The sequence below is a fragment of the Balaenoptera borealis genome (genome assembly GCF_965194805.1).
Source record: "Balaenoptera borealis genome assembly, chromosome: 3".
Lineage (NCBI taxonomy): Eukaryota > Metazoa > Chordata > Mammalia > Artiodactyla > Balaenopteridae > Balaenoptera > Balaenoptera borealis.
Window position 1 is genome coordinate 178,596,337 of NC_138866.1, and position 144,179 is coordinate 178,740,515.

Consider the following 144,179-nt stretch of genomic DNA (forward strand, 5'->3'; position numbering starts at 1 on the left):
CTCTTCATCGCGGTGCACGGGCCTCTCATTATCGTGGCCTCTCTTGTTGCGGAGCACAGGCTCCAGACGCGCAGGCTCAGTAATTGTGGCTCACAGGCCCAGTTGCTCCGCGGCATGTGGGATCTTCCCAGACCAGGGCTCAAACCCCTGTCCCCTGCATTGGCAGGCAGACTCTCAACCACTGCACCACCAGGGAAGCCCTTTAATCCATTTTTGAGTTAATTTTTGTTTCTGGTGTAAGGTAGTGGTCCAGTTTCATTCTTTTGCATGTGAACTGTCCAGTGTTCCCAGAACCTTTTACTGACAAGACTGTCCTTTCCCCACTGTATATTCTTGGCCTCTTTGTTGTAATTAACTGACCATAGATTGTATAGATTTGTTTCTGAGCTCTCTATTCTGTTCCATTGATCTGTGTATCTGTTTGTAAGCAAATACCATATTGTTTTGATTACTATAGCTTTGTAATATAATCGGAAACCAGGAAGCATGAAGCCTCCAGCTTTGTTAAGATTGCTTTGGCTATTTGGGGTCTTTTATGTTTCCATATACATTTGAGGATTGTTTCTTCTATTTCTGTGAAAACTTCCATTGGAATTTTGTTAGGAATTACATGAAGTGTAGATTGCTTTGTGTAGTATGAAATGTTTAATGCTATTAATTGTTACAATTTGTGAGCCTAGAACATCTTTCCATTAATTTGTGTCTTCAATGTCTGTCATCAATGTCTAAAGTTTTCAGTGTACAAGTCTTTCACCTCCTTGGTTAAATTTGTTCCTGGGTATTTTATTATTTCTGATGTGATTGTAAATGGGATTGTTTTCTTAATTTCTCTTTCTGTAGTTTATTAGTATATAAAAATGCAACAGATTTTTGCATATCGATTTTGTATCCTGCAACTCTACTGAACTTATAAGTTCTATCCATTTTTTGGTGGAGTCTTTAGGGTTTTCTATATATATCATCTGCAAATAGTGACAATTTTACTACTTCCTTTACAGTTTGGATGCCATTTATTTATTTATTGCCTAATTGCTCTGGCTAGGACTTCCATTGCCATGTTGAATCAAAGTGGCAAGAGTGGGTATTCTTGTCTTGTTCCTGATCTTAGAGGAAAAGCTATTAATTTTTTTTTTAACCAATGAGTATGATATTAGCTGTGGGCTTGTCATGTATGGTCTTTATTATATTGAGGCATGTTGTTCCCTCTATACCCAGTCTGTTGAGAGTTTTTTTTTTTACCATAAATGTATGTTGAATTTTGTCATTTGCTTTTTCTGCCTCTATTGATTTTTGATTATTGTTTCAATCTCCCTGCTAGTAATGAGCCTGTTCAGATTTTCTCTTTCTTCATGATTCAGTCTTGATAGGGTGTATCTTTCTAGGAATTTCCATTTCTTCTAGGTTGTCCAATTTCTTGGCATACAATTGTTCATAGCAACCTCTTATGATTCTTTGTATTTCTCGGTACAGTTGTGTCTCCTTTTTCATTTCTGATTTTTTTTTTTTAGTCATCAATTTTATACACATCAGTGTATACACGTCAATCCCAATCACCCAATTCATCACCACCCCCCCCCCCCGCTGCTTTCCCCCCCTGGTGTCCATACATTTGTTTTCTACATCTGTGTCTCAGCTTCTACCCTGCAAACCGGTTCATCTGTACCATTTTTCTAGGTTCCACATATATGCGTTAATATATGATATTTGTTTTTCTCTTTCTGACTTACTTCACTCTGTATGACAGTCTCTAGATCCATCCACGTCTCAACAAATGATCCAATTTCGTTCCTTTTTATGCCTGAGTAATATTCCATTGTATATATGTACCACATCTTCTTTATCCATTCATATGTCGATGGGCATTTAGGTTGTTTCCATGACCTGGCTATTGTAAATAGTGCTGCAATGAACATTGGGGTGCATGTGTCTTTTTGAATTTTGGTTTTCTCTGGGTATATGCCCAGTAGTGGGATTGCTGGATCATATGGTAATTCTATTTTTAGTTTTTTAAGGAACCTCCATACTGTTCTCCATAGTGGCTGTATCAGTTTACATTCCCACCAACAGTGCAAGAGGGTTCCCTTTTCTCCACATCCTCTCCAGCATTTGTTGTTTGTAGGTTTTCTGATGAAGCCCATTCTAACTGGTGTGAGGTGATACCTCATTGTAGTTTTGATTTGCATTTCTCTAATGATTAGTGATGTTGAGCAGCTTTTCATGTGCTTCTTGGCCATCTGTATGTCTTCTTTGGAGAAATGTCTATTTAGGTCTTCTGCCCATTTTTGGATTGGGTTGTTTGTTCTTTTAATATTGAGCTTCATGAGCTGTTTATATATTTTGGAGATTAATCCTTTGTCCATTGATTTCGTTTGCAAATATTTTCTCCCATTCTGAGGGTTCTCTTTTTGTCTTGTTTATGGTTTCCTTTGCTGTGCAAAAGCTTTGAAGTTTCACTAGGTCCCATTTGTTTATTTTTGCTTTTATTTCCATTACTCTAGGAGGTGAATCAAAAAAGATCTTGCTGTGATTTATCTCAAAGAGTGTTCTTCCTATGTTTTCCTCTAAGAGTTTTATAATGTCAGGTCTTACATTTAGGTCTCTAATCCATTTTGAGTTTATTTTTGTGTATGGAGTTAGGGAGTGTTCTAATTTCATTCTTTTACATGTAGCTGTCCAGTTTTCCCAGCACCACTTATTGAAGAGACTGTCTTTTCTCCATTGTATATCCTTGCCTCCTTTGTCATAGATTAGTTGACCATAGGTGCATGGGTTTACCTCTGGGCTTTCTATCTTGTTCCATTGATCTATGTTTCTGTTTTTGTGCCACTACCATATTGTCTTGATTACTGTAGCTTTGTAGTATAGTCTGAAGTCAGGGAGTCTGATTCCTCCAGCTCCATTTTTCCCCCTCAATACTGCTTTGGCTATTCAGGGTCTTTTGTGTCTCCATACAAATTTTAAGATTTTTTATTCTAGTTCTGTAAAAAATGCCATTGGTAATTTGATAGGGATTGCATTGAATCTGTAGATTCCTTTGGGTAGTATAGTCACTTTCACAATATTGATTCTTCCAATCCAAGAACATGGTATATCTCTCCATCTGTTGGTATCATCTTTAATTTCTTTCATCAGTGTCTTATAGTTTTCTATATACAGGTCTTTTGTCTCCCTAGGTAGGTTTATTCCTAGGTATTTTATTCTTTTAGTTGCAGTGGTAAATGGGAGTGTTTCCTTAATTTCTCTTTCAGATTTTTCATCATTAGTGTATAGGAATCCAAGAGATTTCTGTGCATTAATTTTGTATCCTGCAACTTTACCAAATTCATTGATTAGCTCTAGTAGTTTTCTGGCAGCATCTTTAGGATTCTCTATGTATAGTATCATGTCATCTGCAAACAGTGACAGTTTTACTTCTTCTTTTCCAATTTGGATTCCTTTTATTTCTTATTCTTCTCTGATTGCTGTGGCTAGGACTTCCAAAACTATGTTGAATAATAGTGGGGAGAGTGGACATCCTTGTCTTGTTCCTGATCTTAGAGGAAATGCTTTCAGTTTTTCACCATTGAGAATGATGTTTGCTGTGGGTTTGTCATATATGGCCTTTATTATGTTGAGGTAGGTTCCCTCTATGCCCACTTTCTGGAGAGTTTTTATCATAAATGGGTGTTGAATTTTGTCAAAAGCTTTTTCTGCATCTATTGAGATGATCATATGGTTTTTATTCTTCAATTTGTTAATATGGTGTATCACATTTGTGTATATTGAAGAATCCTTGCATCCCTGGGATAAATCCCACTTGATCATGGTGTATGATCCTTTTAATGTGTTGTTGGATTCTGTTTGCTAGTATTTTGTTGAGGATTTTTGCATCTATATTCATCAGTGATATTGGTCGGTAATTTTCTTTTTTTGTAGTATCTTTGTCTGGTTTTGGTATCAGGGTGATGGTGGCCTCATAGAATGAGTTTGGGAGTGTTCCTTCCTCTGCAATTTTTTGGAAGAGTTTGAGAAGGATGGGTGTTAGCTCTTCTCTAAATGTTTGATAGAATTCACCTGTGAAGCCATCTGGTCCTGAACTTTCGTTTGTTGGAAGATTTTAATCACAGTTTCAATTTCATTACTTGTGATTGGTCTGTTCATATTTTCTGTTTCTTCCTGGTTCAGTCTTGGAAGGTTATACCTTTCTACGAATTTGTCCATTTCTTCCAGGTTGTCCATTTTATTGGCATAGAGTTGCTTATAGTAGTCTCTTAGGATGCTTTGTATTTCTGCGGTGTCTGTTGTCTCCTTTTTCATTTCTAATTTTATTGATTTGAGTCCTCTCCCTCTTTTTTCTTGATCAGTCTGGCTAATGGTTTATCAATTTTGTTTACCTTCTCAAAGAACCAGCTTTTAGTTTTATTTATCTTTGCTATTGTTTTCTTTGTTTCTATTTCATTTATTTCCGCTCTGATCTTTATGATGTATTTCCTTCTGCTAACTTTGGGTTTTGTTTGTTCTTCTTTCTCTAGGTCCTGTAGGTGTAAGGTTAGATTATTTATTTGAGATTTTTCTTGTTTCTTGAGGTAGGCTTGTATAGCTATAAACTTCCCTCTTAGAACTGCTTTTGCTGCATCCCATAGGTTTTGGATTGTAGTGTTTTCTTTTGTCTTTTGTCTCTAGGTACTTTTTGATTTCCTTTTTGATTCTTCAGTGATCTCTTGGTTGTTTAATAACATAGTGTTTAGCCTCCACGTGTTTGTGTTTTTTACGTTTTTTCCCCTGTAATTCATTTCTAATCTCATAGTGTTGTGGTCAGAAAAGGTGCTTGATACTATTTCAATTTTCTTAAATTTACTGAGGCTTGATTTGTGACTCAAGATGTGATCTATCCTGGAGAATGTTTCATGCGCACTTGAGGAGAAAGTGTAATCTACTATTGTTGGATGGAACGTCCTATAAATATCAATTAAATCTATCTGGTCTATTGTGTCATTTAAAGCTTCTGTTTCCTTATTTATTTTCATTTTGGATGATCTGTCCATTGGTGTAAGTGAGGTGTTAGTCTCCCACTATAATTGTGTTACTGTCGATTTCCTCTTTTACAGCTGTTAGCAGTTGCCTTATGTATTGAGATGCTGCTATGTTGGGTGCATATATATTTATAATTGTTATATCTTCTTCTTGGATTGATCCCTTGATCATTATGTAGTGTCTTTCCTTGTCTCTTGTAACATTCTTTATTTTAAAGTCTATTTTATCTGAGATGAGGATTGCTACTCCAGCTTTCTTTTTATTTCCGTTTGCATGGAATATCTTTTTCCATTCCCTCATTTTCAGGCTGTATGTGTCCCTAGATCTAAAGTGGGTCTCTTGTAGACAGCATATATATGGGTCTTGTTTTTGTATGCATTCAGCAAGCCTGTGTCTTTTGGTTGGAGCGTTTAATCCATTCACGTTTAAGGTATTTATTGATATGTATGTTCCTATGATCATTTTCTTAATTGTTTTGGGTTTGTTTTTGTAGGTCCTTTTCTTCTCTTGTGTTTCCCACTTAGAGAAGTTCCTTTAGCATTTGTTGTAGAGCTGGTTTGGTGGTGCTGAATTCTCTTAACTTTTGCTTGTCTGTAAAGCTTTTGATTTCTCCATCGAATCTGTATGAGATCCTTGCCGGGTAGAGTAACCTTGGTTGTAGGTTCTTCCCTTTCATCACTTTAAGTATATCATGCCACTCCCTTCTGGCTTGCAGAGTTTCTGCTGAGAAATCAGCTGTTAACCTTATGGGAGTTCCCTTGTATGTTATTTGTCGTTTCTCCTTTGCTGCTTTCAATAATTTTTCTTTGTCTTTAATTTTTGCCGATTTGATTACTATGTGTCTCGGCGTGTTTATCCTGCATGGGACTCGTTGCGCTTCCTGGACTTGGGTGGCTATTTCCTTTCCCATGTTAGGGAAGTTTTCGACTATAATCTCTTCAAATATTTTCTCCGGTCCTTTCTCTCTCTCTTTTCCTTCTGGGACCCCTATAATGCGAATGTTGTTGCATTTAATGTTGTCCCAGAGGTCTCTTAGGCTGTCTTCATTTCTTTTCATTCTTTTTTCTTTATTCTGTTCCGCGGCAGTGAATTCCACCATTCTGTCTTCCAGGTCACTTATCCGTTCTTCTGCCTCAGTTATTCTGCTATTGATTCCTTCTAGTGTAGTTTTCATTTCAGTTATTGTATTGTTCATCTCTGTTTGTTTGTTCTTTAATTCTTCTAGGTCTTTGATAAACATTTCTTGCATCTTCTCAATCTTTGCCTCCATTCTTTTTCCGAGGTCCTGGATCATCTTCACTATCTTTATTCTGAATTCTTTTTCTGGAAGGTTGCCTATCTCCACTTCATTTAGTTGTTTTTCTGGGGTTTTATCTTGTTCCTTCATCTGGCACATAGCCCTCTGCCTTTTCATCTTGTCTATCTTTCTGTGAATGTGGTTTTTGTTCCACAGGCTACAGGACTGTAGGTCTTCTTGCTTCTGCTCTCATTTCTGATGTTTGAGTTCTCTTTTTCTTGGTGAGTCTAGCCAAATGTTGTCAATTTTGTGTATCCTCAAAAACTAGCTTAGTTTCAATGATCTTTTAATTGTCTTTTTAGTCTACTTTATTTCTGCTTGATCTGTTATTTCCTTCCTTCCACAAACTTGGGATTCATTTGTTTTTTTTGTCTTTGAGGTGTAAAGTCAGGTCGTTTATTTGAGATCTTTCTTGTTTCTTTACATAGGCATTTAGCAGTATGAACTTCCCTCTTAGAACTGCTTCTGGTGTCCCATAAGTTTTTGTGTGTTGTATTTCCATTTTCACTTGTCTTAATTTTTTATTTCTCTTTTTTATTCTTCTTTGACCCATTGGTTGTTCAGTAGCATGCTGTTTAATATCCACATATTTGTGAATTTTCCAGTTTTCTTCTTGTAACTGATTTCTAGTTTCATACCACTGTGGTCAGAAACAATGTTCGATATGATTTCAGTCTTATTAAATTTGTTAAGACTTGTTTTGGGGCCTAACATCATATATCCTGGAAAATGTTTCATGTTAGCTTGAGAAAAATGTGTATCCTGTTGCTTTTGGATGGAATGTTCTGTATATGTTAAGTCCATCTGGTCTAACATGCAGTTTAAGTCCAATGTTTCCTTTTTGATTTTATGTCTGGATGTTGTATCCATTTATGAAAGTGGATTATTAAAGTCCCCTATTGTTGTTATACTGATGTCTACTTCTCCCTTTAGGGCTGTTAATATTTGCTTTATATATTTAGGTGCTCCTATGCTGTGTGTAATTTACACATTATATCCTCTTGTTGGATTATCATTTTATAATTACCTCTTGTCTCTTATTACAGTCTTTGTCTGGAAGTCAGTTTTACCCGATCAACATTTAGTTACCCCAGGCTTTTTTTTGTTTTCCATTTGTGCAGAATATCATTTTACATCCCTTCACTTTTCAGTGTGTCCTTACAACTGAAGGGAGTCTGTTGCAGGCAGCATGTAGATGGGTCTTGTTTTTTGTTTGTTTTTAAACCTATTCAGCCATGATATGTATTCTGATTGGAGAACTTAGTCCATTTACATTTTAGGTAATTATTGATAGGTATGTACTTACTGCCATTTTGTTAATTGTTTTCTGGCTGTTTTGTAATTCGTTTTTTTTTCTTCTCTTGATCTCTTCATTTGTGTTTTGATGATCTTCTGTAGTGATATGCCTAGATTCCTTTATCTTTTGTGTATCTATCTATTACAGGTTTTTGCTTTGTTGTTACCATGAGGTTTAAATTTATAACAGTCTCTTTTACGGTAGTAACAACTTAAGTTTGAATGTACTCTAACTCCAGTCTTTTTAATATCTGGAGAATTTAAAGCAATGTTTCCCTTTTCTTTTTTGGTGTTAATAATTTATTTCTCATTTCGTTCTTGATCAGTTTTGTTAGGTGTTTTTATCCTTTATTATTAGTCCCCCCCCCCCCCCCGCCCAAGAACTAACTTCTGGTGTTACTGACGTTTTTTGTATTACATATCTGCTTTCTGTTTCATGGGTTTCTCGTTTTATCTTTTATTCTTACAATTCAGTGGTTTTTAGTTTATTCTGTTGTGTAACCATCACCACTATCTATTCTAGAACATTCTTATCACCCCAAAAGAAACCCCTATACATTGGCAGTCATTTCCCAATTCTGTTCCTCCACTCTGTCCCCATCCTATGCTCTTGTGACTGCTAACCCCTTTTCTGTCTCTATGGTTTGCCTATTCTGGACATTTCACATAAATGGAATCATAATGTGTGGTCTTTTGCAACAGGCTTCTTTCTCTTAGCGTGTGTTCCAAGTTCATCCATGTGGTTGTACATATCAGTAATTCTTCTTAATTTTCAAATAATTTTTCATTGTATGTATATACTACATTTATTTATCCACCCATTGGTTAATGGACATTTAGGTCATTTCCATTTTTGGCTAGGATGAATAACACCACTATAAATATTTAAAGAAAAAATTTTGTGTGTATATATGTTTTGCTTCTCTTGGGTGTATACCTAGGAGTGGAAATGCTGGGTCATATGCTCACCCTTGATTTAACTTTCTGAAGAACTGCACTACTGTTTTTCTAAAGTGACTTCACTATTTTATATCCCCACCAATTTAAGATTTCCATTTCCCCCACATCTTTGCCAACACTCGTTACTATCTAGCTTTCTGATTTTAGACATCCTAGGGTAGGTAAAGTGGTATCTCATAGCTTTTATTTTAATTTCCCTAATGACTAATTTTGTTAAGCATGTTTTTGTGTTTACTGGCCATTTGTATATCATCTTTGGAGATATATCTCTTCAAATCCTTTGCCCATTTAAAAATATTTTTAATTTATGTGTTGTATAAGATTTCTTTATATATTCTGGATACAAATTCCTTATGAGGTATGGTTTTCAAGTATTTTCTCCCATTCTGTGGGCTGTCATCTCACCTTCTTGACGGTGTCCTTTGATACACAAAGGTTTTAATTTTGATGAAGTTCAATTTATCTTTGCTGCTGCTGTTGTGTTTTTTGTATTCTAAGAAACCATCATCTAACCCATTGTGATGAGGATTGTTTTTTCTTTTATAATTAGATCTCTGATCATTTTAAGTTAACTTTTACACATGGTGTGTAAAGTCCAAATTTGTTGTTTTGCATGTCAGTATCTCTTTTTATCTCATTATTTACTTTACTTTCAGTTTCTTGTTTTTGAGATGAAAGCTTAGCTTTCTAATTTCCAAACTTTCTATTTTTCTACTGTATTTAAAGTTATACATTTCCCTTTGAGCACTGCTTTACTTACATTCCACAATTTTTACTATGTACTATTTTCATTATCATTCAGTAAAAAATATGTTCTAATTCCCACTGCAATTCCACTTTGACCCTTGGGTTATTCAGAAGTGTGCTGCTTAATTTCTAGACTCCTGGGGATTTTCCAAGTTTGTTTTATGGTCCAGCATATAGTCTGTTTTGGTAAGTGTCCCACTTGGACGTGAAGAGAAAATGTATCTGCATTGTTTGTTTGATGTCGTGTGTGAGTTAGATCAAGCTAAGGCCCCAGTCATGCCAGTCATGTGAGTTAAGAAACCTACAGTTTCCCAGCTGGGCCTCCAGATTGAGAGGCAGATAAGCCATGCCCACTGTATTCTGTTCAAACTCCTGAGCCACAGGCTTTGTAAAATGATTATGTTGTGGAATTTTGGGATGGTTTGTTATGAAGCAACTCTAAGGAGAAATGACTATATTGTAGGCTCAGTGTTTGAGAAGAATCTATGCTTTTTCATAATCCTTACGGAATTTAGGACCAGAGTTAGGGATTAATTCTAGTATAATGTGTTTTACAGCCATTTGGTAATAGGCAAGATGTACCAAAAATACATTTTACAGCTGTAATTGTAGTAGCTAGTATCACACTCCTGAACACAGTGCTAACAAAAGTTGTTATATATAAAATTTTGTGCTTTTTTCCTATGCTAAAATCTAATCATTGTAATTGTTAATGTCTATAAAAATATAAATAAAACCCCCAAGAGACTTAAAGAGGAAATACATATTCAACTATACTGTTGAAGGTAAAGTTCAGTTCTGAAATTCATAAGAGGATATCTTGTTGGCTTCTCAAGTGAAGGAAAGAAAGTATTTTCTGGCTATTCACATTTCAAATTGCTGGGCAACAAACCTATCAATCAATCAACATATAGTAAATCTCTCTCAGCAATGAACAGGATGGGGCTTCTGCAACTTTGTCCGCTGATGCAGACAGCTGCCCGTCAGGTTCTGGTGCTCCTGGCTGTCTGAGTTACAGAGGTCCTAGGTAAGCATAAGGTTTGGTCTCCCTTTTGAGGGGTCGTGTGCGTCCAGTAGGCGTCTGTTCTATGCTGTGCTCTCAGGGTTACTGGGCAGAATCATTTAAAAGTATTTGTTTATTTTGAGCCATGAATGTGAAAAATCAAGGATATGGTTGAAGGAAAAAAAGTGTTTATTTAGACCATCCACTAGGATCATAATAAATAATGCAATATACTAATGTAATAACAGATGTTCTCATGCATTTATCACATTTAAAATATACAAGAAAGCTGGCTTACAGGGCTGTTGGGACAAATTTGGAAAAGTGTATTTGGCAATACAGTGAAAGCTGACAGTCTTAAGACTATATCAGATTCTCTTTCCTCTATATGTCTGTGAATAAATGGTAATGTTCCCTTATAGCTTCTACTTTTTATAAACATGCCAGAGCTAAGCCAATTGTCAAAGATCCAGGTTGACAATTTGTTATTTATCAATGTTTCTAATGGAAACCAGATTTTAGAAAATAACAAAGATAAACTCTTTTGCATTTCAGTGTGGAGGCTGATATATTGCATGCCAGAATCATTTAAATAAACTGTGCCTGAATGAAATAAAACCCCAAAGTAGTTTATAAATAGTAACTTTGATACTCAATATTAAAATGTTATAATATGATGTTTGATAAATGACCAAATTATCTGACTGCAACAGTGATAAACTTTGATTACAGCTTAGTTTTGCTAGTAAATTTCACAAAGAGTTTAAATAGGGTAACCTTTAACTTAAAGCTTTAAAACAAATAATTTAAACATATCTTAAACACTGAAAATGTGTTTTCAATTGTTATTTACAGTCAATCAATGATACCAGTGTATAGCTTAATTGAGCCAATTGCCAGTCTTTCATCCCTCTTTCAACATCTGCTATTACAATCTTCCTTATAAATACTTCGGCAAATCAGTTGAGTGAAGGAGACCGATCTGTGGTCCAGAGTAATTCAATGTATGGCCATTTGGTTTGGAGACAGCGTTTAATAGGAGTGTCATCTGTCTGTAGCATGGGATCTTCAAAACCCATAACAACTGCAGTTCCTTCCACATACATTACCTGTTGAACAAAATAAAGCCACCAAGGTCAATCAATCAATATTCTTAGCAAAGTCTTGTGAGGGATACAGAACTTTTCATAGGCTAGCAAACAGGGCACTGTGTACTGTTTCATATGGAACTTTATATCTAATTTTATTTTGATAGAAATTATAAGCTAGAATATCTGCTTCCTGATTAATGTGAAAATAAATCTGGAAACGAGATGGTGAAACAATTTTAACTACTAGCTGAATTTAGACTGTAAGAAAGATCATGATTTATAAGAAGTGTATGCAAATCCCAAGAACATACTATTTCTGATAAAAGAAAAATCATTCTTCCAATAATATATACCCCTTGAATAAATTTACAATTTTCTTTTCCTATTGCTTTAATATGGAGGCACTCAGCTATATATTCTGAGAAGGACTTTATTTTCTACTTTCAATTTAAATGTTGAATTTCCAGAGCTGCAAGCAAACTGGATGTTTGTCAATGAAATTTTCTATTACTGTATTAAATACTTCTGAAATGCTGTTCATGAATGTACTTTGTTCTGCATGAAATATCATGGAGGAAAAAAAATTAAAGGACATCAGGTCAGAAACAAAAATCTCTATATGTAATGGCAATGACTATTAAAAAGATACACTGGCAGGTGGATATCAGAAAAGTTTTACTGATTTCTTTAAACAACTTTTAGAAGTCATCTGTGAAATAACATACTAACTAAAGCCCTAACTCATTATAAGCGCCCACTGTATACATTAAAGCATTCAGTCATGAATTTTGCTTTGTACCAAGAGAAATTCTAACTAACTGCGTAATTTAAAAGGAACAGATACAGATGACTGCCCTCTTCCAAAGTATGTGTAATGATTTTTACACTCAGTGGCTGATACACATGATTGTAATTACATTCTTCCAAGATAAAAGCTATGAACTATTTGACCAAGGAGCCAAGAGAAACAACTTGATTAGCCTTAAGCTGGAGTCTCCTTAAATAACATTAAATATGGGAATATTTTCTATTACTAGGCCAGATAATTTGGTTTCATAAATCTCCTTTTTTAGGAGGCTCTAAAGACATACTTTAATGTGAAACGAATACTTTTACTTTTTTGCATCTTTACTTTGGTTGCTGTATTACTTTCTAGTTTTGATGGAATAAATTTACTATTAAAACTGTAAGTCATGCTTTTCAGCTCTCCAGAGCAAAACTTTTTTCTGAAAAATTGTCCACGAAGAACACCCCTTGCTCATGGTGTTAGAGCAGACCTGCTTGGGTGGAGTACCCCGACCTGCCTGTGTGGCCGCCCTGGCCTGTGCCCCCTGGTGGATCACATTCCCCTCCGCTTGGCCAGCCTTCTCCTGTTGTCTGTTTTTTAATAGTACCTTACTCTGTGGTCTACCAGATTTCTAGCTCCTGAGTAACTTTATGTTATACCTCTGCAACTTAACGGCATACATGCTTCGTGTTAAGAGTGCTCACGTACTACTGTCATGTTAATAGTTCATCTTTGATTTCTGACCTCTTTGTTAGTATGTCAGACGCTTGTCATGAGCACGACTTGAAAACTTACTATATACAGGTAGCGTGGTCAAGCAGACCAAGGACACGATTGGGAATCAGGAACTCAGTTCCAATCCCTGCTCTGCCAATGACTTGCTGTGTGACCCTGGGTGAGTCACTTAATCTCCCTGTCTCAGAGGCCTCATCTGTAAAATACGGATAATATTTGACTGACCTACCTTGCAGGGATTGTGTAGGCAAGTAACTAAGTAGTGACTATAAAGTACCTTCTATTACAAGGCTACATAAAACTTCAAAATCTAGAGGAAGCACTCATTTACACATATTAGAACAGAGCATACAAGTTTGCTTATTGACAATTTATATCTTGCTATAGATATCAGTAAATCATTTTACTATGAAAAAAAAGATCTTCAAACCTAATGTAATAAAAGTTCTAATATATATTATGAAAATAAAAGTAAATTTTAGTCACAGGTTTAGATTTGCTCTAACTAAAATTATGCATCTAATATACATCATGATCTATTTTCTCTAGCCATCCTCGATTTAGATACATATGAAACCAGCATGGGTATTTCAAATTAAAAAGGCACGTTAGCCACCAAATGTAAAATAGCTAGTGGGAAGCAGCCACATAGCACAGGGAGATCAGCTCTGTGCTTTGTGACCACCTAGAGGGGTGGGATAGGGAGGGAGACGCAAGAGGGAGGGGATATGGGGATAATATGTATACGTATAGCTGATTCACTTTGTTATACAGCAGCAACTAACACAACACTGTAAAGCAATTATACTCTAATAAAGACGTTAATCGTTTAAGGTATTAAAAACGGAACCACTTGCTTCAGGTCAATGGGGCCGGTTGCTGGCACTGGAAGAAGACACCCCTACCACAGTATTTCAAGAGACTGGAGGCCATTCATGAGGGAAGTAAAATAGGGGTTCAGCACCAACGGTCTCTATGGTACCTTCCAACTCAAAAGCCAGTGGGCGCTCCCCACTGTGAGGAGTGAGTCTGTAGAGGCTACCGGGGGCGGCCCCGCTCTCTGGAACACAGCACACTCAATTACCACTTTCTCTCATCATTTGTTCAAGTCTTCCTTTACTCCCCTAGTACAGTTTTATAGTTTATTTTTTATTTGTATAAATACTTGGTTTTTTTGTTTGGTTTCTGCTTTCTGAGATTTAAAAGTTATAGTAAAATAAAGGAATAACTTAAACTTTTGTATTCCCACAAAAAAAAAAGGCATGTTAGGCTTTAGCTATATCTACTGTGACTGTTACTGGCATAAATGCAAACATAGGAGCTATATCTTAGGTGTAGACAAGGCTCATTAATCAAAGAGGGTGAATTGGCGAGACCAAAGTTTTGATTTAAAGCGGGTGAGTATATCTGGACGTGAAGCACTGATGTGCCTTTGTCTGTGGAGCAAAGCATAGAGGGTGAGCTGCGGGCTCTGAGGGGGAGCCCTCGGCTCCCGTCCCAGCTCCACCGTTTCCCGGCTGCCTGACCGCGGCAAGCTGCTTACCTCTCCCATGCGTCAGTTTCCTCCACTTTGTAAAAGGGGGATATACAGGCAATACTTACTTCATGGGATGGTGTTCAACTTCAGATAAAACAAAGTGCTTAAGACAATTCCAGGTAAATGCTCAATAAATGCTAGGTGTTATGGATATTAATTTAAATCCTTTAAAATATTTTTCTAAATCTCACTCTTACCCCTTCTCTCTCCATTTAAATGGATCAGTAACTTTCAGCACACTAAACTTGATTTAGTGATATCTACAACACCCAAGGGTAACAACATGTATGTAGATGGAGTTATCCTGTCCCAGTGAAAGTACTGCCCCAAAATTCCAATGAAGATCTCACTGAGTCCAGGTCTAAAATATGCTCTGATAGTAAAGAGACGCCTAGAATAATCTCCTTCCTTAGGTAGCAAGTTTATGGGAATCAAACATTGTCATATACTCCTATATTTTATCAAGCCAGGTGAAGACAAATTACAACGTGTGTTATCATACCTTTTCATTGTAATTTGATTGCTTCAGTCCATTGTAGTGGTAGACAGTAAAAGACTCTGGACCACTGGAACCCTGTTATAAACAAAGAACAATTAAAACTTTAAATCTTTATATCAGGCAATTTCTAATTAGCAACTGAAAGTAAAATGGAAGTTTCTTAATTCCACATCCTTTGATTACGGAATCATCTGACAAAGCAAGATACTTAGACTTATGCAGTTAACTACCATAAAACCTAAAAGCTGAAATTTGCTTCTGGGGAAGAGACTGGAAATTGGGGGAGTGCTGATTTTTATTATAAGCTCTTCTACAGTTTATATTTTTAAATACGTGCATGTATTACTGTAATTTTTTAAAAAAAGACACGGTTCTAAAATGCAAAAACATTTCCTAAAATGTATCTCTGCTTTTTTTCTGCTTATAAATAATTTGTTCCTCTCAATACAGAAAAGCAGTGATACCACTTTCACTCAGATTACAAACATATGCACCAATACTTCCAATTTGGTCCATAGTATCAAATTGGGTGTTTCCATCCCCACAAATATCTTCTGAATATTGTAAACTTTAACTGTGAAAAGGAAACATAGTGCTTAGAGACTTAAACAACATTCAACAGAGAAAGGAAACTGAATAAATCATTATACTAACTTCCAGAGAAAGTGATCATGTCATTCCCACTGTTCTAACTTTGGTTCTCAGTTCGCTAAAGCTCACGTTCACCTCTCTGAACATAGCCTTGAAGGCCGTTAACGGTCGGGCCCCTGCAGGTGCCCGACTCCCAGTGATCGATTCCCTTTAGTGCCTACGGCTGAGTCTCCCCGTGCCCATCCCCCTTAAGGATCTTCCTGGTCATATCTGATTGTGACAAAAGTTGGGCCAGTGTCCCTCCTTGGAATTTTTTCCAGTTGGAACCAAGAGAAGAAGCTCCTTTCCAACGAGCAGGGAGGAGACTCCCTCCAGCCCCAGAGGCTCCCGGCACCACCTTCCAGGCGCTGCTTCCTCTGTCCTTCCGTTGCTCTGAGCTACTCCTCCCAATTCCTATCTTTCCGGCCCACGTCAGGCAGTTAAGGCTGGGATTTGCAACCAAGAGTCCTAAACTACAGGACCTAACCTACCCTTCCAGTCTTATCTCCAACCTCTCACCTTCCCGAATTCTGCTTGAGACAAGCATATTTCTCATCTTCCCATGAAGAGACCTTTGGTTGTTGGCTCTTTGCACATTTGTGATTTTTTTAAACTCTTTTCTCATTTTTCAAGATCTGCGGTAAATCTTACTTTGTAAAGTTTGCCTTAAATACACTATTTGGGTTCCTTATTACTCTGGGATCTTTCTAACTATTGTCTCAATTAACTTGTGAATCATATACTACTTTGCATTATCTCTTCAGTTGTTATTTTGAAAGACTGTTTACATTTTTAACTGTTTTCAACTTTTCATGTCTAAAATCTAAGCTCATAATTTTTTGTATCCCCTTCAAATGCTTTACAAAACAGAAAAATCTAGAATTTATTCAATCATCTTAATTGTACACGAGTCAGTGCAATTAGTCACTTAGATAATTTGGCTGTTGATTTTCAGAGTTAGTTAATATACTTTAACTTACAAAATAAATATTTTACTATAACTGAATACAATTTACATCTCCAGTTCTAGTAACTAACAACTGATATAAAATAAATAGCAACAAAAGGTAGTGTAAAACGGTGGTTAAAGTACTTTGTCTCTTTGCTTAGATACCCTACACTGGATCCTGAACTGGCCTCATGCTAGCAGTATGATGTTAAGCCATTTTCTTAAGTTCTCTAATCCTCCGTTTCCTCACTGACAAAATGGGGGGAAAATAACACCTAATGTATAAGGCGCACGGTGCCCGGGTGCAGAGAACATGCTTAATAAGCGGTAGCTGCTCCTGCGAGCCTTCCCATAAACCATGCTGGTATCTGATGAAATGATCACAGTACACCTGGCTAAATCATTTGGGTGAGTGGTAAAACCCTGCACTCAGATAGGAAGACAAGCCAGGTGCAGGCTGTAGAATTAGCCAATGGCACAGACATAACTTGAGCATACTGGGACGAGTATAGATCCTTTTAAGTCAGCTCCCGTCACAGCCAGTGGAAGGCACGTCCTATAGCATGAAGCGGCACAGCTCCACTCCAGTAAAAGGCTTTCCTTTTACTCAACTAAAATCCTCCTCAAACTTAGGGGCACTGGTAGCAGTTCGCACTACATACAGGCTCCTTTACCTTCTTTGCTAGTGTTTAGAAAGTTCTAAAAAGATACATACCAATCTATTAACAGCAGTTACCCGAGAGAAGGAAAATAGGGGTGGGAGTGGTTTAAGAGAATCCTTCTCTTTTTACTCCACAAACTTCTGAATTTGAATCTTCCTTTAGAAAAATAATATCAATGTGTCTATATTGGTGTATATACTCTCTTCCACCACCCCTCTTCCCCAATCAAAGTTTTGCGTTGCTATATTGGAACACACAACTCTTCTATCCTCTCTGTTGGGAAAGTATTTGCATGATAATAGTGCTTTATTAGTCTAATATCTGCATGTTAGAACATTTTTAACTAGTAGGAAAAAATGCTGAAACAATCATAATATGATCCTCCCAACAGAACAAAACAATAAATATATTTCTTCAGCTATGTTACCTGATCAGGAAAAAATTCTTGAAGAAATGGACCCAATAATATGATTCCTAATCCTTCTGGATCTAATTTATTCTTCATGAGATTTATACTATGGGGAGAGAAAAAAGAAAAACAGTGGATACCAATGGGAAAAAAAGCTTATTTTTCTCCTTTCATGATTAAATTACTAGTACTGTAACACATTTGACTGCCAAAAATCCTGACAGCTGTTCTTTTTAGACCCTTAATGACAAATACACAGGATGACATCTAATTTGCCAAAACTTGGTTATTTTTAAACCAGAGTAATCTGTTACTATTTAGAATTTAAATTATGATGATGACTTTGGAATATTGTTCCTTATTAGGTAAAGTAACTTAAAAACCCAGGCTTGTAAAAACAGGCTTATAACCTCCCAAAGGCACATTCTCTTTGCTTCATAGCTATGCCTGAATTTAACTATCAAAAGAGCCATTTAACTTAAAATAAACTTTTTTTTTTTTTTAAGCCCAAAGAGGAAAGGAAACAGCATCAAAAGCAGTGGTACATCAGATAATCAAAAACATCTAAAAAGCTTACTATCAAGAACCAAATGAGGCGGAGGCATAAAATTCTTAGACAGTGTAAACTGAAGGTTAAAAAAGGTAAGATATCTTAATTCTCAAAGAGCTGAAGTATAGGTGTAGCCAAGGTTGCTGAAAGGTATTATGTGTGACTAGAAAGAAGGTGGAGAAAAGTGGACTGCAGTTTGAAGAGAGTTTTAAAAATGAAAATGGTCTTTTCAGAAAATTTTCATTCTCCATGTTATCTTTCAAACTATAAATGTCAGGTTAAATACAACTTACTGAGCCTTGAATAACATGGGTTTGAACTGCACAGGTCCACGTATACATGGATTTTTTTTTCAATAAATACATACATGTACCATAAATAAAATCTCTTCCTTATGATTTTCCTAATAACATTTTCTTTTCTTTAGCTTACTTTAAGAATACAGTAATAGAATATATATAACATACCAAATATATGTTATAGACTGTTTATGCTACTGGTAAGGTTTCCAGTCAACAGTAGGCTATTAGTAGTTGAGTTTTGGGGAAGTCAGAAGTTACACACGGTTCTTCACCTGCCGGGGGTCAGTGCCCCTAACCCCTGTGTTGTTCAAGGGTCAACTGTGCAACATGCAAAGGATATGACACTTTAATGGGTCTGAGTAATGCCAGGAGGTTATGACATGCAACAGAGGAAGGCAAGGTCATATTATATTTAATATAATTTATTAATCCTTGATAAGGCCCTGTTAGTTTATGGGCCATCACATATTATAAATGTGACTAGACCAAAGGACCGAATAAATAACTCAGTGCAATCTTTCAGCTACTTCTAGAAAAACAATTTGACTCTACTGTGCTAACTTTAAAATTCAGGGTATGTTATGTATTCTGATGAAACAAGGAAAATTAAGTAGATGACATATAGGCATCTACGTGAGAATCTGAAACAAAAAACCAACTTTGCCTTTTTCCTCCTTCCCATCTTAAGAATTGTTAGTAACCAAAATGACCTCAGTTCAATTCCCTTTTGCATATTAGAGCAATGTAAACAAGGTCTCCACTTGGTAATCAGTTGAGAAGAAATATGGTAGTTACTATTATACCATTTATTGGACTAGTTCAACTGTCTCTGAATTTCTCCTCTTTAAGTTGGAATCAACAATTATGTCTACTAAGTAAGGGTAACATCACAGTGCTAGGTACTGACATTGAGACATACTAATTCAGATGTGATTAGTTTGCAAATGTTTATATGTATTTCTTACTTTCGAAGAAAACACACCCTAACTATTTATTTAAAAACAGAACAGGATCAAGTTCTAAAAACTGTGTACCAATATGTTTTATGCTGCTTTTGCTGAATCCTTTCCTTAAATGTTTGTAAGCTAAAGTTTGTTCATTGTCAGATACATTTTCAGAAGGGGGAAATAACAAAACAAACAACAACTGTGCAGAAAAAGGAAAAGTTAGTGTAGATCAAACGTGATTTTTAAATCACCTATATTTGATCAATCTATTATATATTTGATTACCATATTTGATTAAAAGATCTATCCACTTAACCAGAGAGATATTTTCCCATGGATAATAAAGATCCCAAATTTATGCAAGAAGTTATAGATGTAATAATGTACATTAACGAAGACAACGACTGATATTAATGTTAGGCAATACTGAAAATTATATTCTGTAACATACTGGGGCCACTTACAAAGGTTTCAGATCATTTAGAACGTTCAGGGTCTTTAAGACTGAATGTCAGAGGCCTGCTGGTTATTTAAGCAGGATGACTAGCGATATAGACATTCTACATAACTGTCACTACTTTAGCTGAAGGTACTAAAGACATGCACAAAATTTCAAAATATGGGAAAAGTTTCAGTGAGAAAAAACATATTTAATATGGAGAAAGGCATTTATATTTTTAGGACCCTTTTTTTAAAAACTAGACCATAAGTGCAGAGTGGGAAAGGAAGCTCATTTTAGGTAAGTCAAGTCTCTGCTATAATACTGATTGGTCTGACTGCTTCCTAAATCGTTGCTTAATATAAAGTGCTATGCTTCATATATACATAAACGCTTAGATTTTTAAAAAAAGAGGCAACAATGTGTGTATAATGTTTTACACTTAACAGAATCAGAGTTGGTTAAATAATACTTTGTATGTAGCTTACTATTCAGGATCTGAAACAAGGTCCAATGCTTTCATCACATCTTCTAGAAGTGAATCAGGTATGAATCCATTATCTGGAAAAGAATTACAGAAACAATTTGGATTAAGTTTACTTCAAGAAATGCTATTATTGCTGCTCAGACAGACTCCAGCGAAGAATCACATAAGAGGGATACAAAGAATTAAGAAACAGCATATTAAGTTTATTTTGGGCACAATATTGTTATTAGGTACTCTCTTAGTTTTCTTGGGCACATAGGCAAAGATTTATTTTCAAGGTTAGTTTTCTAATACAAAAATGAACCACATGACTTCTCCCTGAGAACTCCAAGGAAACCTGAAAGCCAAATTACTTCTTAAACAGGCTTACAAATTTAAATGATACAAGTTTTTTTCTACTTAAGTTTCTAACAGTTATCCAATTAAAATAAACCTTTACCAGTAAATTCTTTTTGTCGCAATGTTATTTTAGCTTCTTGCAAGAATGTTCATGATCCATTGTTATTTAGATCTCTGACAATATACGATCAAGAAAAGATATCTCTTGACTTAAATCAACAGACCTGATTTAAATAAAAGCCATAGATTTAATAGGGAAAAAAATTCAAAGTTGGAATGCAGAGTAGAATCAAATGTTGATGCAGAGTAGTTTATGGAAAATATTCCTTTTCTTGGGCTCCATGAGGAAATAGCATTGGTAAATGGCCCAAACTCAGATGATGCAATAGAACGTGACACACACAAAAAGCTTGTAGGGCAGTTTGAAATCACAGTACTTATAAACAAGCGACTTGTTGATTCCCTTAAATGTACAATGCCTGACTTCCTCTACCCATTTATTCTTTCCTGAAGACTGTCTCAGCTTTAAATCAACTTCCAACACAATAACCTTTTCAGGGATTAGGATAATTAAAGAAAAAAGAAAAAAAATCTTGTCCTGGAGGAGAAGATGTCCAAAAGCCCTGCTTCTATAATCAAACTATAAAGTGTAGTTGCTCTTCCTGCACATAGTGTGTCCTCTACCAGCAAGGAAATAAAGAAGTTATGATTTTTTTAAAAGTCTTTTCTTAAACCTCATAAGCACATGCTTACCCATGTGAAGACAGATTGGCCTTGACTAAAAGGCTAAGAATCATTTAGGATAATTAAAAATTATCCTAAATATAATTTTAGAAAGTGAACATTTAGAATAATTCCAGTTTGTCAAGTTACCAATAATTGAAGGTATAGAGAATAAAAAAACTTGTTTGAAGGCACCTGTGAAAAATATTCAAGCTTTGTAAGCCTAAGTTTGATAAGTTTGAAAGGTAGAAAATTACTCATTTTGCTTAGTTAGGTCACAGCTAAAAGCTTAGCATTTCCAAATGTAAAACAGGCTTTATCTGGCTACTGGTAGCCAGGAACAGTTATCTGGATAGGTTTCTATGTTTATGGGCTATCACGTGTATCCACTTGACAGAAGCAGTGTGTATTACAATATTCTTCTGAAGCACTGAATGGCAGGCAGCCTTATCTCTTCTTACTGTAACCCGAGACGCAGCTCCCATCCCCAGAAAGGGCTAATGGGCTGTATACAGACACAAACAACAACTAGGAAAACAACACAATGACCTCCTTAACTCAAACGTGATTAACCTCAAGCTTAAACATTCCAACACATTTTTAAGGGGTCTAAGAGATTTACAACTTGTAAACATGGACATTCTGGAGTACAGCAATGACTACACCAAGCCAGTGACTCTAGTTTTTGTACATACAGTATTTTATACCTGGAGACTGCAGAATCATTTTTTTCAATACCTCAAAGACTTTTAATACACCCAAGATTAGAAGAGGAGATTTGGAATTACTTACCTTTTTAAAACACTGATTTTGAAATTACGTTATTCTTTAATAATCATACCTGTCAAGACAAATTCTTTAGAAAAAGCAGCCTTAAGTCTAAGCAGATCGAAACTCAACGCCATCTAGTATTTAGTCAGCTGGTTCCTCAGAGAATATGGAAACAGAGACACAATGATAAGAAGACCTCAATACCAAGAGCAGAGGAAATCTGAGCGTACAATTTGTTGATTGCTCAAGCCGACCTAAGAAGCACCACAGGAAAAAGTAGAACTTGAATGCATCGGTAATTTAACCACATGAATATAAAATGGACTTGTACAGGCTTTCAAGCTCAGAAGAATGGGGAGGATGGGCGGGGAGGACAAGGGGGCATTGCCCGCGGCTGTGACGGAACGCAGCTACGGTGTCAATATTCACATACAGTTAAATTGTGTTTAAGACGTTTGAAAAGGAGGACAAAAGCTGTTCGTTTATAAATTTAAAAAAGAGGGGTTTTTTTGTTTCTTTAAAACCCAGTAAACAGATGGCAAGAAGCGCCCAGCTCCTAGAGCTCGGGAAGAGGAACTCTGTGCAGAGCAGCGCTGGGTAGGGGCGCAACGGTGAAGTGAGTTAGCAGTTTGCTGGGTAGGGGGACCAGTTCAGAATGGTGGAGAAGTCGAGCTGGCCTCGAAGGAGAAGGAAGGCCCCATCATGATTCCCGTTTGGAAAGACGGGGGGGGGGGGGGGGGGGGGGGGAAGACAGGCAGGCCTCCTAGCAGAGGCGCCAGCTGAAGGGAGAGCTGCAGGAGAGAGCAGGTGTCAGGAGGCCACAGCGGGACAAGAAACAGCGTGAGAGGAGATGGGGACCCAGCACTGGGGACCGTAACGGTTTCAAACCCCTGCAGGTGAGAAAGAGTACAGTTCCTTAGGAACAGAGGAGACAATCAAGATCAAGTTGAGGAGAATTTAAATGCTGTTGGTTTTAGTAAAAAATTAACAAATTATTTTATTTTTACTCAATGTTGTATCATACTTTACCTAGCTATTATTATTGACGCTGATAATAACATATCCCTACAATTTAATAGAACTCTTAGTGAAAAAAAGTATGTGGCTTTTGCCCGGAGGCAAGGTTAGGACATTTTCGTAGTTGCGCTCGCCCCGGTGTCGCCTCTGGCCCCGTGAACGGAGGCCACGGGCAGCAGGAATGCCATGACCCGGGGGCCGAGCGCGGTGCTTGACACAAGTAGCTGCTCAATAACATTTGTTACAATTATTCAAGCTAATCCTAACTTCAGATTTAAACAAACTGCTCTGTTCAGGCGCCATGGTTCAACCAAAAACAGCTTTGTGAATTGTACCTATGAAGTTTACAAAGAAATGAGTAGCTGCTTTATGGCCTGTCCTACAGAACCACTTCAATTATGTGATGGGAAAGTTGCAAAACAAACCAAACATGGTGCACAGGATACAAAAAAACTATGGCTGGGGCAGCAGGAAACAGTGAAGAGAATGGTACAGCAAGGTGAATGGCAGTGACGGAAGGGACGCAAAGGTAGAGAGAAGACGACGTGATTTAAAAGGAAGAGAAAAGACAGAATTAAACAAAAGGCAACTTCTAGATAATGTCTAAGGATGGGTGTATACTAAACTATCTACAACAAGTAAAATTAGTCTTAAAGATTAAAAAAATGTACCACACTGAAATCATTCAGACAAAAGATGCTGTCAATATATTTTAGCAACCTAAAAAGAATACAAGGGCTCTTTAAAATCAAAATATATATTCCTTGTCCAAACAGGGTTGATGAAGTCTACAACGGGGCAGAGTGAAGAAAGAGAATAAGAGGGAGAGAGAGAGAAGAAAACAAAACAAACCTCATTACGGGTGATGCTAAAAATTTCAAATACCATCTGTGTAGAATTCAGTTCTTTGGAGATTACTGAATAAGCTCTATGCTACACAGTTTTGGATTTTTTTCTTTTTTAAACAACAGTATGGTCAACTTATTGAGTACCTGAATAATGATGTAAAGTAGATACAAAGGCCATCTTACAGCTGAGGAAACTGAAGTTAAGGAACTTGCCCAACATCACACAGCTGAGTTTACAGAGGTGGGATTTAAATCCAGGTTGTCTGATACCCACTGGAATGCTTTTAGCATTTTAGAAAGCCATTTTCTGATACCTGGAGGCACTCCAAAGTTCCTCTCTTGTCCACCAGTATCTTTGATCACATTGATCAATTTACCTCTGTCCCTACTCTTTCATTATTTTAAAAAATTACTATAAAAATGTATCTGAATACAAACCAAATATCCAAACTTTCCCCCACAAAAGAGATGTAAAAAACAAAATGAAACAAAACAAAACATAAAAACAACGCCACCCCCCAACCCAAATCCCCAGGAGACAAAACTATGGACTTTCTCTCAAGCCCATGCGTAACACTTATAGAGGACCAGTACTTGATTCTCTTTAGGATCTGAGCACACACACTAGTGTTCATTTCCATTCCTGAATTTGGGAGTCTTCATTAAAGGGACCACGTAATTAGAGATGGTATGTCAAGGTCCTGCTTGAAATTAAAACTCTGCAGGTATTACAAAGGAGAAACTAACAGCTAAGAATATGTTTTTGAACTTATTTTATATGTATGCTTGGCATCAAAACAATTATTGAGCTCCTTAGATCCTAAAGACTCTGACGTAGAGACTAGCTGCTCAGTGGGAACGACAGTCAATATCATACCCGTATTCCAATAAATTAAAAATAGTTAAAAGTAGACAAAGAGGTTAAAACACAGCTCTTTATGACCTCAGCCTTTTAAAAAGGTACTGGTAGTGGAGAGAGGGGAAAGACTGCTTGACGTTCTGGAAGAACACCCCAAACCGGGTCTCAGTTCTCATAACTAGGCGCGCAGCTCTGAAGAAGTGACCTAAACCCTCACGAGGTCGGTGTTTCTTAAGAACAAAACGGTGCTGGTCATCCCTGCTTATCTCCTAGGTTTATGCTAAGGTTTTAATGAGACCATGCAGGTAAACTGCTTTATAAACTGTGATGTTTCATGCAAAGGCCAGCCATCATGATTATTACTATTTTTAGACAGGTCGTCAGTTACTAATGGTCTTTTGAAACATAAACCTGATTTGTAAGTCACCTGTTTAGAACACTGAAAATACAGTCTCACGGAGGCAATGCTATAAATGGTGATTAGCCTGCAAGTGCATTTAATTCATAATACGCCTACAGCAGGTGCTAACACTGCCGATTACAGGTCTACCTACCTGATAGGCACATGCAGACACCAGGAGTGGGAGTGAGGGTGAGGTGGGGAGAGTGAGACAGATACAAAAGTACTCCACGGGTACCAGAACTTGAATTCTCTTTTCTTTAGCTTCCCTCTAGGTCAGTTTTTCTACAAATATTCTAAAGAGGGTGACAAAGGGCAACTGTCACCACACCAGCCTCTGCTAAACGGAAACCGGAACTACCGAGAAACTTGTAAGTACTGTTAATATAGTAAGTGTTCTGAGAAAGCCAGATCTGTTCAGATCTTGAAATAAAAGTGTGCTATGTTGGGGGAAGGGGGGATCAAATCAGTAAATTAGCTGATTAGTTTGTGACTAAAAATGAAGAATTTTCTATTTTTAATCTTTCAGCTTCCTAGAGTGGACTGTCTATAGCTAAACCATAAACAGTGATATTCAAATGAGAAAGCGGAGTTTATTTTCTCCGTAAGTCATAGACAGAAAGAGATAGCTTTTCTAAGATGACCGAACAAGTTTTGTTTGCTTCTTAACAATTCAGATTATAGTCCTGCTAAGTTGTCACACATAAAACTATACAGATGAAAACTAATTTATTTAATCAATAATTTTCTCTCTCTAGTAAAAACACAGCAAATTCATTTTCATATGTATTTCTCAGGACTCAATTCTGAAAAATTGCCACTGATCATAAATTATGTTTTAATATTGCCAATAAGATATTCTAATTTTCCTTGTAATTTAGTAGACAAAATGGAGCCTGCTACCTCATCAATGATTTAAAAAAATTGAAATTGCAAAAAGCAAACAAATCTACTACTTGTGACTATAAGATACTAAAGCTTAGTTTTAGTATCTTTGTATTCCTGACGGAGTTGTTTCAAACTGGCCTTCTAGATAACATCGGGCTCTTCAAGTCCACGTCTCCTATGGCTGTGAACACTCCTTCTTGCTCTGAAGGTGTTTCTCTATGCTGCCTTTGTTCCTTCACAGTTATTATCTCCTAAGATATTCTGATACCCTCCTTGTACATTTCCTTTCTCAAGAAACTCATTCGCATCCAATTTCAATTTCAGTTCTAAAATTCTCACTAAAGAAACGAATGCAGAGGGATCCAAAAAGGCAGATTACAGAAAAGCCGTACGTTTGGTTTGAGAATGGTCTGTAGTGGTTACGCTGGGGTAAGAGTACGCTTGATATCTTGGACAATCATTTCAAATCAAAATTAAGCAGCACTATAAAGACCTGACTGGAAACTCTGGAAAGATACCCAGTTTATCCATGTCATCTTACATACTTCATCCTATAATGTATTTCACTCTAGAAGGAATCCTCCTCTCATACAGTAACTATTATCAATATGGGTAGAAACATGTCACCTAATATATCTTGAACCAGAGCAGACATTTACATGTGTATGTGTATACCACTTCACGACCACTCTCCACTGGGATATGAGGTATAGAAAAGGCAAACATCTAGAAGCGGGGTGAGAGATGGCAGGGGAAAAAAACCAAATACTTTAACCTTAAGAGGCGGGTATGGCACAGGAAATCGCCTGACTCATTTTCTGAAATATATTTCTTTAAAATATAAATCCAAGCCTTGACCGTTAATTTCCTTGATTATTCCAATAACCACTTGCCTCTAAGCATCACTTCTCTTTAGTAAACGCTACGTAATTATTTTTCTTGTGTCCTGTCTTTCCATTCAAGTCAAACACTTTGCTGGCTATTCCTTGTATGTAAATTTCTATCTCCTACCTCGTGTTCATGGGTATCACTTTCTCTTCTTTGTGCTTCCATTTGCCAACGTGATCGTACCTCCTCAGGTCTTCACGATAGCTCTCTAGCTAACCTCAGTTCATGTTGATCACATTTCTTTTAATCTTATATTATTTATATCAATCTTATTTTCATTTTAACTTGCTACAGTTTCCAAAAACTGTACTTGATTAAGTTTGATCCTAACTCAAAATATATTAAAAGCATTTAGGAATAGAAATGATTTATTTCCTATCTTTTCCATCAGAGGATTCATATTGGTAAGAGAATGACTGTATTTGTCACCCTCCATGACATAGTTCAATGTGCTACATATCCCAATGATTCCAGCTGAAGTTGTTAACTTACTATAAGACGAATTTCGTTCAGTGGTGGGAAAATATAAAGAAGTAAATTACTTTTACTTCTAAAGACTTAGAATGAAATGTTATTGGAAGTTTAAAAGATTATTAATTCCAAGAAGAAAGCAACATTTATTTTTCTTAAGGTAGGGAAAAGGCACAGTGGTAGAAGCTAACTGAAGGTTAACTCACCAATACCAGCACCAATTAACTTGAGGTGTAGAGAGAGAGGAACTCACATTTATAAAGTACCTACTATATGTTAAGGACTGGGCAGGTGCTTTCTACAATGCTATTCATTTAATCTTCATAAGGACTCTCAAGAAACAGGTGGTTATTATCATCTGATATATAAGAAAACAGATTTATAGACTGAAAAGTAACTAAAGTTATATGGTTACTAAGATTCCGAGAATTTGTATGACTGAAATTTTCAGAGATGGAAAGAGTAGATCTCCAAGAGTTAAAAATTTCAAGACAGAAGAAAGTGTATTTATAAAGATAACTGAGTCCATTCAGGAGTTGATAAGGATTAACCCAACAACGTAGGTTCCTTCATGGTAATTTACAGTGGAACGTAAGGCATGGCTCAGTTTTAAAGTTATACTGGAAAAGTCAGTGAGCTAGCTATCATAGTTTAGTCATAACCATTATCGAAGTACATAAATGCAAAGACGATTAAAATAACCTAGCTAACAATGACAGAGTTGACATTACAGTGACATATATGTGAACTTTTAAGACAACCTTTGTTAGTGTGGTAGAGAAGCTAAGCTCAGGCTCAAAAGAGAATCCTAAAGATGATTTTTCTTATCCTCCTTCTGTATTTTCTTCTGGCACAATCAATTATACAGAAATATTCTGGGGAGTGACATCAGCAAGATGGAGGGCTAGGAGACCCCAGCTCATGTCTCCCACACAAGAAACCAACAAAAACAATAAACAAACAGCACAAACTGAAGAAAACAGCCCAGGGAAAGTACTGGGCTAGAAAGAAGCAGCAAAAAACCCTGTGGAGCTCCAAAATAAATCAAGGATAACTGCACAGGACAGTACAGAAGTGTACTACCTGAGTCAAGCCATTACCCAGTCAAGAGCAGCCTGGCACCAGGAGGGATGGCCTCAGCGGAAGTTCACCACACGGGGAAAAGGAGAACCCCTGTAGGCCTCTCCACTGGGGACATGTGCAGCCTTTGCTGCAGTGGTCTCCTACCAACATCGCTCCCAGCTGACGGAGCTGCCCACGGTGCTCCCCAGCCCCTGCACCTACTCGCAGAGGCTAGAGCTGTCGCTGCAGGAGACCTGCCCTCAGGGACCCCAGTCTCTGCTGCACCCTGCTCTCTGGAATGAGGTGCGCCTCAGCACCTCACCATATACAGGACTGGAGCTCTGGGCCTCATCCATGGTTTCAGGGTAGTGGTTTTGTCCCACCATTCCCAGCACAGTGTCTGCTGCCCTGGGCCCCGCCTACTGGATACCAGGTTACAGCTCTGACCCATCATCCTCAAGGATGCTCCATCACGGAGCCCTGCCCACCCCCCACCCCAGGTTGAGGCTCTGACACGTCACTGCTAAGACCAGGCTGCAATGCCCTGAGCCCTGCTCCTGATGCTCGGCTTTAACACATCAGCATTGCAGCTGTGCTGCTGCTACTGCCTTGTGACTGCCTCAGGGGGCCAAAAGTGAGACTCTGACCCACCATGCCCAGTCTATGCTGCTACTGCAGCCTGGGCCCAAGCCACCACCACAGCTTGTCATCCCAGGGCCTGTGCCGCTGTCGCACACCCCCACACCAGCGAGCCACTATGGGGAGCCCCTGAAACTCAGGTCCCAGGTCCACGGAAGAGCTGTACGTATGTATACCGCAGACATCAGTGCCACATCTGCAGCAAGTGCACCTGTACCTCAGGACTACTGTGGTAGCTCTGTATGCACCAGATCCTAGGACCCTGGCTCTGATACTATACTGCTCCACAAAGGACCCCGAATGAATAGCCAAAATGATCTTGAGAAAAAAAGAACAAAGCTGGAGGTAGCACACCTCCTGATTTCAAACTATATTACCAAACTATAGTAATCAAAACAGTATGGTATTGACCTAAGAACAGTCACACAGATCAAAGGAACAGAACAGAGAGCCCAGAGATAAACGTACACTTAAATGGTCAATTAATTTACAACACAGGAGCCATGATATACAATGGAGAAAGGTCAGTCTCTTCAATAAGTGGTACTGGGCAAACTGGACCACTATCTTACACCACACACAAAATTTGATCTATTTTGAGTTAAGACTTGAATGTAAGACCAGAAACATTAAAATTCTTAATATGTAGCAAACATAGGTGGTAAGCTCCATGACATCACTCTTGGCAATGATTTTTTGGATTTAACACCAAAAGTGGGGGAGTAGGTGAAATGAGTGAAAGGTGTCAGAGGTACAAGCTTTCAGTTATAAAATAAGTGAGTCATGGGGATGTAAGGTACAGCATGGTGACTATAGTTAATAATACTCTATTGCTTATTTGAAAGTCTCTAAGAGAACAAATCTTAAAAGTTCTCATCACACACAAAAAATTTGTAATTAGGTATGGTGATCAATGTTAATAGGCCTATTGAGGTGATCATTTTGCAATACATAAAAATATCAAATCATTATGTTGTGCACATGAAAGTAATATAATATTAAACATCACTTACACCTTAAAAAAATAAAAATCCTGTAGTGGTGGTGTGTAAATCACTTTGAACTCTACCATACAGGCTAAGAGACAAGGGTTAAAAATAACTATATCTACAATATTATGTTAATGGATACACAATATAAAGAGATGTATACTGGGACATCAAAATAAATTATGGAGGTCACATAAATGCATTGAACTTTCTTATGTAATTGAAGTTAAGTTGTTGTTAGCTTAAAATAGTTATAAGACTAAGATGTGTTACAAAAGCCTCATGATAACCAAAGAGCAAAAACCTATAACAGACAGACAAACCATAAAGAGAAGAAAATCAAAGCATACTACTATAAAAAAAATCAAGTCACAAAGAAACCAAAAGAAGAAGAAACTACAGAACCACAAAACAATTAATTAATTAACAAAGTGGCAATAGTAAGTCCTTACCTATCAACATTTACTCTAAATGTAAATGGTTTTATTTCTCCAGTCAAAAGACACAGAGTGGCTGAATGGATAAAAGAACAAAACCCAACTATATGTGAGTCTATAAAGACTCACTTAAGCTTAAAGGACATGGACAGGCTGAAAGTGATGAGACGAAAAAGATATTGCATACAAATGGAAAACAAAAGAGAACTGGGGTAGCAATCCTTAATGTCAGACAAAATATCTTCTAATCAAAAACTGTAACAAGAGACAAAGAAGGTCATTATGTAATGATAAAGGGATGAATATATCAGGAGGATATAACAACTATAAACATATATGCACCATATATTGTAGCTCCTAAATGTATTAAATGATTATTAACAAATCTGAAGGGAGAACAGAGAGCAATGAAATAAAGTAGGGGACTTCAATACCCCACTTTCAACAACAGTTTGATCATGCAGACAGAAAATCAGTAAGGAAATAATGGATGTGAATTACACTTTAGACTGCATGCACCTAACAGACATATACAGAACACTCCATATACCAGCAGCAGAATATGCATTTCTTCTCAAGTGTACATAAAAGATTCTCCAGGATAGATCACATGATAAGGCATAAAACATGTCTTAGCAAATTTAAAAGGACTGAAATCACACCAAGTATTTTTTCCTACCACAATGACAGGAAACGAGAAATAAACAACAGGAAGAAAATGCAATATATGCAGATTAAACAACATGCTCCTGAACAACCAATGGGTCAAAGAAGAAATCAAAAGGGAAATCAAGAAATATCTTGAAACAAATGAAAATGGAAGTACAATGTATCAAAACCTAGGGATGCTGCAAAAGCAGTTTTAAGAAGTTTATACTGATAAATGCCTACATTAAGAAACAAAAAAGACCTCAAATAAACAACCTCACGTTACACCTTAAGGAACTAAAAAAAGAAAAATTACAACAGAGATATATGAAACAGAAAACAGAAATATAGAAAAAAGCAATAAAACAGCTGATTTTGACAAGATAAACAAAACAGAGAGAACTAAAGAGGAGACATTATAACTGTTACCACAGAAACACAAAGAGTCAGAAGAGACTGCTATGAACAATAACACACCAACAAATTGGACAACTGAGAAGAAACTGATTAATTTCTAGAAACATAAAACCTACTAAAACTGATTCAAGAGGACAAAGAAAATCTTAATAGAGCAGTAACAAAAAAGGAGACTGACAGTGTAATCCAAAACCTTCCAACAAAGAAAAGTCCAGGAACAGATGGTTTCACTGGTGAATCTACGAAACAACTAAAGAGGAATTAATGCCAATCCTTCTAAAAATCATCCAAAAAATTAAAGATGAGGGGATATGTCCAAATTCACTTTGAGACCAGCATTACTCTGATACCAAAGCCAAATATGGACACTACAAGAAAAGAAAACTGCAGATCATAATCCCTGATGAATACAGATACAAAATATTAGCAAACTGAATTCAACAGCAGATTAAAAGGACCATACACTATGAGCAAGTGGGATTTATTCCAGGGATGCAAGGATGGTTCAACATATGCAAATCAACAGATCTGATATACCACATTTATAAAAGAAAAAAATTGTATGATCATGTCAATATGCAGAAAAGACAGGGAACAGACAGGATTGCCCACTTTTGCCATTTCTATTCAGCATATTATTGGAAGTCCTAGCCATAGCAATTCGGCACAAAAAAGAAATAAAAGGCATTCATATTGGAAAGGTAAAAGTAAAATGATCTCTGTTTGTGGATAACTTGGTCTTATATATAAACCCTAAAGACTCCACTAAAAGCCTGTTAGAAAAAATGATTTCAGTAAATTTGGAGGATACAAAATCAACATATTGTTATCAGTTGCATTTCTATACACCAACAAGAACTATCTGAAGTGAAATTAAAAAAGCAATTGCATTTACAATAGCATCAAAAACAATGAAACGCTCAGGCACACGTTTAACCAAAGAGGTATAAGACACTGAAAACTGTAAGACACCGATGAAAGAGATTGAAGAAAACACAAATAAATGGAAGGATACACTGTGCTCATGGATTATATCAAGAATTAATAGTGTTAAAATGTCCATACTACCCCAAGTGATCTACACAGTCAATGCAATCCTTACCAATATTCCAATGACATTTTTCACAGAAATAGAAAAAACTATTCTAAACTTTATTTGGAACTGCAAAAGATACTGCACCACCAAAGCCATCTTGAGAAAGACGAACAAAGCCAGAGGCATCATGTTGCCTGATTTCAAGCTATATTGCAAAGCTCTAACAATCAAAAGAATATGCTACTGGCATAAAAACAAGCACATAGCCCAGTGTAACAGAATAGTAAGCCCTGACATAAATTCATGAATATATGGTCAGCTAATTTTTGATCAGAGTGCCACGAACATACAATTGGGAAAGGATAGTCTCTTCAATAAATGGAGTTGGGAAAAATGGATATCCACATGCAAAAGAATGAAACTGGACCCCTATCTTACAGTATTCACAAAAAACAATTTGAAATGGATCAAAGACTTAAATGTAAGACTTGAAACTGTAAAGCTACTAAAAGAAAATGTAGGGACAAAGGTCCTTGCCATTGGTCTTGGCAGTGATTTCTTGGATAAGACAGCAAAAGAACAGGCAGCAAAACTAAAATAAACAAGTGGGACTGCATTAAACTAAAGAGCTTCTGCACAGCAAAGGAAATAATAAAATTGAAAAAGCAACCTATAGAGTGGAAGAAAATATTTGCAAGCCATATATTTGATAAAAGGTTAATACACAAAATATATAAAGCAAAATATATAAAGACCTCAAGAGCAAAAACACAAATAATTCAATTAAAAAGTTAGCAAAGGACCTGAATAGACATTTTTCTAAAGAAGACATACAAATGGCCAATAGGTATATGAAAAAATGTTCAATATCACAAATCATCAGGAAAATGCAAATCAAAATCACAATGAGGTATCACCTCACACCTGTTAGGAAGACCTTTATCAAAAAGACAAGAGACTGGACTTCCCTGGTGGTCCAGTGGTTAGGACTACACGCTCCCAATGCCGGGGGCACGGGTTTGATCCCCGGTCAGGGAAGATCCCACATGCCACACGGCATGGCCAAAAAAAAAAAAAAAAAAAAAAAAAAAAGACCAGATTAAATGTTGGTGAGTTTGTGGAGAAAGGGGAAACCTTATGCACTGTTGGTGAAAATATAAAACGGTATCTCTATTAAAGAAAACAGTACAGAGATTCTTCAAACAATTAAAAACAGAACTACCATATGATTCAGCAATTCCACTCCTGGGTATATATCTGAAGGTAGTGAAATCAGTAGATCAAAGAGATATCTGCACAACCACAATCACTGCAATATTATTCACAACAGCCAAGCTATGGAAACAGCCTAAGTGTTTGTCAATGGATAAAGATTACAGTGTGTATGCTGGTGTACACACACAATGGGATATTATTTAGCCATGACAAAGAGGGAAATCCTACCTTTTGTGACAACATGGATAAACCTTGAGGACATTATGCTAAGTGAAGTAAATCAGACATAGAAAGACAAATACTGTATGATATCACTTATATGTGGAATCTAGAAAAGCTGAATTTGTAAAAACAGAGTAGAGTGGTGGTTACCAGGGGCTTGAGGTAGGTTAATTGGGGAGATGTTGTTTAAAGGTAGAAACTTGCAACTAGTAGATAAATAAGTTCTGGAGAACTAATGAACAGCAATGGTGATTATAGTCAACAATACTGTATTATAAACTTCAAAATTGTTAACAGACCAGATCTTAACTGTTTTCACCACAAAAAAGAAGTAATTATGTGATGTGATAGAGGTGTTATACCTAATGCTAAAATAGTAGTCATTTTGCAATATATAAATATATCAAAGCAACATGTTGTGTACCTTAAACTTACAGAATATGTCAATTATATCTCAATTATTAAAAAAAGAAATATTCTGAAACATTCATTTGAATAAATAAATAAAACATGACTTAAGCTCTTTGAAAAGTTATTCAAGAGGTGGTATTTTTCCCTGTTTAACACCATCAGAGGTCAAGATTCAAGTAATCATAACTTTAGTACAACAAGAAACACAAAACCCTTATACCATGTGAGAATATGATGATCACTGAATTTTCCTATTTTTTTTGTTTCCCATTTTCACCATTTCCTATTTAAAATTTTCAAGAAATGCAAGCTACATTTCTTTCAATAATCCCATAACTCTTTAAAAATAAAACTCAGGAAAGTATCAATATATTTCAAACATATGAAGATATAAAACACAGAGTCAATGTTAATAAAAAATAAAATCTTTTACCTTCTGGATCGTAAGTTTGAAAAACTCTTCTGGCTTGTTCTGAAGGAGCCTCAGGGGCAACTAAAGCCATATCCTGAAAACATAAAAAAGCATGCTATCAACGAGCTACAATATCATGGCATTGAAAATAATGACTGATAGTTTTGCTTTATATTACTGTCCAAGTAAAAAATCTAACTGGAAGCATACTCTAGTTTTCAAATATTTAAAAGTTAAATCCAGAGATATGACAGCAAACAATTAACATAGGAATGCACTTGAAATTTACTACTTTAGGAAGTATGTTACATCAATAGCTAGGCACAGATCAATAATCAAGTTCTGCATGTTCAGAATTTTAACTTTTATTAAAGGAAATATCCAAAAGGCGGATTTCTTTTTCCCATAAAAGTAACTCTCTATCATGACTAGTTTCTTTACAAAGTAAGCAATATTACAATTTACCAAAAATAAGCACAAAATTCACTGTTATCTTGGACTCTTCACAAACCTTTACTCTACATATATTAACTATTATGAAACTCTACACTTGACTGACATGAAACTAGAATCTAGGTTCTAACTGTTTTCCTCTATTCATAAATCTGGTCCAAGCATCTGCCTGTAATTGTGTTCATTCAGACACACCTCATCAGAGAACAAGTTTCCAAGCATCCCTTTTTACCATCTTGAATCCTTTTTAAGAAGTGGGTATAAAGGGAACGTATCTCAACATGATAAAAGCTATTTATGACAAATCCACAGCCAACATAATAATGGTGAAAAGCTGAAAGCCTTCCCGCATATAAATTAATGAACTCAGAACACTCCCTCAACACCATACACAAAAATAAACTCAAAATGGCTTAAAGACTTTAATATAAGACATGACACTATAAAACTCCTAGAAGAGAACATAGGCAAAACATTCTGACATAAACCATAGCAATGTTTTCTTAGGTCAGTCTCCCAAGGCAATAGAAATAAAAGCAAAAATAAACAAATGGGACCTAATCAAACTTAGAAGCTTTTGCACAGCAAAGGAAACCATAAAGAAAACAAAAAGACAACCTACAGAATGGGAAAAAATATTTGCAAATGATGCAACTGACAAGGGCTCAATTTCCAAAATATACAAACAGCTCATACAACTCAGTAACAAAAAAACAAACCACCCACTCAAAAAATGGGCAGAAGACCTAAATAGACATTTCTCCAAAGAAGACATACAGATGGCCAACAGGCACATGGAAACCTGCTCATGGCTAATTATCAGAGAAATGGATTCAGAACTACAATGAGGTACCACCTTACACTAGTCAGAATGGCCACATCATTAAAAACTCTACAAATAATAAATGCTGGAGAGGGTGTGGAGAAAAGGGAACCCTCCTGCACTGTTGGTGGGAGTGTAGGTGCAGCCACTATGGAGAACAGTGTGGAGGTTCCTTAAAAAACTAAAAATAGGACTACCATATGATCCAGCAATCCCACTCCTGGGCATGGATCTGGGGAAACCCATGGTTTGAAAGGATACATGCACCCCAATGTTCATAGCAGCACTGTTTACAATAGCCAAGACATGGAAGAAACCTAAATGCCCATTCACAGATGAATGGATATATATATATATATACACACATACACATATACACACAATGGAATACTAATTAGCCATAAAAAAAGAATGAAATAATGCCATTCGTAGTAACCTGGATGCACCTAGAGATTATCATACTACATTAAGCCAGAAAGAGAAAGTCAAATACTGTATGCTATCACTTACATGTGCAATCTAAAATATGATACAAATGAACTTATTTCAAAACAGAAACAGACTCACAGACACAGAAAACAAACTTATGGTTACCAAAGGGGAAAGGGGGTGTGGGAGGGATAAATTCGGAGTTTCGGATTAGCTGATACAAACAACTATATATAAAATAGATAAACAACATGGTCTTCTGTATAGCATGGAGAACTATATTCAATATCCTGTAATAAACCATAATGGAAAAGAATATGAAAAAGAGTATATATATTTGTATAACTGAATCACTTTACTATACACCAGAAAGTAACTCAACCTTGTAAATCAACTATACTTCAATAAAAAATAAAAAAGAAGTTGTGGGGTATAAAAGTTAAAAAGTATTTAAATTGCTGTTTCTCTGTGGAAATACATTTTTGTAAGAAATCTACTAATTAACTTTTGTCCTAATCATCCCACCCTTACCTCAAAGATGAAGGAATAAACTCTAAGAGTCAATTAGAGTAGTTCCTTTTTAAAACTTAATTAATTAATTAATTAATTTTTGGCTGCGTTGGGTCTTCGTTGCTGCACGCGGGCTTTCTCTAGCTGTGGTGAGCGGGGGGCTACTCTTCACTGTGGTGTGCGGGCTTCTCTTGTTGCAGAGCATGGGCTCTAGGTGCGTGGGCTTCAGTAGTTGTGGCACACGGGCTCGGTAGTTGTGGCTCGCGGGTTCTAGAGCACAGGCTCAGTAGTTGTGGCGCACAGGCTTAGTTGCTCTGCGGCATGTGGGATCTTCCCGGACCAGGGCTTGAACCCGTGTCCCCTGCGTTGGCAGGCAGATTCTTAACCACTGCGTCACCAGGGAAGCCCCTAGAGTAGTTCTTACTGGGCCATGCCTGAACACCTCAATAGTATATTTGGTTCATATAGGAGTAGAAATCAAATGGGTATGGGAATCAAAACAACAGAATATATACAAGTTCCTACACAGTTTTAATGTGTTAAAATAAATGATAAAATACTTTTTAAAATCTGTTATTTTATGGGCTTCCCTGGTGGCACAGTGGTTGAGAATCTGCCTGCCAATGCAGGGGACACGGGTTCGAGCCCTGGTCTGGGAAGATCCCACATGCCACGGAGCAACTGGGCCTGTGAGCCACAACTACCGAGCCTGTGCGTCTGGAGCCTGTGCTCCGCACCAAGAGAGGCCACGACAGTGAGAGGCCCGCGCACCGCGATGAAGAGTGGCCCCCACGCACCGCAACTAGAGAAAGCCCTCGCGCAGAAACGAAGACCCAACATGGCCAAAAATAAATAAATTAATTAAAAAAAAAATAGAACCATCTTAAAAAAAAAAAATCTGTTATTTTATAACAGTAAAATTTGGTAATGTACAATTATTTCCCTTTTACCATCCCGTGTTAGCAACTTTTAGGGTCTCCTTTTTGTGCATTTTCAATGTTATTTTGTAGCTAATACACATGTCAAGGGACATGCTTTCATCTGGTTCAACCTTCAATGCCTTTCTGATTTTATGATCCAGTCCTTAATTGCTGGACCCTTGGATTGTGTCTAACCTTTTGCCATAACCAATGCTGCACCAAATAAACTTGAACATGTAATTTCATACATGAACAGCAGTATCGGCAGGACAGAGTTCCAGAGTAGGATTGCTGGGCCAAAGAAAGAAGGCATTTAAAATTCTCGTAGAATACTGCCAGATTCTTGGGTTAAATTTGTTCATTTAACCTATTTTTAACAATATTTCTTAAAGCGCTTTTCTTTGTCCAATACGTCACCCAGGACAGTCTTAGCTCTATAATTACCTTTATACCAAGGCTAGGATTGCAGCATCAGCTCTCAGATTTAGGGAGCAATTACTAGCACAGGGCTATCATTATTATTACTCCTTAGCTTCTTTTACCACTCCCAAACCTGAACTGCAAACATTTCTACATGTATTCCAGAATAAGCTTTAGCCCCATGAACTATTTCCAACTCTCCCTTCTTTCTTCAATTCTTCCCTTTAGAATGGCTGTTGGAATTTGTGGATGAGTACTGTCACTGAAATTCTCATGGAGGAGAAGGTATACAGCTGTAAATGAGATTTTTACGCAAGGGGGAACACTTGGAGACACAAGATGAAGATATAGTCATTCTTCCTATTCACCATCTGTTGCATTTCAACCTTTATTACTAGTAAGTGATGAGGCACAGTTTGAAATGAGTTTTACAACACTACTTCAAAATTTCTAAATATTAAGTAAAAGTATGATCTAAACAGAAGGAAAGGGAATATTGTTTTTCTTGGTCAAAATAAAACAAACACTCTTTTGGGGGAAGAGGTGGCAGAGAATATAAATGAAGCATCATTTTAATCTTCCTACAAAGTGAAGTTTTGGGAAATTACTACCATTTATAAAGTTGGGGGAACAAGGAAGATTCCATTTTTAGCCAGAGAAAAAGGTCCGCATCAAATTCTCCGGCATTAAAGATTTCAGAAAATGCAGGAGTGCAAAAAAAAAAAAAAAAAAATTAACGTGAACTACCTGATGCCTCATCTCTAAGTTCCAAGTGCTACAAATAAAAAATATACTATGCTTATGTAGAAAAAAATTAAACTTAATAAAATGTTCACTGCTTATCATCTGCCTCTGGTTATGAACATATAAAAAAATCAGGCTTCAGAGAATGTGTTCTTAGCTCTTGTTTGAATAGGCCTGGCCTGATATAGAAAGATCAGATGAAGCCTAGGGAAAACTCCTGGCATACTCTGGTTTAACAGGTGTTCATTTAGAGTAAGGGTTGCCAGATGTTTTCTGTAATGGGCCAAAAAGTAAATATTTTTGGCTTTGCAGGCCATAACATAGCATGATAATACAATGCATAGGCAGCAAGATGGTACGATATATAAACAAATGCACATGGCTGTGTTCCAATAAATTACAAAATAGGTGGTAGGGCTTGATTTGGCCTGTGGGCCATAGTTTGCTGACCCATGATTTAGAGAATATATTTTTTCCCCAAATGCTCTAACACTTAGTAAACATGCCTTCTTTTGACACATCTGCAGATATAATGATATCTTAATCACCTTACTAGGTTTTACAAAGATGGTATTTTAGGTCTCATCTGAGAGAGAAAAGAGGGTAGGAAGTTCTAGCTGGCAGGAACAGAATCATGAGAGGCAGAAAGATGTGAATTAGCGTAGCACAAGGGGAACTGAAAGAGCTGAAGAGGACTGAGAACTGAGAGGCAAGGAGTAGTTAGGCAGGGAAATCAGCTTTGATGGGAGAATGAACTGACTCCGAACGTGCAGAGTCTGGAGGTGATGCACACGTCTTTCTGGATACCTAGAAAGACGACTGACGTTGCAGTCCACACAACACTGGCCATCTAAGCTTGGTAGGCTTGGATTAGTATAAATGCAAAGTGAGGGACCTCCCTGACCCTACATTCCCCCAAATCCTACCTCCTTTCCTACTATTTTAAACAAGGTTTGACTGTGAAAAATAGTGAAAATACTCAATTTTTAATACTCTTAAGTTTTATCAAGCTTCACAGAGAAGTTCTTACTGTTCATTAAGTAACTGTTCTACTTCCACGAATAGGCTTTACATTCATGACTTGAATGTTCATGTTTAGCCTTTCATATCAAGATGAGCATGCAAACATAGTATAGTGAAGATGGTCTGGGGAGAAATGATTATTTCAGCTGGTACTGTACCTGATCCCAATTTCTGCTTCCATCTTAATCTCCTAGCACAACGAGTATGGTTCAGCCATACTGAACCAATTACTGTTCTCCAAATATAGCACAAAGTTTCCCATCCCACATCTCTTGCCTTTTTGCTTACTCTTTTCCCAAGACTAGAATACATTCTTCATTTCATCTAAGTCTAATACACATCATGTCCTTTAATTCAAGTATCATCCCTCTGCACACCCCTCCCCTCTTTCAGTCTCTGTTTCACACTAGAATAATAATTTGTTTGTTTTCCTAAGGGACAGAAGTAGCTAAAAGCTCGGGAGACAGAATCCTTGCTTTAGCCAGTAGGTGTTATTTTTCTCTGGCCCCAGAGTATAAAATGTAGATGAAAACGGAACGTATTTTACAGGGTTGCATTGAGGATTGAATGACAAATGCATGTAAGATGCTTATCATAGTGCCTGATACGTAGCAAACACTCAGTAGAATTACCTAGTAAACTATTATAATGTATTATTATTATTTTTGGCCGCACGGCGTGGCATTCGGGATCTTAGTTCCCCGACCAGGGATTGAACCCGTGCCCCCTGCAGTGGAAGCGTGGAGTCTTAACCACTGGACCGCCAGGGAAGTCCCTATAATGTATTATTAATCCTTGCATTGCAACAGTACTTAGCACCATGCCCAGTGTTTGCTCTACTAGGTACTGGGGGAAAGCAGATAAATCAGGTAGTACCCCTGATCACAAGAAGGTAGAAAGTTTAAAGAAATTACAGGAGCATAAGGGAGTAAGAGAATCAGCAATCACATCACAAAAGATGTCAAGCAAGGCTGGACCACGAATGCTGAGCAGGATTTTGATCGCAATCTGGGCAGATGATAACGTACACAGCAGCGCAGGAAAACAAACAGAATCATACACTTGTTAATACTTACTATCGTACATTAAGTATATGCTATAAGGCCTTTTCTGCTACCCACTCCATTTGCTACAATTATTTTCATCAATTCTAGATGGCCAGGTAGAGATGTGGACTCCTCAATGCTGATTCTAATGAAAACTCATGGACTTGACTCATAACAGAACGCCTTTAGGCCTTTATATCAGCGATACTTTATCTTGTCTGGATAATTATTTGGGTTCTACTGTAACAAAAAGTTATAAGAAACAAATTCAAATGGAAAGAGGGACTAATTTCAGTAAGCTGGGTGACATCACTGACACGACTGAGATAACTAAGAGAAAAAAATTCATAAAAACCAATACAGAAACATGACAAGTTATGATTTAAACTATAAAAATTAATACTTTAGCTCTTAAATCCATTTCCTTTCTGTAGCAGATAAGGCATGAAACTTAAACAAATGCACAAACTCTACAATTTACTTCGGATAAATGGCTGGGATGACTAAACCGCGTTAATACACGGGAAAACCCTAGTATTTTACAGAACGCCCAGCTGTGACTCTAATGATACTCCAACTCCCAAGACTTTTACCCAGTAATTAAAGATACAAAGGAGTGAATTTTCTTTATAATAAATAAGATCTATAAAGCATCATTTTACTTCATTTCCTTAAAACTGTGTGGATACATGTAGAGGAATGCATTAATGGTAAAGTTGAGCTGTCCAACTTTTGAACACCCTAAAAAAGGGCTCTATCGTGTAACTGCAGTCGTCTTGCTAATGTTACGCCGAGGAGTGACACACAAAGGAGCTTGCTCTGTAGACAGAATCCCGTCTAGATTCCCAGGAGCAGATACCGCTGTAAAAGCACTCTGCTCATGCAGGAACAGTGAAAAGTTTTGTTTCTCCTTTGCATTGAATTCAGTTTCTCTATATACTGTGCCTTTAAACAGAAGTGTGTTTTCATGTGTTCTTATCTAAAAGGAAAACTGCTTTGTCATAGGAAAGGTCAAAGGTGACACTCTGTATACACATGCAAAGAGTCCTTTTATAACCATAAAAGAGAACAAAAAGGAATGTAAAACTCATCTTCCCAACTTCAAAAGAAAGTCTGAAACGGATTACCAAGGAAATCAGTCACTGATCTTCTGAAGACGGAATGAGATGTTACAGGTAGGTTCCGACTACCTTTATGTTGGGTCAGCAGCTGTCCTCCCAGAGATTCAAACGCACAAAACCAAAAACGACAAATTTATTTGTCTAACATTTTATATATATAATTCTAATAATATTAAAGTATCATATTGTCAAATTTAAAGGCCTCGTCTTGAATTTGCATTGAAAATTAATTCCATAATTAGTTCCAATTCAAGGGGAAAATATGAAAGTGACCCAAGTAATTTAATCTTAGGCCCCAAATATAAAAAAGGAAGTCAATGAGGCAGAGGGAAAAATGATGATTAGAGAGAAGAAAAACATAACAGGACAAATGTCCAAATGTTCTATCAGGTAATATTTGAGCATTTAAAGTATATTAACATGTCTCAGTATGAAAAGGCCTGGCTTCTAAAAGGAGAAAAGATTTAATATATTATAAAACAAATGTTACACCATCTTGTTTTAACAATAAAGTTCTAAATTCCTTTAGCATCTACTATTCAAAATCATTTCTTTTACCTGTGCAGGAGATCTGCAAGTTTTCAACTAACTCATGAAGAGTACCATGGTATATCTGCATACCCTGCCCATGCACACAGGGCTCGCTCCCTCACAAGGTACAGATCCAAAGGTTTTATTCTGCCATAGTTCAGAAGGCCTGCTTGGAACACTCTCTATCCTACTTAATAGAAATTGTTTCCTTCTTTGAAGAAGTCCATTTATGTACACTGTACTACAATTCACCTCACCAACATCCTTTCCCCCCAACAAAGGTTGTTTTATTGTAAAACCCTAAATACAACACTGAGATGAAATCATTTAAGCAACTGATCCTCCCTAACCATTAAAAGGATGTCTTTTTGCCTTGGCATCAACCAACTGGGAAATAATGTTGCAAGAATTCGGAGGCTAGGGGGTGCTGAATTGTGGGCAGGGGCTTTTGGCGATTTAAGGAACCAAGTGGAACCTTCCTCTTCTCCCTGGGAATGTCCCACTTTTGGACAAGAACAGACAGGTAAAAAGAACAACATTTAAACAGCTCAGTTTTAGATTTTATTACTTTGTAAAAATGTGTTTTTTTTCTGTTCCTTCCCTCCATTTGTAAAAATCTTTTTTTTTTTTTTTTCTGTTCCTTCCCTCCATTTGACATCAGTAAAAGTTTTAAACACCACAAAACTGATTTGGCTGTAAATGGCAAACGGTACCAAAACGAAATGAAACCAAAAATCCAAAGGACAAACAGAAAAAAAGCCTAAATAAACCCTCAAGTTTGGTCTTGGGGGTTTACATATCACAAGAACCGTCAACTCAACCCCCATGCAACGTGACTCCTTGGATAACTGCTGGGTCCACACCAATGACACAGGAGACCAGAAACAACGTCTTTTGTTAATTAACACAGCAAGGGTGACACTAGGTAACTTTTTTTCTTAAATACAGTACACTGTACACAGGTCCCAAGAAAACCCTGCATAAGCCCCTTGTGGAGACTTGAGCCAAAGCACTGGCTGTTTATAAAAATATTGTGTTGCTACAAAAGTATAAATTAATGCTACTGGTATTAAGAAATATTAAACACATAAAACTTATAACGATTAAGAAAAATATTCATTAGTACCTGTAGAAAACTCTGGCCTAAAAAAGATTTTTTTGTGTGTGTTTTGTTTTTTTGTAAAATTTTTTTTTGTATTTTTTTAAGATGACTTAAGTTTCTTGCACTCAGAGAGAGAGACACAGTCAGCTGTGCCTACGGCATTGCCTAGAACGTCTTAACTGCTGAGAAAGGCTGGGGGTGCACACGCATGGGTACTGAGTGGGGCCCGGGAGGGAGGGGCACCAAGGCTTTCCCAAGATTCACCTGATGTGAAAGAATCACTGGTGCGAAGTCACGGGGAAAAGAAAACGGCAGGATCATCACAGAACAACTGAGAATAATTTATGCTTTTTAAAAAATATCTCTGCTTCAGGTGGTTGCACAAAATGATTTCCTGATGCTTGGCATCTGAATGGCCCTGGACACACTGCCCGGCGGGGCTGGGAGCCTCCAGCCCCATGCCAGTCCACGAGCTCGCTCACCGCTTTGGAACCCGGCCCCCCGGCTGGGTGGGAGGGAAGGGTCCCAGGTAGGGACCGGCTGGCACCTGGGCTGTTGGAGGAACCCCTCTTCCAGCTGGCCTCAGCCAACCTGGACTTCAGGAAGCGCCACAGGGATCCCAGGCCCCTGAGGTTGCGGACCAGGCCGGGCTGTGCCCCTTTCAGGAACTTTGGTTCGAAGAGTCAAGGTGCCCGGTGGGACGCGTGGGTGGGGAGGACCCCCATGGGTCCTGATGCTGACACCCAACTGCAAACTTAGCAAATCCTTCTCTGTACAGGAGCTGAACCTTTAAAGCATCGCCCGTGGTGGTGGAGGGGCATGAATATAACAAACGGCAACCCGCTGCCCTTCACCCTCATCAAAGCGGCAGCAGGTGCCCCTTCGCACAGAAACCACAGCGTCCCTCCAGGGGATGGCGGGGCTCCACTGACCACGATCCTCAAACGCAAATGAGAGGGAGAGAAACAACAACAACAAAATCCTCCAGAGACCCTGAAAAGGGGGAACTCGGAGGGAAACAAGAGGGAACACAAACACTGCACCACTGGTGCACCGTAACTGGCCTAGCAAACACTAGCCACAGTGAAGAGGGGGCAGCCCCTTCCCAGTTCTCCCACTGGCCCGGCTGGATACCGGGGGCTGAGGCGGGGCTGGCGGCGCCGAGACAGGAGCCCCCCAGCCACTGTCTCCAGCGGACAGCCTGAGCCTTACTTAGCCTCCTGGTTTCATCTAAACCAGCAGCCTTTCTAGAGGCCCTCCCTCACGTACGTCCCAGGGACAGAGGCGCTGCCGCTGTGCCCAAGGCAAGGGCAGAGCTATGAACTTGCGCGGCTCAGTGGGCAGGAGGAGACCGCCGGCCGAGCTTCGGGTGCCTCCTCTTCCCGCCTCTGCAGGCACATCCATCGTCACGGCAACACCCAAGTACGGTCCCCTTCTGGGCCATGGCTCACAGGACCTCCCTTCTCCTTCTGCAGCCCAGGTTCATTCCAAACCTTTCTTGTGAACCTGTGCCCCCAAGAGTGCATGCTGCATCCCTGACGGCTCTTCAGGTGCCCACTTTCCAAGGGGTCTAGTCCAAGTCCAGGCGCAAGCCTAGGGGACCCCTGAAGGCAGAGGGTCTGCTTCACAGTGGAAAACACGCCTTGCAGAGTTTTTCTCTGGTGCTTCTCGAAAGTGCAGGAGAGAAAGGAGCAACCTGAAGGAGAAGATGCTTGCCAGCCTACAGAGCTGGTGTCAAAAAAGTCCTTCCCAGAAATCTGGAGATGCAGAACGTCTCTACTGTGTCATCGGACTGTCCTCTCTTCACCAGGAAACCTTCTATTGCGGGTTCTGTGAAACCCCTGCTGCTTGATGACTGAGTTCCTAAAAGGTCCCTGCAGTTAGATTCTGTGCTTTTCCCCCTCAATATTAAGTAGAAAACTCCTATTTACATAGGATAGCAAGCTACATTTTTTTCAACCACATTCTCTAAAATACATCAGAATACAATATCATATTTTTTGCTTCACACAGATGTTAAGATTAAAAAGATGACCATGTCTATATTGGATAGAAAAGTTGATTTATAAAACATGGCAGAGTTCAATTTAAAACTTTAAAGATTACATAGAGAAGATGGTCATAAATTATCTGAAGTTTTACAACCTGTTCATAAAGGTTATTAAATTTATTTTCAACATTGACATTCAAATAAAACTCAATTGTGAAAAGTCTCTCCCAGTCCTACAAAATGTGTTCAGTGATTCTCTATGGGTCAAGAAGACGGTTCCAATGATATAAAAATAAGTTCTGGGCCATTGGACATCTCAAATATCAAGTGATTTTATTAAGTAAACAGATTGGCACTGAAATTTAAAATGACAAACTTATATATCTTTTTAAAAAATTGTAATTACTTAGACTCCTAAAGATAAACTGTTCATCTCAAAAAGAAAAACCAAAACAGTTATTTCACTGAATAGAAACAATTTTCTTACCCATCCTCAAACCATGAAGGCAAATTTTAAATATGATGGCGTATATAATGTGACAATGTTTACTTACTCATCAAAATTGTTTTTATTCACTAATCTGGAAAAAGAATCTGTGTATGTTATATGTATTTAAGTTGATCAGGCAGAAGAATAAAAGCAAGTTATTCTGTTTTTGTCTCCATATAGGATACTGCATGCATTAACTGTTATTTCTTGATTTATAAGCTTAGGGATCTATTGAATAATTTTTTTTAACAACTTTATGGGAGTATAATTGCTTTACAATGGTATGTTAATTTCTGCTTTATAACAAAGTGAAACAGCTATACATATACATATATCCCCATATCTCCTCTCTCTTCCGTCTCCCTCCCACCCTCCCTATTCCATCCCTCTAGGTGGTCACAAAGCACCGAGCTGATCTCCCTGTGCTATGCGGCTGCTTCCCACTAGCTATCTATTTTACATTTGGTAGTGTATATATGTCCATGCCACTCTCTCACTTCATCCCAGCTTACCCTTCCCCCTCCCCGTGTCAAGTCCATTCTCTATGACTGTGTCTTTATTCCTGTCCTGGCCCTAGGTTCGTCAGAACCATTTTTTTTTTTTTAGATTCCAGATATATGTGTTAGCACACGGTATTTGTTTTTCTCTTTCTGACTTACTTCACTCTGTATGACAGACTCTAGGTCCATCCACCTCACTACAAATAACTGAATTGCGTTTCTTTTTATGGCTGAGTAATATTCCATTGTATATATGTGCCACATCTTCTTTATCCATTCATCTGTTGATGGACACTTAGATTGCTTCCATGTCCTGGCTATTGTAAATAGAGCTGCAATGAACATTGTGGTACATGACTCTTTTTGAATTATGGTTTTCTCAGGGTATATGTCCATTAGTGGGATTGTTGGGTCATATGGTAGTTCTATTTTTCGTTTTTTAAGGAACCTCCATACTGTTCTCCACAGTGGCTGTATCAATTTACATTCCCACCAACAGTGCAAGAGGGTTCCCTTTTCCCCACACCCTCTCCAGCGTTTATTGTTTGTAGATTTTTTGATGATGCCCATTCTGACTGGTGTGAGTTGATACCTCACTGTACTTTTAATTTGCATTTCTCTAATGATTAGTGATGTTGAGCATCCTTTCACGTGTTTGTTGGCAATCTGTATATCTTCTTTGGAGAAATGTCTGTTTAGGTCTTCTGCCCATTTTTGGATTGGGTTGTTTGTTTTTTTGATTTTCAGCTGCATGAACTGCTTGTAAATTTTGGAGATTAATCCTTTGTCAGTTGCTTCATTTGCAAATATTTTCTCCCATTCTGAGGGTTCTCTTCTGTATTGTTTATGGTTTCCTTTGCTGTGCAAAAGCTTTTAAGTTTCATTAGGTCCCATTTGTTTATTTTTATTTCCATTTCTCTAGGAGGTGGGTCAAAAAGGATCTTGCTGTGATTTCTGTCATAGAGTGTTCTGCCTATGTTTTCCTCTAAGAGTTTTATAGTGTCTGGCCTTACATTTAGCTCTTTAATCTCTTTTATTTTTGTGTCTGGTGTTAGGGAGTGTACTAATTTCATTCTTTTACATGTAGCTGTACAGTATTCCCAGCACCACTGATTGAAGAGGATGTCTTTTCTCCACTGTATATTCTTGCCTCCTTTATCAAAAATAAGGTGACCATAGGTGTGTGGGTTTATCTCTGGACTTTCTATCCTTTGACATATATTTCTGTTTTTGTGCCAGTACCATACTGTCTTGATTACTGTAGCTCTGTAGTACAGTCTGAAGTCTGGGAGCCTGATTCCTCCAGCTCCATTTTTCTTTCTCAAGATTGCTTTGGCTATTTGGGGTCTTTTGTGTTTCCATACAAATTGTGAAACTTATTGTTCCAGTTCTCTGAAAAATGCCATTGATAGTTTGACAGGGATTGCATTGAATCTGTAGATTGCTTTGAGTAGTACAGTCATTTTCACAATGTTGATTCTTCCAATCCAAGAACATGGTATATCTCTCCATCTGTTAGTATCATCTTTAATTTCTTTCATCAGTGTCTTATAGTTTTCTGCATACAGGTCTTTTGTCTCCTTAGGTAGGTTTATTCCTAGGTATTTTATTCTTTTTGTTGCAGTGGTAAATGGGAGTGTTTCCTTAATTTCTCTTTCAGATTTTTCATCATTTGTGTATAGGAATGCAAGAGACTTCTGTGCATTAATTTTGTATCCTGCTACTTTACCAAATTCATTGATTAGCTCTAGTAGTTTTCTGGTAGCATCTCTAGGATTCTCTATGTATAGTATCATGTCATCTGCAAACAGTGACAGTTTTACTTCTTTTCTGATTTGGATTCCTTCTTTTTCTTTTTCTTCTCTGACTGCCATGGCTAAAACTTCCAGAACTATGTTGAATAATAGTGGTGAGGGTGGGCAACCTTGTCTTGTTCCTTATCTTAGAGGAAATGGTTTCAGTTTTTCACCACTGAGAACGATGTTGGCTGTGGGTTTGTCACATATGGCCTTTATTATGTCAGGGTAGGTTCCCTCTATGCCTACTTTCTGGAGAGTTTTTTTTAAATCATAAATGGGTGTTGAATTTTGTCAAAAGCTTTTTCTGCATCTATTGAGATGATCATATGGTTTGTATTCCTTAATTTGTTAATATGGTGTATCACATTGATTGATTTGCATATATTGAAGAATCCTTGCATTCCTGGGATAATCCCCACTTGATCGTGGTGTATGATTGTTTGGATTAATGTGCTGTTGGATTCTGTTTGCTAGTATTTTGTGGAGGATTTTTGCATCTATGTTCATCAGTGATATTGGCCTGTAGTTTTCTTTCTTTGTGACATCTTTGTCTGGTTTCGCTATCAGGGTGATGGTGGCCTCGTAGAATGAGTTGGGGAGTGTTCCTCCCTCTGCTATATTTTGGAAGAGTTGGAGAAGGATAGGTGTTAGCTCTTCTCGAAATGTTTGATAGAATTCACCTGTGAAGCCCTCTGGTCCTGGGCTTTTGCTTGTTGGAAGACTTTTAATCACAGTCTCAATTTCAGTGCTTGTGATTGGTCTGTTTATATTTTCTGTTTCTTCCTGGTTCAGTCTCAGAAGGTTGTGCTTTTCTAAGAAATTGTCCATTTCTTCCAGGTTGTCCATTTTATTGGCATATAGTTGCCTGTGTAATCTTTCATGATCCTTTGTATTTCTGCATTGTCAGTTGTTACTTCTCCTTTTTCATTTCTAATTCTGTTGATTTGAGTCTTCTGCATTTTTTTCCTGATGAGTCTGGCTAACGGTATATCAATTTTTTAAATCTTCTCAATGAAACAGCTGTTAGTTTTATTGATCTTTGCTATTGTTTCCTTCATTTATTTTTCATTTATTTCTGATCTGATCTTTATGATTTCTTTCCTTCTGTTAATTTTGGGGGTTTCTTGTTTTTCTTTCTCTAAATGCTTTAGGTGAAAGGTTAGGTTATTTGAGATTTCCTTGTTTCTTGACGTAGGATTGTATTGCTATAAACTTCCCTCTTAGAACTGCTTTTGCTGCATCCCATAGGTTTTCGGTGGTTGTGTTTTCATTGTCATTTGTCTCTAGGTATTTTTTGATTTCTTCAGTGATCTCTTGGTTATTTAGTAGCGTATTGTTTAGTGGCCATGTGTTTGTATTTTTTACAGTTTTTTTCTTGTAATTGATAGCTAGTCTCACAGCATTGTGGCCAGAAAAGATACTTGATACGATTTCAATAGTCTTAAATTTACCAAGGCTTCATTTGTGACCCAAATATGATCCTGGAGAATGTTCCATGAGCACTTGAGAAGAAAGTGTATTCTGCTGTTTTTGGATGGAATGTCCTATAAATATCAACAAAGTCCATCTTGTTTAATGTATCATTTAAAGCTTGTGTTTCCTTATTTATTTTCATTTTGGATGATCTGTCCATTGGTGCAAGCGGGGTGTTAAAGTCCCCTACTATGATTGTGTTACTGTCAATTTCCCCTTTTATGGGTGTTAGCATTAGCCTTATGTATTGAGGTGCTCCTATGTTGGGTGCATAAATATTTATAATTGTTATATCTTCTTCTTGGATTGATCCCTTGATCATTATGTAATATCCTTCTCTGTCTCTTGTAAAAGTCTTTACTTTAAAGTCTATCTTGTCCGATAAGAGAATTGCTACTCCAGCTTTCTTTTCATTTCCATTTGCATGGAATATCTTTTTCCATCCCCTCACTTTCAGTCTGTATGTGTCCCTAGGTCTGAAGTGGGTCTCTTGTAGACAGCAGATATACAGGTCTTGTTTTTGTATCCATTCAGCCAGTCTATGTCTTTTGGTTGGAGCATTTAATCCATTTACATTTAAGGTAGTTATTGATATATATGTTCCTATTACCATTTTCTTAATTGTTTTGTGTTTGTTATTGTAGGTCTTTTCGTTCTCTTGTGGTTTCCTGCCTAGAGAAGTTCCTTTAGCATTTGTTGTAAAGCTGGTTTGGTGGTGCTGAATTCTCTTAGCTTTTGCTTATCTGTAAAGGTTTTAATTTCTCCTTCGAATCTGAATGAGATCCTTGCTGCATACAGTAATCTTGGTTGTAGGTTTTTCCCTTTCATCACTTTAAATATGTCCTGCCACTCCCTTCTGGCTTGCAGAGTTTCTGCTGAAAGATTAGCTGTTAACCTTATATGGATTCCCTTGTATGTTATTTGTTGTTTTTCCCTTGCTGCTTTTAATATTTTTTCTTTGTATTTAATTTTTGATAGTTTAATATATGTCTTGGCGTATTTCTCCTTGAATTTATCCTGTGTGGGACTCTGCGCTTCCTGGCCTTGATTGACTATTTCCTTCCCCATATTAGGGAAGTTTTCAACTATAATCTCTTCAAATATTTTCTCAGTCCCTTTATTTTTCTCTTCTTCTTCTGGGATCCCTATAATTTGAATGTTGGTGCGTTTAATGTTGTCCCAGAGGTCTCTGAGACTGTCCTCAATTCTTTTCATTCTTTTTTCTTTATTCTGCTCTGTGGTATTATTTCCACTATTTTATCTTACAGGCCACTTATCTGTTCTTCTGCCTCAGTTATTCTGCTATTGATTCCTTCTAGAGAACTTTTAATTTCATTTATTGTGTTGTTCATCATTGTTTGTTTGCTCTTTAGTTCTTCTAGGTCCTTGTTAAACATTTCTCGTATGTTCTCCATTCTATTTCCTCATATGTTCTCCATTCTATTTCCAAGATTTTGGATCATCTTTACTATCATTACTCTGAATTCTTTTTCAGGTAGACTGCTTATTTCCTCTTCATTTGTTTGGTCCGGTGGGTTTTTACCTTGCTCCTTCATCTGCTGTGTGTTTCTCTACCTTCTCATTTTGCTTAACTTACTGTGTTTAGGGTCTCCTTTTCGCAGGTTCGTAGTTCCCATTGTTTTTGGTGTCTGCCCCCAGTGGGTAAGGGTGGTTCAGTGGGTTGTGTAGGCTTCCTGGTGGAGGGTACTGGTGCCTGTGTTCTGGTGGATGAGGCTGGATCTTGTCTTTCTGGTGGGCAGGACCACATCCAGTGGTGTGTTTTGAGGTGTCTGTGAACTTAGTATGATTTTAGGCAGCCTCTGTGCTAATGGGTGGGGTTGTGTTCCTGTCTTGCTAGTTGTTTGGCATAGGGTGCCCAGCACTGTAGCCTGCTGGTCGTTGAATGGAGCTGGGTCTTAGCGTTGAGATGGAGATCTCTGGGAGAGCTTTTGCCGTTTGATATTACGTGGAGCCGGGAGGTCACTGGTGGACCAATGTCCTGAACTCGGCTCTCCCACCTCAGAGCCACAGGCCTGACACCCGGCCGGAGCATGTAGACCCTGTCAGCCACACGGCAGGGATCAGCTCCACGGACCGTGGGGGCCTTCAGGGGCACCCAGGCACCAGGGGCGGACCATCCTCCCACAGCAGCCTCCAGGGTAGGGCCCATGTCAGACCACCAGGATCTACTGAATTCTTGTGATCGAAGACAACTTGGCACACTTAAGTCCCCTTTTCCCCCTTTATCAAGTACCAACATGCTTATATCACAATGTGAAATAAATCTTCAGTGTTTTCTGCTAATTTATTTCTTTAACAGCAATCTACAGAGCACGAGCACTGTGCCTGACACTGTTCTTGGTGTTAGGAAACAGAAACAAAACAGACCAAAATCCTGCTGTCATAAAGCTTACTAGTGAGACAGGTAATACATAAAACAAATAAGTAAGATATATAGTATGTGCCTAGTAACCAGGATTTATTAAAATCTTACATTTCAATAAAAAGACAAACAACCCAATTCAAAAATAGACAAGGGACCTGAATAGACAATTCTCCAAAGAAGATATACAAATGGCCAAAAAGACATAAAAAGATGATCAACATCATCAGTCATGAGGAAAATGTAAATCAAACCACAATGACCACTTAGCTGCAACTAAGAGTCCACATGCCGCAACTAAGAAGTCTACATGCTGCAAATAAGAGCCTGCAGGCCGCAACCAACACTCAGTGCAGCCAAAATAAATAAATATGTAAATATTTTTTTAAAAAATCTATTTTTGAGGGAATTCCCTGGTGGTGCAGTGGTTGGGACTCCGCACTTTCACTGCCAATGGTGTGGGCTCAATCCTTGGACAGGGAACCAAAATCCTGCAAGCTGCGTGGTGCAGCATGGCCCCCCCAACCCCGCCAAAAAATCTATTTTCGAGAATGAGTGCGAGAGAGAATGCTAATGAAAAGGGGGAAAGGATGGGGTTGAGCTTTTAGAAAAGGTGGCCAGAGAAGGCCTCACTAAGGAGGTGACACTTGAATGCTGACCTGGAGGTAGGAAGGAACCCTTTACACAGACGTCTGATGCAAGATCCTAAAGGGAAGAGCAGGGGCAGAGGGCTTGCCTCACTTCTGAGGCAGAGGAAAGGCCACCGTGGCCAAGCAAGACAGGAGGGGAGAGTAGTAGGAAATGGGATTAGAGGGCAACAGGGAATCTGATTAGCGGAGGAAGGGCCTAGGGCGTCATTCTAAGGACTTTGGCTTTTACTTTTAGTGAAAAGGGAGCCAATGACGTGAAGTGACTTACATTTTAATGGGCTCATTTTAGTCCTGAATTGAGAAGCTACTACAGACCCATGAAGGGCAACAGCATGGTCTAGTCATCAGTTAGGAAGCTACAGCAATGATGGAGGAAAGAGAATTCTCCAATTTGCCTTTCAATTCTTTCAGTAAGTTTTCAGTTTCTCTTTTGTCCTTCAAATGTTCTGTCCTCACGGCCTCCATAGTTTCATGGATATAATAACTTCTCTTATGGTTTTTGGTTTTCTGAAGTTTTGTTTTGATGCCTTCACTGTCTCTAATCTTTTCAGTTGCTTTTTCCTTATTTGCTCTTATTTCTGTTTTTCTTTTTCTTTTTTTTGGCCAAGCCACTTGGTTTGTCGGATCTTACAGTCCCCAACCAGGGACTGAACCTATGCCCCCTGCAGTAAGATCGCGGGGTTCTAACCACTGGACCACCAGGGAAGTCCCTGATTTCTGTTTTTCACATTAGCATTCCTCAAATGTCTGATGATCCTTGGTGGTCTGCTAATATGTGGAAAAACTAAAAAGCACTGTCTGTGTGGGCAGGACTTGGAAACCTCACTGTGGGATTATTTGGTTGGGCCATTTCATTGCAGTATCTTGACCTGGTCAATTTGGCCAAAGAAAAATAAATTGCTTTAATCATGAGTGGGTACATTCAACAAGTGCAAAGCTGCTGAGATCTAATCATTAAAAACACACATCTCATGAGGCTTCTCACCCATCATCTACCCTAGCCAATCTATCACCAAGTCCTGTTAGCTTAACTGAGGTATAAATCTCTCAAATTTATATACAGTTGATCCTTGAACAATGCAGGGGTTAGGGGCGCTGACCCTCAGTACCATCGAAAACTCACATTTAACTTATAATCAGTCCTATGTATCCATGGTTCCTCTGTATCTGTGGTTCCGCATCCACGGATTCAACCACCTGGGGATCCAACCAACTGGGAATTGTGTAGGATTTACTATGGAAAAATAATCCATGTGTAAGTGGACCCGCTCAGTTCAAACCTGGTGTTGTTCAAGGGTCAGTTGTACTTCTATCCATCTCTATCATCATTCCCCTGGACCAGACTACACCCTTTGCTCACCAGGAAGACTACCGGAGTCTTGTTCACCTACTCCTAGGATATCCTTCAGTGCGTGTCTTCCACAATTGGCCAGAGTGATCTTTACAAAATGCATTTTTAGTCCTGTTCCCTTTCTTCATATCTCCCCCCCAAACTACTCCCACCGATTTTTAAAGTCTAGTGGCAGTCCTTACTCTTAGAAGAGAGTCACACGGGCTGCCTACCTTTGCAGCCTCCTCCTGCCCCCGGCCCCACCCCCAGTTCTCAGCACTCCCGCTCTTCTCTCAGTTGTTCACACCACAGTCCTTTCTTCTACGGCTGTTTGCTTGCTCCAACTGTTTCTTTAGGTGGGAATGCTCTTTTTTCCCTCCCCCTGTAGTTTCATCTTACTGATGCCTCAGGGCTCATTTTCAACATCAATTCCTCAAGGAGACGTTCCTAATCATCCTTAAAGCTTTACAGACCTGTGTTTTGTTAGCATCCATCACAGCTGTAATTTTATAAGTGTGACTCTTTGATTAATGCCTCCCCCATTAAAATGCACACTTCCATAAAAACAGGTGCCTAGTCCTTTCCCTTACCATGTATTCACAGCACCCTGCATAATGCCAGGCGCGTATTATACGCCCTGTAAATATCTGACAAGTGGGTATATCATGAAGGAAGAGAACTGCAGCTATTACCACCTCCAGTGTGTAAGTCACATGAAGACGATTGCTTTTCAAAGGCATCTTACAATGCCAAATTACAGACTGCCTTGAAAACTGTGACCTTAAAACATGCTTTTTTACTTCATCATAATCAGTACAAAGAAATCAGCACACAAAATACATTTCCAGACAAACAAACACACCAGTTTTATAGAAAAAGATATAAACATTCACATTAAGGTCTGGGGCAGGTGGGGGGCCGGGAACAAAACTCTGTTGTTCATTTCAGGCCAAGAACATAAAGTGAACCTACCTACCAGAAACAAAGAAACCAAAAATCAAACAGAATAACAAAAACAAAGCCATAGCCAAAATTACTTGTGCAAATACATAAATATCCAAGAAAGAGTGACCAAATAATGGATCTTTTTGTAACATAAAGAAAAGCAAAATTTACAGTATTTTCTATATGGTAAAAACTATATAAATACTGCTTCATTTAAAAAAATTTAAAATTGGACCTAGTAAATGCTATCAAGTATCATCAATGTTATTTACCATTTACATGTTCTTCCAGCTTTAGAATACTTTATTTCAAAGGGAAAAATTCTTTACCTGTAACTCTATAAAGATAACATGTTCAAGCAATCCAAATTCAATTGTGCTAAAATTCACGGAAAAGGAAGTACCCGTGCTTTTAAGAAGCTTCAGAGTGAGTCATGAGGAAATATTTTTAGAAGATATAAATGTCACTGGAACCCAACTATAGGAAATTCGTGCAAAGGCTTTATTCATTAAACTAATGAGTTCTCTACACTATGTGCCAGTCTATATACCAGATGGAGAAAACACAAAGGTAAGTATCAAAACAATCAGTACAAAATTTAAGAGTTCTAAAAGAGAGATAAGGTATTTGAATTACCTGGTTTTTATGATTTATAACAGTAGAAGAACCTGAAATCTTAACGTAAGCTTTTCTATAATCACTTTATGTGTGTGTGCACTTTCCTATCAGGATTACTAGTAGCTTCAAGGATGCAAATACATGAAGACAGATTTAAAAACCTTGACTGACGTCCACGGTGTACGCTGAGTGTGTTTTGTCAGGTCCACAACTGGTGTGGCAGGGTTTTTAAAGTTTTTCTATGTACTTCATGGCTCAATTCCACTTTTCAATGCAGTGGCTGAGGCCTACGGATAAGAAGATGAATGAGAGAGTCCCTGCCCCACACAAGGCTCACTGCTGACCACGAGCCACACAAAGAAAGGCGCGGGAAGTAGCAACGGTGCATCATGTGATAAATGCAACAGCACAATGGACCCACTGCTATGGGAACAACAAAGAATACCAGGACAGGTAGGTAAGGAGTGTCTACTCCATAGAAAGGCGGGTATCATTCACTTCCATGACTCTCTCAACATACCTAACATTTCAATGTTTGAAAACAAAATGTCTGCATATCTACATAGCGCAAGTGACACTGTTCCTTCTATTAACCTCCCGTGAAACCTCTTCTGCTGTTTTGACAACAAAATCATTTCTTAAATATCAATCATAAAATTTAAGGTTTAAAATATTTTTATCTTACTATCTTTTATATTTGACACATATAGTTTGATAGAATTTATTAGTTTTTCTAATGTTAAAGAATAGGGTTGGTGATAAAAATAAGAATTGGCTTGAAAATACATTTCTGTATGTGAATTGGAACTGATTTCCTTTTCTGGAAATTTATAACACTTGACACTAAAATGAGTCAAATGATGAAATCCTCAGGCAGGAATTAGTTGTTTAGGTTCTGTAGTTTACATTTGCTTTTAACTTCTTCCTCTCTACTTCAGGAGGAAAATATATAGCAAAAGCTGTCAGACGAAATGTAACCAATCAGTACGGTCTGTACTCTTACAGTTGTATTTTATAGCTTTCCCTGTTTAAGGAAAGGTAAGTATGTATCTTTCACTAAATCCACTAGCTGGACGTTTGCCAGCACAATAAAAGTGAATACAGTAATAAATAATGAAATAGATCCACAAAACTTAGCACTGTCAGTTCAGTCTTTGGTACAATTTATACAATTCATACTTCTTACAGACACAGATAAAGTACTCCAACAAGTACAAGCTGAAAAAGCACGTTGAGTAATCAGGAAAGTGCAACAGAATTAAGAAACGTCAAAAATATAATTATATATTTTCTTCCTTTAGTCCAACATCTAGCAACTCTACGTAGGCATACCAGAAATGTTTAGTAAATGCAGAATAATGAAAACGGCAATGATGATGGTGACAACAGCTAAGATTTACTGGGCATTTAACTTGTACTAGGTACTGCTAATTGTTTAATATTTAAGCCTGACAACAGTCCTAAGAGCAAGGCACTATTATTAATCCCTATTTTAAAGACATGGGGGAAGAGGCTGCCCCATGTTAGGAAGTGGCATGGCTGGGATTCTAACTTCAAGGTTCTTAACCACTCGACTGTGGAAAAAGAAATATTATAAAGGCTGGGATTTAGCAACAGTTTTGTTGCAAGAATTTTATAACAAACATATGCAAATGTATTTAATCTATTTCAATACTGTAATATTGTATATACTAAAACTGTAGGAAATATTCCATCCTGAAAGAGCAACTGACTTCTATACCACTGAACTATTAATAGATTTTCAAATGCTTTTTCCTAGATGTTATAACTAAAACTATTTTATGTCACGTAAGTTAGATTTTTATCCTCTCTACAAAAGAGTAACCCAAAACATTTAATTTCAATTATTTTCACCATAACACAAGTGATTTCTGAAAAAAATCAAAAGCCAAAGTTCTAAAGTTGGAAAAGATAAAGAAATTATAACTAAATCATGACTGATTTTACTGAAATGATTCCAAAACCAAAGCAGTACAACAGTATGTCCTTTAGTATTAATTTTTTAGATTTTGAAACAATCCACTTCACAGTGGGAATACACTGAAGTCTGTACAAAGATCCAAACTAAACATGGACTTATATTACTTGTTTGCCTGATGTCATACTTACAAAAAAAAAAAAAAAAATCCTGCTATAAGCATACCTTGGCAAAAAATACGGTGAGGTGAGTTTCACTGCCAACAATCCAAATAGGGAATTTTGGAGATTTCAAGTAAGAACCAACCTAGAACAAATGTAGCAAAATAAATAAACAAATGAAAATTTTATACTGCCTGTTAAATATCTGCCAACGAATATCTGAAGCGTAACTGAAGTGTCTAATTCATATTTAACGGGAATAATGGATTGTGCCAGAATGCCTTACCCATGATGGTCAAATGCTAAGTGTAAAAATGCATGTTATAAAGACTGTCAGGGCTAAGTTTGTACTGCACCTTTCCACTAGAAGAATAATACAGATTTAACACAGCTAAAAAGAATTAGTTTAGCTCTAACAATCATTCTCAGGTTTCACTAAAGATCCTAGATAAAATGACCACTTCTAGAATTTCAACTTGGTATCTCAAACCCTAAAACTATAAACTTGACAACAATTACTTTATCAGGAAAATAATTATAAATTAACAAGTGAGTAGATATATGAATAAATAAGGGGAAAAACCTTAAGAACATTCTGTCTCCAAAGAACCTGGGGCAACACAGTAATCTCTCTAAAGCAAAACACACACTCCCAAACATTTAAGAATATAAAAGAATCCTGTCATTTGATTCTTCATGGTAGGAAGTAAATTCAAAGTTTTACAGTATTAAGTCTCTTTAAAATACGTAAGAAGTTATACTTTATAGCCTGCCTTCGAGGTTATATATTTAATATAAAAATGACAGTACCCAAAATTTGAGAGTATCATTTTTTTGTGCGTGACAGACGAAAAAAAAGCTTAAAATTCAACAGACTTGTGAAACCTGACCATGTTCACATTAACCATCCACACTCTTAGATGGACAAAGACTGACTGAAAAACAACTAACCTTACCAATCACATTTGCTGACTTTTCTTTTCTCACACAGACTCCCTAGAACGGGAAAATTCCAAGTGGCTGCCCGCAGCGGTCAGGGCCAACAACTCTTCGCCCCTAAGCAGCCAAAAAAAGCCCTGCTCTGGTGCCCGGCTTTCAACCACCCTTTGGACCTGCCTGCTATCATGAGGAGGGAAGTGGGAAAGAGGCAGGTGCTCTTTTGTATTCGGGATCGTAAAGCTAGTATCTCTGACCTGCGATGGAGGGATGAGCGCTGTGCTAACGGCAGTGGTGACCCAGCAGAGGAGGAAGGACGGTTTGCGGACAACAGAAAAGCGTTAGCAGCAAAAGGACAAAGACACAGGAGAAGCTCTGGGCACAGTTCAGAGTGAAGGGATTTTAGAGGTGTTCAGTGCAAGGCCTTCCACTTTACATAAGGAAGCTGCGAACTCCGCAGGACCTGTGCTTGGCCTCAATTCAGACAGCTAACTAGTACAGAGCTGGGGTTAAAGCTCAGGTTGTATAACTCCTCATGTGGCAGCTTTCTATTACATCACGCTGCCTCTTGTGGTGAAAAGTTTAGGTGCTGTTTAACTTCTCTTTTCGAAAAAGTGTGTGTGTGTATATATATGTGTGTGAGTTTAAGGTAGAAGTAAAACATGAGGATAAAATTACAAACAGTGGGATCAAAGGGTAAATGAGTGCTGAGCTCACGAAGTGTTTGTAATAAGGAAAATAAATAAAAGGCAGCATAAATGGAGCAACCACTTTGGAAAACAGCTTGACAGTTCCTCCAAAAGCTACGTACATAATTACCATATGACCAAGTAATTTCATTCCTGGGTATACACTCAAGACAAATAAAAACATGCTCACAAAAGACTTATACATTAATGTTCATAGCAGTATTATGCATAATAGCCAAAAATCAGAAACAAGCCAAATGTCCATCAACTGATAAATAGAAAAATGAAACTGATATAAACTGATACATCATACAATAGAATATTATTTGGTCATACAAAGGAATGAAGTACTCATACATGTTAAAACATGAATGAACACTGAGACCATTATGCTAAGTGAAAGAAGCCAGACACTAAAGGCCACATACTGTAGGATTCCATTTAAATGAAATGTCCAAAACAGGCAAAACTGCAGAGACAGAAAGTTGCCAGGGGCTGGGGAGGAAGGAGGAGGTGACAGCTAAAGGGTTTAGAGCAGCGGTCCCCAACCTGTCTGGCACCAGGGAGCGGTTACGTGGAAGCCAGTTTTTCCATGGACCGGGGCTGCAGGGCAGTGGTGGGGGGCGGGGGGCTCAGGCGGCGATGCGAGCGATGGGGGGCAGCGGGGAGCCGCAGATGAAGCCTCGCTCGCTCGTCCGCCGGCCGCTTACTTCCTGCCGTGCGGCCTGGGGGTTGGGGACCCCTGGTTTACATGATCTTTTTGGAGCGAGGAAAACATACTGATATTAGATAGTGGTCATGATGGCACAGCCCTATGAATGTACGAAAAACCACTCAATAACACACTTTAAAATGGTGAATTTTATGCATGAGTTATATATGAGTTTTTTAAAAGGTGCACAGCCAAAAGCACTCAGTCACCTTTTATCTCGCGCGCGCACGCATACAGGGGCAGGAGAGGGAAAGAGAGAGAGAGAGAGAGAACTAGAGAGCCAGTGAGAGAGACTGTTTCATTTGTCTTAATGAACATATATGATCAAGATGATATGAAAATGTTAATTTCAATTCTAAAGGCCAATTTGCTACACTATCAAAGAACAGGGAGATGTTCAGATTTACACAACTAATTACAAACACAATTATTCCCTTAACGCCATTTCTCTAAATGTTTGATGATAAGTGAACGTATATATATTTTCAGAAGGACATCTACAGTTATATACAGATGAGCACCAGAGTGTAAGAGAGAGTGTTTTTTTGTTTCTGTTTTGTTTCTTTAATGCTGTCTTAACTCAGCTTTGAGGCCCTGGCTGGGGGCTGGTCAATTCCCTTAAAGAAGACAGCTCGTAAGTCCAAACCCCAGCCACCTCCCAACATGTCTCCCCGCCCCAGGCCACTCTGCGTGGCCCTAATCGCTCTGGAGCCAGGCCCCAGACAACCAGGGACAACTCCCGAGCCCAGAGCTCACCCAGACCATTCAAACCAGCCAGGTCACAGGGAGCCCAGGCGACCCAGCTCACTCCATCCCGATTTCCACACGTAAGCTGCTCCCTAGGGCTGCAGCTGTTGCCTTGTCCCCAGGTATAATTCTCTTCTTGGCCCTGCCTGGTAGCATTCTCTTGTTTGGAGCTGTAGGTCACAGAGTTCTGCCTTTCATCTATCTGAGTATCAGCGTGCTGTATCCCACCATTAAAAATATCTTTAAACCTAGAAAACACCATAGTTACTCCTAGAACCCTACAGCAGTAACACTAGGTTGGCACTAGAGCAATAATACTGGAGGTAACAGGAGAATATACAGCAGCTAATGACTTCCCACTAAGATCTTGGGGATAAAACAGACATTCCTCTGTTCTATCTAACAGTTAAAGAAAAGCAAATGCACATATTTTGAAAATTACAATTCTGGTGAAATTGTCTGCTCATTCATTCAACAAATATTGACTGAGCATCTAATATGTACCCAGAAAGACAATGTGCCTGCCTTCAAAGAGTTTATATGCCATTAGGGACAACAGAAAAACAAATTCAAGATTAGAAAAAGATAACTAAATCAATAAAAAAGATCACTGCAAAGTGATTATTCTTATGAAATAACGTGAAAAAGAGTCACTGAGGGAATGGTCCAGGAAAGGGTCTTCGAGGCACAGTCTGAAGTAGAGTCTGAAGGAGAGAGTGAGCCATCCATTTAAGAGCTGGAGTATTCCAGGCAGATATGAAGGAAGTACGAAGGCTCATCAGGCAGGAAAGGGCCTGGCGTGTATGAAAAACTGACAGGAGACCAGCGATGGAGAGAGTGCAACGCAACTCTGCAAGGACAGACAGAATCCAGACCATCAGGGCCTTAAGGCCACAGGGTGAAGATTTCAAAATACACCATCTTCACACCCTATCTGCCTGCAAATCACACACCACACACTTTTTAGAAAACAGCTTCACTGACGTATCTTTGACATACAAAAATTGTATGTATTTAAGGTGCACAACTTGATACTTTGATATATGTATACACCGTAAAAAGATCACCACAATCAAGCTAAGTAACAAATCCATCGTCTCTATGTGGTTACCATTTTTTAATGTGCACACACACTTTTAGGAATATGAACGTCTGTGGGTGTGTTGGGGAGGAGGAGACGCAGTTTGATTCTCTGGTCGCTAGGCTGCCTCAGAATAGCTTTTACTTGTGTAATTAAAGTCACTGAAAATATGAGTTGCTACTGTTTGACTGTGCAATTACTACTAATGAATAAGGGCAGGATGACACCTATTTGATTATCATATCCGTGTCACCCCTGTCCAAGTGTTGTCATGAAAGAGGAATGCTGCCTGGTAAAAAAGAAAGGGAGGGAAGGAAGGAAGAAAGGAAAAAAGAAAGAAAGGCACTGTTATTGTTACTAAAAATAATCACCACCAGAACCACTGCTATGGAACCACCATTCTAAAATGGAAAAGAATATGAGATCTACTTCTTTCTTTCCCCAAAATCAGCACATCTTACTAAGCGCAAATCATTAACGATTTAAACTCCATTTAAAACTATTTGGAATATCCAATAGTTATTTCAGTTTGTGCAGGAAAGCTATGAAATATATATCAAAAAACGAGAGTTTCATGGCAGTTCCTAATTCTAGCACATGTGTTAGAGTTTAATGCCGTGAAATGCTTGGATTTTGTTTTTTAGTGCGAAATCAGTTTTCAGATGAAAAAGACAAGTTAGAATTTCAGGCATTTAGCAAATTCTTTTTCTTTGCCTGATAAAGTATTATCAGTTGTTTCAGCTAAGCATACTGTTAGTGAGGAACAAACACGGCATTCCTTCCCCTCAGTTTACCCAAAACTATATTTATATTCGATGATGGATATCTGTTTTTATAAATTATTTCATGCTGGGTTCTGCCCCCGACCCTCAAAAAGGAACAAGCCTCAAAAAATAAGGAGACTCAGCATGATCAGCCAGCTTAACTCCATCCTTGATAAGCCTGTCAGTTCAGGAAGGGAGGTCAGAAAAGAACTGAGAGTACACACTGTCAGTAGTAAGCTAAAATATGTTGTCATGGGAGAAAAATGCTCTCTGCCAACAGTGGACATGTGAATAAAAACCATTCAAAGTACCTTAAAAATCAACTTACCTTACAGTATCTCAACGCTTCCATTAGTGTTAAGAATCCTACAGCTGCTTGTTCATGTATACCAAGAAGTTCTGCAACAAAAAAGTTAGCATTGCATTAGCATATAAATCTGAGAAGCACTTCAATGTAAATATATATGTACACATATATATATATTCTACACCAGAACTTTTTCTTTTACCCAAAACTTTAAAGCCCAGCATATATTTATTAAGAGTTCACATCAAGTCATCATGACAGTACTACTCATTATAAAATACCATTAAATTAGGTAGTGGGTAATGTGATCCTTCAGATGCACATTAAATATATTTATAAAACTTTATATTCAATGTTAACTTTTGATGGACATTTGATACCATTCCTCTCTTCTATAAACAAACACAAGCAGCATGCTTAAGACTGGGGAAATAAAGATGAACAGAACACAGTACTGCTTTAAAAAGGCTAAGAGCTTATCAAAGGAGACAGATGAAAAACCCTGTGCTCTCTCTGTTTATATGAACACACACATCTTACAGTAGTATTAAAGCATATGCTTACTGTGTTAGGGAAGGTGTACACAAGTGGTAACATCTGAGTTGAATCTTGTAGCATATGTAGGAATTTCCAGGCCAAGAAGAGGATAAGAAGAAAATTCAAAGCAGAAGAAATGGCAAAGAAGTATGATAAATCAATGTATCTTCCTTGAAAGGAAGGAATGTATCTTCCTTGAAACCTTCCTTAAAGGTTTCTAGCCTGGGGAACCTGATAAATGGTGATTAACTAAGAGAAAGAATTAAGAAGAAGTAGGTTCTAAAGTGGCGTGAAGAGAGAACATGAGTTTGGTTTTAGACAAGCTAGGATTGAGGCGCCATTAGGACTTCTAGCTAGAGAACCACTATAATAGTAATTTGGGTCCACACATATTTCTAAAAAGCATGTTTTTTTCCGGTTAAAAATTATGTCCACTGTAAACACAATGTATATATAACTCTACCTCCTTTTTACCATCTGGTTATATATCATCCATTTTCCTATTAGGATATTATGTTTTTCTTATCAATTAATGTAATAATATCAACTTATTTGCTTTTGTTGTAAATATTTTACTGTGTGTCCTGAAGTACAACATCCAGATGGTGTAAACCAAGAACTTGTTGTTTAAGCTTTAAGATTTGTAAATTCAAAATTAATAGAAGGCACGTATATATATAGTTTGTATTTTTTCACAAACTTCTTACAGGCAGAGAAGACACAGCAATAGTTCCCAAATTTTGGGTACGATCCTTAGGGATGCCTAAGTCCCTTTTAGAGACTACATGAAACCGAAATGATTTACATGAGAAGACGTTAATTGTCTTTTTCACTCTTACTCTCTTGTGAGTGTATAGTGGGGTTTTCCAGAGGCTAACTGATACGTTATTTCCCAACAGACTGAATCTATAAACAGATATGAGAATCCAGCTGTCTGCTAATAAAACTAGACATTAAAGGGACTGGCAAAATTTTAAAACAATGTCACTCTTCTTACTAAATTTTTTTCTTATTTGGGAAGATAGTTTAATTAAAAATATTTATATTTAAAGTAATTTTAAAATGAATACATCTTTTAAAATTTCTGTCTTAATTTTTAACAAAAAACTCAATGATTATTATTTTCTTATAAACCAAATAAGCGAAAAGTTTTTTGGGATCCTCACTATATTTAATAGTGTAAAGGTCATGAGACCAAAAAAATCTGAGAATCATTGAATTATAGCATTCAAAGGAAAAAGAGGAAGTGAGGGTGAGCAGCCCAAATAGGCAGAGATGGTACTCCACAGCCTTTCAAATTGTTTCCTCCTCTTCCTTCCGAAATGTAAGCAGCACTAAATATTTTCAAGTTCAAAGAATACATGTTAAGAAACATTTTCACACTTTAATTTCTAAAATCAGTTACCACCACCTAGTGTTACAACTTGATACTACATCATCTATTTCCTCAGAATTGTAAACAAATGTCTAGACTAGTATATTTATAATAATATCATGCTACTAAATATAGCAAATTAGCTGTTCATAATTCTTGAATAATGAATTGTTTAGATTAGGTCAGTAATCACATGTTTAGGTATGTTGTTTGAATGGTAGCATTTTTAAAATGTGTTAACTCCTATTTCCTTGAACAGGACATGTACTTATAACTTTTATCTTCTTTTGATGGCTAAAGTGCATCATTAAGAATATTTATTATTGTACAAAGTTGTAATTATAGTGAGGATATACTATCCTCATATTAAAACTTACAGAATTTAGTTATAAGAGAATAAGTCTCAAAGAAGTCCGCTTACATTTGCAGAAAATTCTAATAATCATGTCATTACATTTCAGAATTTTCTAACTTCGTTTTCTTAGCCTAGCGTTTAAGACTAATCCTGGTGAGTGTCTATCAACCCTGCTGTTCAGTCAGTGGCACTGTACCTAAATGCAGAGTTTCATATTCCTGAGTTTGCTTTTTTATACCCTTCTCCTCCACTCCCAACTACCACTTCTCACTACTGTCAGGGTGTCTACAGATGTCCTTCTTGGGCCTTTCAAACTTGACGCTGACTTGGAAAGCAGACAACTTCACTACATTTATTTAACAAACACGCTCTGGGTGCCAAGCACGGAAAAGAACAATGCTAAGCACCGTGTAGGGCACAAAGGTACCACTGGGAATATGAAGACGAAGAGCAAAGAGCCTCTCTGCAAACCAGCTATCTGATGAGGGGTTGATATCCACAATATGTAAGGAACTCCTACAACTCAGCTGCAAAAGACCAAATCACCCAGAAAACAAAACAAGACGCCAAAACAAAAAAATCTGGGCAAAGGACTTAGACATTTCCCTAAAGAATACACAAAATGGCCACGGTATATGGAAAGATGCTGAACATCACCGATCGTCAGAGAGGTGCAAACTGAAACCACAATGTTAGGCTAAGCATCCGCAAGAACACGAAAGATGAACGCTGGGGAGGGTGAGTAGAATCTGAATCCTTGTACACTGTTGGTGCGGATCTAAAACGGAAGACAGGATGGAGGGTCCTCAAAAAATTAAAAATAGAACCACCGTCTGATCCGACAGTTCCACTTCGGTGTATTTAGTCCAAAAGAATGAAATCAGGATCTCGAAGAGGTATCTGCATTCCCATGCTCACTGCAGCGCTGTTCACAATAGCTGAGAAACCGAAACCACCTAAATGTCTAGCAACAAATACATGGATAAAGAAACTGTGCAATATCCATACAATGGAATATTATTCAGGCTTACAAAAGAAGGAAATCTTATTATATGTGCACATGTATGAACCTCGAGGACCTTATGCTAAGTGACATATGCCAGTCACAGGAGGAGAAATACTGCATGATTCCACTTAGACGAGGTTTCTAAAATAGTCAAACTCATAGAAGCCAAGAGTACAATGGTGGCTGCCAGGAGCTGGGAGGAGGAGGAGACAGGGAGCTGCTATTCCACAGACAGAAAGTTTCAGTTATGTAAGATGAATAAGTTGTAAAGATCTGCTGCACAATCTTGTACCTATAGTTAATACCATACTTAAAAATTCGTTACAGGATAGATCTCATGTTAAATGTTCTTGCTACAGTTAAAAAAATTCACCCCCTCCCCCCCCCACCAAAAAAACCAAAGTAGAATGTGGTACGTGCCACGAAGGCAAAGTGCTCAGAGGCAGGACGGACGACCTGCAGCTGTGGGAATGAGGAAGTGCCCCGGGGAAGGGAGGGCCCACGAAGTGCAAGCTGAAGGACCGGACAAGCACAGATTCGAGGGATACAGGTCTTCGGGCACAGGGAGGGGCATGAACAAAGAAATGAAAGCAAGCAGCATGATTCTGTTCAAGCACAGGTTCATGATGGCTGAAAAATTAAGCTGGGGTGAGATTATGTAGGGTCCTTGAGTAAGTAAGGTAAAGAATCTATAGTTAAAAATATGGAAAAAAAAAAAAAAAAAGGACTTTAAGGATGTTAGAATACCTCAAATAAAAAACAATAAAATACAGAAAAAGGCTTGGTTTTCTCACTTATAGGTAAAGGTACATGCAATTTGAGCCATAAACTTTGTGAAATCTATTTTTAAAGTGAGGAGCTTTTTAAAACCCCCTTATTAGCTGTCTGTCGTATTCCTGAGAAGTCAGGTTGCTACAGAGTTGGCAGCTAGCCAGGGTTGCCAGATCTAGCAAATAAAAACACAAGATGTCCAGTTAAATATAAATTTCAGATACAAAATATAATTTTTCAGTATAAGTATATTCCAAATACTGAATGGGACATACTTACACTAAAAATGATTGTTTATTTGAAATTCAAATTTAAATGGGAGTACTGCATTTTGTCTGGCAACTTAGTTCCAGCTAACTTAATATATTTTTACAACTAATAGAATTTGGAGAAAAGGAGCACTTGTGATCTTTCCTCACATAAATTCTGATAAACCAAATACGTTTCGAATTTGTATAGCACCTGGCCACTAATTGCAATTCACATTAATTACTTAAAAATATGAAAATTTTAGGGCTTCCCTGGTGGCGCAGTGGTAGAGAATCTGCCTGCCAATGCAGGGGACACGGGTTCGAGCCCTGGTCTGGGAAGATCCCACATGCCGCGGAGCAACTAGGCCCGTGAGCCACAATTACTGAGCCTGCGCGTCTGGAGCCTGTGCTCCGCAACAAGAGAGGCCGCGATAATGAAAGGCCCGCGCACCACAATGAAGAGTGGCCCCCACTTGCCGCAACTAGAGAAAGCCCTCGCACAGAAACGAAGACCCAACGCAGCCATAAATAAATAAATAAATAAATAAACCCAAAGTTTAAAAAAAAAAAAAATGAAAATTTCAAAATGATCTTAATCTTCAGAGTTTAGATTCTCTTACTGTCTATGTATCATGAGTCTATCAGCTTTCAATTAACTATGCCTGGAAGGACTGCCATAGTGATTTCTATCAAAAGAAAAAAGAAACAAAGAATGTGGGTTTCTGATTTATAAGACCTGACTCTATTTCAATCCCATAAAATGAAGAAAACATTAAAATAAAAATAATCATCAAATAAACATATGAAAGCAATAAATGTACAATACATAAAAAAAAGAGAGGGTATGCAAATGCTGAGGGATTTGTTTAAGAAAGAAAGGAGGCCATGGGAAGACTGATCTATGGGAAAATAAAATCAAAGAAAACCTCAGCTCAAAATACAGCCAACAGTAAAAATGAAGATATCTGGCAGGTTAATAGGGGCCAGACCACAAAAGGATTTTAAGACCTTGCTAAGAAGTTTGGATTTTCTTTTAAGTGCATGGGGAAGCCAGCTATTGAATGGTTTTAAGTGAGAGAATATCATGATCTGATTTAGTGTTTAAAATACCAGGCTAGTTACTGTGAAGGACTGAGGCGTGGGCAAGAATGAATTCAGTGATTAGTTCTATTGCAGTTTTATTTGTACTCCATGGCAGAAGCAAAAGCTAGTTTTAACAACTGAGGTAGAATAATGTACATGAATTCAAGAACTATATGATCAACAATATATACTTTCATTTAAAGATATAAAAAACTATCTAGATGGGAAGACCTAATATTGTAAAGATGTCAGTTCTCTAAAATAATATACAAATTTACTGTAACCTCAAGCAAAATGTTTAGAGATTTCTTAAAACTAGAAATTAAAAAGCTGGAAAAGCATTTAATTGGAATAGATAGTATGGAAAGGACCATGATAAATTTGAAAAAGTACAATATTAGGGAACGTGCTAATAAATATCAAAGTGTATTACATAACTATGTAATGGTGTAGTTTTGGCAGAGGAACTCACAAATAGATTAGTGGAATAGAAGACTCCAAAAAATGACTCATACCTATGGGAAAATCTGTTATTTGATAAAGCAGGCGTTTCATATCTGTGGAGAATTGACTGGAATTAGGCTATTAGGAAGTTCTTTGGGAAAAAGTAAAAAGGTAGATCCCTACTTCATACCACTCATAAATAAATAATCAGATGGATTAATGAGCTAAACACTTAAAAAAAAAAAGTCTACAAAAGCATTTGAAGAAAATACTAGAGTATTAGTTTTAATCTTGGGTAGGAGAAACATAAAACAGATACAAGGAAAAACTTTAAAAACAAAAGCCATAACAGAAGAGATCAAATGATTTAATCTCATAAAAATGAAAAGCTTTGGTATATAAAAGATACCAGTGGCAAAGTTAAAGAAGACAGAAAAGGCTGAGAGAAAATATTTGCAACACAGATTTAACACACAAAGAACAAAGAATTTATAAAGCATCCCTAGAAATTGTAAATAAAAGAAAATAAATAACCTCTCCCCTGAAAATGCCAAAAGATAGAAAGAGACAATTCCCAGAAGAAGAAACACTGCAAGTCGAGAAACATATGAAAAGATGATCAAGTGCAGCCTCACTAGGAATCAGAGAAACGTGAATCAAAATAGGCTACCAGGTGTCAATAAACTGATGGACAAAATATTAAAGAGGGAGAGCTCTGAGTGTTGGCCAGTATGCAGAAAAACAGGGAACTCTCCTACATGCTGGAAGCATAAGTTTATACTTCTCTAGTTGGTAAAGCAAATTTTAGAAGGTAATTTGGCATTATCTATCAAAGTTTAACAGGTGTTCCTTAAAAGGTTAAGTAAACACAGAATTATCATATGACCCAGGATTTTCACTCCTGGGAAGAGGCTAAAGAAAAATAAAAACATATTCTCACAAACATTTGTACATAAATGTTCCTAACCACATTACTCATCACAACCAAGTGGAAACAAGTCAAATGTCCATCAACTGATGAACGAAAAAAGAAAATGTGGTATAAACCATACAATGAAATATTGTTCAATAAAATTGAGTGCTGGTACATGCTAAAACATGGATGAACCTTGAAAACATTATGCTAAGTGAAATAAGCTGGTACAGAAGACCAGATATTAAAGACATGAGTCTGTTACCAGAAATGTCCAGAACAGGCAAACCTACAGAGACAGGAAGTAGATTAATGGCTGCTAAGGGTTTTGGGGAAGTGACTGCTAATGGGTTCAAGGCTTATTGCGGAGATAATACAAACGAACGTTCTAAAATTGATGTGGTGATGGCTGTGCAACACTTAAGAACACACTAAAACCAGTGGCTTGCACATTTTAAATGGGAGACGTGTAAGGTATAAGGTATGTGAATTACATCTCAATAATCCATTTAGTTAAAAACAAAAAACAAAAAAAACCCCAGAAACCTAAATTTTTTTAACATACGTTCTGCTTTTAGGAATCTATCCTACAGGAATACTTGAATTTGAACAGAGAGATATATACAAAAATGTTCACTGCAGAATTGTTTGTAACAGCCAAAAATGGTAGTACCATCTAAACATTCATTAAAAATAAACTAGGGGCAAAAGACAAACTGGGGAAAAAATATTTACTATGTATATGACAGATCAAGCATTGATATCCTTTATAAATAAAGGTGAGAAAACTGCCCATTTATCTTTCATTGAAACTTCTTGGCCTTTCCTGGATAAACACGTAATGTCCATTTTCTTTCCCACCGCCAGATCGATGATTATTGCTAGGAAAAAGCCTAATTATAAGCTTTACTGGTTAGATCCACTCTAAATAATTCTATGTAACCTCATCTCAGCTCTTAATTCTGATTGCACATTTAAAAACTTCTTTCATAATCCATCTTTATATTCCTTCTTAAAGCAGTTGATTCAAACTCTTTCTCTCCTTTATATGCCTCTTTCTCTGTCCACTCATTCTCAGCAACTTCAAACTCTCAAGAGTTCTCCCAATTCAAATCTTGCATATTTCAAAATGCCTTTTTCTTTCCTCAACACATTCTTTCTTCCCGTTTTAGAAGAACTGTGCATCTTTCCAAGGTCACTGTTACTCTTGACTCCATTTACTATCTCTTCTATTAAAAGCAGTTCCCTTCCTAACAAACAATTTAGGTGACTTCCATCCCTTAAAACAATACCTGTGTATACCCATCTCTTGGCCTTATTTTGACCAGGCAATGAACTCCTGTTTCCATCCTTTCACCAGCAAAGTTTCCTTGCTTACACTGCTAAAATACTGACTCCCTATGATATGGCTTCTATCTCAACTGCTCTTTTAAAGGAAAGAGCTAAATTGCTCTTTTTTTTTTTTTTACACATCTTTATTGAGGTATAATTGCCTTAAAATGGTGTGTTAGCTTCTGCTTTATAACAAAGTTAATCAGTTATACATATACAATATGTTCCCATATCTCTTCCCTCTTGCATCTCCCTCCCTCCCACCCTCCCCATCCCACCCCTCTAGGTGGTCACAAAGCACCGAGCTGATCTCCCTGTGCTATGCGGCTGCTTCCCACTAGCTATCTATTTTACATTTGGTAGTGTATATATGTCCATGACACTCTCTCACCCTGTCACATCTCACCCCACCCCCTCCCCATATCCTCAAGTCCATTCTCTAGTAGGTCTGTGTCTTTATTCCCGTCTTGCCACTAGGTTCTTCATGGCTTTTTTTTCCCTTAGATTCCGTATATATGTGTTAGCATAATGTATTTGTTTTTCTCTTTCTGACTTACTTCACTCTGTATGACAGACTCTAACTCCATCCACCTCATTACAAATACCTCCATTTCATTTCTTTTTATGGCTGAGTAATATTCCATTGTATATATGTGCCACATCTTCTTTATCCATTCATCTGTCGATGGACATTTAGGTTGCTTCCATGTCCTGGCTATTGTAAATAGAGCTGCAATGAACATTTTGGTACATGACTCTTTTTGAACTATGGTTTTCTCAGGGTATATGCCCAGTAGTGGGATTGCTGGATCGTATGGTAGTTCTATTTGTAGTTTTTTAAGGAACCTCCATACTGTTCTCCATAGTGGCTGTATCAATTTACATTCCCACCAACAGTGCAAGAGAGTTCCCTTTCCTCCACACCCTCTCCAGCATTTATTGTTTCTAGATTTTTTGATGATGGCCATTCTGACCGGTGTGAGATGATATCTCATTGTAGTTTTGATTTGCATTTCTCTAATGATTAATGATGTTGAGCATTCTTTCATGTGTCTGTAGGCCATCTGTATATCTTCTTTGGAGAAATGTCTATTTAGGTCTTCTGCCCATTTTTGGATTGGGTTGTTCGTTTTTTTGTTATTGAGCTGCATGAGCTGCTTGTAAATCTTGGAGATTAATCCTTTGTCAGTTGCTTCATTTGCAAATATTTTCTCCCATTCTGATGGTTGTCTTTTGGTCTTGTTTATGGTTTCCTTTGCTGTGCAAAAGCTTTTAAGTTTCATTAGGTCCCATTTGTTTATTTGTGTTCTTATTTCCATTTCTCTGGGAGCTGGGTCAAAAAGAATCTTGCTGTGGTGTATGTCATAGAGTGTTCTGCCTATGTTTTCCTCTAAGAGTTTGATAGTGTCTGGTCTTACACTTAGGTCTTTAATCCATTTTGAGTTTATTTTTGTGCATGGTGTCAGGGAGTGTTCTAATTTCATACTTTTACATGTATCTGTCCAATTTTCCCAGCACCACTTATTGAAGAGGCTGTCTTTTCTCCACTGTATATGCTTGCCTCCTTTATCAAAGATAAGGTGACCATATGTGTGTGGGTTTATCTCTGGACTTTCTATCCTGTTCGATTGATCAATATTTCTGTTTTTGTGCCAGTACCAAACTGTCTTGATTACTGTAGCTTTGTAATATAGTCTGAAGTCAGGGAGCCTGATTCCCCCAGCTCCATTTTTCGTTCTCAAGATTGCTTTGGCTATTCGGGGTCTTTTGTGTTTCCATACAAATTGTGAAATTTTTTGTTCTAGTTCTGTGAAAAATGCCAGTGGTAGTCTGATAGGGATTGCATTGAATCTGTAGATTGCTTTGGGTAGTAGAGTCATTTTCACAATGTTGATTCTTCCAATCCAGGAACATGGTATATCTTTCCATCTATTTGTATCATCTTTAATTTCTTTCATCAGTGTCTTATAATTTTCTGCATACAGGTCTTTTGTCTCCTTAGGTAGGTTTATTCCTAGATATTTTATTCTTTTTGTTGCAATGGTAAACGGGAGTGTTTTCTTAATTTCACTTTCAGATTTTTCGTCATTAGTGTATAGAAATGCAAGAGATTTCTGTGCATTAATTTTGTATCCTGCTACTTTACCAAATTCATTGATTAGCTCTAGGAGTTTTCTGGTAGCATCTAAATTGCTCTTTTAATTGCTAAATTCATAGCCTACTCCTAGCCCTCATTCACCTTGATTGAGATACAGCACAGCTCATTCACTAACTCTGTATCATGGACAAAAATCTTTGGATTAAATTCTCAATCTCAGCTTCTCTCTATAAATGAGGCAAATAACTACCTCTCAGGGCTACTCTGAAACTTAATAAAATAAACTTCGTCCACATCATCCTACATATTTATTTTCACACTGAAGACTCTGTTACGTATAGTGTAAGAGGCTGTATATCATGATGATTAAGTATGCTGGTTGCGGGAACCAGACTACTGTGGTTGAAATCCCAGCTCTGCTGTTTACTAAACCGTATGGATGAAGCAAGATACTCAATTTGGTGCCTTACTTTCCTTTATTCTATGACCTTCATAGAGTAGTTATAAGAACGAAGTGAGAAAATGGGAAAAAAAAAAAAAAAAAGACAGTCATTAAATACTAAGAACAGAGCTTGGCATTGTTAAAATACTGTTTGTCACTGCTGCATAATGGGCATTCTTAACAGTCGTTAAGACAGTTGTAACTGCTCTTGAAAGAAAATGAAATACTTGAGGAAAAGGATTGTTTTCTGTCACCAAAACATACACAGTGACTTAAAGCTGACTTCCCATGATGTTTCTTTCACGTGTTCATTTATTCATAAACTTTATTTGAAAACCTATTGGTTATTTGTACCTTACCCTCATCTGTCTAGTTCATAGCTGAATTCTACAAATTCTACTTTCCTGTAGGCTCTTTCACAGAGGAAGAGTGGTCCAGGAGGAGAATGTGCTACGGGGGACTGAGCGCAGGCCTTGGCTGTGGTCAAAAGCTGTGTATGCCTGCCGTTGGACACTGGGCAAATTACTAAATTATGTGAGCCTCAGTTTTCTTACCTGTATATATTGAGGTTGAGAAGATACATATCCAAAACATACTGCTTAGCACAAGTACCCAAATCCTAGCGGCTCTGTTTCTCTTCCTTTGCCGTGCCTATTGCATCTCGTTACCTCCCAGCTGTCTTGACTATGTGCTGTAGCTTTCGACTTGTCATCCCATCCCATTCCAATGCATTCTACAAGCTGACAGATGAGTGTTCTTGTCTTGTGTCTTACGTTATTGCTCTGTTTAAATGCCTTCAATGACTGTCTTCCTAATGTTTGCCAGCTAATGTTTAAACTTCTTCCAATCAAGATCCTCTGGGTTCTTACCCAGCCCTACGTTTATGATCTTCCCCCCCACTGTCTCCTTCACAGAAGCCAATGCTCTTGTCTCCTCAAAACTGGCTGCACATTAAAACCATCTAGGGGTAATTTTAAAATGATCCATGTCCAGACCCCACTACCTAGGAATTCTAATTTGTTTATTTACTCTCAGCTGGGGCCTGAGCACTGACTTACTCTTAGGCACCCTGAGTGATAACGCAGAGTCAGGATTAAGATACACTGCTCTAATCAGACTCATCTGTCTCCCTGTCCCTGTAGACACAACCTATATTTTTCCCTCTCTCTCATTCCACGTGGCCCCATTAAAAGGGTAACTCTTACTTTATGGCTCTCCACCTATCCCAAAGGTTTTCTCCTTCCCCTGAATTCTGTAACACTTTATTTCAACATGCTTCATTTTACCTCACATTATAGTTATTTGTGTGCATGTTCTTGTTTTCCTCTTTTGAGGGAAAGCCAAGTTCTTCCCATGGGCCAGTTGAGGCATTTTAGAAATTTAATCTTAGTCTTTACAATCTAACAACCCTTTGAGGAAGATATTACCTCCCTACTAGCCAAGAGAAGTAAAGCAGCTTGCCTAAAGATTTATAAAACTAGTAACTCTTTAATTATAATTTTTCTTTGTATATTACATATATCACAACCTCCTCCCATGTTGTCAGAAAAATATCCAATAAATGCTGAATGAATGTATGGATTTTTATTTTAAGTTTGGTGACTGAAAACAGATTCAACCTTAAGTCAACATTCCTAACGATTAAGGGAAAATGCAAGAAATATACCCTGCCTATTTTCTTTTCCAAGATAATTATTTCAAAGTCATTGCTTAGTTTTGAGATTTAAACTATACTTTTAAAAAAATCCACAGCAAGACAACAGCTTTGAAAGCTAATATTTCAAGAAACAGAAAAGGATGAATTAGTACACATCAAGAAGCTAAACTGGAATAATTGATCAATATCCTGTAAAGGAAGTACACAGCATGAAGAAGAGCCTATGGCAGACTTGAGAGACTGACATGCCTTTAACCAGCAGGATTAAATACTTTCAGCTATCAATCAGAATGAGGGCTCAAGAATAGGATGGGCTCAATTACCAAAAAAAAAAAAAAAAATAGAGCAAGATAACCTGGCTACTTTTTTTTTTTTTTTTTTTTTTTTTTTGGCCACATTGTGTGGCTTGTGGGATCTTAGTTCCTGGACCAGGGATTGAACCTGGGCTCTCGGCAGTGAGAACACAGAGTCCGAACCACTGGACCGCCAGGGAATTCCCCTGGCTACTTTTTTTGTCAGTGAATTTTACTGCTTAAATTTTGACCTTTACCAGAAATCACCTAAATTAGGTTCTCATTCTAACCTCATCACTCAGATAATTTTGCATATATTATCTAATGTAGGAAGGAAGGGTAGCTCTTAAATTTCTTAAACAGTAAAATTAAGGGTTGGATTGTGTTAAGGTGCTTTTTAATTTTGAAATTCATTAATTTTTACTGATTTTTTTCCCCTTAATATTCTTTCATGTTTCTGTTAATTAACTTTGTGTCTTTCTAAAATTTGAGAGAACTTCAAATTTAAGATCAAGATTCACTCATTTAAATGGGAGCAAAAAGCAGTAACTATTATTTTCTCAATCATAATCTTTGCTTCTGTCATTTGGTGACAGTTTTATCTAATTATAGAAGAAAAAATAAATTTCCCTGTGAACCATAGGAGCCATGATGCTTTCTGTCTGTACCACATACTTCAAGAGGAGGTACACGGCAGTTATTCAGCAGAAATGAAAGCAGGCTGACTGAGTAAGAACAAACCAAAGGGAATCTCTTTGGGGCTGTGCGTCAGCCCTGCCTACTGGATGGCCTGGCCAAAGGGGTTTCATGCCAACATCCCTGGCAACAACATGAAGCTACAGGCAAGAAATGACGAAGGCCAGAAATGGAGGCGATGGTGGTTTAAAATGCTCAGATAACCTTAAATGTGCCCCACATTTTAAAGGAAATTACGAACATTAAAAGTAATACAGGAAAAAAACCACTAGCCTCTTAAAGCAAATATTTCAAATCACAATACTTGTAATTCTCAATTTCAAGCAAAATGCAATAGTGTTCCATACTCACAGATACCACTGGATAAATATGTACTAACTTTACGTATATTAAGAGGACTATTTATTACCTTTTCTAAAGAAGTTAGTCCTACAATCCTAGTTTTATACTAGAGAAAACTAAAGGCTTGAGAAGTAACTTGACTCAAGTCATACACTTGGGATTTGAACCAAAGTTTGTCTGCCTCCAAAGTCTACGCTCTTCACGTTACAGCACCTTGAAAACTGTAAGGGATTCTCCTATAACAAAGCATTTATCTTAACCTCTAAGTAACGCAGAGCCACTAAACAGATTAATTAACCATCAACTGTATTCTAGTGAAATATTAATCATAAACAAGATAAACACAATGAAGAACATACTTACTCATTCCTGAGCATTCTCTATCACCGTCCCATACGTTAGAAACTGCGTGTCCCGTTAGAAGGAGGTTAATTAAACTTTGGCTATTAATAAAAATTAAAAAGTAATTAAAATACGAATACACTAATTTTCAAAACAAATGATTCCTAAGGTAAGGCATAAAATAATGACTTTTTACATTCAATTATATTGTTTAGAAAACCAAGTTAGAGAGAAACCTTATAGTTCTCATTTTATGTACTTTGCTGAACAACCAACCACCTTGCTAAATGTGTCACTTGCTGTATCACCGCAATAGTATCTATTGTTCTACATGTGCATAATAAACTTAACAACTTTATCCAAGACATCGTATTTAAATGGATGAAAAACAATGATACTTAGACTAACACTTCACTAAATATTTATAATCGTCTTAAAAAATACATATGTAATTGTAAAATTTGTGTTTGATGGAAGATACGTGAATTTTAACCTCTGAGGCAGAAAGATCTAAAGAAAAGGACTTATGTTTTAGAGTGAGTTAACAATCGATCACTGTGTTATTAATTTTACTAGAAATAGCTATAAAGAGCTTGAGAGGGAGGGTATTCTCAGAGAAAAATAAATAAAAAATTTTTTTCACCCAAGCAAGAAAGCATTTACAAATAAGGGTATACTTATTTCTAAGTCGAAATGAGTAAATTTCATCTATTAGAAAATTTCATGAACAGAATATCAAGCAGAATTTGTTAAAATATCCCCAGTGTCATCTTAAAACAAAATATTTCCTATAATAAATCCAATGCACACATAAACCTAAAGTGGAAATTAACACTTCATACCTAAAGCAAACACTGCATAAAGCATAAGACTGCTCAAGTTCATAGACTTTATGCTGTTAGCACTGACAGACAAAATTATTTGACCCAGTAGTGTTTTATCTTAGGTCAGGTCCCTAAAAACAAAAGTCTCTATGAGGAAATAATAGATTTTAGTTAATTACCTGCCATGTCCATACACAGGATCTATCAAAGGTTCACTTGAATCTTCAATTTCATTTTTTATGTTTTCAATGCCCTAAAGAAACCAAGAATTCATTGGCTTATTTTAAAAACTAAAAATGAAAATTATGGCAGTTTAAAAACTGATCAATTTATACTATAAATTAATAAAACACAATTACTTAATTAACTTTTCTCCCAAAGAATTACCCAGATCTGAAATGGGGGGTGCATTTGAGATGATAATGGTGAGTAGTAGTCAGTCAAGAATCTTTTATTTTCTTCCATGGGCTCTACATAAGAACACAGGTAACAGATCCAATGTTGGTATGTGGGTTAAAGGGGTAGAGAGAGAAAAAGAATGTTTAAGCTTCAAGAGGAGGGAGAAGAAAATTATTGTATCCGAAAGTTAATACTCACTTAACTTCAGGTGAAACTGTATTCAAACCTAATATTCCTGCTAAGGCGTCTGATGTATTTTCTTAGATCACTAAAAAAACTTATTGGTACTAAATACATACACATATGAATGCTGATAAAGATATGAATTTAAATACACAAAAGGTATATCTGGTACATAAGAAAACGGAAGGTTTGCTTCTGATTGTGTGTTCTTACATATTGGTAATTCAAACGTGCACTGACAAAATAAAATGTAGACTGAGGGCAGGAAGATTCCTATTTTCCTGAAAGCCAATTTTCAGATATTTTTAATCCCCCAAAAGAGCATCCAAATCCCTGAAGTCTAGATACTGGATAAGTACAAGAAGAACTAGGCATTTTAACTCCATCAATTCCAAAATGACAAAGATAAACTGCCATTCATTGTGCTATTCGCCTAACTTTAACCATTGGTTCTATCTGATAACAGGCCATTTCTAAGAATTAAAGAGATGATAATCAATAATCAAAATAGTAATGATTGTGTAAATATTATAGAAGGATACAAACAAGTGTGAGATCTTGCACTGGCCTTCTTTGTAAACAACTATACAAAACAGACTATGATACAGCCATGATGAATAATATGAACAAATGACATAATCACTGGGGAGAGAGGGCTCATCATTTTAAAGACCAGCTCAAGGAAGAACAACTAGACATGATGGTTTTATTGGCTGTAAAGGACAAGAGACAGAGGAGGTATCAAAATTTTTGAGCATAAAAAACTGGGAGAATACTGAACGGTCACGACGAACTCACAAGAAACCAGTCATCTTAGATACCTCCATCACTGCCATTCCCCACTGCTAACGAACTACCAAGTACTCTAAGTTCTTTCTCTTAAATATTCTCCTAAATGTGTTAAAAATTTCTACGTTTAAAACATGCTTCTAAACATGCTCCTTTTCTTTTCCATGGTCACTGCTCTGGCTTAGGTTCACCTATTTCAGTAACTACTTTTCCATTTTTTCCTGACTCTAGTCTTGTACCCCACACACCAACCCCCTCCAGTACAACTCTGATACCAATTTAAAGAATCTTTTATCAACCAAAAGATCTCGTTACCCCATTGTTCACAATTTTTGTTTTGTTCTAAGTTTGGCCACATGAAAGGAAATCTTAAGTATTTCTGCACAGTATACAAGGATCTTCATATTCTGAGTCTTTTCTACGTAAATGCCCAGTCTCATCTTCCACAATTGCCTTTCTGGTATATTATGCTACACTAATACTGAACTACTTAGAGTTTCCCAAATGTGTGTTATATCCCCAATTATAAAGGCATAATCGTATGCCTTTATACTTGCAGTTCCCACAGCTTGGAATATCCTCCCACAGCTATTCCATCCAAAAAACTTCTCCTCATCCATCAAATGATCCCTACAATATAAGGTCTGCCCTTGACTTCACCAAATGAACTTTGGCATTCCTTCTCCTATTTCCCACCCTGCTTTGTGCATGCAACAAACAACTAAACACCAAAACACACTGCCATGATGGAAGTAACTATTAATGTGTCCACTTTTTTTTGTTTGTTTACAACACTGAAGAGGAATGATTTTAAAAAACTGTATCCCATATTATAAGTTTAGTTCCTAGCACAGCGTCAATGCCCAATAAACATTTGTCAAATGAATGAAGTCTGATTTCAGATACGGCAAATCTAGCAGGATAACTGAGACTTAACAGGCTGCTAGAGATGTGAGGTTGGCACTTGGGGAAAAGGGTAGGACTGGAAGTGTACATGTTGGAATTAACCACATAAAGGTAAGCTGAGAGAATAAAAGAGGTAAACAACAGGAAAAGATGGAAATGAAGCTATAAGCAAAAATGTAATTACGAGGCATTACACAAAGAGAACTAGTGATGTATCAGGTAAGTTAAGAAGGGAGTGGGGTTTAGAAAGAGCTTCCAGAAGGGGTTAAGGGGTCAAGTGCCAGACACTGCTAATATCAAAGAAAATAAAATTCCAAAGAACTGACTGTTCTTCATAATTAGAACATTACTGATAATCTCTGCAGTCCAGAAGATCATGGGTGAAAGCTGGAAAGTGGTTAAGTAACAGCTAAGTGAAGAAAGAGAAGTCAATTCTTCATTATCAGCATAAGAGATTTTAATTCTGAGATTTAGAAACAACATGAAGAATAAAATTTCTCTTCGCCTCAGGAAAAATACTAAATTCAAACTAATAAAAAACAGAAGAAGTATCTTCTTGAACAAACCTTTGTCAGTAACACAGAATACAGAAAAAGCAATACTCCAAATTTGCTTCCCCACACTGAATACTGGTCGAAGACAGCATCTTTTAATTCTGATAAACTTCTGAATGATCTTTTTCTGGGGAGGGGGAAAAGAATTAAGTATTAACACCATGATGAGACTGACTACATTCATAAATAGGAAAAATTTTTAATTGTCTTCTACATTAAAATGCATACATACAAACAGGAGATTTTTGTAAGTGTATCAAATTTTAAAATACAAATTTAGCCATTAAAGGCAAAAGCTACTGCTGACAACTGTCCCTATCTATAATAGATACCATTAAAGTAGAATGCCTACGTAGTAGGGACCTCTTCATCTCTCAGGTGAACTATCTGGCATCAACAACTTCTTCAATGATCATACAGTTATTTAAGGAATGAGGTGGCCCTCTTCTAGGATATGGTTAAGAACAAAGAAAACTTGACTTTCTAAAGCCTGAAGGTTATTTAACAAATATCTGAACACCAAAGATAAGGTGTACATTTGTGGCTTTTTTTAACATAATGTTATATTTCAAATCAAATGCCACCCGTAATTCTATCGATATAGCTATCCTTACCTTTTATTTTATAACAAAAAATTTAAATACTCTGATGAAAATATGGCACTTTTAATGAAAATTATAGAAAGCATATTTTGGCAAACAATAAATAATAATGCAAATATTTATCACGCTAGAAATCTTTATATTCACTCAGACAGAAACATTAAGCTAAAATGATTTTTTCATTATAATGATGAAAAAGCTTTTAATGTTATGAAAGGGTATATTTCCATAGTTAATTTGGGAATCAGAATATTTTAAGTGCACATTTACAAATTATTCTTTTTTTGAAATCTGAAAACGAATTAATCTTCAAGCATACAAATCTAACTACCTTTCCACAGTATGAACAGACTTAAAATGGCAATGTGTCCACAAGGTAAGTATTTTAAATGTTCCAGTGTTACTTACTGAATTAATGCATGAAATCGCTCAAAGCCAAGCTCTTCGACAGCCAAGGCAGCTATACGTAAAAGACACTTTTCAGCACTACACACGGCAAATAAACGACACAAGATACACACAGCAGGCTGCAAATACTTTCAAGCAGTTAGAAGTCTCCCTCTTTCCTTACTCCCTTAAAATTCTCAGTTCATTTTCAACTTTACTGTAACATAAATTTATATTTCAACATCTTAGTTACCATAATTATAACTAAAATGGATTTAATACTGAGACTGGAGAAGGGTGATTAATTAATAAACATTTCTTTTTTAATTCAGTTGTGCCGAAATCATTAAAATATGAGAAATTATTGACAATCACAGTGCTTCACACATAGTTGTAATGTGTCCTGCACTTTAAATAATCTTTCAATTCATAGTGCCAAGTAAAATCCTCATAGCTAACCTTCCTCCTACATAATATAAAATCTTTAGGCTTGATGCTTAATTATTAAACAGATATATATAAAAAGGCAGAGCACTTTGAAAGTACACAGGTTCAACGACAGCTTTAAGTTTGTTTCCGCGTTTATTTGTATAACTGTTGGGAAGTTTTCAGTAACGTATTTCGATTACGTTTATTAATACAGTACAATTATAAATGTTTAAGAAATCAAAGGTAAAGCTTACTGAACACTTTTCTAAGTGCCAGGCCCCTTTCTAAGTGCTCTACGGGCCTTAACCTCATTTAATCCTCAAACAACACTATTATCCCATTTTACAGAGGAGGATCCTGAAGCCCAGAGAAGAATCCTCCCAAGAGCACAAAGCAACAAACAGCAGAGCTGAGACCCGAACCCAGATAGTCGTGGCTCCCCAACGATGAAGTCTTTAAAGATATCCTACACGGATCAAAATGCCTACTCTCGTTTATCACAATGAACAATTTCATATATAATTTATAAAGTAAATCTTAGTACTTTCAAATATTAATTCTCACTAGAGAACTGAATTGATTCGTTATGAAATCAAAATTAAAATTTTGATTTACAATGTAAAATGTCACATTATTCTACCCTTCCAAAGTCCAGTTTTAATTTTCAAACGTTTCAAATTACTGTTTTAAATCTTTAAAAGTCCAAAAGGATTAATTTAAATAATCTTTTGATTTGTGTGTGGGAAACAAACTGAAATTGAACCTGAATATTCACTACTGCAAACAAGTGTGCATTACCAAAAGCCAAAACTACACACCACACAAGCCAATGAAATTAACATTTGTACAGAATGTAATACTGACAAGGAGGAAAACAGTTCATGTTTAAAATTTCAGGATAAAATAAAAATTCTACCTAATCTTTTCCAAACTGTAATTGTTCTGCAGTGCCTGATTATCTAAATCATTTTACTGGGTATATACTATGAAAGTTGACATCAAGATAGTAATTTAGAGAAAAGAGGCAAGCAAAATAAAAAGCTTAGCAGGCAGAATGGTGGAAAGATATAACATGAAGAAAAGAACATAGCTGGGAATAAAGGAAGGAACAGGTAAAACAGATTGTTATATGGAATAAAAATTTTAATATAAGTTCATTTCATTGTCAACATCTAAGGTGAATCTTCAAATTTTCAGTTACCAAAACTTTTCAAATTTATACCACATTAAAAACGAATATAAAATATAGTTTCATTTCATGTCCATTTTTAAAATGAGACAAAGTAAATTGGAAAATTACTAAACTATGTTTTTTGGAGGGGAATTCAATATATATGCCCACCTAAATTAATTACTGAAGTGCCAAAGTTAATGAATCATGAGGCCATTTAACCTAAAGCGATTTAACCTATCAACATAGAAATGTACAGCACATCCCAGGGAGCACACAGTATACTAAGATACTAATGAAAAATGTTACAAGAAAAGATCTTCCATGTTAATACGCAGACCAGTTTTAAGCGCATATTCCTTAAAACAACTTCTAACTAGTTCAACTATTCCTATTAAAATTTTAGTATCTTAAACAACACTATTAACCATGCTTACATGCAACCCAGTAAAACCTGTGAAGTGTTTTAAAACCAGTGCCAATGACACATTTTTTGACTATCAACCTTGTGAATACTTTCCACTTGTTTTCTTCAACTGTCATTATCAACTCTAAAAATATATTAAATTCTCTTTGAAAGGCCTGAAAAAGAAATGCCATTCAACTGTTTAAATTTTAAAAATTATTCCTTGCAAATGCACTATTAGTAGAATCTGCCACTGTAACTGCAAAGGTGAGACAGAGAAGGCGCTGACATCACAGAGATGGTTCAGCTCAAGGAGGCAATATGCCTCACAGACAATCCCACCGGGAAAGCCAGGCGTGCATCTCAAGCAACTGAAATCTACTTTCTAGAAACTGGGTGTCTAGTTTCTCTAAAAACAAGTTCCGCAGAGATGATAGTTAATGGATTGCACCACAGGTAGATTAAGTCACTTATTCAATATAAGCACCTGGAACTACCAATTATCAAAAGCAACCTACTGGCAAGTTAATTCCTGCAAAGAAAACCAGAAAAGCAACTCTTTTTATCTAGTTTCTGTACCATCAGAAGTCTCCATTTTACTAGCTCATTCTGGCAGTTTTTAGGTCAACTATGTAAGAATTTTCAAATACTAAAGACCACAGAATTCTTGTGAATGAGAACAGCTGTTATTTAATTTATCTTAGAGAGAAATCTTCAAAGTATGAAAAACTTAAATGAATGCAAAATTAATACTCATAATTAAAACTATCTTAAAATAATTCATCCATAGTAACCATGTCCACAAAGTTCAGGAGGAAAAGAAACATGTAGTGAAGAAAAATGTCCCCTTCTTTACTTTAGGAAACAACTAAAGATATTTAAGACATTTTCTAATGTTAAAAAAAACAACAACTCCTTTTTCCCCAATACCACAGAAAACATTAAGGTATTTGAAATGAAAGAATATAGAAACATGTTATTTAAGCTTTCTAAATGAGAGTTCCAAAGCTCAAAAGAGATTGTCATCAAGCAGAAATTAACTAGAACTTTTACCTAAGTTTATTTTTAGAGATGCATTTCCTGTTTTTTCCAAAAATGAAAGAAAAAATACAAAATGTAATATCCTCTAGTTAATTACAATAATCAAAAGGGAAATGAAAAATACTAACAAAGCTCATGAATTAACCTTAGGCTGAAAAAGAGACCTTATAAAATGTTTAAAGTTTTTTCCTTTAAAATTTTCAACAGTTTTATTTAAACACACATACAAGACATTACTTCAGGAAATCAAAGTGTATCTTACAAGAATGGTCCACTTGGCAGCTGGACTGCGCAGGACCCCCAGGGAGACCAGCAGCCTCCTCCGCCGTCTTTCCTCTTAGCCATGAAGCCAAGCAGTACGGTCCAGAGTCGCTACAACAAGCACTTTCTAAAATAGCACATAAGGTGTGACAGAGGAGTTCCTTCCGCTCTCCCTCTAAAAATAACCACAAGGTAAGTTATAATGGTCATCAGTAGGGAAGAAAATCCTGTCATAAATAACAATATTAAGAATGCATTAATTTAATGATGAAAATCAAGCATTTTTAGTGGGGGAAAAATCCGTAAACCACTGATCTTAAACTACAGTTCAGAAAAGCAATGTGCTTGAGGGTTAAAATGTCACCTCTGTTAAATATTTCCATTAATGAGAAAAAGAATCCTGGAAAATGCAGAATTAAACATCAGAAGAAAGAATATGCTACGTGGAATAACCTGATACTGATCGCCCCTTTCTTAGGCTGCAAACGGAGCCTTTCAGCCATGAGGATTCCTCTGTTGTAGAACCAGGCCAGCGTATGGGCCTGCTGAGACCTCTGATTTTCCCCATTTCTGAATTAGTCTAACGTCTTTAATCTCCCAGTCCCACAGGGGTAAGGATAATAAGATAACACACCGTCAGCACATACAATACCACCATCCCTTACATTAGCAGAGGCCACAGCGATTATGCTGCATGATACAGAAACCACCGATACTGGATTGCAGTGATTTGAGCATTAGACGTTTATAGAAAATAGCACAAATGCGCAATTTCTTCCTGAACCTTAGCCACCCTCCCCCTTTCAAGCAGTATTAATCTCCAGAAGTAGTACCATTTTCTGAAACTTTCAAACAAAGGGGATAAGATGTATACACATCTTATGTAAAATTTTATGCCGGAACAAGCTTTCTTTCTCTCCTAATTAAAAGTTCTTTAAAGGCAGGAACTGTGCCATTCACCCTCTAGCCACCACAGTGTTTACGACATTTACGACAATCCTACATAAATTTTTTTATCCATATGAATATATTTCTGTGCAAGGAATATTATAAATGTTATTAATAAAATGCCCATGTTAATAATAGTATTTTTTGAATAGTTTCTTCTCTCCTCAAATTTATTTTGCATTTCGGCTACTAATTAATTAAAAATACATGACAGTGACACTTTTAACTCAAGTTCACAACCACTAGTAGAGTCTACATGCATGGTTTGGAATGGAAGCTGTTTTGCCCTGATATACAAAACCACAATTATATCCTACCTTCTTTCAGCAGTTACTGTGAGTTCACATAAAACTGTGCAAGTGAAGGAAATATCTTTGTAAACTGTCAAGCAGGATGCAAATGTTTGTTATTATCAGGTAGCACATACAGTTCTCTGACTTAATCATATTGCAGAAGCCATGAAAGCTTCATTTGCGATTTAATTCAGAATTACTTGAGGTATTATCTGAATTGTGTAAGGCGTTATACTAAAAGATGCAGGAATACAAAGGTAATTCTGACTTTTTGCTCAAAGCTAAATAAGACAAAACAAACATAAATGACTATCCTTATAGTATGCTATCATTTAACAGTTCAGGGAAATGCCCCAAAGGATTTTTCCCTTAGTGTAATATCCTGTCTTATACCTCTTGGGAAAGACAAATTTGGAAATATACATTTTAAAATTTGGAGTCATCCATGAAACTTTCTGAAACATTTAAAAAGTAAATCTCAGGAAAAAGTAACCCATTGATAGTTTACTTTTTAAGACAGATAATTTCAACTAAATTACTGCCAATGAATACTGCAGGGATCATCTATAAAATAGAAGATGGAGTAGAAGTTGATAAAAGACAGCTATCATACCTTGGCAATCCCTCCAAGAAGACTTCTCAGAAGAAAACAGGAGCTTCTTCAAAAGAAATGCCTTTATACAATTAAAGCAATAATTATTAGAATGCATTATAAACATACCTTATATCATTCTTTTATTTTAAAATGGAAAAAAAAAACTAATTTGTACCTCCTTTCTGATCTTTTGAATAGTGCTATAAAAATTTCAAATGGCTTCCCTTCATGTTCAACAGTAACTGAGCATAATTACTTACTCAGAATATACCACTATAAGCTTGATTCTAGATCCATACAATTCTTCCTCCTTTATAATACATATTTTCTGTCACAGAGAAAAACTGACTCAAAATAATAACCACACAACTAGAAAATTAAAGAAATTTACTGCTCCATTCACAGAGTGAAGGCCCTTTAGACCAGGAAAAATCTATATTTCTCTTTGATTCCTTAGGGGAAAAGAAATCTAAATACAAAAGTGGTTCTGCTCTACTAGCTCTGATTTATGACACAAGATGACCACGGTGTGGGTCATCACTTTATTATAAGGAGCTCCTAACTTGCTGGTTTAACTCATAAAGCTTTAAGATTCCAAAGAAAAAACAAACTCATTTCTAACATTTCCTTAAGTGAGCCAACTATGTTACATTGGTGATTTGATAGGTAACAGTTCAGTGTGTAACAGTGTTTCCTTCTCAAAGTGTAGCTCAAGGGCTATTTGCATCCTAGTCACCTGACTTGTTTATTTAAAAGGCAGATTCTGACACTCCACCTATTTTATCTCTAGGGGGCAGATTCAAGAAAAAAGAGGTTACTATGGTGATTCTTACTCACAGGTGTTTGAAAACAGTAGTATTCAGATAAGAGGACTGCTTATAGTCAGACAGACCTAGATTTGAATCCTGATTTCATTACTTTACTAATTTAAAATAATAATAGCACAAACATTAAAAGGTTGTAGTGAGGATTATATGAGATAAACTATTAATACACTTAGCACAGTACCTGGTACCTAATAAGCAATCAATTCAAAGTATTTTAACAAAAAAAATAAGTAACATTCTATAATATTCACAATGAAATAAAATCTACAAATACTACCACCAAGTGCTTCTGATTCCCCCCCACCCCCAATAACAAAAACCATAAAATATAACTACACCTCAAAACTTTGGAATGGTGAGGTGGGACAAGCATTATTTCACCACTAATAGAACCACCATTAGCATTTTGATATACTTCCTTCCAGTCTTCCTTTCATACCTGTTTTAAATTTTAAGTGAGAAGCATAATGGGTACGTGATTGTTTTCCACTTTTCTGTTTTCCCACACAATTCATAACTTTAACTCTTAATCTCTAAATGTCTATTCAAGCTATTAAAATTTATTTAAACGTTAGTCCATGTTTAAACTACATTACTGTGCATTAGGTTGTTTGCAATTTTTTATACTATAAAATATATAATATATATATAAATATATGTTTTATATATATATATAAATACATATAAAATATATATGGACTTGCTCTAAAAAAAGCTTCTTCTTGAATACAACCTTTTCCATATTAAGGATTATTTCTTTAGGAAAGATCCACAGAAGTACAATTATTCTCATCAAAGAATCTGCATTATCATGGTTCCAATTATAACGTAAAATTCCTTCCCTAGGTCAAAGTACCAATTTGTACTACATAGAGATATCTGAGTATGCCAGCATCACCCTACCGTTATATGCACTGGCAATTATTTTATATCTAAAGATCAGAAAGAGTAAGCAATAGAATCTAGTTAAAGTTTTAATTGTACTTTCTTGGATTCCTAGTGAGGTGGGACATCTCGATTCTTTGGTTGTCCAGCATCATACCACCTGTCATGATTGCATACACTTGCCCGTTTCACCTCTGAGGTTTTAGTGTTTTTCTAACCAGTTTGTAGGAGTTCTCTGTATAAGAAAGACACTGATTTATTGCTAATATTACCTCACATTTTTTCTGAGCCTGGAACTTTTTATCTTAGTTGGTAATGCATTATTTTCAGCTTTCTGTGCTTAAGTATTATATCAAGAATAAACTTGGTATATGCTATGAGATGACCTAAATTCAGTTTTTCCCCTCAAATTATCAACCAGTCATATCAGTGCCACTTACTAAACATTTTATTCCACCACTGATTTATATTCCTTCTTATCATGGTATGTGATTAATTCTTGGTAAATTATTATATGTAATGTGGTCTACTACTGTATTATCTATCTGGTTCCATAATATGCCTATTCTTCTAGCAAAAGTGTTATGTTCTAGTTTATATAGTTTAAAAAAGTTTTAATATCTGGACTCGCACATTTCCCTTCATTACTCTTAGTCATTTAGTTTTGACTTTTATATTGAAATATTAATATAAACAAAATTCTTCTATGATTGAAAACATTTATATGACTATGAAGCTAAATTACTACCTCAAAGATACATCACGGTTTTGAACACTACAATTATCCCTTGTTACATAGCAACCCCACTTGTAAAAATAACTACCATTTTGGAAATATACTAAATTTTATAAACATGAAACTGCTGTGGTTTACTTTGATTTAACTATATTCAAAGACTTGCAATAAAGACCCTAAGGGTTTTATTATGGTCCAAGAGGGTCTATGTTAATATAATCTAACATGCATATGAACAGGACAGGTAATCTTCAAATTCAGGTAAGATTCCTACTAGCAACCAAAATCTGTCTCAATTACTCGACATAACAGCCTCATAACTAATTTATAGTTAAATTTTATTCTTTATACTCTGTAATCCCCAGGCAAAGCTCAAACATTCAAGTTTTTCTTAAATTTTTTTTGTAAATCTACTAATGAAAAAAATGTATGAACTTTATTCTTCAAAGAAATAAAATAATTACCTACAAAGGGTATATTTTAGAATGAACCATAAAGGAAAAATTTTTTTCTCCTTCAGAAAATACATTTTAAATTTAATAATGTAAGTGTATGGAGTATAAGGTTTGAGAGACAAATTTACTTTGCAGCTAACAGTTCAGGAATGCATTCTTTATGCCCAATGAATAATAAATACCACATTAAATATGTATTTTCAAAATGTGCTGATTAAAACAAACAATAAATTCAAGCTCCTTTTATAATGGTTCTGAAGTTATTCTCCTGTTTAGACATTGTAAATATTACAGCAAACTGAAAATTCAATTCTCCGTTTTAATAATGTAATGGTTTATAGCAAATCAGCCTTTGAATTTCAAACAATGCAACACATAAAGATTCAAAATCAAAATCAAATGCATACACTGAGATTCACTCTACCTTTTGCTCAAAGAAAAAAATCTTTTTTTATTTTGGGGATTCTGTTTGAAATTGGTTGCTACTAATTTTATTTTAAAGGCCAAAGCTAGAGCCTAAAACAGTATATATTGTCAACTTATTTTAAAATTTGATAAAGTTTTAGGCCATGAAAATATTAACAATCTTCAACTTTTTAGAAAAATCGTTTTTAAAGATAGAACAAATGTAAATAGTACCACTGCTACGGTGTCACTATCTGTGGCATAAAATGTTATTACTCAATAGATTACTGTATAAGAAAGATGTCATGATCATTAACTCCAAATTTTCTGAAAGTCAGAGAACATCTACTATGTTTTCTTGAAAATAACGACAGCCAAATGGCTACTGCTGTGTAACCTACTCATGTTCTGAAATCATTTTTATTTTGGATATTTAAAGCAATTTACATGAACAAAAGTTAAGAGGTAACTGATCATGCCTCATGATTACAGAGTACAGGTATTAGAAAACAGAAAGTAAAGCATGAAACGTTTGAACACGTCCCTCTAAGGAGTTGGTAAAGTAGTCTATGTTACCTGAACGGGTGCAATAACAGCACAGGGGCCACCTTCAAACTGTTCTAATGCAGATCCCTCTGATTCACTAAACACAAACCCTAAAAATGAAAGCAAGTAGCAAAGATTAAAAATGTAATTCAAGTAGTAGCTAAAAGAATTTTTAATGTACTTTGCTTTGAGAAAGATCACTTATCACAACAGCAAAATATCCTCAAGTCAGTCAAGTGCAGTGGTTCTTAACTTTTTGGAGGATAAAGGAACCCTTTGAAAAAAGATATGGAACCTAGGTTCCCTGCCAAATGCACATAAACACACACACACACACACACACACACACAATTTTGCGTCCAGGGACCCCTCTAAGTGGACCCGAGAGATAAAGTGTGGCCTTCAGTAAAAGGACACTAAATCTGATTTTGAAATAATTTACTGAAAGGAAGACTAGACAGTCTACCTACTGAATTTAAACAGATATTTTAGGACACTTTTCAGAGAGTATCTTTTTCAGTTTCAATCTTTGAGTCACATTCTCTAAGCTAACAATTAAAGAACATCATACACAGTGAATGTGGCCATATTGGTTCTATCTTAATTTAAACACTACCCAACTAGCACTGACGGAGAGTATCTAGTACAAGTTCCCGCAGAGAGCACTGGCACACTGCAGAGAGCGTGGGGCTGGAAGTCAGGAGAAGTGAGTTACTATCTGTATAACCTTCAGGAAATCATTTCACCTCCCTAGGCCTCAGTGCACTTAGCTTTAAAATGATCACTTCCAATTCCAACATGCTAGGAATATGTGAAATTTCACTAATGGTCATAATTCTGTCATTTATTTAACAAACATTTAATGACCCTGAGATACTACACCAAGCATCTACGATATATAAATGACGTGAACGACAAAGTCCCTAGTCTGGAGAAGCCAACAGTCCAGGTGAAGACAGACATATGAACAAATAATTACTAAAATGAAGGGATAAATGAATGTTATAACAGAAATACGAAGTGTTGCGGATACAGAAAGTAGTGACTTGGTCTGAGTCAAGTCATACCAGCTAACTTTAAGGCTGACCTTGAACAGAAATTTATCAGAGAGGCAAGGGTGGGAGAATGACTCTCAGTTGAAGAAAATACCTTTATTAAAGGAAAGAGATTTCGTAAGAGCAGGACAAGTCTATGGATCAGAGGGAATGTTAAAGCAGCCGAAGGGCAGTATGGAGGCGGACGGGAGAGATGGGAAAGGGGAGGAGGGAGAGCTGACAGGATGTTAATACTGGGAAGAGCCACACCATGACAAGTACTAATTAAAGCAGTAATACAATCATACCGGTATTTTTTTCTTTTTTAAAGGACCAGAATGGGGAAGAGGCCGTTTCAACAGACCTATACAGTGCCAAACTAATAAAAGAAACTTAAGTGTGGAGGGAAGACACTATATCCAAACAGTATTTCTAAGGTAAAAATTAATATTTGATGAATATGTGCAAGTGGGGAAAGGCTTGGGACATAAGAAATCAGAACTGACTGAAGTTTCTAGCTTGAGACACTAGATAGCAGGACAGATAAGAAACAGTATGGAACTTCCCATTCCATCCCACCTCCTCTCTCTTTACCCTTCAATCTCTCTTTCAAACAGTATTTAAACGTATCTCACATATTTAAAAACAACAAAAAAATTCTCTTCAAGATTGTACCAAAAGGTCCTTGGTATTTACCCAAAGGAGTTGAAAACTTATGTCCACACACAAAAACCTGCACACATTGTTTACTGCACCTTTACTCCTAATTGCCAAAACTTGCAAGCAGCCAAGATGTCCTTCAGTAGGTGAATGGATAAATAGTACATATTATTCAGCATTTAAAAAACATTAGCTTGCGAGTTGTGAAAAGATATGGAGGAACCTTAATTACATATTACTAAGTGAAAGAAACCAATCTGAAAAGGCTACATACCATATGATTCCAACCATATGACAGTCTGAAAAAGGCAAAACTATGCAGACAGTAAAAAGATCGGTGGCCGCCAAGAGGAGGGGAGTGGGCGAAGGGTTGAACAGACAAGGCACAGAGGATTTTTAGGGCAGTGAAAATACTCCTTGTAATGATGGATACATTCCATTACACATTTGTCTTGACCCATAGGATGTGCCACACCAAGAATGAAAACTGTGGACTTTGGGTGATAATGATGAGTCCACGCAGGTTCAAAACTGTAACCAACGTACCACTCTGGTGGGGGACACTGACAGTGGGGTGGGGGGCTGTGCACGTTGAGGGAGCAGGAGGTATGTGGGAAATCTCTGTATCTTGCCCACAGTTTTGCTGTGAACCTACGATTGTTCTAAAAAGTAAAGTCTTAATTTAAAAAATCATTTGACCATAAAAACAACAACAACAACCTTCCACCCAAAACTCCAAACACCACTCTCTCAAAGCCCACCTAATTGTCTACATGCACTGTCTCAATTTCCTTACCTCCTAATTTACCCAACCCACAATAACTTGGTTTTCAACCTGTGACTGCACCAAACTCATTCTCACCAAATTCATCAATGACCAGACAGGCTATTTCTCAAGTCTTTCTTATTTCAGATGAATCTCCCAGAGAATCATCTGAAATGCTGACCACTGGCTTCTGAAAATCTTTTGGCCCTTGGCTCTAGTAGTCCATCTTGTTCCAAATTTTCCTTTTCTGTTTCTTCTCAGTATCAGTGGTGATCAACTCCTTCTAAATGCTAATGTTCCTGAGATCTTGGCTTTAGAATCTTTTTTCTTTGCATTCTACATGTTCTCCCTGTGTAACTCATCTACTCCCAAGGTTTCCATTATGGGTGATAATCAGGTAAATCCCAAATACAGCTCAGATGAGAACTCCAGGCACAGACAGAATCCAAATTCCTCAACATGGTCTTGCATGGTCCGGCTTCTGCCTATATCTCCTCCCTCATCCTTTGCCACTCTCCTTCTTTAGTCTCTAGGCATGCTGAACTTCTTTCAGGCCCTCAAACATCCATTTTCTGTCTGGTTTCTTACACTTTGAACACGTTGTTCCCTCCGCATGAAACACTTGCTAACACTTTCTCTGAAACAATCCGATTTATCTTTAAGGCTTCACCTTAAGGTAAGGTCCTCTTGGTTCAAGGTCCCAAAACATATCTCTACCCCATTTCTAGTCCACCTTCAGGTTCAAACCACCATCATCTTTCACTTAGAACACTGTTAAAAGAGTTTCCAACCAGGTCCCCCCATTCTGCCCACATTCCCACTCCCACCACACCCCTTATTTATTCACCATAGTTACCAGAGAAATATTTTAGAAATGGACATCAGGGTTTGTCACAGCCTGCAATGGCTTCTCATTGCAATTACAATAAAACTCAAACTCCTTTTCATGGCCTAAGAGACACTGTATGATCTATCAACCCCACCTTCCCTCAGTTCACTCTTACCTCCATCATCTACAGTGATCTTAGGCCCTCAGAACATCCCAAGGTCTTTACCTGGGGCCTTGATGCTTGCTGTTCCCTCTGCATGAAATGCTCTTTTTCCTTCTCTTGTCATATAGCTGAATCCTTCTCATCCTTAAAGACCCAGTTTAGGTATTAACTCCTCAGAGAGATATTCCCTGATAGGCCTATCTAAGTAGATCTTTCCTTCCATCCCTCAGCACAACCCGTACTTATCATCATCTGTAATTATATGATTGTTCACTTGTTTACTGTTTGTCTTGCCTAACAGGTATCTTGCCTGCTCTATTAACTACTGTTTTCCTAGTATGTTATATAGTTAATACTCAATAAATGCTTGCTGAAGTTTTGGGAGTGAAGATAATGGGGGTGTTTGCTTCTAAATTCAGTCTCTAATATGTGAAACAACAATTTGGTTGGGGAAACATGGGTCTGGAGCCCAGGGCAGGGTTTAGGATTAGAGATAGCAAGTTGAATCACCCTAAACATGGCAGTTAAAGTGAATGAGAACATGTAGAACAAAGATAATGAAACCGGTTAACATTAAAAAAAAAAAAAAAAAAAAGGGGCTTCCCTGGTGGCGCAGTGGTTGAGAATCTGCCTGCTAATGCAGGGGACGCGGGTTCGCGCCCTGGTCTGGGAAGATCCCACATGCCGCGGAGCAACTAGACCCGTGAGCCACAACTACTGAACCTGCGCGTCTGGAGCCTGTGCTCCGCAACAAGAGAGGCCACGATAGTGAGAGGCCCGCGCACTGCGATGAAGAGTGGCCCCCGCTTGCCGCAACTAGAGAAAGCCCTAGCACAGAAACGAAGACCCAACATAGCAATCAAGCAATCAATAAATTAAAAAAACTTTAAAAAAAAAAAAAAAAAAAAAAGTGAGCAGACGCTGAGTCAGCAAAGGAGATTGACAAAGACTTGAAAGGTAAGAGAAAAAACACACTGAGGTCCTAGAAAGGAAAAATCAGCAGTCACCTGTTACAAATGTTGAGTGGAATAAAAACATAAATGAAAATACTGGATTAAGCATGTCACTGGGAATACTAAAAAAAGAAATTTAGAATGCTGGGAAGAGCAGCCAAATTTTAAAGGGTTGAGGCGTGATTCAGAATACAAGGAGAAAGAGAAAATGCAAACTATTTGTTAAACAAGTGAAGGGGAAAAGGATGATGGCTTGAAGGGTAGTTGGATAAGGAATTATTATTTTACAGAGGGAAGGGCATGAGTTTAAAAGAAGGAAAAGAGTGATTAAATGGGAAAGAGAGAGTTTAAGGACTCCCAAGTCCTGAAAGAACTGAGACAGTGCGGTGTGGTGGTGGTGGTGGCGGACGGAATAAAGATAGGTTCTCAAGGTGTGGCCTACAGACCCCGGGAAGTTCCAGAGACCCTTTAGGGGACCTGCTAGAGGTGAAAATCATTTTTATTATAATACTAACATATTTGCCCTTTTCACTGTGTTGATATTCACAGCGATAGTACAAAATGAATAGCAGGTTACGTTACTGGTGCCTTAACACACATTAAGTGACATTAAGCTGACCAGCAGTCACTGTACTAGGAAACACCACAATATGTTCTCAAACACACAAAAAAGCCAATTTAACTTTAAAAAGCCCTTACTAATGCTAATCTTATTAAATCTTGACTTTGAATACAATGTACTTTAAAAAAATAGTCTGTGTGACAAAATGGAAACTACCCATAAAGCACCTCTGCTACATACCTTGTGCAATGATAGATTCTCAAAGCACATGTGTAATTTTTTGAACTGTGAGCTGAACTAACAGCTTTTCTGTGGAATGCTGTTTTTACTTTGAAGAGCTACTAACAAATTATGATTATTTAGACTTTTTCTCAGAAGTGAATGAAGTGAGCCTGATACTTCAAGAAAAATAACTTGACAGTATTTCTGCCAGTGATAAAATCTCAAGCTTTCAAATAACTAAACTTCTGGAAAACTCAAGTCCAGCACTGTAGCTTGACAGCTTCTCAACACTCAGAGATTTTTCTGACAAGATCAGAAATAATAAATGTGACTTTTGATATTGTAATAACAATATGTGTTAACATTTAGAAGATCTGCATAAACCAGCAGACCGATAACTTCCAAATGACCAATGCACACTGTTACAAATTAATGCATGGGTAAAAGATCCAGTCAAAGTACAAGACAAACCAATGGATTTCAATTTAACAGAGGACGAAAAGTTCATTGATGTAGCTTCAAATTCTGTATTTCATGTAACCGCTAAGAAACTACCAATTGTTGAGTTTTGGTGTAGTATCAAAGAAGAATATCCACAATTATCTGAAAAGGCTATTACAAGACTCCTACATTACCAACTGCATACCTGTGAGACGCTGGATTTTCCGCAGATACTTCAACCGAAACAACATATTGTAACAGACGGAATGGAGAAGCAAGTGGGAGAGTCCACCTGTCTTCCTATGAGTTAGACACTGAAGAGATTTTTTTAAATGTAAAATAATGCCACAGGCCTCATTAATTTTCTTTTATTTTTCACACTGAAGCCTGTAATAGTTTTTAAGAGTGTAACAGGACCCTGAGTTTAACAAACTTGAGAAAAAGGAAATCTTAGCAGGCTTCCAAGTTAGACATGCAGGCAAAGAGGAAGGGAAGAGATGCTGTTGATTGCGAGTGGGGGGCATGAGGGCATAGAAAATTGAGGAGAATGTTAATTCCAAAACACATAAGAAAAGCAGACAGGATAAAGAACTAAGAGAAATACTGGGGACTCGGCTAAGGTTTAATTACTACATGTGCATTGACGCTGACCACAATTTTCCCCAGCAACACACACCACCACCTTGGGAAGAACAGAATAGAGGAGAAGAAAAATGCAGGATAAGAAATAGGTATGGTGGATGGGGCAAATTTAATAAGGACAAATGAGAACTGAGGGTGCTGGTTATCGCATCAAGACAACCAAATCTGAGAGCCAATCTAGAAACAAGAGGTGAAGGCAAGGGGCCTCTGCTCTTTGTCTACCTCTTCTCCTACTGGGAAGAAAGGGTTACTGGTGTTGGGCCTAAGTGCAGAGGTGAAACTAGGCTCTTTCAAACTTTCAGCAGGTCTCAGTAATGGATTCTTGCCTTCCTTAAAATGACTAATAATGTAACTCAATTTTCAAGATCCATGGGTGGGGCTTTTAGATGGAAACGCATTCTGATAAACTGCTTTTGTACTTTAGAGATAAAAACCCCAGGGAGAGAATTCTAGGCAGATCTGCTTTATGCCAAGTTCCGTTTAATTACAGTATATATGCTTGAGTGTGTTATTTGATAATGAACAAAGGCTCTTAGAGCTTAAAAATGAAATAAAATTAGACAAATGGAAATTAACTATTCTATCCTAAAACAGGCTTATGCTAAGTAGGCACCCCCTTTTATAATAAGGTTTCACTTGAGTTTGAATTTTTTAGGATATAGAGTTATTTTTCTTGTCAAGTGTTCTCATATTCATCTTATTTCCTAGTTTTAAGAGGAATTAACTTATCACAAAATGGCTGATTTACTAATTAGATCTGAAATAGGCCATCTAAAGCATCTGATCCTAAATATACGATTTTGTATCACATTCCACAGCACTACAGACATAGAAGTCTTTCTCAGTTCTACAGCTCATAACTAATTTAAACCTGAGCCATGAACCTCTTTGCAATTTCCCAGTCTTTTATTTTCATATGACTGACTGACATTATTCAAACCAGTTTGACAACTACTGCCTCTATAGTTCTAGCCTTCCATGTTAACAAAAGGCCACAGAAAGACTTCGTTTGTCATTATAAGTCAGATAATACTGGTCGAGTGGAATCTGAACTGAGCCTTAGTTTCCTCACCTACAGAAAGGAGGGTAACTATTGACACATTTATCCTTTGCTGTCTCTTGGGGTTGCTGTAAGGATTAAGTAAGATTTTCAAAACCTGTAAAGCCTAATACAGACGTAAGGTATTATGATAGATGGGTTGAGCTGAAAAACACATTATGTACCCAAAAGTGCCAAGAAATTAACTTTGTCACATAAGCTTCCAAATTGTGAGTTTAAAAAAATTGGTTTTTAGGTGACATATTATGTAGGTAGGTGGGAGAAAGTAAAACCTATATTTGAAATAAAAGGCTTCCATCAACAACAAAAATCTCTGAAATGATATGATCCACAATATTAATTTACCTTCACTTTGGAAGACAAATTAATGATACTGGCGTATCATTTTAGTACTTTGGTAAAATGTTAAATCACGTTATAATAGACATCATACTTTTGGACTTCAATCCAAACACTTTAACTCCTGCATACATTTTATGCTTACATTTTAACTGATCCCTCACTTTTCCAAAGTTACTTAGAATCTTTTTTTTTCATATTACATAACAAAAATTGTCCTATACCGGAAAGTCCAAAACTCTAATTTCAATCCACTACAGTTCCCTCCCCATCTCTACCCCAAAACACCACTGAACTGCTATAAACTGCCAAATTGGGTTTCTCTTCTAGCTAATCTTTAGGTGAAACAACGAAGTAACTTAAAACTTGAAGGAGGGGGGCCAAGAAAAGGAAAAAATGGGTTCTCAGAGTTTATAATGTAGATCAGGGTTGGCCTGCTTTTTAAATGCAGTTTTGGAACACAGCCATGCCCTTATTATCCAGGGCTGCTTTTGCGGCAATGGCAGAGATGAGACAGAGACAATAGAGGTACTGGCCCTTTAAAGAAAACATTTGCCAAACACTGGCTAGACAATCAGTAATGAAAAGAAAAACAAATTCTCAATAAGTCAAAATGTTTGCCTTTATAATAAGATTAACACTTACTTTTGTTAGATCTAGATGACTCTTGTTTTGCTTCTGCTGGATGAGGTCAACGTGACCACCTCCTACTCTCCTGGCCTAAGCCATGGTCTTTTACCCTCGGACTACTGCAACTGTCTCTCATTTGGTCTTGCTGTCTCACTCAATACACTACTGTCTATCCTCAAACTTAGCAGTCAGATCAGCCCTTTAAAAACTTGTCCTGTCGTGTCTCTCCTCTGCTCCAAACCTTCCAATGACCTCTCATCTCATTTAGAATAAAAACCAAAGTCCTTACAATAGCCTATAAAATCTTAGTGATTTGGGCCATATTATTTCTTACATCATCTTTATCACTGACCCGTTCCCTCATTCCCTCTCCAGCCAAACTAACCTCCTTCCCGTTCCTTGAACAAAAAGTCAGACGTATTCTGCATTAAGTCATTAAATCTTTTACAATGGCCATCCTCACTGCCTGGAACACTCTTCAGATACCTGCATGACTAACTCAGTTACTTCAACAGTCTGCTCAAATCTCACCTTAAAATGAGGCCTGTCCAGGCTACTTCACCCTATAATTCCTTATTTCTCTACCTTCTAGTATATATGCTTAACTTATGCTATATTATATTTATCATTTGTCTTCCCTCCCACCCTATCAAGTCTAGGTCTGGAACACTGGTCAGTTTGTGGGAGAAGGGAAAGAAGGATAAATGTGCTTACAAATAAGGAGGTAGAAAATATACGCTTTTCTTTAAAAAGTATTATAGGCAATTGAGCAGGAGGGAAGCAGGCAGGAGTAGGGAGTAAATTTCCAAGTTAAAAAACAAAACAACTTCAAAGCTTTAAATAATGTGACTTATTGCCTTTAAAATAAAAACTGTTAAAAAAAAACAAACAAAAAAAACCCCAAACCAAAACCCTATTTCTTTTTCTTAAGAAAAAGTATTTGCAGAAGAGAATTATCTAAAACTGCCAAATGAATTTTAAACGAACAAAAAAATACTATGTGCCACTCCTGCACTTACTGCTTTAACATATTATCTAAAACTGCCATATCAATTAAAAGAGAGAGGGAAAAAAAAAACCAAAACCCAACTGCTGCAGCTGTTTAATATATCAAAGGAATTTAACATGGCCAATCAATACAGTTTCATAAATGGAATATCCCTGGACATAGTTCTATGTTCTCTTTACCCCAAACACCTCACACCTATAACTTGCTTCCAAAAGACTAATGAGATTACAGCTGTCAATTCAAAGCACAGATATAGATGATGAAATAAAGCCAAAGCTGATGTCACATTACGAATGCAGTAAGGCAAGCGCAGCAAGCAGTGTCCTGTGCCCGTTCCCACAATCCCAAGTCACTGCCACAGCAATCGTCAGCAATGGTCTCTGCCTCCTCTAAGAACGGATAAATGAATACAAAGTTAACACAGCAAGACCGATGACAACATTCCTCTGAGTCAGAGGTGACAACTTAAAAGCACATATTTGGTTGCCTTAAAAATCATGATCAGTTTAAGATCTTGAAGAATTACATAGCCGCAATATAACCACACTCTCTATAGAGCAATAAGTAAATAAATAATCCTTTATTTTGAAAAGATATTGATTGAACAAATCTTGTAAAGGAACTTCTGTATGACTACAAGGTGGCAGAGCATTCTAATATGTCATTACGAAGTTCTCTTTTAGTGATTATCCATCAAATTAACAACAACTTCTTGCAATTGTCAGGGCATGGCCAGACAGCGATCTTCGGCTTGGTTTACAATTAAAACACTTTTTAAATCAAGCTACCCTTTTCTGAGCGTTTACTCCACGTCAGATATTGTGCTAAGTGCCTAAACGAATTCACCTGCCTTTAATCCTCACAACAACCCTGTAAGATTGGCACTACTATTATCTGCACTCTACAGAGAAGGAAACTGAGGCTTAAATAAGCTAAAAACCTTGAACCTAGAACCCAAGTATGCCTATTCCAAAGCCTGTTCTTAACCATCATTAGAACTGCCTCTCTGAATTCTCCTTGCCTCTGCATCACAGTACTAAAATAAATGAGGCTGAATATCACCTTATCCTGTGTTGTATTACTAATTAATTAACAGGAAGTAAAACTTTTCTCAATCCTTCACAGTCTTGTGTCCTTTAGGGCTGGCTGTTCACTATTAGGATAAATAAGACAAACTGGAAAATAAATTTTAAAATCTGCAAATGTGGATGTCCAACATTTCAGAAAATACTAGTTAAGCGACATAATTAAATCTGTAAAAAAAAAAAAAAAAAAAAAGCCAAACTAATTACATGCCTGGTTGAGCAACACAAAGGAAAACAACAAAGACACAGCTGAATTAGGAGATGGGAGAGTTGGAATTCGTTCCCAGTTCTATCAATTTGTGCAACTTTGGCCTGGTCATTTAACCCTTCACAACTCATTTTTCTCATCTTCAGAACAAGAGTAATGGACTAAATAACCTACCTGACTGTAATATATTACGATTCTAATTTTACCAGCTCTTACAAGTATCTGGCAGGAAGGAAGGGATTACTTAAAACCCTGAATTTTTGTTACTAAATACGCATTACGAAGTAAGGACTTAGATTTACTATGCTAAATTTCCCCCAAACCCCCTGAGAATCGGTATTTTCTAAATAAATATTTTAATAACAAAATGTTTTAGTAACAGTACTAAAGAGCTGTTATTTGTGTGCTTGTGATGTTTTACCTACAGCCATCAACCATCCTCCTGACTCCAAACACTACGCTCTTAACCTCAACCTCACCATTGTCCCTTTTAAGTCACCTGAAGTAATGTGCCCGTTGTGTTTTAATATTAAAACTTACGAGTTAGGGATGATGGCTAATAAATATCAATAGATGGTATTTTCTCATTTCACAATTACTCGTAGTATTAACAAAACTTCTTATATAACTCAGAAGCCTGTCTGGGTAATTAGATCGGCACAGGAAGTCCTATGGGCCGTATTCCTTCGAACTGGAACAGATCCTACACCACCTCAAAACCGGGGACGCTTCGGGTCAAGGGATCAAACGCTCTGCAGCCGCAACATTCCATTTCTGCACCGAGTACCACGCCTAACCCCGCCTTACTGAAATACAAGCAACACAATCGCTTTCTGGAATTAACCACTGCGACTTTCACGTGGACTTCCCTCTCTCCAAAATGAGACCAAACGACCAGACTCGCTAGGGGGTAAAGATCCAGGCGGCCGGAGCCCTGCTGGAGGAACGGACGCCGGGGCACAGGGCACACCTTCCGTGTCACCCGCTGCGGCCCGGCAGCCGCCCCCTCCTCCTCTCCAGCCCAAAGGCAGCCCAGGGAGTGGCAGGGGCGCCTCGGGTCTTTGGCGGCCCGCTGGCACCGTTCCCCTACTCAGCCTCTAACCCTCAGGGCAGGCAGGGCTTTTCTAGGAAGTCCCGTTTCTGAGCTGAGCAGGGGAACCGGGGCGGAGTGCGGGCCACGCGAGCCGGCTGGCGCGAGAGGCGTCACGGCTCGACTCTCGCGGGGCCAAAGGGAGCGGCGGCCGGAAGCCAGAGTCCAGCCAGGGTACCTTGCGTCCAGCGGCAGAAGATGGTGTCAGAGAGACCGGGGCTGCTCTTGGCGCCCCACACCAGCTCCATCAGCTCTTTAGTCAGTTCGGACATGATGGGGTACCGGCGAGCGGGTCTTGGCTTTCCGGACTCCTGCCCCGGCACATGGGGAAGGGGCGGCTTCGGAGACCGGCGTGGCGGGACGGCAGCGGCAAACGAGCTGGGAGGCTAGACGGGAGGAAGGCAACAGGAGAGAGACCTACTTGCAGGGACCGCGCCTGTCAAGCCCGCTCGGAGCGGCAGCGAGGAGTTTCCCGCACCGGAAGTACTGGGGCCACTTCCGGCTTCTCTTTCACTACCGCCCCCAAGGCCGGAGGGGCAGGCGGCGCCTCCCCGGAAGCGGAAGTGGGGGGGTGGGAAGAGCTGGGGGCGGCTTGGCGAGCACCTGGCGGTCTCTGAGCTCAGTCCCAGGGCCCGGTGGTGCGGTGGCGTCTTTTGTGTTGGGAGGAGCATCGCGTCCCGTGGGCGTTGGCATATTTCTACCCCTGGAATACCTCCTTCCAGTCCGCACTGCTTTGGGCTTAGCTGGGGTGTCTGAGGCCCAAGCCCTAGGGCCCAGAAACGTGGCCTATACCTTAAAATGTGTAATATTAATTCTGCCAAACCAGAGCTTTGAGACGATGGTTGAATCCTCATGAGGAAACATCCATGTCTGTGTCGAGGAGCCGCCGATAAATTGAAGGCTGTCAGTCTCTTGATCAGTCATATAAAGTCAAACCAACTATTAACAGAACCGAAAAATGTCGCGTAATGGGCACTGGAAATGTCTCTCCCAGGTGTCTAACGCAGAATTACAAAGCTACTTAGAGGAAAACAGATTCAAAGCGGCCTGTTTGTAAATGGTAGAGCAATTTCATCTACAGTTTTCTAGACTGTAGGGTGTGTGGGCTAAAGACCAGGTTATAAATCATTGACAAGCATTCAGTTAAATTTAGTTTGGGTGAAAACTTCTATCTGTGCTGCTTCAAAAGAAGGGAATTTATTCTGGCTGACCTTTGAATTTACAACGAAAAGGCAAACTCTGATGGGTTTCTTTCAGGTAGCAAGTAAGAGGGTTTGCTAATTTATACTTTATTTCCAACTTAAGCAACCTTTGCTGTAGTTAAAAGGAACTGTTCAAAGTGCCTGAACCATATCCATAGCCTTCCTCCTAATTGTTATTCCCTTCGGAATATCCTTTAGCTTACTAGTTTTTCAAACCAAATCTTACCCATTCTTCAGGACGTAGTGTAAGTGGCACTTTGTAGTAAAGCTTTCTTCAGTTATTAACAACGTAAAGGAAAAATTGTAGCTTCTGAAATTTCATAGTACCTTATCTATAACTTGCTTATATTTGCAAAGAATTATTTACTCCTCTCATGCGGTATACGTTTATGGAAGCCAAGGACCTGTCTTATTCATAGTACCTAATACAGAGCCTTGAATATACCTGGGTCTCAGTAGCTGTTAGATGACAGAATGAAACTTGTCTTTATTGGAACTTAAGAATTCACTATCTTTCAGTAAGTGAGGGAACCAGGGGAAGTACCATTGACTGGTCCAATTAAATATCTAATATTTGCATGGGTGATTTACAATTTGCATAATTATTTCACTTCCTGAAAGACAGAGAAGGGTCAATGTTCATAGATCCTGTAAGTGGCAGAACTCTAAGTTCAGAGCTGTTTGCCACATTTGGTTTCCTTCCATTAATATACAGATAGTAGTTATAGATTTGATTAACTGTCCATAGATAGAAAGAAAAAGCTATACTTTCAAAATGTATTTTTGAAAATGAATTCTTTCTTGATCTGTGATTTTTCTTAGTTTCCGGCTGTGGGGAAGCTGGCAGAATCTTGGGTAGACATTGATACATATGTTCTTTCCACCTTTAGATTATAGTCTTTATTTGCAGTGTTCTACATTTTTTAATTAGCAGGACATATTTTTAAGTAGGAATATTTGATTAATGTTAAATTATTTATGTTCCTTAATTATTCATTACTTACTACATTTAAATCGTGAACTTAAATTAGAGTAAAAATGCAAATTGATTGTCATTTAAAATGTTCTTATTCAGTAATTACATAGGAAAATAAAAATTGCAAACAGTCAAGTTTGTTGCATATATTTCTGGTACAGGACAATAAAGCCTTTTTCTTTTTTATAATGACTTGGAAATTATGTAAATTTCCTTCGGAGTATTTATCTTACTCCATACTTTAGCATACTATTATTTTTTTTCCTTAGGACCATCAATGGTTTTGATTAAATTGATGTGTCTCATTAAGATGCACATAGGTTGCATAAAAGATCTTTAATCCTAAAAGAGAGTTTTAAAATATCAGAAACTTCCTGTTCACACATTAAGTTTTATTTGTGGTATTTCTCTTTCTTTCAAATTCAAGTCAGGGCACTTCCATAAAACTGGGCTTAGATTTCCATAATAATTAATTCTCTTTAGCCATCTTTACTACTTCACAGAAGCAGTATTAATTACTCATTATCAAACACTAACTCTGTGCTTAATTATCTTCTTGTCTTTCCCCAAATTTCCCTGTCAACTAAAAGCAAAACAGCTTCATTACCAGTTTCTTAGCAAGTATCATGAAAAGAACAATTCTCTAACTAGAAGCCCTCGACTCCTAATTTAGTGTATTTGCACTACCACTTATTTAGGAGAAATCAATCTTTCAAAAAACCTACCCTACAATAAGATTAATAAGTTCTAGGCAGGTTGATAAGACAATCCCCTACTCATTTATTAATAAAACTATTTAATTTATATGCCCTATGTCTTCCAATAACAGTGTAAATCTATCAAGCAAATGAAACTCTTTCCTTTGCATGACCCTAACCTCATCTCAGCAGGATAATTTTCCTATCAAGCATACCAAGTTCCTTTTAAACCCACCATTGTCATACTCAAGTATAACACAGTGGATCATTTCCCAAAGCATTTCCTACGAACATTAATACCTGGTGGAAAAGGGGTTCTATCATTAAATGTGGGGCTAAATAAAGTTAAACAAGAGATGGGATTATAGTCAGGGTTAAAAGACACATTTGAATCATTTTGTTCACTGACCTTCTCACAGTTTATGTTCTGCAGAATACTGTTTGGGAATCACTGATATAATGGAATAGACTTTTGATAGGAATTAGAAAACTGAATGTTAGTTTTTATTTGGGTACTGTGACCTTGGATGAGTCACTTAACTCGCTATACTGTGCTTTCTTCATCTATAGAGAGGACTAACTTTGATCATCTCTTAATATCCCATTTACTTTAGATCCTGCTCAACTTCTATGATTTAAAAAATTGGCTGTTTAGAAGTTTAAATACATGGAAGGAGTGAGAAGGAAAAGAATGTTGAGCAAGCATAAAGAGTAAACAAATAATTTAACATTATTCTTCACTAACACAGAATAATAGAGGTTAGTCATTTGCCACTGATCACTTACTTGTGCTAACATATTAACTAAGATCAAATCCAAACTTGCGTATTAATCCAGAACTAGCTATATTAGATGAGTACATAATATATGCACACTTGGCTGTGTCATAGGTGCTTCAAACTCAGTATGTGCCAAATCAAACATCTTTCCCCATAAAACCTGCTCCCCTTTCAATGTTTCATAATCAGTGAATGGTGCCATTATCCATAAAAAAGCATATTTTTAAAAACATCTTTATTGGAGTATAATTGTTTTACAATGTTGTGTTAGTTTCTGCTATATAACAAAGTGAATCAGCTATACATATACATATATCCCCATATCCCCTCCCTCTTGCATCTCCCTCCCTCCCACCCTCCCTTATCCCACCCCTCTAGGTGGTCACAAAGCACCGAGCTGATCTCCCCGTGCGACGCAGCAAAAGCACATTTTTTAATGGCACCAATAAATAACTTCTTTGAGCCTCAGTTGCCACATACATAAAATAAGCTTATTAATAAGAATTACATCGTACAATGATTATGGAATTTAACAGAGTACGTTGTATGTAAAAGAAATATGCACAATGAAAAACCCTATTCTTATATTAGCTATATTAATGGTTTGAACAAGGAAGCGTAGGAGGAAAGGTGGAAGATGAACTATTCCTGCATTTGAGCTGGAGAAGGCATCAGAGAAGTTTGAACTGGATAGAATTTTGACTAGAGAAGAAAGGGAGGATGTACATTTAGGCATGAAATAACCCATTGTGGCAGGAGCCTGGTATTTGTGTCACTAGAGAGATGAGTGAAGAATGTCAGGTTAAGGAGGGTGCCATAGACAGAATTGTGTCTCTTCTGAATTCATATGTTGAAGCTCTCACCTCAATGGGACTGAATTTGGAGATAGTGCCTTTAAAGAGGTAATTAAGGTTAAATGAGGTCATAAAAATGGGGCCCTAATCCAATAGAACTGGTGTCCTAATAAGAAGAGGAAGAGACACCAGGTCTCTCCCTCTCTCTGCTTCTCTCTCTCTCTCTGTCTGTCTCCATATATACACAGACAAAAGGCCATGTGAGGGCACAGTAAAAAGGCAGCATTCTCTAAGCCAGGAAGAGAGGCTTTACCATTAACCAATGCTGACAGCACCTTGGTCTTGTACTTGCAGCTTCCAGAACTGCGAGAACATTAATTTCTATTGTTTAGACCACTCAATTTCTGGCATTTTGTTAGGGCAGTCTGAATAGAATATCGAGAGCCAGAATCTTAAGAATATTGAATACTATCTTACACAGTTATAGAAGCAAATATTGATTGAGCACAAATTGCCAGTTACTGTACTAAGCTCCTTACATGTATTACAGTACAAAACCCTCAAAACTCAGTGAAGTACTACGATGATCTCCTAGAAGGATAAGGACTTTGCCCTGAATCATGCAGTAAATGGAAAAACCAGGATGCAAACCTAGGTTTTTCTGACCTGGAATCTGTGCTGAAACAAGGTTCAGAACACAGGTGATTTGATTCCAGGGTCTATGGCCTTGGTCCTTAATAAACACACTTTATTCTAAATATAACAGGAGCGAGTTAAGATTTTTTAATAGGGGAGTGATAACATCATCTTTCAATTTTATAATGCTACCTGGAAGAGTGCAGTGAGATGAGAAAGCCTGGAAACATCTAAACCAGTTAGGAAGGAAGTTATTGGAATAAATGCAGTCCTGAAGAGATGCGTAGCACTTGACTAGAGAAGTCCATGGAGATTCCAACGAGGGGCAAATTCCGTGGACATTTTAGAAGCACAACAGATAAAACCTGGTGATCTACTAAGAAAAGACGGTGCTATTAAAAAGTTAATAAAACACAACTCTGCGTCAATACCAAATTAGCATTTCTGTTGACCAGAAACATACTAGAAACACGAATGGGGATTAAAGCTGTAGGTTCCAGGTGTGGGAGTAGGACTGGATGAACAAGAGTTTGACTTCTGAAGGCTGAAGTTGACTGAAGCCAGTACATGAGAACTGGAGTTGTTCCAGGTCCACCTTTAAGGACTCATGATTACACTGAGTTGTTCCTCTTCCACTTTTAAGGACTCATGATTACACTGAGCCCATCCAGCTACTCTGGGATAATCTCTTTATTTTAAGGTCAGCTAATCAGCAATCTTAATTTTATCTGAAGCCTGATTCCCCAATTACATAGGTTATACTCCCAAATTGCAGGGATTAGGACATGAGCATCTTTGGAGGGGTGCACCCCTCTGCCTATCGCAGGGCATGGGAGATAATGACTGATCAGTGTCTTGGAAGCAATGAGATGAAGATATTCATTAGGCAATTAAAATCTGGGGTCATTCACCCAATAACTATATATATATATATTGGGGATCAAGCAGTTTAAAAAAATGGACAAATATCCTTGCCCTCATTGAATTTACACTCTAATGTGAATGACATGGAGAAAAACATATAAATGAAGTATATAGTGTGTTACATTAAATTCTCTGGGAAAAAATAAAGCAGAGAAAGAAGAATAGAGTGGTGGGTGAGGAGTAGGGGACTGCAATATTAAATAGCGCCCATCCCTGACTCACAATAAAGTGGTGTGTAAGCAGAGACGTGTAAGCATGAGCCAAGATGTGTGATGAAGGAGTATTTCAGGCAGAGGAAATAGCAAGTGCGAAGAAAAATCGAGAATTTGCCAGGACAGTTGGCAAAGCTGCAAGGAGAATCCTGAAGTTGGGGACAAGTGAGGAACTGGCCTTTGTTCTGTGCTGCCAATTTCCTACTTGGGTGCATTGCGGGTCCACCCAGCTTTTTTCTTCCCCACAGATATGTTATCTTGGGAACCACAAGGGCTGTAAGATTATATGGAGGAAGGGGCAGAGTTGCTTTAACTGTAGCCTGACCTTGCAGCAAGGTATCTTCTTGCTCTAGGCTCCACTCAAAACTTCTGTTTCACATGATGAATGAGACTGAACACTATACTCAAGTATGGAATGTATTGCTTCTGAAGCATAAAGCAAGCTACGCAGCATTGTTCCTTCTCAGTGGCAGGAGGTGCAAGGTACAATAACTTGTCCTTTATTTTGGAGGGATGTCTTGAAATGCCCAGACAGTGGAACCCATTAAGATTTCACCAATTTGGTAGGCCCTTGAATCTTTGTAGAGTTTATCTCTTACCCTCTTCAGGCATCCAGAGTACTTGCCACTTCTTAGTTAACAGGTCCAGTTAACAAGGTGTCCTGTGCAGTAGCCAGCCTCCAAGGATGTCCCCAGTGGTTCTCTCCTCCTGCTACTCCTGCATTTGTGTATTCCCTTTTCACAATGAATAGAGCTATCGTTCCCAAGTCAAGGTCATGAAAGTTTCTTCCTTACTTTCTTAGGGGATGCGAGCTGCCATGTTATAAAGACACTCAAGTAGCCCTAAGGAGAGATCCATGTGATGAGGAGCTGGGGTTTTCTGTCTATAGCTAGCACCCACTCACCAGTCATGTGTGTGAGCCTAGGTGAAAGTGGGACCTCTACCACCAGGCAGGACATCAGATGACTGCCGTCCTGACCAACACCTTGACTGTAAACTCATCAGAGACCTTGAGCCACAACCTCTGAGCTAAGTTGCTCCCAAATTCCTGACCAACAGAAACTATGTGAGATAATAAATATTTATTGTCATTTTAAGTCACTAAGCTTTGGGGCCCTTTGTTACGCAGCAATAGATAATGCACCATCGATATACTGTATCCATGTGCTGTTCTGTGCAATTTCTAGATAGTCCCAATCTCTTGGGGTATACAGTAACAGAGAGCAGCAAAATAAATACAAATTTGGGGCCAGACGGTGCATATGTACTGTTGTCCATCCTGTGTGAACGAGAACTCTCTCCGATCCTCCTTCCAGATAGGTAATGACAAGACACATTCATCACGTCAATAGCCATATTCCATGTACCCAAAGTCGTTTTAATCAACTGTGGTAAAGATACCACAGCCTGTGCGGCAGCTGCAATCAGGGCCACTCTTTAGCTAAGTTTGTAGTAATCTGCTGACATCCACCTTTATCCATCCAGTTTTGGGAGGGGCCAGACTGGTGAATTAAATGGAGAACATGCTGGCCACCATTACCCCAGCATCCTTTAAGTCTTCTAGTGTGGCACTAATCTTTGACATTCCCCTCAGGATGCCATGTTGTACTTGATGTTCTGTCTCAGCTGGAGGAGCAGTCCCAGGGGCTTCCACTTGACCTTTCCTACTTCCTACTCTTATTCTTTGAATAGAAATCCAAATATGAAAAGTCTGATGAATGTCAAGTATATCTGGGGTGGCCAGCCTCCAAGAGGGCTCCCAGTGACCCTTATCTCCTGCTGTTCATGTCCTGTGTCGTCCCTTCCAAGAAGTGACCAATAAGATTGCACAAGTGACACTGTGTGATTTCTGCAGCTAAGTCATAAAGGGGACTGCAGTTTCCGCGTTTGTTCGTTAGGATCCCCCCCTCAGGGAGAAGCCAGCTGTTGTGTCATAAGCATGTGGATAGTCCAGTGGAAAGGCTCACATACAGAAGAACTAAAACGTTCCCCCAGCAGCCAAACACCTCGACAGCCATGTGAGTGGGTCACCTTGACACGGGTGCCCCAGTCCCACTCCTGCCCTTAGATCACTGCAGCCCCAGCTGACATCTGACTGAACCTCATGAGAACCGCTCAGCCAGAACTGCCCAGCCAAGCTGCACCCAAATTCCTGCCTAAAGAAGCTAGGACGTGATACATGTTTATTTTTATTCTAAATCACGAAATTTGAAGGTAATTGGTTATGTGGCAATAGATAATTAGTACAGGTTTTGATACTGGGAGTGTGGTGCTACTCTAAAAATCTAGGAACTGCTTTGAGTCTAGGCAGTGGGTAAAAGCAGAAGGCCTTTTTTATTTATTTTTTTCACATCTTTATTGGAGTATAAATGCTTTACAACGTTGTGTTAGTTTCTGCTGTACAACAGTGTGTATCAACTCAATGTATACATATATCCCCATATCTCCTCCTGCTTGTGTCTCCCTCCCACCCTCCCTATCCCACCCCTCTAGGGGGTCACAAAGCACCGAGCTGATCTCCCTGTGCTATGCGGCTGCTTCCCACTAGCCATCCATCTTACATTTGGTAGTGTGTATACGTCAATGCTACTCTCACTTCATCCCAGCTTCCCCTTCCCCCCCCATGCCCTCAATTCCGTTCTCTACGTCTGCGTCTTTTTTCCTGCCTTGCCACTAGGTTCATCAGTACCGCTTTTTAAAATTCCATATATATGCGTTAGCATACAGTATTTGTTTTTCTCTTTCTGACTTACTTCACTCTGTATGACAGATTCTAGGTCCATCCACCTCACTACAAATAACTCAATTTCATTCCTTTTTATGGCTGAGTAATATTCCATTGTATATATGTGCCACATAGAAGGTCTTTAAAAGGAATGTTAGTGAAAGCCTAAATGGCAGCAAAGAGACTATTAGTGGAAGCCTGGTGGTTCCAAGGAGACCAACAGTGAGGAAAGTGAGAAAAGGAAAGTGAGAAAAATATTGGAAACTACAGAGGAAGGGATCCCTGTGTAACATGCTATCTCCTGCAGTAATGTGGAAAGTAGAAAATTTCCTTAGTGAACCAGGTGATCTAGCTTAGAAGACTTCCAGGCACAGTGTTGAATGTGCCAGCTGGCTTCTTCTTGTCACCTGTAGTAAAATGCAAGAGGAGAGCAATACGCTCCGGAAATAACTGTTAAGCATAAAAGAACTAGGCCTTGCTGGTTTGGAGAATCCCTAGACTTTCCATATGACAAATGATGTAAAAGTTAAGAAATGGCTTCCAGGTGAAGATTAAATACAGGGAAATGTAAAAAAAACATGATCTAAAGATGAAAAGAAGAATGTGACTGTAAAAACCTTAGAAAAATCAAGCAAGCAAAAGACCCTGTAAAGATTTTAAGGGTGTGTGTCTCATGGATCTTCTACTTTAAACAGAAGGGCTTCTAAGAATCTAAAGTATGTTATACTTCAGCAGCCTCACTGGGAAGTCCAATTAGAAAAAGGCTTATCTCAAAGAGAGCCATAGTGTGGCTATTTTCCAATAGATTAAATTCTGATAAGATTCACAGGAGACCCACAAAGTTTAAAAAATAATCATACTTATGGAAACAGCACCAGTTTGGACAGAAAGGATTAGAGACAATAAAAATAAAAATTGGGGGGGCTTCCCTGGTGGCACAGTGGTTGAGAATCTGCCTGCCAATGCAGGGGACACGGGTTCGAGCCCTGGTCTGGGAAGATCCCACATGCCGCGGAGCAGCTCTGCCCATGAGCCACAATTACTGAGCCTGCGCGTCTGGAGCCTGTGCTCCGCAACAAGAGAGGCCGCGATAGTGAGAGGCCCGCGCACCGCGATGAAGAGTGGCCCCCACTTGCTACAACTAGAGAAAGCCCTCGCACAGAAACGAAGACCCAACACAGCCATAAATAAATAAATAAAATAAAATAAAATAAAATAAAATAAAAAAATTGGACTTTGAACCCTTAAATTTATATAGGAAGAAGGCTGAGAAAACTACCCAGCTGTAAACATGAGATACCTTTCACGGTAAAAGGAAGGGTGACTAAAAAAACCAAGAGCTCAGAGAGCAGACCCAAAACTACGGTGAATCATCCCCAGGACTTAAGTCCTAAATCGAGGAACTATCCACACATGTCCCATTGTGTCCTTCTATATTTCAGAAATGTTAGGGACCCATAACTCCTGTACACCTCCTCTTCTACCAGTTTTGGATGGAAGATACTATTGTGATTATCCTATCCTGCCCCACCATTGTGATGGGTGTATGGACCAGGCAACTTGTCTCAGCTCTCAAGTCTTCAGAAACTACAGGCAAGGAAGCTCATACCCACCTAATTTAGATAAGGTTCATGGAGTTCAAGCTGATGCTATAATGGTATGAGACTCTTAGGGCCTTTAGGCAGGGAATAAATAGATGTTACATGTAGGAGAGACATTATTAGAGGACAAAGGTTGGTCTGTGGGACCTCCAAGACGGCAACCAATGATCCCTGCCCTTGAGTAGTCCCCGCCTACACTGAATGGGGCTGAACTGTGTGACCCACACAATATTGTGGAAGTAACGAGACGTGATTTCTAAAACTCAGTCATGAAAGGTATTGCAGTTCTGCCTGATCTCTTAGAGATTCCACTTTGTGGGAAGCCAACTGCCATAATGTGAGGATACTCAAGCTGTCTGTGAACAGGCACACGTATTGAGAAACTGAGGCTAGATACGTCCTTCCCAAATCTCTGAATCCCACTTCTTTATGATCAGGGCCCTGACTTGGACATGGAGAAGTTGGCCTTCTCCGAAGTTCTGCTACTCTCACAAATAAATTGTATATCTGGCCTTCAGGTTTGTTTGTTCCCTCATTGCAGAAAATGAGTTTTTGGTTTTTTTTTTAAAATGCTGCCTAGGAGAATTTTTGAGTCGCATACTTTGTCTTAGATTGCTGATTAATGAACATGAGCCTACATGTCCTTCAGTGTCTCATTGGTATTTACAAAGTGTTCAGTCTTTGCAATCCCGTGTGTGTCAGTCATTCGACACTGGTTGCCCCAGGAGCTCCAGTTCGGTCAAGGGTAACTTTTTGTAGAAAGGGGCAACTGTAAACTTTAACTGACGATAATTTCCAGTAGCTGGGGAATGACTACACTGACTGGTTCAATGAAAGGAATCTGGGTAGAGACTAATAGCATCCATTACAGGTACCAAAAACAAAAAAGCCTTTGGCAACATCATACTTAGTGGAGGAACTAGAACATTTTCCCTTTTAGACTGGCAACAAATTATGGATGCCTACTATCATGACTTTTATTCAACACAAAAAGGACGTCCTAGTCAGCAAGGCAAGAAAAAGAAATGAAAGGATTGATAAAGTGGAAAAAAAACCATCATTATTCATAGCCTGCCTCATGTTTTATTCTATAGATAGCGCTTTTTCTGGAGTTCTATAGCACAGTTTGCCTTTAATGCTCAAGACCTTTCTTTCCCACTGTTACTAGTGATTTCTTCTAGGGTTTGTCTGAGTCCCTCACAGAATTTACTGAATCCCCTTTGGGCAGGTTGAGACTGTAATAAATGAATATGGAATTGAGCTGCTTAATTTTTTGCCAGTCTAATATCTAATTCTTCATCTATATTCTGGAAGAAGAATGGCAATTTCTGTTGGATAAAGCTCAGAAACTGGACAGAACGGGACAGCCAGAAAAGAACGTGCTACTGGTTTTAAACGATGTCAGCAGTGGTAAAACTGGATAGGAAAATTGGTTCCCTGAGTTGAAGCTGCTTTGAATTTTATCCTGGACTGTCTCCGCAGCTTTTCTGGATATCTTCAGTGGGAGCTGTCCAAGTCTGCTTGACTCAGAGTTGACATTGGAATGCTGTGTACAAAACCAGAGGAGGAAAAGGTGTATGATCATCACCTCTCTGGTTCATTTAGCGTCAGGATGACTAGCAGGGCTTCTGCTCAGGCAGAATGCCACACTCGCTGAAGGATGAATGACGTCTGCTCCTGAATCTTTTGGTGCTACACGTTCTGCAACATTGGGAGGCAGCCATAGGTGAGACTGGAGTCTAGACAGACAGAGGTCTGGTTCACATTAACCCCTTCTAAAGCAAACAGTAGTAGAGCCCCAAGGCTGCTTCTATTTTCTTTGGTTTTCACTTGTGAAACTTGTTATTATAAAAAAGATTTTAAACATACAAAAAAAAAAAAAACAAACAAAAAGAGAAGAGGATTATAAATATCTCTGCCCTAGATTTAACAATGAAGTCATTTGTTTCATCTATTTTTGGTAAATTTTTGAATATAAATTACAGACATCGTAACAAGATACCTGTAATTATTTCAGTATGCATCTCTAAATTTAAGATAGTTTTCTACATAATCATAACAGCATGATCACTTCTAACAAAATTAATAATAGTTCCCTAAAATAATATTATTTCACATTACTCAGATGTCTCCATTAGTTCATACAATGCTCTTTAAAGCTAGTTGCTTCAGACCATGGTTCAATCAATGACAATATGTGGCGTTTCTCTAAAGAATATGTTAGTATACAACATTCCTCTTCTCTCTCCTTTTTCCATGACATTAATTTTTTGAAGAGACTGGATCAATTTTACTTTAGAATATCTGATTTTTTAAAATGTGTATGATTGTTTCCTTGTGGGGATTATTTGACTTGTACCTTACTATACATTTTGGTATTTCCTGTAAATTGAAAGTTTAGGGGTAAATATTTTATTTGGTTAATTTGAATAAATTAATTCGATGGCAAAACACTTCTTTGTAAGAACACTTTAAGAATAAAGCTATGTATTTCTCATTGTATCACATCAAAGGGCTGGGTGTCTAATTATTGTTGTTAAAGTTGATCACTTGAGGAAGGTGTCACCAGTGGGTAATCTGTAGGCTCTACTTTAGCTCTGTGTCCATTCAATTTTCTGTCAACCTTTTATCTAATGGTTAAGCATCCATTGAAAATCCTTGCCTGAGTCAATTAATTCATTAGGAGTTGCAAAATGATCATGTTCTGGTTTTTTGTTGTTCTTTTTCCTAACTTCTTGAGTTGAATGGTTAGTTCATTATTTTTCAATCTTTTTAATGTAGCATTTAGTGCTACAAAATTACTATCTAAGAATTATACAAGTTTTGATATATAGCATGTTCATAATTATCATTCAGTTCAAATATTTAATGATTCCCATGATTTTTCTTTCTTAACTCATTGGTTATTTCCAAGTAAATTTTAAATCTTCAAATATTTCTTAGAGGAATCTATTTATTATTAATTTCTGGTTTAATTATATTCTGTTCAGCAGACACACATTTTTGTGATCCTGATACTCTGGTATTTGGTGAGACTTGCTTTCAGGCTTAGTTCATGGTGAATTTTTATAAAAGTTTTGTGCATGATTGAGAAGAATATCTGCTCTCTGATTTTTTGGTACAAGCTTCTGTGTATTACTAGTAAATTAAAATGTCAGTTCATTGTTTTATCCATCCACAGCCTTAAAACTTAAAAAAAATCTAGTTCATTAGTCATCTGGGGAGGAGAATGTTAGATCTCCCCCATGGTTAGTACAGATTTGCCAGTATTTTTTCTTGTGCCAAGCATTGCTTTATATATATATTCCTATATTATATATTAGGTGTTTACACATTTGGAATTGTTATATCTATCTGGAAAATTATCCTTTTTTCTGTAAGTAATAAACTGAATAAGTAGTGGTGGTGTCCAATACTTAGTTTTCCCATGTTTAAGTCATCTATAAATTATGTTTCTCTTTTTTATACTTAAGGTTTATTTTTGTTTACCATCCCTTCTTTTAGGATTTAACTTCTTACTTCCTAAGGCATATCTTTTCTGAATTCTGCTAATGAGAAGCTTTTTGTGGTCACTATATATTTGTTTGTAAAAATGTCTTATTCTTCAGTGATAGTTTCGTTAGGTACAAAATACAAGTTCAGGTTCTTTCTTGCTATATGACTTTGAGAATACTACTTTACCTCGATGTTCCTCAATTTTCTTATCAGTGAACTGAAAGTTTAAAATTGTACCTACATTATGGGCTTATGAGGCTTAAATTATGTCAGTTAAATGGGTTAACATTTGTAAGGTCCTAAAGAGTGCTGGCTCACGGTAAGTGCCATGTAAATGTTTGTTAAATAAAAATAAAATGTATGAATAAGGTGGGAGTTGTTTTCTCTTACTCCTTAAAGATAACATTCTACAGTTGTCTGTAGTTTATTGTTACTTTTGAGAAGTCTTTAGTTTATCCAATGGTCATTTATTTTTAGGAAATCTGTCTTGTCTCTCTGTTTGCATTTGAGAACATGTCTTTATCTTTGGTTTTCTATTGTGTTATCTCGGTATGGTTCACTTCTATTTATCCTACTTGGTGTTTGTTGTACATTTTCAAATTGGAAAATCAGGACTTTCATCAGTTTGGAAAAGGTTTCAGCCATTTAATTTTTAATATTTTCTCTCAGCCATTATTTATTTATTTATTTAAAAAATTTATTTATTTTTGGCTGTGTTGGGTCTTTGTTGCTGCGTGCGGGCTTTCTCTAGTTGCGACTACTCTTCGTTGCGGTGCACGGGCTTCCTATTGAGGTGGCTTCTCTTGTTGTGGAGCAAGGGCTGTAGGCGTGTGAGCTTCAGTAGTTGGGGCACGTGGGCTCAGTAGTTGTGGTGCACGGGCTTAGTTGCTCTGCGGCATGTGGGATAGGGATCGAACCCGTGTCCCCTGCATTGGCAGGCGGATTCTTACCCACTGTGCCACCAGGGAAGTCCCTCTCTCAGTCATTATTGTCTGTCTCTGGAAATCTGAAGAGGCATACGTTGGGTTTAGTCATTCCATCTTCTATGCCTCAACTTGTCTTCTGTATTTTCTCTACAAAATTATATATAATTTTGTGAAATAAAGTCTTCTATTTATTAATCTCTGCTTACCTCTGTCTTTCCTGCTTTTAGCCAACTTAATTGAATTTTAAATCAGTTATTTTATTTTTATTTATACAAATCAAAACCTTTGATTGTTTTCCAGATTTTCCAGAACTTTTATAATAGTATTTTCTGACTCACTTATGAGGAAATGTTTTCTTGTTAGTTTTATGATTTGGATTATGAGGACTTTTTTTTTGGCCACGCTGTGTGGCTTATGGTATCTCAGGTCCTTGACCAGGTATTGACCCAGGCCACAGCAGTGAAAGCCCAGAATCCTAACCACTAGGACACCAGGGAACTCCCAAGCTTATTTTCAATTAAGTTTTATTTGTGGGAACCTTGTATGGCTGTAATATCTAGATCGAATATTTGTCCCCCAAAGAAATTTTGAATTTGGAGTATTGTGCAGCCATAGACCAATTTTAAGATGCTTTCTGAGCTGAAATATTCCTGGACCACATAGAGAGTGGAAATAAGAACTTCATCCTATGTGAGGAAAACCCCTTATCACAAATTCTCAAATCTGACATTTTATTGATCCATCTAGATTCTGTGTCAAGACAGACAAGCTTACTTATTTGTTTTTTGAGTGTTGGGCATATTTTCTTTTTATTCTATGCTTTCACTAAAGGTACAGCCATTTGAAAGTCTCAGTTTCAATTAGTGACATCACACAAGTTCAAGTTACCGTCTTTTGACTTGATGCCTTAAAAACCCAAGAATTTTGTTTTTGTATCTTTATTGGAGTATAATTACTTTACAATGGTGTGTTAGTTTCTGCTGTACAACAAAGCGAATCAGCTATATATATACATATATCCCCGTATCCCCTCGCTCTTGAGCCTCCCTCCGACCCTCCCTATCCCACCCCTCTAGGTCATCACAAAGCATGGAGCTGATCTCCCTGTGCTATGCAGCAGCTTTCCACTAGCCATCCATTTTACATTTGGTAGTGTATGTATGTCAATGCTACTCTCTCACTTCGTCCCTGCTTCCCCTTCCCCCCGTGTTTTCAAGTCCATTCTCTATGTCTGTGTCTTTATTCCTGCCCTGCCACTAGGTTTATCAGTACCGTTTTTTAAGATTCCATATATGTGCGTTAGCATGCAGTATTTGTCTTTCTCTTTCTGACTTACTTCACTCTGTATGACAGACTCTAGGTCCATCCACCTCATTACAAATAACTCAGTTTCATTCTTTTATATGGCTGAGTAATATTCCACTGTATATATGTGCCACATCTTCTTTATCCATTCATCTGTCGATGGACACTTAGGTTGCTTCCATGTCCTGGCTATTGTAAATAGTGCTGTAATGAACATTGTGGTACATGACTCTTTCTGAATTATGAAAACCCAAGAATTTTGAAAGCAAACCCCAACCCCCAACACACACATGCCTTCCTCCAGGACAGCTGGGGAATATCCAACTCATTGGATTATTGGTCTTTTTTTGGAGCTCTTCTTTAGGTTTGGTCCATGGGGTTATCTCTTATTTTCTTGCAAGTACTAGTATGCTGCTGAGAGTATGTTCTATAAAGTTATTTTTAAACATTCTGTAGATTCCGAATGTTCAATCCAATGTCACTATGTGTTATATAAAAAATCAATCTTACAGTATTTTTCCTCTAAAATTTGCTTTAAAATTTATATAAGGAAACTAATCTTGAGTTATTTGTAGTGACGTTGATGGACCTAGAGTCTGTCGTACAGAGTGAGGTAAGTCAGAAAGAGAAAAACAAATACCATATGCTAATGCATATATATGGAATCTAAAAAAAAAAAAAAAGGTACTGATGAACCTACTGGCAGGGCAGGAATAAAGACGTAGACATAGAGAATGGATTGAGGACATGGGGTGGGGGAGGTGGAAGCTGGGGCGAAGTGAGAGTAGCAGCGACATATATACACTACCAAATGTAAAACAGTTAGCTAGTGTGAAGCAGCAGCATAGCACAGGGAAATCAATTTGATATTTTCTGACAACCTAGAGGGGTGGGGTAGGGAGGGTGGGAGGGAGATGCAAAAGGGAGGGGATATGGGAATAGATGTATGCATATGGCTGATTTACTTTGTTGTACAACAGAAACTAACTCAGTATTGTGAAGCAATTATACTCCAATAAAGATCTATTAAAAAAATAGAAAACTAATCTTACATCACAACAAAGTAGGATTCATCCCAGGTTCACAAGGATGCTTCAACATATGCACATGAATCAATGTGATGCACCACATAAACAAAAGAAAAGATAAAAACCACATGATCATTTCAATAAATGCAGAAAAAGCATCTGACAAAATTGAACACCCATTCATGATTAAAAATTCTTACCAAAGTGGGTGTAGAGGGAACATATCTCAATATAATAAAAGCTACTTATGACAAACCCACATCCAATATAATACTCAATGTTGAAAAGCTGAAGACCTTCTCACTAAAATCTGGAACAAGATAAGGATGCCCACTCTCACCTCTTCTAGTCAACACAGTATTGCAAGTCCTAGCCACAGCAATCAGACAAGAAAAAGAAATAAATGGTATCCAAATTGGAAAGGAAGAAGTAAAATTTTCATTATATGCAGATGATATGATACTATATATAGAAAGCCCTAAAGACTCCACACAAAAACTACTAGAACTGATAAATGATTTCAGCAAGTTAGCAGGATACAAGATTAGCATACAGAAATTGGTTGCATTTTTTCACACCAAAAATGAAATATCAGAAACAGCGTGTAAAAAAAAAAAACCTTTTAAAATCACACCCCCAAAAATAAAATACTTAGGAATAAACCTGACCAAGGAGGTGAAAAACTTATACACTGAGAACTATAAAACATTAATAAAGGAAATGGAAGATGATTCAAAGAAATGGAAAGATATTCCATGCTCTTGCATTGTAAGAATTAATACTATTAAAATGGCCATACTACCCAAAGTAATCTACAGATTTAACGCAATCCTTCTCAAATTACCTAAGACATTTTTCACAGAACTAGAACAAATAATCCAAAAATTCATGTGGAACCATAAAAGACTGAGAATTGCCAAAGTAATCCTGAAGAAAAAGAACAAAGCAGGAGGCATAACCCTCCCAGACTTCAGACAATACTGCAAAGCTACAGTAATCAAAACAGCGTGGTGCTGGCACAAAAACAGACATATAAATCAATGGAACAGAATAGAGAGCCCATAAGTACACCCACACACCTACGGCCAATGAATCTTCAACACAGGAGGCAAGAATATACCATGGGAAATAGGCAGTCCCTTCAGCAAGTGGTGTTGGGAAAGTTGGACAGCTGTATGTAAATCAATGAAGTTAGAACACACCCTCTCACCATACTCAAAAATAAACTCAACATGGCTTAAAGACCTAAACATAAGACATGAAACCATAAAACTCCTAGAAGAGATCATAGGCAAAACATTCTCTGACATAAATTGTACCAATGTTTTCTTAGGTCAGTTTCCCAAGGCAATACAAATAAAAACAAAAATAAACAAATGAGACCCAATCAAACTTATAAGCTTTTGCACAGCAAAGGAAACCATAAACAAAACAAAAAGACAACCTACAGAATGGGAAAAAATATTTGCAAATGATGCAACTGACAAGGGCTTAATTTCCAAAATAGATGAACAGCTCATACAACTCAACAACAAAAAAATAAACAACCCACTCAAAAAATGGGCAGAAGACCTAAATAGACATTTCTCCAAAGAAGAAATACACATGGCCAATAGACACATGAAACAATGCTCAACATCGCTAATTATTAGAGAAATGTAAATTAAAATTACAGTGTGGTACCACCTCATACCGGTCAGAATGGCTATCATTAAAAAGTCTACAAATAACAAACTCTGGAGAGGGTGTGGCAAAAAGGGAACCCTCCTACACTGTTGGTGGGAGTGTAAGTTGGTGTAACAACTTACATTCTGAAAAACAGTATGGAGGTTCCTCAGAAAACTAAAATAGAATTACCATATGATCCAGCAACCCTACTCCTGGGTATATATCCAGACAAAACTATAACTCAAAAAGATACATGCACCCCTATGCTCATAGCAGCACTATTCACAATGGCCAAGACATGGAAACAACCTAAATGTCCATCAACAGATGAATGGATAAAGAAGATGTGGTACATATATACAATGGAATACTACTCAGCCATAAAGTATGAAATACGGCCATTTGCAGCAACATGGATGCAACTAGAGATTATCATACTAAGTGAATTAAGTCAGAAGGAGAAAGACAAATATCATATGATATCACTTAGATATGACACAAATGAACCTACCTATGAAACAAAAACAGAATAACAGACTGGTGGTTGCCAAGGGGGAGGGGGAGGGGGTTGGGGGAGGGATGGAGTGGGAGGTTGGGGTGAGCAGATGTAAGCTTTTACATATAGAATGGATAAACAACAAGGTCCTACTGTATAGCACAGGGAACTATATTCAATATCCCATGATAAACCATAATGGAAAATAATATATAAAAAAAGAATATATATATATGTATGTATAACTGAATTACTTTGCTATAAAACAGAACTTAACACTGTGAATCAACTATACTTCAGTTTAAAAATATTGAAAACTGATCTTAATCATATATTTTCTTTTTAAAATTTAATTAAATTAATTTATTTTTAACATCTTTATTGGAGTATAATTGCTTTATAATGGTGTGTTAGTTTCTGCTTTATAACAAAGTGAATCAGCTATACGTATACATATATCCCTGTATCCCCTCTCTCTTGAGCCTCCCTCCCACCATCCCTATCCCACCCCTCTAGGTGGTCACAAAGCACCGAGCTGATCTCCCTGTGTTATGCGGCTGCTTCCCACTAGATATCTATTTTACATTTGGTAGTTATATATTTTCTTATGTTCAAGAAATTATTAGCCCTTGAACAAATGCTGTGCCATATCACAGAATGCCAGAAAGTCAAAGAACAATTGATGTAAGCAAATCAGTTACCACCTATCTCACTGATAGATGTCACCTAATCACTGATCAGTGATGTATGTTCTGTAACTTGATTTATACGTCCAATAAATATTTGATATTGTGTTGTTTGTAATTTTAGGATTTCAATTCTGCCATTCCATCAACAGGTGGTGCCATTGTATTATAGTTTGAATTCTGTGGGGGGCAGGGGAAACCCTTTTGGACTAGTTGCACCTGTAACTATCTCCCCTTTTCTAGAGGCTTCTGTCGTTGCTTTTGTACCTTAAGAACTTTGATTTTATGGTTTCTTTTAAAAAAATTCATATTGTTAAAATTATCTTGTGTAATAAACTTGGCTGGATTCTTCTAATATATATTATACTTCTAGAAATTGCAGGACATATGTGTGCTATTTTGTTTACAAAGCAATTAATAACCAAAAATAATAGCTATGTATTCTGATATCTACAGGACCAATGAATGCTTTCTAATTTTAGATTATCACAAGTTCTCATTTTATAAAGAAAACTACAAGCCAATATCCCTGACGAATATAGATGCAAAAACACTCAATAAAATACTAGCCAACAGAATTCAGAAGCACATTAAAAGAATCAATCACCATGAGCAAGTGAGATTTATCCCTGGGATGCAAGGATGGTTCAACATACACAAATCAATCAATGGGATCCATCACATTAATAGAATAAAAAAAAAAGAATCATATGATCATCTCAATAGGCACAGAAAAATCATGTGACAAAATTGAACATCGATTCATGATAAAAACTTAAATTAGGCATAGAAGGAACATATTTCAACATAAAAGGCCATATATGACAAGGCCACAGATAATTTTATAATATTTAAAATACTCCTTTGTATTTGTAACAAAAAACTCTTCATATTTTTTATACTGAGAAAAGCAAGTCAATACCCAATGCCTATTTGTGTGTGTGTGTTTTTTTAAAGATGCTATTAAATATTACATTGGTCACAGCTCTGTCAACAGATCTGTTTCTAGTTAAGTGCTCCCAGAAATAACACCACTGGGAAGATTCCTTCATGTTGCAGCAAGTCATGCAGGGTCAGCTTGGAATGGAATGGGCAACCCCATATGCACTGGCATAAAGAGAATGAAAGGCTTTATCCCTTTTCGAATTCTGCCTTTGGTTCGCTATGTAAACTGACAAAGCTATTTCCTCAAGGGTACTTGTCAAAGTCACAGCATGATCACAGAAGGTGGTAATAAGGCGTTGGGACTCACTGACAGAGAGATTACTTTGAGGCTTCTTGTGATTCTCCTCAGTGATTTCAGGAACAGCTAGCTCTTTTTTTTTTTTTGTATAACTTTATTTATTTATTTTTGGCTGTGTTGGGTCTTCATTGCTGCGTGTGAGCTTTCTCTAGTTGCGGTGAGTGGGGGCTACTCTTTGTTGCAGTGCGCTGGCTTCTCACTGCAGTGGCTTCTCTTGTTGCAGAGCACGGGCTCTAGGCGCACGGGCTTCAGTAGTTGTGGCACGTGGGTTCAGTAGTTGTGGCTCATGGGCTCTAGAGTGCAGGCTCAGAAGTTGTGGCGCACAGGCTTATTTGCTCCACGGCCTGTGGGATCTTCAGGGCTCAAACCTGTGTCTCCTGAATTGGCAGGTGGATTCTTAACCACTGCACCACCAGGGAAGTCCCAGGAACAGCTACCTCCTTAGAGGCTCCATCTCCAAATAGGCCTGGTTCTTTCTAGTAGATTCAAGCTGTATCTTGCAGCTCATTCAAAGCACAGGCCTTTTCTTCCTTTATCAGACCCAGCACTTTCCTGACTGTGTTATATTGTGACTTATCCTTGTTATAGGCCTGGACACCTGAGAGGAGGTGGGACAGATCTTGGGAAGGCACTAAAAAACTTAGTAACTAAGGAAGGAATAAAATGACCCTCATGTGAACAAATACTCTACTGCTCTAGAGATCAAAGGACTACACCATAAAATAAGATACTGTCTTCCTTCCTACTGACAATAATTTTAAATCTTTATAGCTATTTTGATGAATTGTTACACATTTCTTTGGACAATTTGTCAACATGCCTCAAAAGTCTTACAAGAAGTACCTACTCTTTGGTCCAGCATGTGTGCTACTATAAATTTATCCTAAGGAAATTATCAAATAATTGATAATTATTTAGTGTGCAAAAATATATATGTAAGGATTTTTTTGAGTGCAAAAACTGTACAAAAATAGGAATTGGTTGAATAAATTATGGAGCATTTATTAACACAAAACTATGCAGTAACTAATATAGATGAGGTAAAAGTATATTTATTAATATAAAGATATTCTTGGTATTACTGAAAGAGAAAGGGTAGGTTATTAAATGTGTGTGTGTGCATATGCATGTGTGCATGTATTTGCACAGGAAAGAAACCAAGTTGAGCTAGCTAAAGCAAAAGAAAGGGAATTTATCATAAATAAAGGGATGTCTCCAAGATTCCAAAGCTACTTTTTAGGAGAAACTTCTTAGGAAAAGACTAAACCACATATTAAAAACTTATAAGCATTCTTCATCTCTCTTCTCTGTTTCTCTATTCCTACGTGCTTACTCCATGATCCATGTGATGAATTTGTTTATCCTAGAACTCCCAATTTTATATATTAAAGTCCAGCTATACCTAGAAACTGCCTGGTGTTCTGTAAATTCCAGCTCCAAATTCCTAGAGAGATTTTGGTCTAAGAATACATGAATATATGATGTCATTCCTTAGTGTATTAAGTATGGCCAGAGGAATAAAATTGTGTCAGAAAAATGTGGCTGCCAGGAACCCACTAGGTTTAGAAAGTTGATGTCATCACTTGAAAAAGGGGAATGATTATGGGTGGGCAGAAAACCCACAGGAGGTATCATAAAATATGTAGATGTATTATTCATAAAAAGCTGAATCACCTATTGGTCTTCATTCAAATAAATGGCACTATAAAATTCTCCAACAATTTGAAAATACATTTTAAAGTTTGTAGTGACATACTCAGCACACATTTCTTAAAGTTCTCCCCACCATACATACACCCCACACCTGATACTAAAAACTTTATCCTTCCTCTTTCCAGATCACCTAAATTCTCTCTCTTTACAATCTTCTTTTTCTCTTCCTTCCATATCCCAGATCTACTTCATTCTCTTTCAATGCCCTTTCTGATGTAAATCATTCAAATCAGTCTTGCCTCTTTTTAAAAAAAATTGTAGTAAGAACACGACACTAGATCTACTCTCAACACCTCAAATGTTTAGGTGCACAATGTAGTATTGTTCACTATGGGTATGGTGTTGTACAGCAGATCTCTAGAACTTATTCCTCTTGTGTAACTGAAATTTTATACCCATTAAACGGCAACACCTCATTATCCTTTCCCCGCAGCCCCTGGCTACCACCATTCTACTCTTTGTTACTGAGTTTGACTATTTCAGATACCTCATATAAGTGGAATCATGCAATATTTCTCCTTCTGTGACTGGCTAATAAATGGAAAGACATCCCATGGTTGTGGATTAGAACACTTAATATTGTTAAAATGTCTATACTACCCAGAGAGATCTACAGATTCAATACAATCACTATCAAAATCTCAATGGCATTTTTTACAGAAACAGAAAAAACCCCAACAAAACTCTAAAATTTATATGGAACCACAAAAGACACTGAATAGCCAAAACAATCTTGAAAAAGAACAAACCTGGAGGGATCACATTTCCTGATTTCAAAATACATTAGAAAGCTACAGTAATCAAAACAGTGTGGTACTGGAATAAAAATAGACTTATCAGCCAATAGAATAGAATGCATATACAGTCAACTGATTTTCCACAAGGTACCAAGAATACAATTGGAAAAGGATAGTCTCCTGAACAAATAATGTTGAGGAAACTGAACATCCACTTGCAAAAGAATGAAACTGGGCCCTTACACCATATACAAAAACAATTCAAAATGGTTTAAAGATTAAATGTAAGACCTGAATCTATAAAACTCCTAGAAAAAAACATAGGGGAAAAGCTTCGTGATAATGGTCTAAGGCAATGATTTTTTTGAATATGATACCAAAAGCACAAGAAACAAAAGGAGACAAGAGGTAAGTGATATTACCATCTTGCTTCCTTCATGTCTCCTGTCTCCTATGACTGTACCCTGCACCAAGGAGTTCCTCTGACACAGTACCATTCTGAGCCAGCACAGAACTACTGATGTTTTATTTTTTCCCTGCCACATATGTAGGGGAAAAAATGTAAAGATATAAAATAAAGCCTTACTACTGTTTATCACCAGAATGTGAAATTATGGATAATTAAAAAATGTATTTTATTTTTCTTATCTGTTTTTCTACTTTCTTAAAATGATAAGTATGCATTAGTTGTAAAATAAATTAAAATCCATGTATGGAAAATAAACATACAGATACTTATCTTGTGCCAATGATTCTCACTAATATTGCTAACCTATTTTAATTTCATGTCTATTTTATCCCAAGCAGATCAAAGCCTTCAAATCAAATACCTAGCAAAACTCCTTACTTATAATAGTGGTTTAATAAATAATTATTTTAAAAATGAACAAGTACATACACAAATGCATAAAATAAAACTTAATCCTATAGTTTACATGGCAGCCAAAACAGAAATACCTATAGAAATCATGTAACCAGGGCTAACATTGTTTTAAGTCACAAAAAGACCTAATGTAACCATTATATAAAATTGATTTCTACCAAGAAGTAACTCCATCATTTTGCAAAATGTTGTCAAAAATTAATATCCTATACTCAGCTGGAGTTGGATAAGAGTTAAACAAAATCCACTATTAGAAATAATATAATGTACCAAGCTAGAAGCTATCCACTTACTGTGGAGTTCTGTTGTTGTATGTTGTTAAAAAGTTGATTTTTCTATTTTGTTTTAGGACTTCACTTTCAATATATTTTTTAACATTGTGAGAAATCCTGGAATGAAACTGGACCCTTATCTTACACGATGTGCAAAAATCAACCCAAAATGGATTTCAGACTTGGGAATTTTCCACTGGTACATCCACCTGTCTTTGTCCCTGGCAACTGTCCCTTCCCCTTCTGTTTTATTTGACTTTACCCAGTAACTATTCCTCTCCATTCCTCCTGATAGAATCAAGCTGTGTGAACAATGGATGCTAATATGCAGAAACAATTCCTCCACTCCCAGCACTAGCTCACTTTGATGATGTTCTCCCCCTGGATCTTTGTAAAACATCCTGCCCTTCTTTCCAAGAGAAGACACCTCTTGGAAGCCTTCTCTTGCCAGGCATTGGTGAACAAAGGCTTAGGCTAAGAGTGTTCTGGTAGAGTTTCTTCCAAAATATGAATAATGATTAATATTAGGGGAATTCAGTTAAAAGAGTACATTCTTAAAACATTTGCTGATAGAACAAGGCTTCTATCTGATTTCAAGGAGTGGGTCTTAGAACAGTAGAACCGGCTCAGTATAGGCATGATATCATTATTTTCAATATGCCTATATTGCATGCAAAATGTAAGATTAGGTACTCAACACCAAGAAAATCACTCATAAACCATCTCCCATCGCTCTTGGTAGCAAGAGTAGAAACTATTTGCCAGACAGCAGACCTCCAACCAAAGATAGGTGTTCTAATTTGCACTAAACTTTTGTGAATTTGGACCTTGTTGGTAGCTTAAATGAATTGAATTTTACTCTTGAAGTGGGGAAGGGTGTCGTGAACTGTGTTGGTGATTAAAAGGACAATTACATAAATAATTTGAGTACAGAAAAAAGGGGCTAAGGGCTCTAAGAAAGGCAAAAATCAATCAGATTCCTCAGAGGAGGAAGATATAGTATGTGGTTGGGAAGATCATTTCATTCACAAGAGCCAAGATATGGAAACAACCTCAACTGATGAAGATAAAGAAGATGTGGTATACACATGTACACAATGGAAAATTATTTAGCTGTGAGAAAGAAGGAAATACTTTCAACTACATGGGTGGACCTTGGAGGTATTATACTAAGTGAAATAAGTCAGACAGAGCAGGACAAATATTGTATGATTTCAATAAAAAAGCTGAAATCATAGGAAGAGAGAGTAGAATGGTGGTTACCAGGGGCTGGGGGTGTGGGAAATGGTACATGTTGGTCAAAGAATACAAACTTCCAGTTATAAGATGAATAAGTTCTGGGGGTCTAAAGTACAGCATGGTGATTATAGTTAATAATAATGTTTTATATGTGTGAAAGTTGGTAAGAAAATAAATCTTAAATGTTCTCACCATAAAACAAAACAATTATATGATGTGATGGAGGTGTTACCTAACACCATGGTGGTAATCATTTTGCAATATGTAAGTGTATCACATCAACATGTTGTACACTTTACATTTACACAATACTGTATGCCAGCTACATCTCAATAAAGCTGAAACAAAATGAAAAAGCAAAAAAAATTTTTTTAAAAAGCTTCCCATGGTGGGTTGGCAATTGAAGGTTGAATAGAACTCCTAACACTCTATTCTAAAATAAAATATGACAAGGTGGCTTGTTCTCTATTGTATTTCCTATGCCTAGTATAATACTGTCACACAGTAGGTCCTCAGAAAATATTTTTGGTTGAATAAAATAAAATTTATTTTGAGAAATTTAGATATTTCAGAAGGTAATTTTTAGAAGCTCTAAAATTTCCCACTACCTTATAGCAATATGAATTTCTGAAATTATATCTACAGGGAAGATGACATTATGCTTCTTTAAATTTTTACTAATACTTTGACTTTTGATCTTTCCTATTTAAAAATGTTCACCTATCTTTTTGTAAGTCAGGAAACTTGAATGCTCAGGCTCCTTTATTTCTCTACCTCATGGATTTTGACGATAAACTCCATTCTGGGGAAAGAATAGTTGAGCTTAAACTTCAAATAGAATCTCATGAGTCATACACATGTCTGCTAACAGGAGGGAGACAAGGAGAGATGTACAAGTACAGAAGATAATGGGAAGGGAGTTTCTTACTTTATTTTCTTCTCCTCTTAATCAGGAAGTAGTTGTTCCTTCCCCACTTTTATTTTTTTGAACAATATATTTCACCGACAAGAAGAAACTTAATGATGAGTCAATTTCAGGAAGCAGGAATTTGATTTTTTAAATACTTAATTCTTTATAGTTAGCAGAGATCCAATGGTGACATTTAAAAATGATTCTGTTTCTGGAACTTGGCTACTCTTTAAGATAAAAGGCCGATGTATGTGGAATGGTGTACACCTACACGATAATTCATGTCAACCATGCACTTACTACAAACTCTCAAACGCTTCCTCACATAAATCAGTTCTGAGACCTAAGAATCTCACTCATTAAAATTTACTTGAGGTTCCTGTAACCTTTTCTCAGGAAGTAACAGCAGGTATAAAATGTGCAGATTTTTTTTTTTTTAAATGTGTGCAAAGCTTTAATTCCAGTCTATAAAAGAAAACATTTTCTGGTGGGTCGTTGAAAGCCTGGCAGAGGGTGGGGCGGAAAGTTATGGAATTTTGGAAGTATGACATGGTAGATTATGGCAAATTAGAAATTTGTCAAAGAATACTGATGGAGGAAATGCCAGGCTGAGTCAGATTTTCCCAGTGCTTGGGCAATGATCTGGTTATAACTTAGGCTCCTTTGAAAACTGCACTAACATATTTGGTCCCTAGGTTATTAGAATTCATTTCTCCCAAATGCAGCAATGATAATAGTCAGTTCGCATATGGTGTAGCTGGTGTTATACTATTTATTGCTAGTGATAATTTCATAAACTGGGTGTCAAGTGTTCGGAAGAATCTCATATCATTCTTTTGTTTAGTAACTACCAATGACTCTGTTTCAGCTACAGAATAAAGTAAAAATTCTGAAGCATGACATGCAAAGCCCCCTGGGGTCTGGTATGTTGCTTAGATCTTATCACCTCATTCTACTACTCACCTAGCTCCTACATCAAGATTCAGATCCATGTCTCCCTTCTTTATTCCACTGCTGTACATTTAGAGTCGCTGTTACTGCATTCATCACAGTAAATACTTATTCAGAAGTTAATCTCCCTGAGGGAAGGAGCTATGGTTTACTAATCTTTGTATCAACAGCACCCAGTACATAGTTGGAGTGTCATAAATGTTTGTTGAGTTAATAAATTTATTCTCAGTCTTTAAAAAAAATAAAGCATAATTTGACACATGAGGTAGGCAAAATCTAAGAAGGACCCGAATAATCCTCACCTTTGTGTACTCCCCTCCCCTTTAAATGGGGTCACACCTCTGCATGTCATGAGATACCACTCCCATGATTATATTATCATGATTATGTTACATGGCAAAAGGGAGATGATCTGGTTGGGCCTAATCTAATTTCACAAGCTCTTTAAAAGCAGAGTGTCAACTGACTGGTGGGAGAAAAGGAAGTCAGAGATCCCAAGTTTGAGGGACATTGGATGCATCATTATTGGTTTTGAAGATGGACAGGACCCCATGCCAAGGAATGCTGGTGACCTTGGGGAACTAATGGTGGCTCCCAGCTGACAGCCAGCCAGGAAACGGGGACCTCAGTCCTACACCCACAGAGGAACTGGATTCTGCCAACAACCTGAATGAACTGGGATGTGGATTCTCCTAGATCCTTCAGATAATGGACCAGCCTGCTGATACCTGGATTTCAGCCTTGTGAGAACCTAAGTACACAATCCAGTCACGTCGTCCCAGACTTCTGACCTACCCAACCAGGAGATAACCAATGGGTACTGTCGAAAGCCAGTAAGTTTGTAGTAATTTGCTTTGCAGCAACAGAAAACGAGTAGAGCTAGTGTGCAACCTCATCAGACAAACTAGATATATATACTCTCCTCTGTTTTGGTTTATTAATTTAATTAATGGAAAATAGCTGTACCCGCATCCAGTTTATGCTGGTTAACTAGGTAACAATGCTTAGTCCAAGGCAGTTTGGTCATTTCAAGTAAAGTAACAAACTGTTATCAAATATACTCCACATTTCATGCACTAGGTGGGGTTCTGACTGAAATTCAGTTCTAAATATAATATTCAGAGTCAGAACAGCTTGATGTTCTAGCTCACGATAGCAGGGACATCACTGCAGACAAACATTTTATGTCAAAGAAGTCAACACGATAGCCTTTAAGTTTGAATATTCAGGGGGCTTCTGCTGTAGCAAGTACATTTGTTTTATAATTACTGAAGTTCTGTTTAGTTCTGTGTCAAATACGCCTGGCATATAAAATTTTTTAAAATTTTTGGAAAATATCTTCTCTTATTTTTAAGAAATAGACCTAAATGTTTCTAATACTAAAAAAACAAACAAAAAAACCCTCCATTTATGACGATTATGAGATAATTGGAAATTTGAATACTGGATATTTAATAATATTAAGGAATGTTTTAGATGTAATGTTGTATTTGGTTTTGTTAAAAGAAGAAAGTCATTCCTTTTAGAAATTCATATGTAAATACATATGGATGATATAAGGGATTTGCTTTCAAATAATACAGACTGGAGGGAAGTGGATGGCAGTTTGGAAAAGGCCATGGGTTGGCTATAGGTTGATGATTGTTGGGCTAATGATGATTGTTGGGCTAAGTGATGGGTACATGGGAGGTTATTTTTTAAAATGTTGTCTTTGATGCATCCAAAAGGATATTTGTTAATTTTTACATAGCACTTATAATGCTTTAGTGTTGGTATTTTCAGGTTAACTGGTTAGTTGTATAGCTAGGAATGAAAGCATTAGTGAATTCTTTAGGTTTGGAATTGGTGAAGAAGTGACTTTATGTTAAGTACGCTTCTATTGAAGCCATATATATATATATGCACTGTACCCTAGCAGCCTGAAAACATTCATATGATATTATCAAAATGCTGAATTTATAGTCCCTTTAATATCTTTGGACTAGAAATAGTAGGCAACAGATGATGATCGCTCATGACTGTGGTAAACTCCTCCAGTATTTATCACAGAGCTTTGGAGTACACTGAATCATGATAGGTCCCATGGCGTACACAGAAGTTAAAATACCTGGACATTTCAGTTGGGTAGCCAAGACCTACCTCTAATACACATAGCACTGGCCATGAGGTAGGCTGGCCCTACAACTGCACTCTTTCATCTGTAGGGTGTGCTGAGCATCAGAAGAAAATTACTAAGACTGAGAAGATCTTATTACAAAGATTTTTCTAAGAATATGCTCTGTGTGTGGTTGGAATAAGTATTTTTGAGTAACTCCTTGATGGTGAGAACAGTGGTGAGACCCCCTAGTGGGCATGCCGTACTGCAGGGCTTGTGTTTTGGGGAGCGGGGTAGGACAGTTTGGGGAATAGCGGAACAGTGGCTAAGCTCTGTGGTCCTCCTGTGTTCTTCCCCTGTAACACATCAGCCTCTCCTTTACAAAGTGGTTGAACTAATATTTAACTAGTATGACTTAGAAGGCTGCCAAATTGTTAGCCTGCCAGGGGTGCACACATACACTTTGGCCCATAAATTGATAAGAAACCAGTAAATACTCTACGGCATTTGGGAGCAGGACTAAAACATGAAGAACATATAGGATAGAGAGTTAAGACCATGGTAAGCCATAAAAGTCAGTACAAGAGGTGTTGAGACTTGAGGCAGACATCAGAAGAAGTGGAGAACTAACATTTTCCTGCAGGGGTCATTGTTCTGCGGGGAGAGGCATGGCAGGGTGGGGACCAATGAAAGAGAAGCCCAGCTGGCATCGGGGCCTTGGATGGGGATGTGAGCAAATGTGATGAGACCAGCTGGTGGAGAGCCTGAACTCCTGCCAGAGGGAGGTTTTAGAGTTGATCTAATAGACAATAGGGAGCCGCTTGCTTTTGTTAAACAGGTGGTGCTAATTAATTGAGGATAATCAGGACTCAGCTGTTCAACAGCAAGTTAGTAGCTGAAGAGTTTCAGTTTGTTAAAGAAGATTTGCACTGGAGAAGTGTTTCCCAAACTGGTCTGAGAAGAATCCCTCGGGGACAACAGTTAAAAGCGCACATTGGCAAGTCCCTCTTCTTGTGCTGGTGTTTTAGTGGATTTGGGATAAAAACAGGGTTTTTTAATAAGCTCTCAGAGTGAGTCGTTTATGCATAACTCTCTTCTAGGTAGTTAGAAAATGAATTTAATAACAGATTTAGGGTTTGCTGTGACTTTCAGTGGGATTAGGCAGGAAAGGCAAGGGTGGTGAGGAAGAAAGGACTTTGGTGAGCTTCATTTAACCACTTTGACATTTTCCAATTAATGGCTTTAAATGCTTCCCCTGACTTTTTGAGTCTTTTCTCTTACTAACAAGTTTCTGAATTGTGGTATATAGAAAAAAAGAGAATGTTATGTTTAGCTTAAAAGAATATATTCCAAGATATTGCTATTATTACCAGGCAGTTCATAATGAAATATCCAGTCTTTGTTCTAACCCATTACATTTATTTCTGAAATCAACTGAGGATTTTCTAGTTTCGACCAGTAGAGAGAGCTATAACTCTTGCTATAAATAGCAGTCTTTTTTTCCAGGCAGAAATACCACCACCAACCTATAGTATATTACTGAACTATTATACTCTAGAATTTATAATAAATATCCTAGAAGTGAAACGTGGTACATCCTTCATAATTTATAACTTGGGTCTTGTACATACATTGTTCATGATGCTCCTTTTTACATATCTCCCAGTATGAACTCCTTTGCTAGTCAAAATGGACTACATTACCAGGATATTTTTGGCCCTTTCTTTCCCATCCACATTTATGTAGGCTTTCCCCCTTTTCTGGAACAAAAATGGTTATCATTTGTCTAAATTTGACTTGTTTGCTTGAGACCTAATTCAGAAACAACTCTTTAATGAATCCTTCTCTGATCTCCCACCTCTCAACTTGTGTTACACGGTATCTTGTAACCTGAATCATAAGCACTTTGATTGCAGGGTTTTTGTCTTGTGCATATTCATAACCATAGAACACAGTGTCAACTCATAGTGGTTGTTCAATCAATGAAATGGTTAAAATGTAATACGTGGTTAAATTATTATAATACAAAGGATTACTACTTTTAAACACAGTAATAAATTATCTACATCAGTATTGCACTAATGTGTTGACAGTGAATTTTTAGTCATTCTAAAAAAGAAAATAGTTGTAAGAAAGAACTCTGTGCTAATTAGAAACTTAAGGATTTAAAAATGAAAATTGGAGGGAACATTTGAAAGATATTCAAGTGTCTTAAAATAACTCTTTCAGTGTTTAAGAAACATTATGTGGTTAAGAAACTTCTTTTGCAGAATGATTATGGATTTCTTTCAAGGAAAAAAAGTGTATTGTACAAGATGCATTGTGTTGAATCAAGAAATAAATTATACAAAGACGGTACCTATGCTACTCATTGTACTTTGCCTTTGAAAAGGAAGAAAAAGTGTTGTATAAGAACTACTCTGTTTAAAGAAATAAATTCTGTGTACTTAATCTTAAATATCTATAAGACTGGTTGCCTTAAACCAAACCTAGGGTATTTCTCTACCAATTTCTTAAGCTTTTTGACTTACTAACCTAGAAAAGATAGAGCAAACATTCATAATTTTTCTCTATCAAAATGTAAATACTGTATAGTTTTTAAAACCTCCTTTAAACAGTTGAAAGTCATATGTTGGAAAATCTTATGACCAAGTTCCATTATACTCAGTGTGAAATGACATTAATATGTAGAGAGATGAAATTACACTGATACAGCCAATTTAAAAGCATAGTAGTCTAAAACAATCGATTCACACACACACACACACACACACTCACAAGTGACAGAAAGGTGAAAACAATTTAAATCTCATTAGTAACAAATTCACTTTATAATAACAATGTGATAAAATTCTTCACCTATTAGCTACAATGAAAAAAAAAGATACTGCTCACTATTGGCAATACTTATAGACTGTTGGTGGGTGTGAGAACTGGTACACTCTCTCTAGGAAGGATCTTGGTTACGGGTATGTATATTACAGACCTTAAAAAATTCTACACTTTACCTAGTAAGAGTCCTTTAATAAATTCTTGCTAAGAAGGTATACAGAAAATCATACAAAGGTCAATGTGCAAATAATCCCATTACATTTTGAGGAAGGAAGGGGTGTTCACGGTTCTTGACGACAGGGCTGGAAGTCACTCTCGGAGCCCCCTTACTGGCCTCTTCTGCACTTGGTCAACAGGCAATATGGGCCCAAGGTATGCCTTTTCACATGGGATTCTTCATTTCTGACCCTGCTGTTGCCTCCCATTGAGATCTACTCCCCCTGCCCCCCTTCCCTTTTATCTTAAATCCCCAGCCCTCCTGTGTGGATGACATTATGGGGGTCATAGCACTCCTGGGTGGCTTATAAACAAGGTATACTTATTTTTCACAGTTCTGGAGTTTGTAAGGCTGAGATCAAGGCACCTGCAGATTCTGTGTCTGGTGAGGGCCCTCTTCTTCATAGACGGCATCTTCTCACTGTGTCCTCACATGGTAGAATGGGTGAGGGAGATCCATGAAGTCTGGAGTCTCTTCTTTTTTGGGGGACAGGAGGGCGTGTTTCGTGGCATGCGGGATCTTAGTTCCCTGACCAGGGACTGAACTCACGCCCCCTGCAGTGGAAGTGCGGAGTCTTAACCACTGGACCTCTAGGGAAGTCTCTATGGAGTCTCTTCTTTTTTTTTTTTTTTTTTTTTTTTTTTAATTTTTATTTATTTATTTATTTTTAATTTATGGCTATGTTGGGTCTTCGTTTCTGTGTGAGGGCTTTCACTAGTTGCGGCAAGTGGGGGCCACTCTTCATCGCTGTGCGCGGGCCTCTCACCATCGCGGCCTCTCTTGTTGCAGAGCACAGGCTCCAGACACGCAGGCTCAGTAATTGTGGCCCATGGGCCCAGCCGCTCCGCGGCATGTGGGATCCTCCCAGACCAGGGCCCGAACCCGTGTTCCCTGCATTAGCAGGCAGATTCTCAACCACTGCGCCACCAGGGAAGCCCTGGAGTCTCTTCTTAAAAGGGCATGATCTTACTCATGTGGGTTCCACCTTCATGACCTAATCACCTCCCAAATGCCCCACCTCCAAATGCCATCACATTGGGGATTAGGTTTCAACATGTGACTTCTGGGTGGACACCAATATTCAGTCTCTAGTGCACTTGGGAGGGAGTGGCATAGAGGCTGACTTTGCTCCTATTCTTGTGGCCTGGGCAGAGGGACACTTTCCTCCATCCCTTTTCAGGGTGACAACTGAGACAGGTTGGAGGTGTCAAGATTAGGAACTACATGTCTATCTGTACTGACCCCTACAGTGGATTGGAGGAAGCACAAAGGGCTGGTGGAAAAGTGGACATCCAGGTAGATTTTCCCAGTGTTCAGGACGGATGGCAGTAGATTCAACTTGGTGCCTCTGACAACTCTTACACTCCTAGTTCCTTACCTTCCTAGTTCCTTGATCTAAGGGAGGCTGTAATTGAAGGCTTTTCCATAACTATATTCTTCTCTGAGAATAAGGTCCACTCCACCCCTTTGTCAACCATATCATATGCATACTGTCTAATTTGTAGACATTCAAATTTGAAATGCAGGCTTCCCTGGTGGTGCAGTGGTTAAAAATCCACCTGCCAATGAAGGAGACACAGGTTCGAGCCCTGGTCCGGGAAGATCCCACATGCTGCGGAGCAACTATGCCTGTGCGCCACAACTACTGAGCCTGTGCTCTAGAGCCTGCAAGCCACAACTACTGAGCCTGCGTGCCACAACTACTGAAGCCCATGCGCCTAGAGCCCGTGCTCCGCCAGAAGAGAAGCCACTGCAGTGAGAAGCCTGTGCACCGCAACGAAGTGTAGCCCCTGCTCGCCGCAACTAGAGAAAGCCCGTGCACAGCAATGGAGACCCAACGCAGCCAAAAATAAATAAATAATTTTTAAAAATTTGAAATGCATTTTCATGAGAAACTTTAAAATTACTAATCTTTCAATTTAAAAATTGGGGACTAGGAATCCTAAATTGAACAATTTTTCCCCCCATAGCCTGCTGTTTTACAAATAAATCTTCCAAATTGTATTCAGCAATTTTGTAGACCTTTTGGTATTCCAACCACTTTCAGCATTCTTCCAATATATTTAATTAATTTTTTCTGTTGTGTTACAATAGAATAATTTATTTCCACATTGTTCCTTACGGTCATTAAAAATTTAAAATATCAGGTATCTGGTTCTTACCTGTTCAAAATGAATCCAGATGTTCACCTACTGAAAGGGTGCCAGTTTTTTGTTTTCTATCCTACATTTAACTTTGGAGAATAAATTTGGAACCGTTCTGTAGGGACTATTGGTCACAGATGGTTGAGTGATAATAAATCCTCAGGTTGAGATACAGTCCTTCTGGATTGCAGCACTTGAACTGATTTTAATAATTCAGAGTACTCTTCATCATCCAAGTAAACAAAAGGTATCTCTTAAGTATTTCTTTTGTTTTAAAGATATGTAATTAGCTTATGACACCTTAATTTTTTTCTTACTCTTAATTTCTTTCTTACTTTTAATTCAGCACTCTGACCTTTCCTCCAGGATTGTTGCTCCTTTCTTCCAGGTCATAAAAGAGTTCAATTTCTTCCATGTTCAAAAAAAAAAAAAAAAATCTCTCTTCCTGCAGGAAGCTTTCACTTGTATACCAGGCTGAGTTTTTATAATTCTTTCTCTCTTACTTATCATCATATTTGCCACATGACTTACGCATCTGAGCTCCTTAGAGGCGGGGACTGTTTCTTATCAATTTTTGCATCTCCACAGCTTAGCAGCGTGCCTGGTATACAGTAGATGCTCAATAAAGAATGAAGGATAGTCCTTTAAGTCAGAGGTTGACATCGAATCACTGATACTGTCCAGTGAAGGACCTAATCACGTCCCCAAAAGTCCTACCTAATACCATCACCTTTGGGGGTTAGGATTTCAACATATGAATTTTGGAGGGGGGGGGCACATAAACATTCAGACCATAGAATTAACGGATTATGTAACTGATGACCCTGTACCTCTAAAGAAAAGTACTAATATTAAAACCTTGACTTCTTGATCTATCTCTGTGTAGATTTGGGATATATTTTGCCCCACCTACGTAGCTTTTGCTGGTCAATTTCCACTACAATATATGGCCTTTGAGGATAAGTACCATGTTCCTTTTATTCTTTGTATTCTCAGCTTCTAACACAGTGTGTGGCAAGTAGTTAAAGGTCACTATGTATTTGTTGACTAGATGAGGTTACTATGGCTGGGGAAAAGATAGGTTTCACATCTCATTATTGACTAGATCCTATTCTAAGTGTTTCCATTCCTCCTCTTATGATCTTCCCTTTCAATGACAACTAAGCAGAATTCTGATTTGTAAGAACTTGTAACCTGATGAAAACATGTCATGCAACAGTGCTTTTCTGTTGCAGTGGCAGTAAATGTGATGCTTATTCTCCATGTTTGGATTAGAGTAAGAGATACAGAATAAGCCATTAGACATGTCACCTAGTGGACTTCTTTGGGTCGCCTTTGTTATTTAAGGCAGATTCAATGTCAAGTCATAAAATGATGAGCATATGGTCTTATTAGTTTCCTCTGGAATCCAGTCTCTTTATATATGACAAAAATCTGTTACTAATATTTTTTGAGCCAAAGAGTCTCTATAACCTATAAATTTAAATCTGATCTTGACTGCAATATATGCCTCCTGTAGGTAGAAAAGATGTTCCTATTAACACTGGTACAGTTCCTTTGGATTATGATTTTCAGTGTCACGTTTTTTCAAATAAAGCGTTTTAATTTTCTTTCATCTGAGCACTGCGAGCTTTATTTTTAGGACCAAAGATTTAATTCCAACAGGATATGTTTAGAACTCTCATGTACTGGCTTTCTGAAAACACTGAGTTTCATCTTATTATGAAACGTGTAAACAGGTTATAGCTCAGAAACAGGTGCTAGAACCCTCAGCTCTTTGAACTTCATAGGGATGTCTTCCAGCAGAGCACAGCGGACTGTTCACATGTGATTTCAAAGAACACTGCATTTAAATCTCACATCTTTCTATCGTTTTCCACCCTTTGTTTGTTAGCTGGCAATACACAACGTAAACTTCATTCATATGTTAAATAAAAACGCATCCCCTTCCAGATGTTGTCAACATACTTCCAAAGGAGACCACTTGTCAAACTAAGCAAAGGAAATCTTCAAAGGAAAAATTTCACAAACAATTGTGATTTAGTACAAGTGTACCCCCCCCCCTTTTTGACATGTAACAATGTTTACTGAGCATCCACTAAGTGCCATGTATTCTTCGAAGGTGAAGGGTACAATTGTAAATATGACAGGCAAGATCCCACATCTCATAGAACTTGCATTTTGAAGGAAGGAGTTGAGTGAGCAACCAATCAACCAAATAACGAAACGACCAAACCACCAAGACTTTACAGCTAATGACAACTATCATGGAGAAAATAACACAACACTTGCTAGAGAGTGACCTAGGACTGGGTGCCTGGGAGGGTGTGGGGCAGTTAGAATAAGGACACTCTTTTTTTAATGCTTCTTATTCAAAAGCATTTAAAAGCAATTTCCTGATGTTATAATATTTCCCACATAAAAAATGAATATGCATTTCTGAAAAGTAAAGACATTATACCACATAGACAAAATAACAACATTATCATACTTAATAAAATTCATAATTATTCCTTAGTGTTATCTAATAGTCAATCCATATTTACATTTACCCTATTGTTCCCCAAATGTCCTTCACAGTTGGTTTGTATGAACATTATTGAATCCAGGGCCACATATTGAATTTTATGTCTCTTTTAATCAAAAACTATTTCATGACACAGGAACCTAACTGTGTCTTGTGGAATATTCTACCTATGGACGTTACCTCATTTCTTCTACATGCTGTAATTTAACTTTATAATTTAATAGCTTGTATTTCCTGAAACCTAGAATTTAGTTTCAGTCTTGATTAGATTGAGTTAAGCATTTTTAGGTAGAATGCGTCATAAGTGATGTTGTATATTTCATAATGCATTATATCTGGAAACACATAATACCTGGTTGTCCTACCATTTTTTAAACTAAAAATTGGTCACCAGGTTAGGAAGAATACAGCCTTGTTCCTTTATTGCACATTAAAAATTCCCTTTACAACCAGGAAATAATCTGTGTAGTATACTTTGGCACCATATACACATCCATTTCTTAATCAACGATTTGTGTAATGGTTTCAAAGTCAATTTGTAATCCTTGTCTGGATACATAATTTCATTGGACTTTGAAAAATGGTGACTGTTTTCTAATTTTATGCTTCCTTCTGTGATTATTTGCTGGTCATCTTAGGTAAAGTAGAGGTTTTCCTCATGAACTAGGGTCATATGGTTACTTCAAAATTCAGTTCCTATTGAAAAGGCAAAGATACATGCATTTAATTTTTCTTTTTGATTTCTAATTTTCAAAGAAAAAATTGATTTAATAGCCAATGTAAAAGGAAGCAATGAGTTTTTTCCCCCCATTTTTTCCTTTTTTGGGGGTATTATTACAGATTAATGGGTTTTTACTGATTTAGTGTTTTATCAAACATTCAACAATCATAACATCTTATTCTTTTCAATGCTCAAAATTGTAACAGTTTTGGCCAGTGGAATACTCTTAAGGCTGGATTTGGGTCCTTTTAACATGGCTTCATTGTGGCATTGGTTAGGAAAAATTTTCATAAAGAGGACAAAGAAATCACATCCCTAAAATTAAAAAAAATTGATAAAGTGGGCTTCATTAAAAAAACAAAAACAAACCTTTGCTTATGTAGAAAAAGTCAACAAATTACAACATCCTTTCATGATAAAAGCCTTCAACACATTGGGTATAGAAGGAACATACCTTAACATAATAAAGGCCATATATGACAGACGCTCAGCTAACATTATACTCAACAGAGAGAAATTGAAAGCTTTTCCTCTAAGATTAGGAAAAAGACAAAGATGTCACTCTCACCACTCTTATTCAATATAGTACTGGAAGTCCTCACTAGAGAAATTATGCACACAAAGAAATACAAGGCATCCAAATAGGAAAGAAGTAGTAAAATTTTTGCTATTTGCAGATGATATAATTTTGTATATAGAAAATCCCAAAGAATCAACCAAAAAGGTTTTGGAACTAATCAGTGATTTCTGTAAAGCTGCAGCATATAAAATCAACATACAGAAATCAGTTGCATTTCTATACACTAATAAAGAAACATCTGAAAAAATAAATAAAATGATCTCATTCACAATAGCATCAAAATCAATAAAATACCTAGGAATACATTTAACCAAGGAAGTGAAATATCTGCAGAATAAAACTATGAGACTTTTCAGAAAGAAACTGAATACACAAAAAATGGAAAGATACCCTGGCTCATGGATTGAAAGAATATTGATAAACTGTTTATACTACTCAAAGCCATCTATAGATTCAACATAATCCCCACCAAAATACCCATGATGTTCTTCACGGAAGTATAAAAAAATTCTAAAATCCTTATGGAACCACAAAAGACCCCAGAGAGCCAAAGCAAACCTGAGGAAAAAGAACAAAGCCTGAGGTATCACACTTTCTGATTTCAAGTTATACTACAAAGCTTTAGTAATAAAAACAGTATGGGACTAGCATAAAAATAGACACATAGACAAATGGAACAGAATAGAGAGCCCAGAATTAAACCTCTGCATATCCAGTCAACTAATATTCAACAAGAAAGCCAAGAACACACAATGGGGAAAAACAAATGGTGCTGGAAAAACAGGATAAACACATGCAGAACAATGATATTTCACCCTTATCTTATATATACCACTCACAAAAATTAACTCCAGGTGGATCAAGGACTTAAACATAAGATGAAATACCATAAAATTCCTAGAAGAAAAAATAGGGAAGAAGCTCCTCAACACTGGTCTTGGCAATGATTTTCTGGATATGACACCAAAAGCACAAACAACAAGAATAAAAATCAACAAATGGGATTACATCAAACTTAAAAGGTTCTACATAGCAAAAGAAACAATTAAAATGAAAAGGTAAACTACAGAATGGGAGAAAAGTTTGCAAACCATATATCAGATAAAGGGTTAATATCCAAAATACATAAAGAACGCATGCAACTCAATAACAAAAACAAAAAACCAAACAATCTAATTTAAAAATGGGCTGAGGAACTAAACAGATATTTTTCCAAAGGAGACATCCAATGACCCCAAGAGGTACATGAAAAGATGCTCAACATCACTAATTATTAGGGAGTGTAAATCAACACCACAGTGACATATCACCTCACATATTAGAATGGGTATCATCAAGAAAACAGAAGATAATGAGTGCTGATGAGGATGTGGAGAAAAGGGAACCCTTGTAGACTGTTGGTGGGAATGAAAATTGCTTTAACCATTATGGAAATCAGTATGGTGGTTCCTCAAAAAATTAAAATAGAACTAACATATGATGTATCAATTCCTCTTTTAGATATATATATATATCTCCATCCAAAGGAAATGAAAATAGGATATCAAAGAAATATATGCACTCCCATGTTTATTGTGCCATTATTCACAAGAGCCAAGATATGGAAACAAGTGCCCTTCAATGGATGAATGGATAAAAAATATATGTACAATGGAATATTATTCAGCTATGAGACATAAGGGCATCTTGCCATTTGCATCAACAAGTATGGACCTTGAGCATTTTATGCTAAGTAATATAAGTCAGACAGAGAAAGACAAATACTGTATGATACCCCTTAACATAAAAAAGCCAAACTCATAAAAACAGAAAGTAAAATGGTGGTTACCAGGGGATGGGGAATGGAGGATAGGACAGATGTAGTTTAAGGATACAACCTTGCAATTAGCAGTAAATAAGCACTAGAATATAGACAACTATATAATATTATAATCACCAAACTTGTTAAGAGACTAGAACATAATGATTCCAACCGCTTGAAAGAAAGGATAATTATGTAATGTGCTAGAGGTGCTAATTATTGC

At 37.4% G+C, this 144,179-nt stretch overlaps 1 protein-coding gene and 1 long non-coding RNA gene across 9 annotated transcripts; one reads left to right on the forward strand and one right to left on the reverse strand.

The window, feature by feature from the left end:
- Positions 1-10,487: 10,487 nt before the first annotated feature.
- Positions 10,488-103,626, reverse strand: MINDY3 (MINDY lysine 48 deubiquitinase 3). Of its 8 annotated transcripts, XR_014242624.1 has the most exons (16): positions 103,362-103,626; positions 91,278-91,357; positions 87,412-87,472; positions 85,559-85,732; positions 82,271-82,322; positions 81,273-81,387; positions 78,609-78,682; positions 77,627-77,706; positions 63,690-63,760; positions 58,497-58,577; positions 35,054-35,126; positions 20,342-20,414; positions 17,634-17,721; positions 14,969-15,040; positions 12,990-13,125; positions 11,290-11,425 (listed from the first exon to the last, which is right to left on the reverse strand). XR_014242624.1 is itself a non-coding variant. In XM_082385471.1 (15 exons), the coding sequence occupies exons 1-15, from the start codon at positions 103,609-103,611 to the stop codon at positions 11,276-11,278; spliced, it is 1,446 nt and encodes a 481-aa protein (XP_082241597.1). In that variant the 5' UTR covers positions 103,612-103,626; the 3' UTR covers positions 10,488-11,275. The 8 variants fall into 8 exon arrangements, 7 of the variants coding, with proteins under 7 accessions (XP_082241597.1, XP_082241596.1, XP_082241599.1 ...); XM_082385471.1 differs by lacking the exon at positions 12,990-13,125 and having other exon boundaries at positions 10,488-11,425; positions 85,559-85,684; XM_082385470.1 differs by lacking the exon at positions 12,990-13,125 and having other exon boundaries at positions 10,488-11,425.
- LOC309625760 lies at positions 20,421-33,352 on the forward strand. Its single transcript, XR_014242742.1, has 2 exons — positions 20,421-25,668; positions 28,413-33,352. It is a non-coding gene; the product is annotated as an uncharacterized lncRNA (long non-coding RNA).
- Positions 103,627-144,179: the final 40,553 nt, after the last annotated feature.

What these genes read in the sequence shown, in the direction of transcription:
- MINDY3 (XM_082385470.1), bottom strand. Translation starts at nt 103,611, where the DNA reads ATGCTCCTCCCAACACAAAAGACGCCACCGCACCACCGGGCCCTGGGA. An exon ending in TCACCGTATTTTTTGCCAAG is followed by an intron (nt 35,127 to 58,496) that starts GTATGCTTATAG and finishes TTATGTTTTCAG; the next exon opens with GATATGGCTTTAGTTGCCCC. An exon ending in AATCAAATTACAATGAAAAG is followed by an intron (nt 11,426 to 14,968) that starts GTATGATAACAC and finishes TTTGTTCAACAG; the next exon opens with GTAATGTATGTGGAAGGAAC.